We start from the raw sequence: 144,179 nt of genomic DNA, 5'->3' as shown, positions 1-144,179 counted from the left end.
TGAGAGGACGTATATCAAAAAAAAAGTTGCTCTTCAGAAGGTTTATGTTATGCTTCAAAAAGAAAAACTGACATTCTTCAAAAAGAATGTAAGGCGCATTCTGCATCCTGCGATAAGCAAGTGGCTACATGCACAACTAAAGAGAAATTAATGCACAGGAGGTGTTTTATGCTTCCACACACCGCTGTTCTGTTTGCTTCTTGCACCTGACAGATTCTGCATTTCTGCTTTTTTTTTTCTCCTGAAGCCTTTGTGAAATCATTCTTGCTAAAGGATTGGTGTTGCTAAAGGATGTTTTTCATGGGGAGACATGGTGCATTACCATAGCCAGCCTCAGTTTACGGCTTACAGAATAAATATCCCCCCCAATATCAATAAACTACCCGGTGAATGAGGAATGCTGAAACGATTTAGAGGAGGTGAGCGGGGAAATTCCTGACTATCAAGATGTATGTTTTCACCCTCAGTGTGCATTTGTCTTGTTAGCTGTTCGTTAATAACAAACAGAGCTTGGGAAGTCAGTCATCAGTCTTATCAGGCCGGCCTTTTCTCATAACCCCATCATTCCAAAACTTACAGTAGTTGCCCTCCTCGATGACCCGTAACTCCTGACTAAATCAACCCCATGTGGGAAAACACAATGAGCACATGAATCATAGTGGTGCATTAAAAAGATTTATCCTCTAGTGGAAGGATATACAGTGCACCACCACAATATATTAATTTTGTGAATTATTAATTTTGAAGAACACGCTCCCAACTATACATATGGAAAACTGCAATATCTGTTATGGCATTTCAGTGCTGTGATTTATAAAGCGCACGCTCTGCCAGGATTATTGCTTCAGTGTGTTCAACACTGCAGGGACTTCTAAAAATAAATGAGCAAACAGACTGTAGGAAGTGTCACTGGGTGGTTATTTAATCAGCATTCCTGCATTATGATAGTATAGGTTTCATCGTTAGTTTATCTGTTATTGCTACATAAACCTGACTGACACTTTTATATTATTTGAGGTAAACAGTGTCTGCTGGTATTTATTACATGATATTGTCACGTTTAATTGTTAGCATAGTGATGGAGACATAGGAAGAATCTGCTGACAGCAGATCCTCTCATTAACAAAAATGTTTTTGTTTTTTTTTAAAATCTGCATTATTTTCAATAATTGCTGTGAACCACAAAAAATTAAATGCACCTTTCCCCCATTCAATAAGAAGAAGAAAAAGAGGGAAAATATAACTAGAAAAGGACAGGAAGTAATGTAAAAAAAAAGGGACAAAACTAACAAGAACAGAAGGAAACAAGGAGATGAGGAGGAGGAAGTGAAGAAGCTATAGAGAAAGCAAAAAATAACAGTAAGTGAAAAGAGGATAAAGAAAACAAAAGATGAGAGGGAAAAGAAAGTGGAAAAAGGCAAAATGATGGATGAAGGATGGGCAGGAAAAAGCCAAGGAGTAGAAGAGGGTGGAGGACAAACTACTGTAAAAGAGGACAAAGCAGGACAAGGAGAAGAAGAAGGAGGCAATGGGATTGAGGGAGAAGTAATTAAGGATGAGAAGGAAACAATGAGGAGATGAAGGCAGTAGGAGCAGGAATGGGGAAAAATAAGACAAAGACGAGGAGAAGCTGGAGGACAAATAGTTCCAGAAATGTTGTAGACACTTGCTGCGACATGTGAAGTCAAATCTAAAGTGTAAAAAAACTAAAATTCTTTTTTGTGTGTGTGCGCGTGGCCATGTGTGCCTGTGTGCATTTCTGTGCATAAGGTGGCATTAATAGCCCTTTTAAAATCCCGTGTTCGGAATCCTTTCATCTGCACTAAGCCCTTTTCTCTTTAGAAGAGCGGATTACGTCCACGTATGGTGGAGTCAAGTTTTCTTCTATATGGAAGCACGATAATCTTTCACCTCCAACTTCATGATTCCCCAGACATGAAAAAAAAGAAAAGGAAAAAAAAGGGTGACATAGCGGCATGTTTGTCACACATGTGGCTGCAGAGGCGACAATGTTTATCTTCTTCTGTCACTGTGAGACAGACAGTGTCATTACATATGCTGATACCATTGCTGCCAGCAGCTCACCAGCACAGCCAAGCACCACTGATTTCCATGGAGGTAATCTGCAATGGCAGAGGCAGGCGAAATTATGGATAGGAGATGAGGCTGGGGGCTGGCCACGGGCATCCCCCCCAAGCTTTTGTCTGTCACGCTGTTACACTGAAGCGCAGGGCACCTCTCTGGGGGATGAAAGGATCTATCTGTCTGTAACTGAGCTTGCAGAGAGGATGAAATGGATTTGGCTGGGCGCAGGCCGGGCGGGGCTGGTGAAACATTTAAACATCTCTACTAGACTGGAGTCGGAAAGCAGATATACAGAGCGGGACGGTTCAGTTTGTAACAGGTGTCCAGAGCAATCATGTAAGATCGAATGAAGACAGCAGTGCCTGTGATACTAACACAGAGACTGATGGTGTAACGATTGTACACAAAAGTCACATAGATTCCTGTTTCACAGTCATTTAGCGTTTGAAAAGTTGGTGCTTTTACTGTCAGCTCCTGCTTTATACAGAAGGCCCTATAGAAAGATGCACATAGGCCATCATAAAGTAAATCTTTCTCCGAGACGACAACTGCTTCATGCTGCTAAATGTTAAGTGTCAAGGCTCTCGGCGTCAAGTCTATCCGTCCCTTTTCAGATCTGCAGCGGACGTGCCTGGGCATGAAATGCTGTATTCACTCCAGTCTGTACATTCTCTGATGCATGCTTTGAATTTCTGCTGTAAAATATTTTTTGTCTTTACGTAAGCTGAATCATTCTCATCGAATGCATGTGCCTTTAAATGTTGAAAATGTGCTTCCAAATGTCTTTTTTTGTCCCCCAAGCAGGACATTAATCCAAGAGAACGGCTTGTAAAAGTGAAAAATAAAAGAAAGAAAATACGAGATGTATAAATGCAGCGGAGAGATACTTTTATTTACTTTCGAAGACCAAATAGTTTACAAAGTAATGACTGCGGCAAAGACATGACATTTTGATTTCATTTAATATGAAGAGAAACGACAGCAAAGGGAAGCACTCAAGGAAGCCAAATAAAATGCATTATTTGATGGTGGAGAAAAATGCAATAAAAAAGAAGGAAAAAACTCTCCTGCTCCATCTATAACAGCATATAATTTCATTGAATGTTCAGTAAAGAAGATTACTGTTTCTTCAAGCTGCACTTCATAAGATGCTGTATATATAATAGAAATGAGTATCTGTATTTCATAAAACCAAGGTATCATGAAGCTTTGAACACAGTGCGTGCTGAGGAAAAAGGACAAAGACTGCCGACCTATCTCTTTCTGCAGTTTTATATAGGTCTAGTGTGGAAGATGTCAAACCCCTGGAGGCTAATGTGTCAGAGGCGGTAGGCATTAAGCAGGAGCTTAGTGTGTGTTGCAGGCACACAGGGTCAGCACCTAATGTGGTGAAATTTATGTGGAAAAATTTACCAATAGAACTGCACTGCAATGCAACACATCTTTTGGATTTTAAATCAACCTCTTAAACTGTCTCGGCAGCAGAAAATATACAGAAGATGTTGAAGCACAGTGAAAGGACACCTGAGCTGAAGGCAACCGTGTTTGTGAAAGCAGTCAGCTCTACACACAGTCACTGTGACTATACAAATAAGACCAGTAAACTATTTTTTTCCATAACTCCTTTGTGGCTGAGGTAGTCACTAATCACAAGGTTGACCCTCAAACTGCCAAAATGTCTGCGAGCAAGACATCAAACTACAAGTTACTCCCAAAGGCAAAACAGCACCTTACATGTCAGCTGAAGGAGTAATCCATTCTAAGGTTAAAAATTGAAGTAATGGTCATTTACTTATGTACATTTGGTTTGCTTTGAGTGGTGACTTAGTGCTCCTGTCATGATCTGGCTGTGTGCAGGACTGAAATATAGACTCACAACCAGATTTATTTGCTGAATGGCTAAACCATACAAAACTAAACTGGGAAATTGAAACAAATGGGGAAACACAGGGAGAGACACACAACAATGAAGGAGATCGCGACACGAATACATGCCCTTTTGCTGTCGGCTGACTTTAACATCTCGGTCCACCATACACAAGGGATGAGAGCAAACCGGAAAGACCAAAAAGAATTTATGGTTCTGTGTAAATTGCAGTAACCTTACCAATACAGCACTACCATAAGTCCTTGATTTCTCGTACCAGTTGAGAGGCCAGCATCTTAAAATCAGAACACGCCCCAGAGTAAAAGTCAAAGGCAGATAGCAAGATAGCATAGTGGTAATACTATGTATAGCTGTGAGAGTATTCAGTTAATTCCTCTTTTATTTAATTCAGCATGGTTTTCCAATCAGTGCTTATCGCTGACATGCAGACGAAGCAGAGGGATGACTTCCACATCTCCCCTGGCAACATGCTCCCACTATTTACACATTCACCTAAGAAGTGAAAGAGCTCAGTTCAGTCCTGCGAGGAGATCCCACAAATCCCCTTGGGGGATGTGTCAGGAAGTGCATTAAGTGTAAAACTCAACAAATCAAGTATCCGCTTTGGTGACCACTTGTAGGTAAGGGAGCAGCCAAAACTATTTTCTTCTTCCTCAATCAATTAGCAAAATCCACAGATTGAATATGTTGTTGGTAAAATTGCATTTTTAAAAACCAAATAAATAACTTAGTTTTTCAGAAACAGTACATTGTGCATAGACGATTACAGCTGCTTGTGACTTTGGTAATACCTTTATACCTTTATTAGTCCCGCCACAGCTGCACGCAATTGCGGGAAGACAGGTCAGAGAGGTATACCAATGGAAAATGCACAACACGAGGAAAGAATCAGGGAAGCTGAAATGCTCGACTCCTTCATAATAGTTCTACGGCACTCACAGTTCTCATTTCTTAGAGCAACACACAAAGCTTTTCTTTTAGCACCCATTTAAAAAACAAGGTAGTTACAACTCAAAGTGAGTTTCAGCGGAGGTAAAAATAATTACCCAGCCAGTTTCCAGTGTCACACAGCAAAGATGATGCATTCCCACCACAGCAATAAAAATGACAACAGTGAACTTTCCTTTTATCGAAGCATTTTTTTCCATTTTAATTTTTCTTTTTTCTGCTTGCCTTCCACAAGACTTCCATCTTCTTGGGCTTACTCCCCATGTCCTCATCTTTCTGAATCAAAGCTTTTTGTTTCCATTGATAAGAGAATTTTCTTAAAATTTTCCAAAATCGTGGTTTTTGTGGAGACCCAGAACAAAAGCCTGACCTGTGGACAAAAGAAATTCTGCAGGGCCGTGATGGTCATTGAACTTGTATTACTGTCTGTGACAGCTGTACCAAAAATCTCTTCAAAGGCTAGTCTCACATTCATGCGTTGTTCTTCATACCCTTGAGTCACATCAGATGAATGTAAGTTACATGAGCTAGAGAAAGTTAATAGTACATGCTGTGTAATTTTTTTAAATGAAAGCTGTGGAGAAAAATGCTATGCATCTCCACTTTAGATGGATTATTTTTGTAGTAGTGGATATTAAGGCTGTAAAAAATGAGGTCAGATTGGATGATACATTTTTAAGGTACATGAAAATGCATCTTTAAAGGAAAAAAAGTGACCTGAAAAGTATGGTTAAATCTTTGCTTCGTAGTTAAGTTCAAATTTGTTTCTTTCCCTTGTGATGGTCATTATTCACCCATTTTTATTTACTACTATACAGCACCGGTATGAAGCGATAACAGCACAGAACAAATAAATAACACAATAAATAATGACTATGCTCTATTTAGAAAACAAACAGTTCATTTTCCTGAGGGGATTGTGCAGCATTTATTTGTTTATTTGTAGAAACGGCGAGGTAAAAAGCAGAACCACTTTACAATGCAACAAATAAGAAACTTACAGGGTGGAAAAAAGGCAGTCTGTATGACTTGAAAATTGAGTAAGACAAAGAGCTCGTTAAGCCCCCTTCCCTGGATAGTCGTTCCCGAAATGCACCATGTCAAAACGAATGCTAAAACTACCAGGGCAAAACATATCAAGGTGACGAGGTCCAGAATGAACAGGAACCTATTTATTTATTATCACAGGAAAGGTCTTGTTTCTCCTTTTGTGCTTCTCTAAGGTACTTTTTCCTTTATAAACTGAAATTTAACTTGGTATAGAGTAGAAATTACCAGGTGGAACTCATTCAAGTCTCCAACCAAATATATTTTCTTATAGTTATATTCAATGTATCGTTAAGACACAAGATCCCCATGTTACTAACGAGACGTAAATGAAAGGAAAAGGAGAAGAAAAGAAAATTGGGGGCAGGGTGGGGCATGAAAATGAGAACAGCAGGTATTGGTGAAGGGGGCTATATAGACTGAGGCTGGAAGGGGCGTGAATGAGGCGTGGTCCCACTCCTGAAATTCAGATCACATCTCCAGGTCCAGAAAAAAAAATATCTTTAGTTAGTATTTCATATTTTGCAGTAATACCAGACTAGTGAAACTCACATGCATGCATTCCCCTGACATCTAGTGTAGTGTAGTTGTCACATCAGACAGTTGCAGTTCACTGTGACGTGTGCTTTGAAAATGACTTTAAAATAATGCACAGCATTAACACCATCATTATGAGAGGCTCACAGCTTCTCATCCTCCTGCTGCTCTCCAAGAACCTTCGAAGACAACAGAAGTGTTGGCACATAGTTCCTCAGCCAGGCGGGAGGTGTCTTTTTATGGGGAAGCTGATAGAAAGCTTGTGGTAGTGTTGGCTGTTAGCCTGTTGTGCTCTGCTGGACAGTCATTTTCTCACCAATCTGACACGGGTGGCATTTTGTTATCTAGCGAGGACGCCCCGTTCAGGGAGAGTAGATTATTCATCGAATGTCAAGAAGGGATATTGTCCCCCTTCCCTCCTTAAGAGATCCTGGAAGCTCAGTGACAATGAGCCACTCTCCCTCCTATGGATTTTAGCAACATAACACTTAAAGGTAATGACATTAGAGCTGATGTGAATTTCTCTGTGCAGGCAAATCTGGATTAAAAATGAATTTGACGTGCAGACACAAGGTGATGAGGAGGATTTAAAAGAACGTTTTCTCAGTGAAATTATAGAAATAATACACAGACAATAGCTAATGAGATTATTCATGCTAAAACAGTGAAAAGGGACAAAATATAACAACTTCAGGTCCAATGGCTTTCAGTCAAAGCAGTTTTCATTCAATTATGGTCACATCAGACCTTCTTCTTCTATCCTTTTTTTTCAGATAAACACATATGTCTGAAGCATGTACCATTATGCAGAAGAGTGATACATCTAATGCCAAATACTACAAAAAAAATGATTTCAAATGACAGAGTATTACTTTATAATACATTTATAATACCATCGGCATTATCAAGGGGGTCTTTTCATATCAAGGAGGGGATACCAGAGCACATACATTTGTACTTGCAGTATAACATGTATTACACAATAAAATCTCATGAATCCTTTGTGATACTGCTAAAGAGCTGTTTTGATTATTGTTTTTGTTTTGTTTTTTACAAACAACTCCCATAAACCCCCCAAAACAAACAAATACTGTATACAGTTAATCAAATCATTTGTTTAATCTTTCAATAGCTGAATTTTTAAATGTCAACACAGCTCTTTCCAAAGTGATTGTTTTACTGAGGTAGTGCCTCTACTATTTGTTTTACACACACCCAAACCTTCTGGTTTTGGCATGCGCCATGATGTTATAAAGATATTAAATGGGTCCTATGCCTTTGTCTATCACTGTTACACTAGTAGATGCTCATATTAATCATTGCTGAAGTTTCAGATAAGTAAGCACTATAAGCCAGAATCTCAGGCTTGAGAGATACAGTTTGACACTGTTTTATTTTCTATCATTGGCTCACTATGATGTCAGTGAGAGCAGTTATCCCTAAAGCCCCACCCACCTCCTGGTCAAATCTTTATTTTTTTCTGAGGAGCAGATAAGTAAACGAAATCTGGAGTAAAGACAGTGGACATTGCCTCTTATAAGGTAAATATGAATAAATTTGGATGGATAAATATACAGTGTTGTGAAAATGTATTTGCCTGTTTCCTGTTTTATTATTTTGTTGCTTATTTGTTGCACTTAAAGGTCTCAGATAATCAAAAATTGACATCTGACAAAAATGACAAAATTTGGTTTTTAAATGGTCATTCAATTTTTTAAGGGGAAAATTGATCCAAACCTATCTGGCCTTATGTGAACAATTGCTCACTATACCTAATAACTGGTTGTGTCATCCTTGAAAGAACTCAACCATTTACAATTTTGGATTTCACTGTTTTGGATCAAGTGATTTCTTAATTCTGCAGTGTGACAGTAATCAGGCCTGGGTGTGACTACTGAAATTGAACTCAGCTTTCCAAAAAATGTAATTCATCACCTGTAATTCATAATTTTAACAAGATAATATTTTCTAATATTAAAATTAATTTAATGAGATGAAACCTATCAGTTTGAAAGATATGCAAAAGAAAATTCAGGAGTAGGGTAAAAGCTTTTTCATGACACTGTAGATCCAAAAACATAGAAAATGAAGTATTTCAGCTATTCTGATCAATAAGGCCAAAACATAGAAAGAAAGAAAGAGGTTTAAAATCTATCTGACTTGTCAGTCCTGCGGGGTTTGAAATCCCCTGTGGGTGTCAACCAGCAGGTGGAAAAGCTTTTGGCTTTTTCTGTTAGAATTTGTAATTTTGGAAAAGATCCAGAGAAGCAGAAACCTTTGCGGGTGAACTGTTGTGGCTTAAAAAATTGTCTTGCAATGAAAAAAAAGCCATTCAACACAGAAGGCATTGACATTTCAAAGACCTATGAATTGAAGCAGCAGGTTGGGCCTGCACTTAAAAAGGAATGCCTTCATGACCAAAAGTGTATAATACAAAACACAGGAGCACAGGATTAAAAAAAAAAATCAAAAAGCACTCAATTGGTAACATATTTTGGGCAGCACTCAGGTAGAAAAAATGACTGTGACAGCGCAAAATACCACAAAATGTAGTGGAAATGTAGTGGAAATGGGAACATGGTAAGACGATCTCAAGCAAATAATGAAACTCTTTCTGTCACCCAGTTGTTTGCTGTAGTAACTAACAATGTTATTAATAGAATCAGTGAAGTTAGATTGTAATAGAAGTCCACAAAGGATCTTTGTTTCTGAGTCACCTAAAAAAAGGTTCACTGTTACAGAAAAGAAGAAAGTATACTTGCTGTACCTTTTCAGAAAGAGCCACTATAAACATTTTGCATCTTGACTAATGTAGTCTTTAGACAGTTTACATTTATGGGACTGACTAACTAGGTCTGTGAACTATCACTGCTTCATTCACACCAGATTATTCTTCTCCTGCTTTTATTGTAACAGGCTCTGCAGTTGTTGCAATAATTTAAAATGTCTTAAATGATTAGCAGTTTGAGTCAATTCTGGCTCACTGACTGTTAAGTTTTAGCCACAATACTGAAAAGCCTAATGCCATGTTTTCTCTGTGTGTCTGTGTGTGTGTATGTGTGTATAATCCAGAAGATTTTCGTCTCCTAGCCAGCCACCTAGTCAGCTAACTTTGCAGTCTGCTCACACCCTCAAAGCCTTCTCCTTTGGACAAACACAGCAGTCTCCTCTGTGATGGATGTGGAGTCTAAGTGCCACCACTGTTTTTATCCTTCTAAATATTTCTGCTCTCGCACAAGCGCCTCCATGTGCTTGACACTGGCTTCTCTGTTTGGCCTCTTTGTGTGCAATATTTGCACCTGTTCCATCCGTCTCTCTGCCCAACATGCTGCTTTTCCTTTTTTTTTCCCTGCGTTTTGTTTCTTTTCTCTGCCTCTGTGTGTCTCGGGGAAATCCAGTGAAAACTTGCTGTGGGAGCTATGCTAATTTCACCAACAATAGCAAGTGTGGGTGAAAAAAACACATTGCCTGTTATGGTGGAAGTGTGGGTACACAACACCATGCGTACACTTGTGTGGGCACGCATATGTTAGAATGTGTGCTTCTTCTTCCCATTCTCTATGTAAATGTGATCTGCATAGTAGTCCAAGATCACCTAAGTTATAGTGTATTAGGGCTCATATGATAGAGCATTATTCAAAAAAACATACTGCTAGTGGGGCCAGACATGGTGCTTTCTGCAGACCTTTTTTTAAAAACAGGGATGTCCTGCAGAAGGCATGTTGTCGTTATTGTCAACATAGCGTTGACAGGCCTACATATATATGTATATTGTTACGCTGCTGACACATGAATGCTTAGTTTTGGACCTTTGGACTGCCACTGTAGTTCATGATATCTGGCATCAGTAACGTTGTAAATGGCAGAAATGGATAAAGAAAAAGGGTCTTTTGAAGAAAAACATTTAAAGCTCTGCCAGATGGTTTCCTCAACAAGACAAAAGTTATTTGAATTTACTGTCAATATGAACTCATAAACTACTCAAAAACCACTTGCTAGCCAGTTACACAGGTGATGGAAAGAGTTCTCCCCTGCAGACTGTGCTCAATTTCAACTGAGACGTTTGGACAATTCTACAAGGAAAAAAAATTCAGCAGCCAGAGCTAAATGGGTGGCTACAGCTTGCAGGTACTGTAGTTCCACTGTGTGGTAATATATGCTTAAGTGTACTTTGTTGGACTTTATGAGAATACAAAAGGTTTTTCTGGATAATATCCTAGACATTAGCTGTCATTGTTTCGGACTGTTGCAAAAATAAACATACATTTGAATAAGTATATTTGTCCACTTCCATGCCAGATTAGAAACATGAAAAATATCCTGTAAGATACATTCAGAACAAGTTAACTATGGACAATCGTAAGATTAATCCTGATTAAATATTTAAATTGACAGCCCTGAGATATAAATTCCCCTCTCGCCCCTGTGGGCAGTCTATCCTTCAAGCTCGGTCTGCGGTCTTCTGGATAGAGATCTCAGATGTTGTTCCTGGGATCTGCTGGAGCCACTCACCTAGCTTGGGAGTCACTGCAACTAGTGCTCCGATTACCACTGGGACCACTGTTACCTTCACCCTCCTCATCGTCTCAAGCTCTTCTCTGAGCCCTTGGTACTTTTCTAGCTTCTCGTGTTCCTTCTTCTTGATGTTGCTGTCATTCAGTATTCGTCATTTGCTGCATCTATAATTACGGCCGTCTTCTTCTGCTTGTCCACCACCACTGTGTCTGGTTGGTTAGCCACCACCATTTTGTCCGTCTGTATCTGGAAGTCCCACAGGATCTTAGCTCGGTCATTTTTCACCACCCTCGGGACTTTTGATATCGGGACTTTGAGGCCATACTCGGCACAGATGATTCTGTATACTATGCCACTTGGTTATGGTGTTCCATGTATGTCCTGCATGTTAGCATCTTGCACCCTGCTGTTATGTGCTGGACTGTCTCACAGCCTGTACCTGGGGTCTTGCCTGGTGTGATAGACCCTCTATGGATCTTGTGCTCAGAACTTGTTCTTGTGCTGCCATGATTAGTGCCTCTGTGCTGTCTTTCAGTCCAGCTTTGTCCAGCCATTGGTGGGACTTCTGAATGTCAGCCACTTCCTCTATCTGCCAGTGGCTTGTCCTTCCATGATGGTTCCTCCTCTTCCTCCTCTTTCTTTGGTTTCTGCTATCTGAGGTATTCACTGAGCACACGTTCGGTTGGAGCCATCCTCCTGATATATTTGTGGATGTTTGTTGTCTCATCCCGGACTGTGGTACTGACGCTCACCAGTCCCCAGCCTCCTTCCTTCCGCTTAGCATACAGCCTCAGGGTACTGGACTTGGGGTGAAACACTCCAAACATGTTAAGGATGTCCTGAGGAGTCACATTCAGCTTGATGTCATCCATGTAGAGGAGGTGGCTGACGATTGTGCCATTCTGTGGTCAGCTTCCGTAGCCAGTCTTGTTAATGATCTCACTGGGGAGGTTCAGGCCTATGCAGAACAGTAGTGGGGACAGAGCATCTCCTTGGTAGATCCCGCACTTGATGGTGACTTGTGCTATTGGCTTGAAGTTGGCATCTAGTGTCATACGCCACATCCCCAATGAGTTCCTGATGAAGGTTCTTAGGGTCCTGTTGACCTTTCATAGTTCTAGCCATTCCAGGATACAGGTGTGGGGCATTGGCCTTCTTGTAGTCAATCCAGGCAATACACAGGTTGGTCAGCCTAGTCTTGCAGTTCCGGGCAACTGCTCGGTCTTCCAGTAGCTGGTGTTTGGCGCCTCTTGCCAATTTCTTTATGTGCCCCACTGTATAGAGAGAGAGAGAGAGATTATTGCCGTCATGCATCAAGACAGATTTCTGCAACATACTGCAGTTGGAAACTCTTGGCATGAAGGGCATCTCTGAACAAATTAGTCACATGGTTTGTTGGCTTTGCAAGTGATGATGTAGCTGATATGATGGGCTGATAGGAAGAACCTGCCAGAGTTTTTTAGATGTCAATAAAAGAAGGCAGGATGCTTCACACGATGGTCTGAGGCCAGCAGGAAAAGCCTATCAGCAAAGCAGACTGTTTTCAAAGACTCATGAGCAGGAATCTAGTATGGCAGAATATTATTACTTTTTTAAAAATTCACAGCATTTTGTGCTCTTAAGATCTGAGATTATTTCACATTAAATATTAAAGTTAAATGGCCCAGAATGGCCAGACGGACTTAATTGCCAAAAGTATTTGCTCGTCTGCCGACTTGAGTGAGATTCCATTCTGAATCCATAGGTTTTAATAGGACGTCAGTCCACCCTATAACAATTTCCGCTCTTCTCGGACAAATACTGTTCTCCTGGCAATCACCAAACTCAAACAGAGTGATTCATCACTCCAGAGAATATTTTTCCACTGCTCTTTCCACATGCCGCCACTGCTGAGTCCAGTGGCGGCATGCTTTACACCACTGCATCCAACACTTTATATTGTGCTTGGTGATGTAAGACTTGGATGAAGCTGCTTGGTCATGGAAACCCATACCATGGAGATCTCTACGCTCTGTTCTTGAGCTAATCTAAAGGCCATATGAAGTTAGGAGGTCTGTACCAATTGACTTTGTAGAATGTTAGCCTTTGTGCACTCTGCACCTCATCATTCACTGACTACTCTGTGATTTTACTCAACTTTGTGGCAGAGTTGCTGTCATTCCCAATCACTTTGACTCTGTTATAATTCCACTAACAGCTGACTATACAATATTTAGTAGTGAGAAGAGTCCCCTTCTTTCACAAATGTTTGTAGAAGCAGTCTGCATGCGTGCCTAAGTGATTGGAACACCTCAATTAAATGATTCAGATGAGTGAATACTTTCAGCAACATAGTGTAGTTCTAATGAAGGATTTAACTTGTTAAATTTGTTACAAACGTTAAAACATTTCTATTGTTAAAGAGACTGAACTATAACTATATAGATCAGCTCAGCTGAAACTGATTTATTTAATTTATCCTAAGTGCATACTGATAAGCATTTGCCAAAAGCCTAACAGTGTTGATAAATATTTTAATTTGATGAGATTAAGTAAATAATCCATGGGACATTTAGTAAACAAAGACGTGTGTGTGGTGTAAACACAATTGATAAGCCTTTAATCACATGTCTGCTATGCTTACTTAAACTGGACTTCTTGGATCATATTTCAACATGCTTCAACAGTACCTAAGGCAACATACCAAAACCAACACATCCATTTCTTTAAAGATACTTTATATTGCCTGCTAACATAGGACACACGCTGTCAATATCAATACACATTTCATTACACATAAACTCAAGTTGTTTACCATAAAAGATATAAATACAACAAAAACAAAGGAAAACTATGTAGGTCTACAATGCCTTAAGGCCATTGAAAAAAACAAAAAAACTTAACTTCACAAATTGATCAAACACAATTTAACAAACACAGGCACACACGTATACACACACACACCTAGCAGTTTGTTTTGAATGTAGACACTGTTGTAATTGACCTCAGGTCAGCAGGCAGCTTGTTCCAAAGAATAGGAACAGAGTAACTGTATCCGTGCCTGTATTTAGTTGGTTTACACACCACTGCTTTCAAAGTGCAGATGACAATACCTTTGACTTCTAATTGCAACTTATGTAGGGCAGAGAGTGTGTCATGATTTATGAACTTAGAATCATCAATATGCTTAATCTGGATACATTTTAAGTAGATGTCTGTGACGTTTGCTCTCCACAGTGGGTTTTGTTTTGTTAGTACAACCAAACACAGCTTTTACCTGTAATGTAAATGTGTTTGCCTTAAAACCACTTTGGATCAACTTCCGTTGTTTTAAACTGCTGCATAAATAAGAATGACTTGACAGTCAGGGCAAAGGATTTATTATACTAAGACGGTTTCATGCATTAAGTTTGAGGTATTTTTTGTCAATTCCAATAAAATAATTCATTTAACGTGTTTGAATATATTGTTGGAATGTCATCATATAGTTTACAGGTCAGCTTATATGACAACTTGTGATGAGAAGAAACAAAATAGTAGTACATCTTACTGAAAATTAATATTAATAATGCGGAAGATCCAATGGAAGTCATGACTGAAATATCATTTTCATCACTTAATAAGCTACCTGGTTATTGCTTTCCTCTCTGAAAGGGCTCAGTGACCTCTGACCTCTGTGTAGGGGTCTGAGTCTGTCTGAGGGATTTCCCTCCTCCTTACCTTATTTCTTTTGCTGTTGTTTCTGAGGGGAAAAAAAGTTTTGTTTTTCATGTCTTTATAAATTGGTGGTGTTGCCACACTAGAGAACTTCCACCCTGCTAACATTGCTGTTTGCAGAGTTGTTTTTCATTTACAGCCATAAAACTTCTACTCACCAATTTCTCACTCTCTGTAGCCCAGTTGTTTTTTCAATGCAGCTGAGTCACATGACCACACAGCAACAAACCACAGGAAGAAGGAGGCGGAACAAAATTGAGGCGCTCCATATAAACGCCTGCATTTTAAACAAGTCAAAATTAAACAAATTAGTAAAAGTTCTACCTTTTAAACATTTTCACTTGATTATAGTACATGTGGTTGTCAGTGTTGGGCAAGTTACTTTGAAAAAGTAATTAGTTATAGTTACTAGTTACTTCTTCAAAAAAGTAACTGAGTTAGTAGCTGAGTTACAAGATTCTAAAACTAATTAATTACTTGAAAAGTAACTATTGTGTTACTTTAAAAAAAATGTTTAACCCTCTGGGGTCCAGGGTATAATTGGCCATTTTTAACTACTTTTGATTTTCCCTCTACATTTCACCTTTAAAAACTATTTACTTTACCTTGTTTGGTATCATTCTTTTCAGCACAATCTCACGTGTCTGAATTTACAGTTATGTTTTCATTCTGACATACTGTATTAACACAATTAATCTAAAATCAGACAAAAAACATAAAATCTGAGTAGAAAAAGTTATATTTTTTACTGTAACAACCACAAACATGTTTAATGAATCATATTTCATAACTTTAAATGCAAATACAAATTGTCAACTTTAAAGTCATACGCACAAGTTTTACCTTTACCTTTTACCTTTTTTTAATAACCATTTCAAACTGTTTACATAACAATCAGCTGTTCTGCATTCAATAAGATGCCACACAAATTATTTGTGCCACTCCAAAAATTTATGTCCACTATAAAGGAAAACATCACAGCCTGAAACCTGCAGGCCTGACAGCAGCAGGCGTATCACTCCTCCTGTTTTTTACCTGGAGACAGCAGTCGCCTCATTGTTCTGACACACAACACAAAACTATACACAACACTGCACACTAACTACACAAGACAACACAGTAACTACACACTCCAAACACGCTAAACGTCACAAATCTCTCACATCTCAAAACTCGCTCTCTCCCTTTTTCTGCTCTCTCTCTCCCCCTCTCTCTAGTTTTTTTATTTTTTGCTCATAAGCAGAGAGTGCTTGCTGCGCTGTCCTTAGACAGTAAACGTGACGAAACTATTGAGGAAAAAACGCCGCGTATGTATTGTTTATCATGACTCTGGTTTTACGTGGCCCATCAACACAATTTAAAAACTGGTATATATCACCTTGTTGCTTTGTCATCTTGAAGTGGTCATGTGATTGGCTTACCACGGCTACTTTATTCTTCCTCAGTCAAACAGCAGCACTCACACAATTGTTTTGCCCCCGAGCTACAGGTGTTGTGCCAAAAAGTGCAGCTGCTTAAAGCTGTAGCGCCCAGATTACTTACAGCTATTTGCGTGCAACTGATATAAGATGCGGTAAGCTGAACACAGCTTCAACTGTCTGTTTGTTGAAAAATAGTATTTTCTTGTTATTAACTGTAACGGCGTTCTAACGATAGAAATAGTAATTAGTTAGATTACTCGTTACTGAAAAAAGTAACACCGTTACTTGTAACGCCATTATTCCCATCACTGGTGGTTGTACATGTTCAGTGCTTTGCTTTCTTTTAGTGCATACCTGCCATGTTGGCATATATCCATAAAGATGGAAATTTCTAACCTTTCAAAACATTTTGGAGGATTTTTTGATGAAAATTCCTAATGAAGAGGACAGGATAACTTTTGCACTGTAATGATTACATTCGTGTAACAGCCAGACAATGTTAAATCATATTATATGTAAAAAACTAGTATGAAAATTTCAAGCAGACTTTGAAAATGCGTGTGCATGTAACTTCAGAAATTGCCAACATGTTCAATAATAACAAGTAATGACAAAAAAGAGAAAAAGAATCAGCATTTACAAGCTGCGAAAACCACATAAGCTTCAGGCTTGAAACAAAGGTGGAAGTTGTGGTAATAAATGTTTTTAGTGTTTTGGGTGGAGTACTAAAGAAACAAATTGAGCTGGGACACAGTTGCTGCATACAATCTTACAATGCTTCAAAAATCAATTCCTTTAAGGGAGTTCTCACTCAAAACCAAAGCTGACTGCAGCAGTCACAAAGCAAGAGTGAATGGAAGACATCAGTACAGAGCTGCTTCCTGCCTCTTTAGGGAGTAGTGAGCAATGCTGGGAGACAGGCTGAGAATCAGAGATGCACTGAAGGGTGTCAATATAGTACAAAATTGAATTAAAGTGTAATTAGGGAAATCATTACCTGACACTTCTCCAGTGGGGGATTTGGTTAATTTACTGAACAATCCTTCAGTGAATGGACTGTGTCTTAGATTTTTATGTCAAGGGTGACTAAGTGCCTTTGAGTGATAGAGGATGAATTCGTAATGCACTCCTTAATAATGAAACACAATCAAATCTGCTTAAAAGTGTTTTTGCACTGTAGAAGATGGTGCTGACAGAGGCATATCTTATCTTGCTTTAAAGCATTAGCTGTGGCTTCAAACAGCAATGCCTTGCTCTGTGGATGCTTTAAAGAAATGGGTCCAGTGTGCTCAGTTCATACTTCATCCAATTCTGACTTCATGAGAACTTCTGATACAATGGCTCAAAATGATATAAAATCCTATTGTACATTTTATTTTCATTTCTCAAAGTCTACTTGAGGTTAAACTATATTTCACAACAGAAATTAGGCCAAGGCTGCTGAAAAATTGTTAACCCTTTTAAATAACGTCACATCAACAGTACAGTATGACATAAACTACACCAAATGCCGTAAGATAGTATACCAATGTTGAGTATACAAATGAGTTTTTAAAAATCTTAAAAGGCAAAATACATTACTTGGTAACATTATAAACAAGCTTCTGAAATAGGTTTGTTTCAACGTACCAAGTCATATGCATCTCTGATAACCAGCTTATTACGTTTTCTGGACTACATGAGAGTCAATCCTTTTCAGATGTTAAAGCTTTGCGCATGTGTATAAACAGCTATACAGTATAGTCAATGAAGCAAATACAAAGACATGAATGAACTGCAAAGACAAATGTTTGTCTTTACACTAACACAAGCTATCCTTACCCATATATAAATGATTTCTCATCTCAACAAATCATTCACCTGCTGAACTGATCAGGGAACAGATAAATGCTGGAGCAGCTTGGTATGAATTGTATTTCATTGTTGGGTAGAAATGAGACCGAGAAAATGGCTGATGCGTAATTTCAGAGTAACCTCAGAGGTAAAGCATTTACAAACATTTTCTGCTACAATAAATATAACAGATTGGTAGCTTGAAAAGCATAAATAACAGATTGCCACAAAATATTGGGAGATGTGGATTGTCGCACAGATGCCAAGCACCAGATATCTATTTAGAAATCAATAGCAATTGTTAGTATTGTGCTTTTGAAATAGGACCAATAAGTACTGTACTGATAGACCGGAGAGCACCTTTAAGAATAAAACAGCTAGGGTTTAAAGAAATACAGAGAGACAAAGAAAACAGCTTTTACAGATGTCTCGCTTTACATCTTATCAGTGCAGTAAAGCCTGTGTGGATATGATGATAGATCCATGCAGTTTCTGTGTTGAAAGTCAGGGGAATGGTTTCAAGCAGTTTAGATTAAAGCTATGGTAAAGAAGGAGCGAATGTCTTTTTTCTTCGTTTGCTTTGCACACAATAGTATAGATGCTTTTGCACTGATGAAACTCTAAACAATGAAGTGCAAAGATCAATTTTGGATGGAAACCTTAAGAAATTACCTAACCAGCGGTGTTCCATCAGGAGGACCAAGGAAAGTGGTGCTTATCTAGTGAAAGCTTAAAATTAGACAAGAAAAGACATCAGTTAAAATGTAAGAAAATGAAAGTAATCTACTTTCATCTCAAACTTCATTGTGTCATAAACCGTCATGCCTGTTTGCATCTTTTTTGCAAATTGCATCTTGTGGTCACAGTCTCTGGAAGCCGGTTTAACTCTGCTTGACTCCACTAAAATTTGTAGTTCATCTTGATTTCATGGGCATATAGCTGTAACAGTAGATTGAGCTTGTCAAGCTGAAAGGCCATCCACTTTTTTCTGGTTGTTTGCACATCGGCATTGTAGTGAAACCTGAGTCTCCCATGAGACAAGATGCCAGTGGCTCTACGTTCACTTCTCTAAGATCAGTTACTGTCTTTAGCATTAGCTCAGTAAACATAGTTCTGTGGTTTATCGTCTTAACAGAGCAGATTCCTATTACTAACCACCCAGGAAAACATGCTTGATGAAAGAAATTCATCACACTCTTTTAGCATGTTGGCAAAGAAAGTGTTGATGATGGAGAGCAGACTTATTGTGAGCACATGTAAATTTTATTATTAGGTTTATTTTTGTTATTTATTAGTAAATGAGTGTTTTCCTTTTTGTTTAACTGTTTTGTTTTGGGGTTTTTTTTAAAAAAGAAAAAAACATTTAAATGGTACATGTGCACATTTATTTATCTCTGACTGAACTCAGCATAAGGATTTCCCAGATTATTGTTTGTGTTCAAATGGCAAAATAAAGCCATTATATGTTATCTCTTCAGTTTCTACTTTTGACAGTCTATGTACAATTTGTCAGTAGTACAGTTTTATTTGTAGTGAGGTGTTTTCATAGTAGTTGATCATAACTTTTGCAAAAGAACTGGTTCTAAAAAAATTCCTCTAGGACCCCTCATTTTAAGATAAGAGAATAAGCTGAAAATAATGAATTATAATGACTTCTGTAGTTATTTATTCACTATAGAAGTAATAATATTTTACAGTTCTTGAGCTAGGAAGACATTCAGCCAATTAGGTAAAAACACCCTGGAAGAGTGCAGCAAATTGTAGGAAGATGTCAGGATACATGAAACAGCACAAAAAATGTTTTTTGATTCATAAATTAAAGGCCACAAAATGCAAAATATATTGTTTGTTTTTGATGTACATTTGATCTTTGTGACTTATACTGCCTTTTGTGTGGTTATGTACAACTTGTTCAAATCTGAAAATTCCAGTTGGTGGACTGCTGCTAGAAAAGAGCCTGTGGCTCCAAACAATCTCTCTCTGTAGCCTTCTGGGGAATAGTCTTACTGTTGATTTATCTGACCATGGAATGAAAAGCAGCTAAGTTAAAAAAAAAAAAAAACTACAGAAAATGTAGTGGCCATATAATCAGTGGCGAGAACAATAGACAATGTCATCAGCATATAAATGATACAAAGCATTTTATTATCTTTTTCAGAAATTATTTGCATAAACAGAAAGCATACAGCATTTTGATATAAGGAAGAGGAGAAGTTACCAAGGTTGTAGACTGAACTGTGTCAGATGGGCTAGCCCTTAAACTAAGTTCAAATGTTAAAGTAGTAGATGCCTCTGGATGTTAAGTGTGAAAGCAGTACTCTTGACATTGTTGCATGATTTGCAAAGATTATTTTCAGGCTAAACAACATAGCTACACACACTTACATGACCGCAATTAGAAACAGTAGATCCCTCTGGGACAGAGATTTATGAGCAGGTGTGTGTGTGTGTGCGTGTGCGTGTGTGTGTGTGTGTGTGTGCGCGCGTGCTACTCTGGGGTAACATAGTACAGTGTGTGTGAGATGCCATTATTTTCACAGAAGAGCTTCATTTGTTGCTCCTTCTGAAGTAATTAATTTATTCATGACAGTTAAAAATAAAACCAGGAGAGGACCCATGTGAGAATATGCAGGCAGAGGAAGGAGTTTGAAGGGTGTCAAAACATCTGCTTGGTACACTTCAGAGGAACATCGTCTAATATTCAAAAACAGAAAATGTTAGTTTATGGGCTTCTAGTAGCAGTAGATATAGCCTTTTTTCTGCTTTCATGTTGTCATTTTAGTGATTAAACACGTTTCCTACTTGAGGAACAACAGTTGAATCTCAAATGCTGTGCATGCATGAATTGGCCTTGTTGATTATTGATTAATGTGGGTCAAACAAAAACTTTCAGATATTCCTATAAAGGAAAAGTAAAGAAAATATTAATAACATTAATAAGAGATTTGGGCACTTTTAGTATTCATAAATAAAATTTCTTACTGCAATAAAGCCCAACGCTGGGAAGGTGAATGTGGTTAATCCCAAAATATTTAAAGTGCACATTTGTTATGCTTTTTAAAACATGCATAATCACCCAGTGCAAGGATATGGCCATTGCCTTGCTCTCTGGGTAATGATGCAGAATAAAATTCAAAAAAAGGTGTAGAAATTCTGACCTTGAGTCAGTGAATATCATAAGGTAAACAAACACCAGTGAGAAAAATGCATTCCATTTTAAGAAAAGCATTGCTTTTCTTCTTAAAATACCCTTTGCACGTCAACACGATACCATTTAAAATGATGAATACTTTGAATTAAACTTAAATTAGATTCCATTTCATAAAAATGGCTTGAGGTGCATTCATAATCCTCTAAATCAAAGTGTGTGTTTTTCCAAATAACCAAACCCGTTTTCTGACTTCTCATAGTTCTTGAGACTTTCTCTCTCTTTTTTTCATGTCTCGCAGCCCTGAGTTGTGACAGCTCAGGTCCCTGCAGTCCCCCCTGCATGTCAGTCATTTTCCAGAAACACCCTCAGATCACAACATTCCATTTATTCGGTAAGTGTTTGTGATCGCATGTAATTTGGTTTTCTCTGCACTGTCCCAGTGTTGATGGCAGCTGATGAGGTCTTAGAGAGCCAAGCCTTTTATTCTCCTGAGATCATGTCCCAAAACAGCATCTGGCCATGCCTCACAGCCAAACACACACGCGCTCACACACTCACAGTCTGTCACACAAACTGCCACATGCACGCCGAATATACTATATTTAACTAGTTCAGTTCTTCTCACTGCAGCATTTGCTCCAAGTCTTCATCCATCTGCAGTCATTCCATTAAATTTCACTGCAGTCTGTTGTCTGCTGCTTAAAATCTCACTGCCGTGTAATTTCAGTATTGCGGGGACATATGGTCTCTGATAAAACGATATTATGTTGTGCCACACGAGGGGGAATCCAAACCAATTCATAAATATCGCTCGGTGAAGAATTTGTCTTTCTAAAGAGATACACACAACATGAGAACAGTGAAATATACAGAACTGCAAACGATTAGCACTGCATGAGACAAGCTGGAGCAGAACGCAAGATTTGTGATGAGATTTTTGTGCAGCACTCAGCTTTTAAGCCCAAGTTTCCATTCTGTAGAGATGCTAATGGATTCTCTACCTCAGCTACCATATTATCTCAAATACAGCCTGCAGCAAATGGCTGAGCTATACCCACAATTTATTAAGTTAATAGTCTCTGGAATTTTTAAATTATTATTTCATGTTGTTATTTAATTTATCTTACTAGTGAGCGAAGAAACGAGAAGAGAAGAGAAGGTTAAAAGCTGTGAAGTTATTAGTTTATCCATAAATAAAAATCCTCTTTTCAACACAGAAGAAGTCTGCATATCATTATAACCTAACAAGTTTGCTGGTGCCTTTTCCCCCACAAAATAGCGGCGACCCTTAACAAGGTTATTTGAGATCTATTGTGGGCAAACAATGACCATAAAATTACTGCAAACATCTTGTGCTGCACAATCCAACTATTCAAAAGTCCAATATTTACCTAATTATATCGTAGATTTTCTGCACTCGCTGTGCTCTCGTGGCCCTGCTGCACACAAAAAAGTGCTGCTGCTGTCTTCATCCCTTCTTTCTAGGCATATATTTCCACAATTTCAGGGTCATAAACACAAAATTCTCATTATTACAAAATAATGAAACCCTAAGGCAAAAGTAAGTCAGCCTGTGGTGGTATTACAGCTAACCCAACACACATCAGAAATTTGATTCTATGAACCACAGAAAATAAATCATAATAATAATAATAATAATAAATCAATAAAATTCCTTCACTTTAATTTGCCCAGTGATTTTGACAAATCCATCATTATGGGACAGTTCAGATGAAAGTATAGTGTCATTGCTCTAGTGTGCAGCTGTCATGTTGCAAATGAAGTGCATTTTTTTTCTGTTATAAAACCTAATAAGTATTGCTCACGAGTTATATATTCTGTTAAAACAGCAATATTTTACAGAATATACTACATTGGGAAATCACAGTGTCATTTAGTCATTTTTTTAAATTCAAGTATTTATTAGATTTTACATTTTATAACAACAAATACAAAAATACAACAACCCAAGGAACAAAAAAAGAAAAGACGAAAACAAACAAAAAAAAACACCCAAAACATAAAACAGTAAGGTTTTAATGTCTGTTGCATTAAGCTCGAATATCCAAGTCAGGTCAACATGTAGGTGGAAAAACTGTCCCATTGTTCCACCGAAGAGTCAGTTATGTGATGTAACCTTCCCAACATCTCTTTGCAAGCAATGTTCCCAATCATTCTTTGTTTCCACATTTTGAGCGTAGGAGTATGGGAGTCCTTCCAGTATTCCAAACTGAGACGGGCACATGTTACCAATGCAGTGCTTAACACTCTAAACTGGCTCATTTAGTCATTATTAAAAAATACATAATGAAAGGTGTTATTACTGATCAGTGAGCCCCATTTCATTCAAACAGCATTAAATGCTCATTGGAATTAAAATAGGAGCTATAATTATAGCTGTAATTATAATTGGAAATGATTTAATATTTTTTTTGTTTATAGATGCTCTAAAATGATCATCTATCTGTCTAACACAGACAGACAGATGATCATTTGCACTCACATCCACATCTATGGGCAATTTAGAATTAGCAGTTAACCTAACCCCACAAATTGCCCACACAAACACGGTGAGAACATGCAAACTCCACAGAGAGGCCCCAGTCAGATTCGAACCCAGGACCTTCTTCCTGTGAGACAGTTGTGCTTGCAGCTAACATGGACTATCTACATACCCCAGTGTGTCCTAATCCCAAGCCAACCACCCACAACCTAACCCTGACCCCAACCCTAACACCTGGCCAGTTCTCCACCCAACATCCCAGATGCACAAGACTCACTGACCTTCAGCAAGCACACAAGGTGCCATTCAGTGTTGGTCCTAAGCTACCAACTCTTTGCATCTTAATCAAAACCACCACTTCTCCCAAAACGATGTCACACGCTTTAGGTGTCTAAACCTAACCAAACGGTTAGTAAAAGTAAAAATAAATAACGGGTGACATAGGATACAAACCATGTATCCATGTTCACAGCCTAGTGACTTACATCACTGCCACCCCACCTGCCTACTTGTATGCTCTCTGAAAAAAGTATTATAAACAATTATCAATTTTAACTTTACACAGCTAGTTGTTAGTCCAGTCCACATTTCCAAAGTAAATAAAGTATCGTGATGTAGAACATAATAAAAAAACAGGTGCCTTATCCATGCACGATTTCGTGAAACCAGGTAACATATTGAGACCGCCCTCCCCATCCCCCAATGAGTAATATCTAGAAAAGTATGTTGTGGTCCACTATCTGAACACCAGCCTGCAACTGTCATCAGTTTGAGCCAAGAATTCTATAATTTGCTAATTAAGACTTAACGTTTACAGTAGATCTGGATTGAATATCATTGTTTTATTAGACGTGGTCTTAAACCTTAATCCAGAACAAAGTAAACTGTGGCCTTGATGATGGGGTTTGAGGAAAACCTGTGAGGATCATCAGCATCCTTTGAAAAGAACAAATCTTTTTGGAGTTTTCTGTTCCACAGAAATCAGCATTTTCTTTAAATCACTGAAATAATCTGACATGCTTGTGGCACTAAATAACAATAGTAATAAAACTAATTCAATTCCACTAATTTTTCTTTTTATGTAGCATGAAACTCACAAGAACAAGTGCTTCACCGCGCTGTATATTGTAAGGAAAAGACCAGAGAAACTCCAAAAATCAGATAACCCCCTATGAGGAAGCGACAGTGGGAAGAAAAAACTTTTCAGGGAGTTTTTAGCCCATCCTGATAATAATGAATTACACTAGTCCAGCCTAAGTAATAAATGCATTAACTGGTTTTTCAGAATCACTCTGAGACAGGATAGTTAACCTACCGTCAGTTTGAAGGCCTGTGTTATAGAATCAATTACTATTGGTTAGTCATATTTAAGAATGAAGCATTAATTACTAGGACGTCTTTGAGCAGTCTTATAGGAATGGATAAAAGACTGCTCAAAGATGTCCTAGTAATAAATGACACATTGATGGTTTGTAGGAAATAAAGGAAGTTAACTCAGAAAGATCAATTCGACAAAAAGAGTCTAAATAAATATCAGTGGTATTGAAAGTAGCTGTAGATAATGTAATGCCATTGAGATGATTATGCATATTTCTTCTCTAATGGTTAAAAATGCTATTTGTAAAGAAATGAATGAAGTCATTACTAATTAAGGTTAAAGGAATACTTGGCTCAACGGATCTCTGAACTTTAGTCAGCCTGGCTACAGTGCAGGAGAGAACACTAGGGTTGTTCTTCAATTAATAGTAAGATGTTGTAGCTTTACAGAGGGCTTTTTTTAAATTCAGCTAGTTACTTTTTAATTATTTCTAAATGATGATAAAAATTAGTGAGGTGTCATTTCCTTTCCGGCTTACAAGTCATCTGATTTAAGGTGCACATTTATACCAGGGAGTCAAGTACTTCTAATTGGAGCTACAGTATTCAGAGTCATAAGAAGGTGTAAAAGTATTAACAAGATCAGAGACATCTGTGGGATTAAAGTTCAGGTAGCTTCTATGCATTGTGTTGGGACATGGCATTGAAGATAACAACAGTGGAGGAATTATATCTATAACTATAACTTAGTTACAGCACTTTCAGAAATCTACTGTAATAAAATAGTGTTCATAGTGTTCTTGCTTTATGTGATAGCTGACTTACAAATGAAAATGGCTGATTACTGTTGCTGCAATTTGTAAGCCGATGACTAATGCAAGGTCATTTTGGGATGTGTGCAAAAGCATAAATCTTTGTCACTGTATTGTAAATTTGTTTCATTCAGTCTCATTTGTAATAGGAAGTTCAGTCAAAACAGAGTGATGGTCCTTATTATTTGGGGGATTTGTATATTGTGATGACAATTACAAACAAAGTGTAAGAAACTGACTTCTTTTACGTGTGTGAACTGCATGATTATAGCTGAGCTCTTGGTATTTCAGCTGGACGCTGTAGCCAGAGGACTGTTAGCTGAGGTCATTTATCAGCAGCCAGTTACCACAAGCGGAGGCTGGGCACTTTCTATCCCTGACCTATGTTCTCTATAAACTGAGACAATGTCCTACTAACGCTGGGTTTTATTCCACTAAAAAAAGTCTCTCTATCACTGCTGAATTGTTTGCTTTTCTTTCCCTGGAGGGAATGAATTGTCCTTGGCCAGCCTGCAAATTCAGACCAGCACCAAGGAGAAATAACTCTAAAGATGTAAAAACAGAAAGAGGAAAACATAATGCTAACAAGGTTTATACAATAGGTAGTGCAAGCCAAGAAATCTGTTTGGTCAGATAAGCATTCTTACCATTTTTTATGCGATCCTTAAACACGTTAAACCCAGCTGAACAGAACAGAATAGAAATAGTTGGTAAGGAGAGCTAATGTCCCAGTTATATATATATATATATATATCCTATGTATATCCTATGTATATGTATATTCATAAATATGTATACACATTATGTGTTTTTATGCACATGTAAAAAGATATAAATGTATCAGCATTTACCCAGGTGAATGTGAAGTAACTGATATATTTCGATTACATCATCTTTTTGTATTTGTATTAATAAAAGCACCTTCCACTCCCACCGCCAGCTCCTGTCTATGTAATAATATTAATGACAATTCCCATGGCAATAATTACACCATGACTAAATACAATTACAGTCTAAATTCTTCATGGTCATTAAGTAGAAAGACTGCCATGATGAGATTCAGCATAAGAAGACATTTTAAAGCCAAGACTCTATTTTAAGCTAAAAAAAAAAAAAAAAAAAGAGAGTTATTTATTAACAACCAACAAAATGCATAAGACAGACTTTTAATTAATCAATCACTTGCTGCTATATATTCTTGCAGTCTGTGATAGGAATGATTTGGGAATATTTTTTGTCTTTTACATTTCTGTAAAGCAGCATTAGTTAATAGATCTTTAGCTCACTGTTTTGAGGTTTTATATATACATGAACTTGACCTTCTGTAGGATGATGTCGGCATTTTTCTGCATGTATACTGTATTTGTTATGGCATGCTCATGGTAGACACGCACCTAAGTCCCCTTCGCTTTGTTAGCTGGTTGCACAACATCATTTCAACAATTTGGCTGACTGTGTACATACATGTGTCTCCATTATACCAGGTTTCACTGACAAGAAAGCCGAAATATGGTATAATTGCTGGAAGCACAACATCTTGAGGGCTGCATATACTGGAGTTCACCATCTGCTTGTTAGGCCTGTGTTTTGCCACTCAATAAAAATACAATAATGTTTACTCTTTGCTATTCAACACAGTATATATTTCAATCTCTCGAGTTAATGGTTTTTCAAGTGAAGTGGCCACATTTGCAAATAACAATTTTGCTCCTGCAAATGAACTCAACTCCCTGATGAGGTGAAAAGTCTACCAGCCTTGACAGTAGGGAATGATTTCGCACAGGCTCCTTATCATATCTTATACACACTCCAGCACAAGCACACATAAACACACCGGCTGTCACTGCACTCATGACTGAATGTGTGAATGTCAGAATCGTTCAATGAGAGGAGCAACAACAGGGAGATGCTGAGCATCTGGGGAGGCTGTAAGGAGAGGTAAGAGCTTCTCCTTCGTTGGCTAGACTGACACAGTTTATTATTTCTCTGCCTGTTTCTTTCTGTCGGCCTCTCTCTTGCTACAAAAATAAAAAAGTGCATTAGCATGAGTCTGTAATGGCAATTTTAAGGTAGCAAATTAGAAAATAATAATTAAAAAAAGAACACATGATACTTACATAATGAATCTACTTGCAAGGTCAGTGTAAACATTTTATCACATTCATTAAATATTGTATAATTAATACACAAATTTCCATTTATTAATATATTATATAAATAAAAATATATAAATAATTTATTTGAATATAAACTATAAATATACTATTAATGCATTCTTAAATGCTTTTTACAATCTACAATAATATTAGATATGCTTTATCTCTGAGCAATCGCCCTATAAATGGTTTCATATGTAGAAGTAATTTGCACCCTTTAACACCCTTATAGCACCCATATGTTGAAGATGGTGTCAAGTGGTTGATATACAGTACAGACATATGCACAGTATTCATTATATAGCAAAGCAAAACAGTTCTAACAACATAAAATCTGTCTTCGTGTTGGAAATGAATCACACAACGATGCATATATATTTAATGTGTAATGTGACTGCAGACACGTTCATACCTGTTGTACAGTTGTATTCTGCACAGTGGGTTTGCATTATCTTATCAAACTGTTAAATCCTTTTTCTCTGAGCTGATGGCAGGTGAGGATGGCATCTGGTGATATTTTTATGTATTTTCACACAGCAGGAAGTAGCTTATTCTTAACAATTTAATTGACAGAAGCTTTTCCTTAATGAACTACATCAGAGAAGTATGCACATGCTGTAGCCTGAAAGAAACAACTTGGCCAAACACTATTATAAAAATATGTGAAAACCAGAAGTCTTTAAAAAATAATTTAAAAAAAACATACAAAGAGAATAATAAGTCTAAATGCTAAAATATAAAATGGATAAGAATACTGAATGATTGGGTTTGATGAAGACATATTAAAGAAAGTTTTTTTAGATGAGTCTAGAAAAGACATCAAAAATGCACCAAAGCCATAGCTACTATCTACTTCCACTGTCTTCTACTGCTCTCCTTTTTGTACACAATAGCACAATGTTTTTCACACAGTGAGCAGACACCACAAGACCTCACTGTGAACCAGGCGCTTAATTAGAAACAGTGTGTATATTGTACTCAAGCACAAAAAAAGAGAAGAAAATCCTGAATACTGCAGTCAAGCTTGAAAACTCCAGAGTAACAAAACCATGATGATCATGATAAAGCCAGTAGAGCAGGAAGGAGGGAGGAGATTTTCTTGTTGATTAATTGTGAGATCGAGGTCCAAATGACCAATAAGTAATCCAGATTCTGATTAAAGCTTTGTCAGACTATTTGAATCTTTAATGACCACATTTGTGTGTCTGTGATCCAACTAAGTTATGTTTTGTATACAGCACCAAGTTACAAACTAGACCTAATAGAGACATAGAGGCATTGAAGATGTTCTAGACATGTCAGGTGTCAGGACGTGCCTGTATTACTTTTCCTACCCTATTATAATTCCCTCGAAGCACAGGCAGACGCAAGTGGTTTTCTGTCACTGGTTTATTTGAAGACTTCTCTCCAAAGCCACCGTGAAAACTATACAGCATTAACAAAATAAAACTCAGCGTAAGACACAGCAGTAAAAACACTGTACAACAAACACGATAAATAAATAAATATCTCGATGGCTGCATGCTGCAAAAAGGGAATTAGCCGCCGTTCTTCTGAGGTTTCCTTTAACCGTTTAACCGTGTGTAGTTAAAGTCCACTTAACATGTCTTTCAATAAAAACCATCCTTTCTGCGCGCTTACAGGTGTTTTCCTTTGTTCTACCAAAAGAGGAAACTAGCGCAACTTGTAAGCGAACTTGACTTTCAAAATAAAAGCACCAAAACGTTGACTACAAAAAACAAACAAAGTAATGTACAGCTTAAACAATTTACCATCATGACATGGATCTTGACAAGATAAAGAAATAATCCAAATTATATACAATATCATCATGCCAACAGTTACACTCCCACCAAATCACACAAATCTTTATGTGGGATTTCCCTAATGAAATAGTCTCTACAAACAAGCATTTCTACTTATCACCAAAGAATTCTCGTTATTAACCCTTTGTCAGGTAACTTCCAGCAAACAACCATTTAGTCTGCTTCTAAGAGAGTAACCACTCTTTGAACAGGTCTCTCAAGAACAACAGTTTTAGCTGTGTGGCTCCCTCCTTTGTCATGTGTATCACTGACGAGCAACTTTATTCTCCTCACTCGATTATCTGATCCTGGATAAACTTCTGTGACTCTAGCCATCTTCCACTCATTGCGTGGTGCCAGATCATCTTGTAGAAGGACAATGTCGTCAACCTTGATGTTCCTTCTGTTCTTCCGCCACTTTTGTCGCTCTTGTAAATTTAGAAGATATTCTTTCTTCCATCGAGTCCAAAACATATTAGCCAAACACTGCACTCGACGCCATCTTTTCCTAAGATAAACATCTTCTTTGACAAACTCTCCAGGTGGGGGCAGAATGATCTTGGACTTCATTGTTAAGATGTGGTTTGGAGTCAATGGTTCAAGGCCTGATGGATCATTCAAATGTTCAGTCGTGAGTGGTCTGCTGTTGATGATAGCCATGACCTCATACAGAAAGGTTCTTAAGGAGGTGCAGTCAAGCCTTTGAGATGACTGATCGAGAATAGCAGTAAGAACACTTCTTATAGTCCTTATTTGACGCTCCCAGACACCTCCCATATGGCTTGCTGTTGGAGGGTTCATGAGAAATTCACATCCTAGAGTCTTAGCCTTTTCTTGATCCATTCCCTTCATTAACTCCATGAACTCTCTCCTAGCACCAACAAAATTTGTTCCTTGGTCGGATCTTAGCTGTCGAACATTTCCTCTTATGGCAATGAATGCCCTTAAAGCATTGAGAAATGCATCAGTTGTCATGTCATCAACCACTTCTATATGTATGGCTCTTGAACATAGACAGGTAAACAAAAGACCATATCTTTTGAGAGTCTTTCTTCCTTCCTTAACATAGATTGGACCAAAGCAGTCCATGCCAACGTAAGTAAAAGGCGGTGTTGTTTCTGTCCTATCTTGTGGCAAGTCACCCATTTTTTGCTCTTCAGTGGATCTTCTGTACTTCCTGCAGGTCACACATTTAAAAATATGTGATGAAACTGCACCGCTGCATCCCAGGATCCACCAACCATTTGCTCTCAGTTCGTTCATTGTCATTCCACGTCCTTGATGATGGATTCTTTCGTGAAAATGCTTGATTAGTAAAACTGCTACGTGGCTATTTTTTGGCAGAATTGCTGGGTGCTTCACATGAGGGTGCAATGTGGCTTGACTTAAACGTCCTCCCACTCTTAAGATCCCTTCTTCATCCAAGAAAGGATTTAACTTGCACAGTGGACTGTTTTCAACTATTGTCTTTAGCTCCAAGCTCTTTATCTCATCTGAGAATGCTTCTTCCTGAACCAACTTGATAATAACAAGTTCTGCTTCTTTTCTCTCCTCTAGACTTGTGCTATCACTTGTTCTTTGCTGAATACCTTTGTGCATTCTGATGTATCGTTTCAGTCTGGCAACTGCTCTCGATAACCTTGACCAGTCAGAGAATTTCTTGAAGTTATCCAACAATGATCTGTCTTCCTTTGACTTTGTGTTACACACAATCACCTTGCGGAGTTCAGGATCATCCTCCTTGATTTCTCCCACCTTGCATTGTCTGCCAGGAAGTGGCATTTCAAAGAGACCTGTATCATTTTGCACGATGTTTTCTCTCAAATTTGTCAGGAACTTGAGATCATCTTGAGACACAATATCATCTCCAGTTCTTTCTGAGAAGTCTGATTCCAAGACCCTTATGATGTCTGAAGGAGTTACTTCCTTTACTTTGGTTTGGCTCACATAATGCACTACCCTTTTGAGGTTGACAGAAGACTCAACATCTGGTATCACTTGTCTCACTACTATGCGATGACTGATTCCGATTGCGTCCCCATAATCAACACAGGGGTTTCCATTACCAACAATACTCCATCCAAGGTCTGTACGTTGTGCATAAGGCTCGTTCTCTTTGCCAGACACAACTTCTCTCGGAAGCAGGGCTTGTGAACAGTCATATCCGATAAGCAGACCCACTTCACAGTCCTGCAGAGGTGCAATTTCTGACTGTAAGTGTACTAGATGGGGCCACGCCTCTGCAGTTTCATTGGTTGGGATGTGAGTTCTGTTAGCTGGGATGAAATCACGCGTGTACACTGGTGGTAAGGAGATTCTCTTGTTGGAGTAAAGGCCACGGACTTGTAGGTTACTTACTCTTAGAGAACTCACAACTGTAGTTCTTGACGTCATGGTAGAAAGCTTAAGCTTGACTTGCTCTCTATTTATCTGTAAGGTTTCTGCTACTTCACTCAACACAAATGTTGTGTCACTCTGCGAATCCAATAAAGCATACACAAGGACTTTTTGTGCTGGTTGTGTTGTGCAGGAAAGCCACACTGGAACTATTGCAGCTGTTTGTATTTTAGCTCCATGAAGCATTACTGTATTTGAAGTAGCAGTTCTGGTCATTTCGTAATCCTGTGCTAGTTGTACTTCTTCGTGAACCTCACTCGAAGTTTCATGATTCCGATTTTGCTTGGCCTGTGGTGGTTTTTGCTTCTCTTTGGCTCGTTCTTCGTGCAAACAAGTAGGATGACGCTTCTGGCACTTGTCACAAACACTCCTACTGATGCAACTCTTTGAGTGATGACCGTACTTCAGACAACCAAAGCACAACTTTTCCATTTGAATGAATTTAATTCTATCATTAACTGCTTTCTCCCCGAACTTCCTGCATTGGTGCAATGTATGCCCAGTCCTTTTGCAGAAAAGACATGTATCAGCATATTTTTCACTGGAACTTGTGATGAGTGTCTTTGCTGCAAAGTTGAAATGTCTTGAGGATTTGGTTTTTTCAGCTTCATCTTGTTTCAGTGCCTGCAGCGATGTGAGAGGGTTGCAAGAAATTTTCACCTCTCTTGTCAAGAACTTCACAAATTGGCTGAAGGAGGGAAATTGATTAGTTGCTTCTTCTATTTCAATAACTTGTCTATTCCATCTTGCTGTTAGCCAATCTGGTAATTTTGACAAAATTTTTCTGTTTTCATAACAGTCATTCAAGATTTCCAGTGCCTTAATATGGACCATGGCGGCTTCACAACTACGGAGAAAGTCAGAAAACTCTCTGAGTCCAAAGCTGTCCTTGGAGCCTATCTTGGGCCATGTCTGAAGCTTGTCTCTATATGCCTTTGCAATCGTGAATGGGTTTCCATATCTTTCCTCCAAAATCTCAACTGCGGCAGCATAGGCTGATTCAGTTCCAAGAAGGAAATAGCCATCGATTGCTTTCTTAGCTTGTCCACTTACATACCGGCGAAGGTAGTAGATTTTCTCCTTGTCTTGAATGCTCTTCTGGTCAATCAGCGTTTCAAAGGAGATTTTCCAGTCACTGTATTTCAATGGATCCCCACTGAATACTGTAGGTTCAGGAATTGGAATTCGGTTGGCACTTAAAGCTCCTTTGACAAGTTCTGCAGTACTGTCATTTGAAGAAGTGGTCACAACTTGTGGTGCAGGAGGCATACACTGGGGCAAAGAGCCTGTGAGAGCACAAACTTTATTATCCACTACAATCTCAGGTTGCAGTACGTCCTTTTGCTCTTCCTCTTTGTCATGCTCTTGATTGTACACCAGCATTCTTGCCCTTGCTGCACTGAGATCCTTCATTGCCTCCAGATGCTGTAATTTTCTCCGCTTTTCCTCCAGAGTCCTTTGTAGAGCTACGTGCTCTTCCTCTAGTTGAGCCTTAATTTTAGCTTCTTCTTCCTCTCTCTGCATTCTTCGTTTTACCTCTTCTGCCTCTCTTTCTAACCGACAATTTACTGCTGCTGCCTCCTGCTCAGCTATCTTTTTCTTAGCTTCAGCTTCTAGACGCTCGATTTCTAACTGTTCTTTTTCTTGTTCTTGTAACACTTTAAGAACAGCCTGACTTGCAGCAACATCAGCAGCAGCATCTTGTCACCTTGCAGAAGACCTGCTTGAAAGTACTGAGGTGCCTTTCAAAATGGAAGCAACAGAACCTGAATTGCAGGTGCTTGAATTAAAGAGAGAGCCTGCTTCTGGCCAGTCTTGCTCCTCCTTTTCTGGAGACCTTCCATGCAACCTACTTGAGGCTCTGGATGCAACAAATGTAGAAATCTCTACACACCGATCCACTCTACGACGCGTGACCTGGTCTGGAGCAGAGATCTTTCGTAGCTCTTCATAGATACGCTGGACATCTGCAGAAAGGCCTGTGACATCACTTATAATGTCATTAAGCAAGTCCTCAGATAAGGTCTCTGTTGTCTGTGATAAGGATTGTCTTGCAGATTTAACTTGTGTTTTCCATTTGTCATATATATCGTTAAACCTTTGCTGGAGTGCTTTAATTTTCTCATCTTGCATTTCTTTGCCTTTCTCTGTTAGAGTTCTGATTCTTTCACTTCATCTTGGCTGCTGCGCTTCCTCTTGCTGAGCTTCAGCACCATGCACTTGACCTTCTTCAGACTGATCTTGAAAGTCTGCACTGTCACTAAACTGAACTGTAGGCTCGCTTGGTTCTGACATTTTACAGCACTTCTTAATCAACCCACTTAAAAATAAGAAATGTAGATGGTTAACCAAGCCTCAATGTTTAACACTTACTCATATGTAAATGGCACAAAAATAACACAGTTCAAATGGAAGTGTTATCTTACAAAAATACACCTGATAATAAACTTCAAAACAGTTCAAGAATTTACATCCAAAACCTTCACTTATTGCTTCCCAAATGCACTTTTACCCTAAAATCTTCAAAGGTTTTAGCTTACACACCAAAACAAGATGTACTATACAAAAGTCCCTTCTTAGGCCACTTAACTTAAACACCTTTCCTTAAAACACTGCCCTTTAATACTTGTGCATGTGTCATATCACCATATGCATATAGTACTTTCAGCTTATCTGCCCATTCTTGTCAGCTCCGCTGCGCTGTAGACATGTAGTAACAAGCCCGCTGATGCTTTGAAGTTGCCGCATCGTCAATTAGTGGCCGCTTGCTTCGACGAACAGTCCGAGTTTTCACTATAATTCCCTCGAAGCACAGGCAGACGCAAGTGGTTTTCTGTCACTGGTTTATTTGAAGACTTCTCTCCAAAGCCACCGTGAAAACTATACAGCATTAACAAAATAAAACTCAGCGTAAGACACAGCAGTAAAAACACTGTACAACAAACACGATAAATAAATAAATACCTCGTTGGCTGCATGCTGCAAAAAGGGAATTAGCCGCCGTTCTTCTGAGGTTTCCTTTAACCGTTTAACCGTGTGTAGTTAAAGTCCACTTAACATGTCTTTCAATAAAAACCATCCTTTCTGCGCGCTTACAGGTGTTTTCCTTCGTTCTACCCAAAGAGGAAACTAGCGCAACTTGTAAGCGAACTTGACTTTCAAAATAAAAGCACCAAACCGTTGACTACAAAAAACAAAGTAATGTACAGCTTAAACAATTTACCATCATGACATGGATCTTGACAAGATAAAGAAATAATCCAAATTATATACAATGTCATCATGCCAACAGTTACACCTATATTGCCCAAAATTGAAATGAAGCTAAAGCCAACAGTGCTCAGACAAAGCACTGACAAAAGCTGTCAGGTTCTCAGGCTGATTAAAACCTCAGTTTCACTCTGTTCCCTGATCACTCCTCACAAAGACCCTTGAGTGGCATCAATGAGCACGTTCAGGCTTAAGTGAATGTTTACCTCCCCTAATGACTATCTGTCTCAGTGCTGAGTAAATGCGACTGCCTCAGTTCTTTCCACCACTCGTTGGGGTTACACTGAGTCATGCAGAGATGAGACCTCATCTCCAGGTCTGTGTACCGGCTGTTTGACGACACAAGACTATTTGCAGGTTGTTATTATTTTGCTGTGTGTAATGATTGCCGGACACCATGAAGGCTCAGTAGCTCAGTAGCACATTGTTCACAAGGAATAAATATATTAGGGCTTCACATCTCTCCTTTTTCTATTTTGAGTTGCATGTTATTTCCAACATAATAAAAAAAGTCAATTCAGATGGATGTAGGAATCTCAACTACAAGAGTTTGAGAATGTAAAAGCAGATGTCTCTTTTCTGATTGCACTGTGATTTTCCTGCTTAGTGTCTATTCTTGTTTACTAACTTAGACCATGCTTCAATGGGCTACATTCACCCAAAATATTATTTAAAAATTGTTTACAAGTGAAATTGTTATTCGGGCATAACAGCATAGTCGAACGTTTGACATTAGTACCCAATTAAAATGAATATCCATCCATCCATTTTGTGCTGCTTATCTAGGTTCAGGTTGCAAGGTCAGTAGGCTAAGCAGAGTCACCCAAACCCGCTCTCTCTGTCCACCTCCTCCACCTCATGCAGGAAACTGAGGTGTCTCTCCAACATGTCCTGGGTCGGCCCCAGGGCCTCCTCCTGTTGGGACATGCCCAGAACATTTCACCAAGGAGGCATCATTGTCAGCTGTCCAAACCACCTCAACTAGATTGTTTCAATGTGAAGGAGAAGCATTGTCACTCTGAGACAAATGGCCAGTCTCCTCATTTGCGATCCACCCTTGGGAGAAAACTCATTTTTGCCACTTTTATCTGCAATCTTGTTCATTCTGTCACTACCCAGAGCTCATGCAAAAAAGATCAACTAGTAAATCGACAGCTTTGCTTTCATGCTCAGCTCTTTCTTCGTCACAAGAGACCACGAGAGTCTGTATCACTGCTGACGCTGCACCAATCTATCTGATAGTCTCCCGCTCAACTCTTCCTTCACTCGTGGATAAGACCCCAGGGATTCATTTACTTGGGGCAGTAACTCATTCCTGACTCTAAGTAGTCACTCTATCCTTTACCAACTAAGGACTCTGACCTTGGACTTGTTGAGGTGCTGTATGGCTACTGAATCAGATACTTTGGTTGTGCCTGGTTGAACAAACTCCCACGCACCCTAAAATAAAATTAACAAACTCTCTGGTCCCCCTTATCAAAGTGGGGAACCACAATTCCGAGTTCAAATCCAGATAGATTTTCTTAGTTTTTTTTGTGCCTAGCACAAAATCCTGCCCTCAACCCAATAGAACATCTTGGGAATGAATTACAGCAGAAACTGCGAGCCAGAGCTGCTCGTGCAACATAAGTGTCTGACCTCATAAATGCACTTCTGGAAGAATGGTTAAAAAGTCCCATAAACACACCTTATGGAAGTCTTTAGGTGTTGAGGCTCTTGTAGCTGCAAAGGGTGGGGCAACATCATATTAAACCTGATTGATTAAGAATGGGATGCTGCTCAAGTTCATATGTGTGTGAAGGCAGATAAGTGAATACATTGGGTAATATAATATAGTTTAGAGTATTATTACAGAATGTTTTGCTGATGTCTTGCTTAAAATTTTGAAAACTCCCCCAAACATGTCACATGCAATGTAGAATAAGCAAGTCTGGTTTCTGGCCATAGGTGCAGCTTTCAACTATCTTGCATCTCCCGTCACTAAACCACAAAACAGTAGTGTAACATATCTTCAACCAAATGTAATGAACATAGAAATCTACTTTAACATATGAATTGGTAACTAGCTAAAAACCTAAAAAGTAATAAATAAATTAGTTAAAAGATAAATGTAATTGGATCATGCTGGCCCAAAGTTGGCTAGTCCTGTGTCACCTCAATCAATCAATCAATCAATCAATCAATCAATCAATCAATCAAGCAAGCAAGCAATCAATCACCTCCAAGGCAGAGATTATTAGTATTAGTAGTAATATTAGTCCTACTGATTAAGAGTATTTGTTAACAACTGAAACAAAATGACCCTGCCATTCACGCTGCGATTTAAAAGCTCTATTTCATGTTAATTAAAACAGTGAAAACAAAGTGAAGATTCGAAAATTTACATGTTGTGTTGGGGCAAATTACTTGTTGGTTCATTACACTTACGGCAACACAAAATAAGCGTCACAATGCAGAACTGTTTCAGGAGCACTGTGGAACTGTTTTGGGTCTGGTCTCCACCAGGGAAATATCTCAGTAAGGTTGTGGGATGTTAAACCAAATTAATGAGCTGCAAGAGAGCAAAATACTTAGCAGAGAATTGATTGTTTTGGATATTTTTTTTTAAATATTGTAATGAATGTTTAAGTACTATGTTTGAGCAGATGGTTACTCTCCACCTTGTGGATTTCTTTGTGATGCATTTCAATTAAAATCCATGTTTATGATGTTTCTTTTTCATCCCATCTCTAGCTGCAGTGTGTTTGCTTTGAATAGAACACTTCTTGCAGGACAAACTGAAGATTTCCAAGTAATTTTATCATAATTTCCACATTTCAAAACTAACACTCAAGAGTGTCTGGCTGTGTGCACTTGCTAAGGTTCTGCTTTTGCCGTCTTTGGTTACTGTAGCCTTGAAAAGCATAAGGATCACTTCTTGTTACAGGTCAGTGCTCTGCCTCTGTGACCTACACATTTGATGTATCTTCCTTTAGCTTTAATGAGCACTTTACTGTGACATTGTCTTTGATCCCCCCCCCCCCCTCCTTTGTGTGCCTGGTTTAGATCTGGTCCACATGGACATCTTTACACTGCATCAATTGGCAATCAATTCTGTTTCTTTCCCATGTCTTCTAAAAAGCAACAAACATGCAAACTAACTTATTGTACACACTGCAGTACTCATAGCCACACCTGCTCTTGTAGAGAACTGTACTCAGATTGATGAATGATTTATTTGAAATTGTAAATATAAGCTTTGGGGACTTACACTCCACTCTGCCTGTGAGTTTTGGAGCATTGAAACACGTGTTCTAAAAACAACCTAAATGCTGTTTGAACCCACAGAGGTAATAAGCCATGACACTCTCCACTAAAAAAAAATCATCTTTTATTCAAAACTTGCGTAAAAGGAAAAGTTGAATCTGTGCTTCCGCACAAACTTTAAATGGTCAGCTACAATGCTGCTTATAACAGGCAAGCAGAAAAATCCCTCTTTCCAGAAACACCAAAAGGACTGTCTGTTCCTATTAGGTAGTTGTCCTTCACAAGTCTTCGTGGCTGCAAGGCAGGGTCAGAAGAAAAGGCACCCAATCCCGAGACATGATGATGAAACTGTGACAAATCAACTCATTCTTCCACTCCAGATTCTGCGAGTCTCTGTGCCACGGGATTTCAGTTTCCCTTTGAGTTTAGGAGCCAGCGAATCTCGCGACTCAATGGTGTTCATTTCTCTAATCCAATCCCTGCATAAAACCTCCCTTTGAACGTCTACAGAAAATCTGAAAGGCAGCACATATCCCTCCCTCCTTTCGCCCGCTCTCTGATCCGCGCTGAGTGTCCGACGCACAAGCGCTTGGATAGAGCGGGGATAGAGCAGATCTAATTAAGTTTGCTGATGGTGAAAGTGATGATTACTCTGCAGGAAAAAAGGGGGGAGAGTGAGGAAGAGGGCAGAGAAGATAACGAGAATAACTGAGGGGTGGGGTTGGGGGGGTGAATACACCCTCCCCGCTTCTCCTCCTCATCTCCCCCTTCCTCTTCGTCATGATGATGATCACCGACACCATCATTAAAGACATTATTCAAATAATTCAAATATTTTCGGGAGTCATTTGCTACTGAAATAATACCATCCATCCCCTCCATTCGCTTCCGGAGTGTGATGATTATCCCTATTTGAGCATTTTACATTTAGTGTATTGGCTCTGTTTTACTCTAAAATACTCATGAAATCTTAGTTCAAACTGAGCTAATTTCACTTTCATAACCCAACTTTTCTGAAACGTAGCTGTTGTTATTATTTTCCCAGTTTTGACTGAAAAACTGCTCCTGCCATACATCAGCCAGAATCAGACCATAAACGTGAGGCCACTCGACTTTTTAAAGCTGGCATTTTATCCGGATTTCCTCCTGTTTTGTTCTTTTCGCCTCTACTCTAATTTGTATTGATCCGAACTGCAGGTGACTTCTATCGCTTTTTCTGAAATGAGGCATCTGTCTCAAGCACACTAGCCTTCTCTGACCATCCCCTCATCCAGCCTCCCCCTCCACCCCCTACCCCTCCTGAACACCTCCTACTTTCACTTCCTCCAGTTACGTCCCAACCAACCGGGTGTGTGCTAGATGCTGGAATAAATTAAATTGCGACGCTATGGTACAGGAGGGAGGGAGAGAGAGAGAGGAGAGCGAGAGCACCCCTAATGCCATTCACACATTCCGTTCGCTGGGAGTCCAGGCACTGTCAGCATCATCAGCAGCTCTCCCTGCGCCCTGCATGCGCCCCGAGCGCGCCCCTCTAGCAGAGAGCAGAAATGAGTTAAGAGGACGGAGGCTCGCCACGCTTCTCCCACCCGCGCATTCACCGAATCCAAGTCACAGCGGTGTGTTGAAGTGACCAGTCTGCCTGTGAGTTTTTTGACCCCGTCATCTTAAACGCGTTGCGGTCGCTGGAGTGGACCTACAGTGCGGAGCGCACACCGCTGGAGATACCGCTGTGAGAGAGAGGAGCGCGCTCTGAGGAGGTTGGATGTTTTGTTCCCCAGATTGTTCGCGAGTTTGAATTTGTGAGCGAAATTTTTTCTACAACAACAAAAACAACAAAAATCTTATTTATTTTTTTCAAATGCCGCCCAGTCTGCACGCCCAGCTGAGCCCAACTTTACGGTCCTATCAGGGGATTTTGCGGAGACTAATTCCAACCAGTCACGGACTCCAGTACTTGCAGAATCAGGTAAAAAACAAACAAACAAAACAACAACATTAAACCTTTTAATAATAACCGACCTAAGGTAGAGAAATGAAATATTTAGATTTTTTTTTGTAGGTTACGTCGTCCAAAATAAATTCTAAACTCACCTTTTTCATTAGCTTTACTTTCCACAATGCAACCTCTAAAATATTTGTTCTGGTCTGGCGCTACTTGACAAATGAGCCCTCTCAGTTCACCTTTGTTCCCCTCATCCCAAACCAAAATTACTAATTAGTGCCCTCTGTGTCCACGTTGTCTCAATTGCTCTCCGTCTGCCTCTTTCTCTTCCTTCCAGCGGGACTCGTCAGCAGTGCAGAGAGAATGAGGAGTCACCGGGGCCGGGGGAAACAGCATGAGTGGCCCGTGCATCTCCATTAGACTGACGGCCCTCATGTTTCTATGGAAGTGGTTATCACTAAGCCTGCTCCAGAGCTGGTTGGTAGCAGGGGCCAGTGCTGCGGACCCTGCCGGGTCAGGCTTCAGCGGCTCCACTGGGCCCCTGGGCTGGCTCCTTTCGGACAAAGGTCCTTTTCACAACTCGCAGGAGTTTGTTGATTTCACAGAGCGCTACCAGCAGGGATTCACCACCAAGTACAAGATATACAGGTGAGAGACGGCAGTGGTTGTGCCAGCTGACTGCTGCAGAGCTTACATACCTGAAATCAAGGCTGTTTTTGTCAAGTCAAATAGGCTAAATGTAATTATTCTGATTCATGTGGTCTTGCTTGGAGTTTTCCCCCCTCTCCTTCTTCTTTAGAAAAGGGTATAGTAAGCCTAAGGGTATACAAAACAAGAGATTAGGGTATACTTTTCTTTAGTCTATAAAAGATGCAGATTTAGTGGGTGGTGAACTGGGGGATGATGTATTGAGAAGATTACTTTGCATACAAATAAAAGCACTGCGTGCAGTTTGCACACATGCGAGCATCTTTGGGTGCGACTGTTTGCCTTTTTTGATGGTAGCAACGACATATGGTTTGAGTATGATACAAACTCTCAAAATGCTGCATATCAGTGGGAACTCAAACTGAAGATACTGCAGGGGGGTTTGGGCAAAGCAGTGGGACATAAGAGATATCTGGCTGAGCTCGCTGATGTGTGACAGGATGGATTCAAAAAGTGTGCGGTGTGAAGTGTAGTGGGTGTGTGCTTTCGAAGCAGTGGGGTATTGTTTGAAAGCTTGCTGTGATGTAATTTTTCTTTCGTTGTTTTTATTTTATTTCCCGACAGGAGTAGAAAACACTGAGAATTTCAGAGATGAAAGCTAAAATTATAACTCAGCGGTCTCTTGGTTTGGATATAAGGCATAAAATGGTGTACAACACCCATTGGGTTTTTTTTCTCCATTTCCACAGCTTGCGTTACAAAGGAAAGGAAGGCGATTTTGCCACTGTCACCAGAGTTAACACATTTAGCAGATTTTTTAAAAGTCTTTTACACAAGTGAGTGTACGAGCTGTCATATTTCCCTAAGCTTTGCTGTCTTCGGAATAGAAACGTACCTCCAGCATTCAGAGTGTGCACTGAAACCGAGACTGATGAAATTCTGTTAGGCTGTGGGTTCAGTCAGCGTGACTTAGCACAGACTGAAAGGGCAAAGTCTGGTGTATGTTTGTTTGATGGCTGTATCATCTTATGCAGTCTATAAATCACCATCCAAAGTAGACTGTGTGAGCATTCCTGTTTTGACTTCAGGGCGTGAATGTCCCCTGGAGGTTGGAATAAAAAAAAACCTTGTTTTTGATGTACGTAAACATAAACAATTTTTTTTAAAATCACATGCTTGACTTCACATCTTTTGTGAAAAACTGATGTGCCAACAACAATGGCTGAAGATGCTCCACGATATGTGAGAGTGCAACTAGGTGTGCTTACTTGAGTGTCTGTATTTGCGCCGGTGTGTGCTAGGTAAGTGCTTTGATAGTCATAGATGAGAGTAATGCCGGGGTGTCCTCCGCCGTGTGGCAGAGGAGCTGTTGCCAGCTGAACAGAGGTTTGACTGACACTGGCATTTAGCAGCTGACAGGGGCGACAATGCCAGGCAAAGACAGAGAATGTAGCGCTGCTGGCTCCCCAACATCCATCATTTCCTCCTTCACTGCCTCTCTGTTGGCATCGTCTTTCCATATCTCAGGATGTCTTCATATCTGCTTTTCTCCTTGCTTGCTCTTGTGCCCTCCTGCCCTTTCTGCACCCCACCCAAGTGCTGCAAATCTAACATTTGCACACAGCTAAAACATGCGCTCAGATTTTTGGCCAACTTCTAGACAACATTTTCTTACAGACAGTATGACTTTTTTTTTGACCATCAATTGAATATCTGATAATGCAAACTTGACAGGTCTATAACCGTCTTTTCCCCTCAGGCTACAATGGCCTTTTCAGTTTCGCTCTAGAACAGTACAGTACAGTACTAATTAGAGCAGAAATCCAATAGAAACTCAAGTGAAAAAGGTGAAATATCACCATGTTGAATAGAGTTCCTGCATTGTCGTTTAGTTTCCTGGGCTGAAAAAGAAAAAAGCACAACTCTTTCGAAGCTTTAAATATCTTGCACTCCTGGCACTGTCATCCTTCACTGAGCAGCTGAGGATGCTGAGGAATGAAGAGATCAGAAGTGCCTTCAAACTGCAGTGGGATGTGCTGTTTGTTTGGGTTGCGTGGCTCATAAAAGACTCATGAATTTTAAATCTTTTTTATTTAAAAAAAGAAAAATCTAGGCAAAAATAATCTTTTGTATTGACCGACAACAGCGTCCTGCTCCTTGCAGACACTATTATGGGTCAGTAAAAGTCCCTTTATTGCCTCTTGAATCACCAACACTGTGTGTCAGTCCCAAACTGAAGCTGGCCTCAATTTGGAGAGCTTTCCTTAGTGCTTGTGTGGATTCCACACCTCCTAAGTATAAAGTATATGTACAATACTGGCATGCACACCTAAAGACAGATGAGACATAGCAATATGAACTCAGTCTCAGTATTCACCGGGTATGAGGGAGGTTAAATTTAAACATTAAAATGTAAACCCCGTCTCTTCCTTTATCTCCATGTCTCTGTCAAGTTCTTTTTTTTTCCTGCCCCCTCTCCCTACCTCCCTTACTCCTTTTCTTCCTCCCTTGTCGAATGATCTCAAACCAATTGCTCTCCCTTGCTCATAAATATTCTCCAGAGCTCAGTTGGCCTTTCCCGTCAGGGGGCAGGGGAGAGGGAGTCAGGGAATGAGGGAGAGGGCTGTAGGAGATGGAGTACAAAAGGAGAGAGAGAGAGTAAGAGAGAGAGAAGAGAGGAAACACAGCTTTATCCCCCCCTGCCGGCGGGTCATTGCACCAGAACAGCTTGTAGTCTTTTCCAATTATATCTTCTTTTTTTTTTTCTTCCAAAAATTAACAATTTAGTTGAGTATTATTCAGAGTAAAAGTTGTAAGGTTTTTCTTTTCTTTTTTTCCCCATCGCCTGCCAGGAGTGCATTAAAAAGCAGATTAAAAAGCTTAGAGATTTACAGCTTTATGTCGCAGCAGTGTAAATGTGAAACATTGTAACAAATGTGATTTTCAGACTGCAAATCCTCTGAGTGAAAGAAAGAAGTTCTCTCTTTTCAAGGTCTGATCAAACGCAATAATATAATGGATTCAGTGGATTCAAAAGCAGTGAAAAACAGGCATAGAGGCACTTAACGATATTACTTGCAATGTGATTGGAGAAAAAAATACACCTGTTATGTCAGGCATAATGGGGGTTTTAAAATGCCCGTTTATTCACTCGCTCTTTCTCTTCTCCCGGCGTGCGTCGCAAATCTCGCAACAGCTTTGTGGCTTTTATTTTATTACTGATGGTAGTTGGATGATTCCAACTTTCCTTGTCCAGCTTGTACATCTTGGTTTATTTGAAAAGCAAGTGAAGCAATAAATAGCATTTCTTTTCACTGCTCCTTGTTCACACTGATAGTGCGAGATGAGATTTTAAGATATTTCTGTGCAGTTGCTGAATACATGTGCATCATTGCTGGAGGGGAGGCTGTAAAATTAACAAAAGTATGCTTCAGATTAATTATTGAGCAGCTCTCGGTGTTGAGAAATCATCTCTGCACATGTGAGAAGCTCTTGCGCCATGATTTCTTGAGTGCAGTCGAGCCATATCCACAGACAGTAGCATATTAGTCAAAATGTCACCTCCTCCCTTCTTCTTCTTCATGGGCCATAACTTTTATATCACGCCTCATCTCCTGTGTTTTCTCCTCTCTTTTCTCCTGTCAGCCTAGTAGCTATTACACTGACTTCATTTGATATAAGGAGTCGTCTCTTGTAATTATGGAGTGATTAGTGTTTCAATTATATGCAGACATGTTTGTGGAGAGGATAGGCTGCCAAGGCATGATGTTCACAATACCTGTCATTTGACTTAGCCTATTGTCGTGTTTATGAGTTTGCTATTGTGTTCTGAATGCTTTAGATGGGAAAGCACATTTAAAAGAGATTATGAAATGGGACGGAATAAATGGGTTTACAACTGCAATGAAAAAGCAATGAACAGAAGAGAACAAAACAGAAGAACAAAAGGAAGAAAGAGCAAAGCAATGTAATATCACAGTGCAATGCATCATAATACATAGTAAACAATGCCATTAAATACTATCAGTGCTCCTGAGAAGATCTAATTTAAAACAAACAAACAAACAAAAAAAACTCTCTTAAAGCCTCTGATAAAGACTAAATTGTCAAGTTGCCTTTTTTCACTAAGAAAATCTTGTTTCCATGCAATGTGAGGGTATGTTAGATGGCAAGAATTACTATTTAATTAGTCAAATTAACAGTTTTTTATGCTTGCATTCAGTAAGTAACCAATTTAACTTTATAACAAAGATGTGGAAGAGTGTACCGTAGTAAATGCTGTGTCTCCATATACTTTGATAATTACCCTTTCTATTTTTAGTATGTAAGTGTTTTCACACTGTCAAATACAGCCGGATGAAGTCTGCTGCAAGGAACCAGATGGCAGTGAGAAACTTAAATATTAAATTCTGTACCCCTCGAACCCTCAGTGGTAACCATCTTGACTCTGTAATGGAAAAGAGACCATCACAATTTTTTCTGCCAGTAGAAAAAGGATAGAAAGTGGCTTTGTAGCTAGCTATCTTGCTAACGGTCTCAGATGTTTGGTTTTTGGGTTTTCTTTTTACCATTTCAGGCAAAATCAGACATATGCATCTGTTCTGGTGCTGTTATGTGTTTGTTTAAGTTATACTGTTAAACTTTATAAGAGAAATGTTCACAACAGCTAGCATGGCAGTCACAAATACTGTAAATGTCATATCAAGAACATGCACAGATGTTTTTAGTGTGTAAAATGCAAGTGTACTAATTGAATTCAATTCAGTTTTCTTTATATGGCATGAAATCAAAACACCAGTCACCTCAATACACTTCAAAATGGAGATACATTAAAAGTCTAGATGGTTGTGTGCAATGTTCAAAGTACATTTAAATGCAAAATAATTCAACAAGTAGTTTTAGGACTTAATCAACTCAATAAATAAACAAGACAGTTTTTCAGACACGCTGTAACATTTCTATAATGATTTATTGCAAGGTATCTGTTGTCCATTTATCAAACCGTTTTTCTTTTTTTGTTTTTTAATTTTTGAGGGTTAGATGCCAATGCTTCAAAAAGTTAAGGCATTTTTACCCCCTCACACACACACAATACTGCACAGACTCTGGAATTCTATGAAGAAAATATAGACCAGCTGCTACATGATTTATGTTCACTGTTTCACATCAGAAACAGTGAACATGCAAATTACAACCAACAGCCAGCTCCAGAGCACCCTTTGATCGGCTGTCACCCAGGTCTTCAAACTTAAGACCTTCTCTTTTATAAAGACAAGATGTCAGATGTGACCCTGGATTCCTTTTGAAAGGTAAAACACAGATCAGTTGTCAGAACAGTGACACATGTAGCTTTAAATTGCATCACACCTTAATATAAAAGTATCAAAATGTGCATTAGGGCAACTTACATTCCACAGGTCGTATATCAGGACTAAAAATCTATGAAGAACCGGGATGCATAATGTCAGAACTGCATTTTAAGGGACTCTCCATAATGCCCACTTTAACAAAACCCATTTCTAAGCCATCATCTTGAAGAAGTTCGACCTTAAGAATTAAAAGGAAGCATAAACAATTTTCCCTTTGCCTGCAATGTAGGTGCTTATTGGGGACATCTCCAAAAAGACTGGAGGAAATAAAAAAGCTCTTACAGAGGACAAAAGGACTGTTATGAATCTATTACTGCTTTCCTGGGCTCATCTTTTCTGTTACTGACTCATACGGCAGTCCGTATTCAAGCACTTTGTCTTTTAATCATATTTGCTCTTTTGATTGATCTATCAGTCTGTATGTTCTGCAATCAGTTACAAATCTTAATAATGTTTAATGACTCATCCATAGAACCAAATATCCTATAATCATAGAAAGCGCAATAACTTTTCCAGAAACTAATATCTCTATGCACACCCATTCCAGTTTTGCAGTAGAAATCGAGATTCTTCAGACCAAACAATGTCTTTTCATTCTGCTGTTGTCCAGTTTTGGTGAGCCTGTGTGAATTGTAGCCTCAGTTTCTTGTTCTTAGCTGACGAGGGTGGCACCCAGAGTCTTCTGCTGTTGTTATCCTATTTAAAGGTTGGGCGTGTTGTATGTTCAGAGATTCTCTTCTATATACCGTAGTTGTATTGAGTGGTTATTTGAGTCTGGTCATTTTCCCCTGATCAGTGATAAGGCATTAAAATGCTTCCCCTTTTGTGGGCTTCATACTCTGCATGGTGGAATCTGCCATGAAACGAAACGGCATCAAGATTTAGAATCTGCCAAAGAACCTCTGAGCATATCGATTCAGCATCAGAGTTGTGATTTTCTTTCATTTATACAAACAGATTACGTGTAATTGCTAACTTGACGAACCAAAGTTGCTTTGAATATGCCGAGTGACTGTAATGGTTGCAGACCTGACCCCCATTTCAAAGGCAATGAGATTGCAAGTTCATTGCACTGTCACATTAACTTTGGTCACACTACGCTCTCCAACCATTGTGTTCTCTAGAATCATGATTGCAGCAAATGCATTGCTCTACACCTATTATTCCAACCTGCCACAAAACACCGAGTAGACTTCCTGTTAACCAACAGAGGTGTCATCATGGCATTTCTGCCTCTTCATACAGTTCCAAAAAACTGATAACCTGGTTTAGGTTTACTAGGGTGAGACATTTCTCATTTGTTTTGCCTCAACAAATATTATGCTGTAATAAATAATTTTGTTTTGTTTTGTTAATAGCACTTTATATCTGCTTCAGCTATTTTAAAATGCTTTATAAATAAAACTGGTACGGTCGTCTTATTGTTAGTGTGTAATTAACACTGGCCGAGCAGTTCATGTTTTTCATGGCATTTGTATGCGCATAAAGAGGCTGAAGCTCCAGCAATACTCAAAGTATAAATAACGGCTTTACTTGACCAAGTCGTTTCAGCCTTTGGCCTCCACCGGGGTCGTAAACACATGTGCGTGCATGTGTGTCATTCTGTCTGTAAACATAATTGCTCAAAAACTTTTTTATTAAGTTTGTTAAAACTTTAAAAGGGTGTAGAGTGGAGTCATTGTAACACTGCAGTAACGTTTGCCTTACATGCCCCCAAAGTCTTCAAGAACAACTTCATGATTTATAATACTTGGATCCTTAGATTTTTACAACTGTTGTGTGTATTGCCAACATTGGGAAAGTATCATCTAAAAATTTAAAATATCCGGTCACATTTGACTTCTGACCTCTCCAAGAAGAATTTGAATTTCTTTTCTATTATAAGCATACAGGGAGTAATATATGGGAATTCTAAATATCATGTTCCTTTGGACGTCATTTATTTAAGCGATTTTTATAAAATGTCTTTAAACCTATGCTTCAAATTCTGCTGCCTACAAACACTACAAACAAATGTAGTTGCAAATGCTCAAGTGTGACATTATAGTTTGCATCCAAATATCACGTCAAATTTGAGCTTTGTACTCAATTTTACATTTCACCTCTACTGGTTATGTCAGGTATATTACAATTGTTTCAACACAGCAAAAAACAAAAGCCCATATTTTGCACCAGAAACAGAAAAGTATATTTAAAAAGAACAAAGTAAATACATAGAAAATACAATACCACTCCCTTAAAAGTAAATACTGCCCAGAGAGTGAGCTGCCTTGGTGGAAGTTTGCACTCTTGGCTCAGTTGTGTCAGCTTGTCAGCCATCAGAAGTAGCTTCAAAACACTTCATTTCAATAACCATATAAAACCCATCGTCTGTGGAAATGTAGTCAGCTTGTTTACTGATGCTGTTTATTCATTTCTACATTTAAGCATGTTTACTCGCTTTTACATTTCATAGAGTATCCACAATGAATTAACCTGCTTTAAACTACGTTTTCTATTTTGATGATTATGGATCTTTTTATTCAGTTTTTCAGTTAGATGTACAAATTTAAAACTTATTGTTTGCAAATTGGAATTGAACGTTACTGTGTAAAAAAAATAAATGTCAAAAGTTGAACTTGATGCTTTGACAGGTATAAAATAATGTGCTGTACTTAGTTACTGATGCTTGGGGCAATATAACCACTGTCTTTGTTTACAGATTGGAGGACATTGAGTAAGTTTATGTGGTAATATATTTTTTCTCCCCAACAAAAGAGTGGACTGTTAAATATTATTCTAAACAGAAAAAGTGTATTTTCCACGTATCCCTATTAGCCATGCAAAATGATAACCCTGATGTGTAGGTCAAAGGTGGGAGTTCAGCCTTGGTTTCTTTACAGCATGAGCCCAGTTCCCTTTTTAGGGGGATCAGGGCCATCATGCAGATCAGAAAGAAACGATTAGTAGTTGCAGTATCATGTTAAAAACTGGTGCGAAGTGAGAAAGTGTTCAAATGCGTCATTTTTCTATAACCTATTTTTGTCCTTTAGGATTGCAGGACCGACCAAAATTAGAAGCACTCAGGTTTGATGTAATGTGTTTCATACACCCAAACCAATACTCTATCATTGCACTTTGCTAACAAAGACATTCGATGTCATGAAATCACAGCGACAGATAAATTCGAGCAATTTCAGGACATTAAAAAATCCAAGCTTTTGCCTGTTATGTCTTCTAGATATAAAAAAACCAAAAACTGAATGAATACAGTTGGTTCATTTCATGCTTCATTTATGTTGCCATTTCTTTAAATTCAGAACACATTCCTGTGCTTCTCTTCTGCCTCTCCGCTTGCCTGACATACACAGCCTAATTAAATCTGACCTTGTGCTGGTGAGCGCAGAATGCATTTACGCGCAGAGGCTCCTAACTGCAAGGGTCTTGTTTGTTTATAATCAATATATTATTGTATGGAGTAGTTTCTTTTTTGTATATTTTATTTGACTTCATTGCATTTTATCTTTCTTTCTTTATTTTAAAACCATTACAGGACATATCCAGGGAGATAACGGGTGTTCGTGTTCTTCAAATTTCCTTCCATTTTTCCTCTATTTTTTTCCTCTATTCAAGTATGTTCATTATCCTTCAGTTTCGAATACATCCTCAGGAAAGAGGTAGAGCGCCCCCTTCTTAATCACCAGCGGCAATGATAGTGACAAGTACTTCCTTCAACTAGAGCTCATGGCTTCTGACAAGTGTGGGATTGGGGAGTTATAAAGGACAGAACAGAGATTTATTGGTTAGAAGTCTATGGAAACAGGTCTTATGAAAATGTCTCTGTATTAGTATTTGAGGCCAAAACTTATGAATTGCTTTGAACAGTAATTTAGGATTTATAAACCTGCTTGAACATACTGTAGGCACTATTGGGCCCCCTAACAGTGAGCTAGACTTTCGTATTAGGAAAAACAAACTATTAGATTGAAAGCAGAAAAGTCAGTTTTCCTAAATGTCCAACTAATGTCATACCTCAGCACATGCACAACGTTTCCAGATGTGGCTTAAGCCTAGTTTTAGACTTTTTTCACTCCTAAATTTAATTTTAAAGATTAGTTTTAGTTAATTAAACCTAAACTTTTTTAAAATATTTTTTTTTAATATTCAAAGTTAGAATTTTAAACTAAAGCCATGTCTCTCTCCTCGTGTACTTAGATACAAATTATGAACTACAGATTTAGTAAGCAGGGTAAATGATTTTCATTTTGTGATTAAAGTACTTAAAAGCACCAACACAGTCAATTCATTTCACTTCAGTTCATTGATCTGCTAAGTCCACTGCATACACTTGGAATTCATGTATATCAGCTGACCAGTGTAGAAGAAAACAGTTGCTGAAGTTGCTGTCAGCATGCACACACCATCCTTATTTACATGTCTGAATGCCATGCTAAGTTGCACAGATAACTCAATAGATAGAATTGTAATATTGGTGATGGTAAAAGTGTTATATGGCCGTGAAGGCAGCAAAATCTCATATACAGTGGTTCCTCGTTTATCGCGGGAGTTATTCTAAAAATAACCCGCAATAGGTGAAATCCGTAAAGTAGCCAATGTTATTTTTTACAATTATTATAGATGTTTTAAGGCTGTAAAACCCCTCACTACACATTTTATACACTTTTCTCAGACAGGCATGAACATTTTCACACTTTTCTCTCTTGTTTAAACACTCTCAAAGTTCAAACCTGCGTAGAAAAATACGTCCAGTATTACAGAATAAAACCAAAGGAACCCGCGGTTGCCTTTGATGGCGCAAAACGTTTCGTTGACATTGTTGTGTTTGTTGGGGAGAAAACTTACAAACATAGAGTACAGCACTTCAGAGTCACATTGCTATCGATCGAAGATTTACGTAAATCTGACAGGAGACATGGCAGATTGATTGACAGTGGTCTACAGCCAATCAGGACGCAGAACACAATGTGCTGTAAGAAAAAAAAAAGCATGCAAAATTGCACAAAAAATCTGCAAAACAGTGAAGCCTTGAAGGGTGAGCCGCGTTATAGCGAGGGACCACTGGGAGAATGATCCCTGCTGGCCCTGTAGTGTGGAAGGAAGGAAGTGTGATGGATTGTCCGTGATGGAGAGCAGTTTTGTTAAGTGACCTCATGTCCCTCATTGACTCACGCGCCTCCAGATTTTGGCCCAGAATGGTTCCAGCTAGTTTGCTGATCCTGCTGACATATCTGGCATTGCTGCTGCTTCTCATTAACACTGACTTGTCGAAGATTTCTAAGATCTTACTTTACACAGTGCAGTATCTGAGCTTCACAAACACTCCTCATCTCCTTCTCCTACACAGCATCAATGTCAGTCCTCCAGTCCTTTCTGTCATTCAGGTGAATACACAAGTATCTGTAGCTATTTACTGTTTTCAGTCTCCTCAGCCATCTTGGATATTTTTTAAATTAGAAAAAGGGGAATCTGACAGACAGTCATCATGGCAAAATTACCCAAGGGTCACCTGGGTAACGTACAGTGGTGTGAAAAAGTATTTTCCCCTTCGTGATTTGTTAATTTGTTAGCATATTTGTCACACTTAGGTTTCAAATCGTCACACAAATTTTAGACAAAAATGACCCAAGTAAGAACCAAACTCACACTGCAGTTTGAAAAGACAATTTCATTTAAGTTATAAGAGCTTTCCAAACCTACCAGATCTATGTGAAAAAGCAATTTTCCCCCTTGTTAAATCACGAATTAACCACATTTTTGGAAAGACCATGGGTGTTCACGTTCTTCAGATGAATACTGCCAGACACCTTGAATTAAGAAATCACTTAGATTGAACCTGTGTGACAAAGTGAAAAAGATTAAAAGATTTTAAAAAGCAAGACATCATGGTTGGGTAAGGTCAGTGTTCATGATTTAGAAAGAGAGTGGGCATATATGCGGAGCTCGAAGGTGAAAACCACTGCTGATCAAAAGAACAGAAAGGCTTGTCTCACATTTGATGACTTTTGGGAAAATATTCCGTGGACTGACATGATACAATTGACAAGTTTTTTGGAAGGTTTAAGGCCCATTATATCTGGCTTAAAACTAATACAGTGTTACATAAAAATTACATCATACCAACAGTCAAAAATGGTGGCAGTATTGTAATAGATTCATTAATTCTGCTCCCTACCAAAAAAAGAGAATTTTTGGTCATCAGTTTGTGTCAGTATGTCAGGGTTATGCAGCAGGACAATGACTTAGACAAAGACTTATCAGATTAAGATTCTTTTGCATGACCTTTAACAGGCCGTTCATGGTCAAAACCCCTCCAATATGACTGTATATGACTCTGCAAAGCAGTGGGCCAAAATTCCTCCACACTGATGTGAAAGGCTCATTCTCAGGTCTCAAAAACACTTGATTGCACTTGTTGCTACCAAGGGTGTCGTAACCAGTTATTAGGTTTGGGGGGCAGTTACTTTTTGGATTGGATAGTTTTTTCACCTTAATAAATTATTGCATTTTGTATTTATTCGGTTGTCTTTGCGTATTTTTATTTATTTTTTTGATGATGTAAATGTGATAAATACGCCAAAAATCAAACTTTTTCAGGGCACTGTATTGTAAGATTCAGATGTAATGATTGCAGTCAGTGACATTAAAACTGTATTTTGATAGAAATTTGAAGCTCACAAAATCAATCGGATGCTATTTAGAATAAAAAATGACATTTAATTTGTGATTTTGCAGAATTTTATGTGTCCTCTCTTAAGTTCTAAATATGGACCTGTCAGTGTAAGAATGTGACTATTAAACCTTTAAAACCGTAAGAAAATTATGGTTATGAGCAGTTACAAGAAGGGAAAAAATGTCTTTGCTGCCTGTTATAAATACTGACTTTGATGGCTTGACTGGCTTTGAATCTTGTCTCGCTCTGTTGCAGACTGATCTACACGATTGTCATGGAAACCCAGAAATAACTGTTGGGTTGACAGTGCCACATGGAAAGACTTTGATAATATATTTAAAATTGATGATGTTTTTAATCAGGCTGTTACTGTTAATTGTTTGTAGCCCCCAGCTTCAATTGCTTCCAGCTTGCCTGTCAAGCGGGCCGATGTTCGTGCTGTAACAGAATTAGCTGTTAAAAAAGTGTTTTACTTACACAGTAAAGAAAGGACCAGAAAACAGAATGTGCAACTTGTTTTGGGTTTTAATCTTGTGTTCTGAAGATGTATTGTGCAGAGCTACAGTATGTCATACTTTGTAAAAGCTGCTGCGTGCATGCTGTGGACAAAACTGTCACAAAGAGCAGGATTTACTGTAGCTGGTCGCTCTTCAACGAGCTCTTTGATTTATTTGTGTATGAATTTGTGAGGTTAAGTGTGTATACACAGTGTATTGGCCTATTAACAGTATGTGCATACCTCATTATGTAGACAGTGTGAGTCCAGACATTCCTGTGTGAGTCCGCATTTTGTGTGTGTGCGTCTTTGTGTGTGAGAGAGAGAGCGAGAGGGAGAGACATGTAGTCCCTTGTCAACAATGTTATGACAAACTGCAGCACAAAAGGGATAAGCAGCTTCCATATCAGCAAACCCTGCTGCCAGTCATGATCTTGCTCTCTCGAGCTGCCCTTGCTTTCTATTATCAGAGGTGAAGTTGTATTCATGGAAGCCACAAATCATTAATGGCAGCTGCCTATTTGGGAAAGCTTTTGCTTCTTACAATATGCAGTATTTCACAGTTTCTCAAAACTGGTCTTTAAAAAATTAAAAGTTAAAATGAATGCTTCCTCTTTCTTCCAAGAAAACTTTAAGTGTTAAAGCTTTGCTAAAAAGGGAACATGAAAAATGAAACTGACAGTGCCTATTTTATCCAAATTGTTCATTTAAAATTGTGTAGAGCTGTAAAAATGGTTTTTCTTTGGTAATAAAAGCAAGTAATAAGTTTAGTCAGATACATTTACGTCAAGGACGTGAGCATTTTTTCAAATATTGTTCTCTGGTTCTTTTAGGGACTTGTCAAGGAATCAGAGCAACAAGAACACACAGACACACCGTCACACGCATGCATGCACACATATACACATTTGTGGACTGTAAATGCAAACTGACATGGCATCAATGTATTAGTGACTCCAGAAGTACACAAGGTGCACATTTGCGTTACTGTGTCTTTTCTGTCCTACGTGGCTTCACATCAAACTAACAGCTTTTAAGAAGTGGAGCTTTTTCTCTGCTCAGCATCTGCTATTTTAGAATTTGATCGGATGCTTTATGCCATTCCCGTGCTTGACTTCCTGACCTCCTCACAAGCTCTGTGCAGCTTCACATGACTTCCTACAAAAATAGACTTAGTGCATAATTTTGAGCATCTTATGGGATTCTTCTGAAACGTGCTGTGGAGGAACGATAAGCAATTGCTTGAGTGGGTGCAATCAATTACGATGTAGCTGCCCTGAGTGGGATTCACTGTTGGTTATTACTATTCAGTTGTTCACTGTGAAACTTTAAAATGAGCCGAAGATAATGAGATATTTTTTTCATGCTCTGCCCAAACTGTTCTAACACAATGTTTTATTACTGCCGTTAATAAACGCTTTGATTTTTAAACAAAAAGGTAGGCTGCTGTTTTAAAGCTATACAAATATTTGTTTCATTCTGCTGTCAGGTTTTCTGACAAATTTTAAAAGTTTTCTGGGCATAATTAATCAGGGAAGTTGAAACGTGAGTGATGAAATTAACCATTCATCACAAGTTACTAATGTTTAAAAGGGAAAAGAAAAGTGGCTTCCACCAAAACAAGCAATGAACTGGGATAAAAGCTGAACAAAAAAGTAAGCTAAAGACTCTCCTAAGGTGTAAGCGCAACACGATTCCACAGAATGAGTCCACAGGCACCACGCTGCACCTTTTCTCCCAGCCTTTGTACTCTATCCCCGACGGCTGAATGGAGACAGCCGTGCGCAATTACCTGCTCCACGGGGGAAAGGCGGCACCTGAGACACAGGAGACAGAAAGAGCGAAACAAAGCACAACATGCGGCACTAAGGCCATAACACATTCTTTTAGAAGAAAACCGAGAAAAAAAAAAAGACAGCAATTGGTTGTTTTCTGATGAAGGCTGTGAAAATGAGGATTGCCAGTATGGGTTACAGCTCTGCTTTTAGGCTTGTTTGTGTGCTAGAAGTGACAGCTGTCTCTGAGAAGCCACGAAACAAAAGTACAGACGAGCGTCAAATTAAAGGAAATAACACCAGAAAGTGTCTTGGTAACGAGCTGAGATGCCATATGCACAGCTTTGCATGGATTCTGCAAGGTTTTTTTTGAAAACTATTGTAGAAATTGTCTAAAATCAGAAAAAACTGTCAACTCATTGCAGTCGACTTACATGATTTTTGTGAGGGATTTATTTTCTCCTTCTGCTCTTTCCTCTGGTGAATCATTTGTCCTCCTCATTAGAAAGTTGGGTTTTTTGGTATAACCGAGAGAATGTTTCATGTCACGCTACATCATTAGTTAACTCAGTGGAATGATAGGATTTTTAAAGCCTAACTGATGGAGGGAAAGATGTGCCCTCACTTGGTCCTTTGTTGATGGTCCTGGAAAAAAGAGAAAAGAAAGAGAAGAGTAAAACTGGTGCAAAAATCTGAACTCACTTTGGTTAACATTATATTTAAAGCCATGTTTTGACTAAAGGGTAATTTTAAATAATTTACAATAATTTTAATAACACAGTAATGATACACATCAGCACAACAGCTCATTTCTTTTATTACTGCCTGGTTATTTTGTCTTTTTTAGACAATGACAACTGAGAGAGGTGGGAAGAAAAACAACAGGGAAATAATTTCCTTGTTTTTTTTAATGTCATTAATCTTTTTAAGTTTGTCATAATTTTATTCTAATTGTTTTTAGTATTTAGTGTTTGTGTATAAAATGTTTCATCATTATTCCATAATTAGACAAAATAGTATTAAAGTATTATACATACAGTATTATTATAGCTTACACTGCATAATTTTGCATTCACAATTCATATATTTGCTCTACAGGAGTTTTAGATTCCCACCGACACAGGTCACACGCTTAGGTCGTAGTCGAGTGTTGGAAACGTGTACTCGAGTATCACTTAGTTATATCAAAGGCATGAAAAATCCAAATGAACAGGAAGCAGTATGTTGCCTTGTTTATAGGACCTCTCAGCGGGTTTAATAGGATTCTCACAAATTAATGGTCTAATGTTTGTTTGATGTTGTTGGACAAACTGTTGGTGGCAATTCTGCAAAGCGTTCACAACCAGCAGCTATTAACTACATCATTACACTCACTTTCCCCATCTTGATCTTCCTTTCTTCCCTAGTTTGTTTATCTGGTGCGTCAATGACGAAAAGAAATGGGGAGGGTGAGAGTCTGTTTTCTCCTCTCCCATCCCACTCCCACTCTCATTTCACTCTCAAACTCATTTTTTAAAGACGGCATCATAAGTAGCTCAATTAACAAAGTTGATGGGAGCCGCTATGAAGGTGTCTTTCTGGGATATGCTCATTACGCAACTGGCACGAGTAGAATTTCTTTTGATGTCACTCAAAAGAAAAGCCTCTTTGTTTGTAATTCTTAATTTCTAAAAACCATTTCCCTGTTGCTAATGATGCATGCATATTGAGAAGGATCAACGTCACATCAGATTAAATGAGGAGGGAGAAGCAAACCGCAGTAAAGGAAAAGAAAATGTGACATCGAAAGCGGCGGAGTGTCCGCGGTTTGCTCGCAAGGTTTTCTAAATGCATGTACATTTGGTTTATCTTACTGAACGGAGCATGAAGGACATTTCTCTCATTTTGCTCTATTCTCTTTAGGGAGGTCCTTGAAATAACTTTGAGTCTACATCAAGCAACTGTTTTGCACAGTGGGTTATTTTGGTATCTGGGGTAACCCAGCTACAAAACACAACAATATGTTCTTACTTAGCCTTTATTGATGAGATGCATGTGTTTGTAAATCATGATAAAATAATAATGATGAAGTGCTGCTAGCAAGTTTTTATGAAATGAAAATGTGTTTTCAATTTACTATTCATCAAAATTTATTAGCAGTACTATTTGTGTCTTGCCCTGTTTTCTTTTAATTTAATACATTCCTGTAGTGGCTTTAATCACTATGAATTAAAGGTCCTTTTTATGTCTTTTTTAAAAGAAATTACAGATTAATGTTGCCATGGCTATGTTCCAGGTCACAAATACAGAACTGTGCAAAAGTCTTGAGCCTCTCCTTATTTATTTGTGGTTTTGCTGGGATTCATTGCAGCCATTTATTGAAAGCAGCAAAGATCCTGTACATAGAAATACAGCACATAAGGTAAAAACAGAGTTTGCACATTTCTAATGAGCTCAAAAGTCAATATTTAGTATGACCACCTTTATTCTTCAACATATCCTGAACGCTGTTAGGCAGGCTTTCTTTAATTTCTTTAAGTAACCTTCAGGAGTAGTTCTCCAGGCAATCGTCGTGGAGGAGTTTGGCCTACCTCAGCCCTTTCTCTTTGTTTCCCTGAAGGAAGGAACACAGGAACAGCCACTCTCCCACTGAGACCATTTGGGATATGGGTACAATTTCTGAACAGTGAACAATAGATGAACCACGATGCATCTATCATGTCCTGTGTGAGGTCTTTACTGGATTTTTTTATGTTTCATAAGGCCTTGACTCTCAGATACAGTTCATCTGCGGTAGATAGTTTTTAGACCCGTCACTTCTTGTTTTGTCCTCCACTCGTGTAGTTTCCTCTGATATTTTAAGGACACCCTATGCCCCATGCTGAGATATGCCGCGTTTTCGGCTAATAGCTCTTTTGGAATCACTTTTGGTGCAAATATAAATATATTTATGGCTGTCATACTGCATTATTTTTGGAATTTTGTAGATTCAACTAAAGAAATGGGCACAAATTATGTGTTTTTGCCACTGGCTGCCGGTAATAAAGCTCTCAAGGATAGTAATTTAAAACTGGTTCTTTCCTAAGTTGTGTATTAAACACACCTCTTAATTTAGGTATGTTATTCATGTTTGATTCATTCGTAGGTCAATACTGTTGCACAAGAATACTTTTAAAACAATACAAATCTGGTTCTTTGGAAGCAAAATATCAAGAAATGAGGTGTGGCTCAAGACTTTTGCACAGGGCTTTACCTTATTAATGGAATGTACTGCTGCACAGATATAACAAATAAACTGAAGATATCTACGAAATTTTCATGTTCATCCATAAAATGCCAATAGTGAACACAGGCTCTACATAATGAATCAGTTATTGCTTCCTCTTGCAACACACCTGCCATGTGAGGGCCATTTGCTCAAGCTCAGTCAAGAATTTCAGTTTCATTTCTTGCAGCAATTTGATTATTTTAGCAAGAGTGAAAAAAGTAACGAACTTAACCAAAGACAAAATTGTGCAAGAGAGGCTCTCATTTACCAGTGTGAACAGGATCTAATTGGCATTTGGAATACACCATCATATAAACAGTAAACATAAGCTGTATGAGAGGAAAATCATATGTGAAAGGAAATACAAGTATATCATTAAAGAAAGGTACAGTACTGCCTGATGTCAAAGGTGAAATTAGACTTTTCTGAAGCAATCGGGAAAGAAAAGTATTTAATTAATGTCATCCCCTTTATTCCACTGGCAAATGTGCATTAATTATCATGCAAGTCAAAGTTTTCTCCAGTGTTTAAATATTGGAATTTCTTTTCTTATTTTTTTTCTTCATGAATCACAGTTTGAATTTCGTAGCGCAATGATGTGGACCTAACTGCTGTAAAGTCATTACAGAGTATCTGAGTAAAACAGCAAAGAAATGAGAGATGGAGGAAAACTGTCTTTAACAGTAATTGCCTCGCTGCCGGAAAGAGTGTACGAATACAAGCAGAACACCTGCAAAGACAAGTCAAGCTTATTTTTCTTTCTTTGTGACATTTAATTGTCCTTCTGGTGGGTGGAAATGAAAATGCACTATAGCTCACTAGAATTAACTTGAAAGAGACACCAAAAGAGCCGTAGACCCGTAGAAGCTGTGAGGATTATTCATGCCAACCTAACTTACAGACACAGAATAATTTTAAATAAATTATATTATAAAAACAAACAGCCAAAGGAGAAAAAAACCCTGTATAATAAATCTGTTTTTGCAAAATGTGCACATGTGCGTAAATGGCAGTGGTTCAGATTCAAGTGTCATTAGTCTCAGTACTGTATACAGATCAAGGGCAGAGGTTTGTGTTATTAATCAATTACATGATGCATTCACACAATGTTGATCAAGTGTGACTGTGTTGCAGTTTGTAAATGAGCCAAAGACACGTTCAGCCTAATTGATCAACATCAGCTGATGTGCAGGTCCATTTGAAATTATTGCGACTTGGTTTTGTATGATTACTGATGTATCATCACAATGATATATTTCTTATGCATTTTTTTTTTAATAAAATGTGTATGAGGATTTTGACTCGAGGTCTGAATCCTTAACGTAATAAATTTTTAAATGATAATGTACTCTTTTCTACCTGTCTTTAGGGACGTGCCTTTTACTACAGTTTTATTCTAAACAGGCTGTACTGGGAACAAATTTGTACCTTAATATAAAAATAAAAACTTGTGTGTATGTTGTTGTTTCTACATCTTCTTCAGTCATACACTTAGAAACGGCCTGGCAGTAATATGGTTCTTCTCTCATCTACTACTCTACTACTGGCTACTTAGAGCTTTGCTTATCTCACATCTGCACCAAGCACAAGTAGAACATCAGCAGGTTTAAACCCAGAACTTTCTTGCTGTGAGGTGATTGTGCTAACATTGCACCACCTTGCTTGAGATTTACACGACAAATACAGAATGAAACCTGAAGCCGAAAATGCCTTAAATGCATTTTAATCCACTTAAAAGAATCAGTAAAACCTTAAAAATCTAAGAATAAAATTAACATTTTACTATTTTTAAAAAATATTTCTAAACATAGACTGTCTCCCGATACTGCAGCTTAAAATCTGAAGCAGATGGTGTGATTATATATACATATACATTTCATATATAGATGTAGCATTTTTGGCACCTGAAAAGGACAGATAGATATCTTGAGGGCCAGTAATTTTCAGATTGAATAAAAACAACAAAGAGATTGAAAAAAGGAAAATCCTCCAATCCTACTGCTGCTTTAAACTGATTCACAACAAAGTACACTTTCATGTTTTTAAACTACATATTTTTTTAATGAATATTTTAAAATATTTAATTTCCTTGCAGTAATTCCCACATTAACATACCTTGGGGGAAGATCAGAAGAAGCAGACACTCCCTTGGTGTGCTCAGTGACATAGTGAACCGACTGAAGTGTGCATTGCTTTGCTTGTTGCCATATTTCAACTGTATCAGCACGCTCGCTTCATTCTGTGGTTTGTTATATTGGACACTAAGATGCCCTCAGGCAGTCCATACTGAGTGATGTATCTGAGACATCTGGTGATGGCTCTGATCATGACCTGTGTCGCTCTCCACCTATTGGTTCACACAGCACTCCAGCTTGCTCAGATGGGGGTGTGACAGGTAGAAGCGCAGGAAGCCCCCTGCTGCACAGAGCTGTGGGTAAAATAAGCCTACCTATTATGTGTGTGTGTGTGTGTGTGTGTGTGTGTGTTTGTGTGTGTGTGTGTGTGTGATAGAGTATTCCAGTTACTCAACTCCAGTCTCACTGAGAAGAGTAAGGGGTGAAATAAACTTGCACTCTTCCATGAAATGCAAGATCTCTTTGTGCGTCTACGTGCAAAACGGTGAGACTGAATTGCAGTCTTTGTCAACAAAAGTGTGCATGTGTGTGCAGACACTGTTATTCTGCAGCTTGGCTGTGACACCGTTCGAAAATGTCCATCAGCGAGCAGGATAGCGAGGCAGTGTGGCGATCACGGCACCGCTCTCCTTCTTTCTCTCTCCATTGCTCCCTCCTTCAGATGGCCCCAGCGGATGGAAAGAAACACTAATGGCCGCTCGTTATAGAGAAACACCGACATGAAACAGGACTTAATGAGCTGTTTTCTGTTTTGTATTTTTCTCAGGGGGTCATTGTTATTGGTGGAAAATTGATTGGCAGCAGGCCCGCACCCATGGGGACTATGCGATGTTCTGGGCGATAGCAAAGTTCTTGCAGCAAGGGCAGCTTTGTTCAGATGTTTGAAGCTGCAGGGTGTGTGAATGCACGTGCATTTATCTTTGCATTTTGAAGCTGGCGTGTGTCTGTGGAATGTAGGGAGTATGTACTCGAGTACTCGAGAGGGAGGTGATAAATCCCAGTTTTCACTGGGTTCTTTGTAAGGACATTTGAAGCTGTGACGAAATCTACAGCAAAAATTGTTTTTTGAATGGTTGATAGATTACTTCTTATATATATCACATAAGATGGTAGCTCAGGCATGTGGAAGTTGTCAGTATTATCCTGTTATCTTTTATCTCTTGTGAAATCCTCTGAAATATACTAAAGCTTCAGTTACAACACAGATTACATCTTCCTGAAAGAAATACCTAGCAAAGCAGTGTATAACAACAGAACGCTATTTAACCTTCAACAGAGACCTACAAAGAATCAACACTAGAGCCCGACAGATTTATCAGCGGGTCAGTATTATCATTTATTATTAGCTATTTGTCATTCTGTCAGTATCCACATTTATAAAGGCAGATAAGGAAGAGATGGGAGAAACACCCTTCAACCTTCAATCATGTGATGGTGCATAGTTTACCGATCAGAGGGCACGCTACAACTTTCCTGTTGGCAACACACATACTGGCAAGCTACAAAGACGACAATCAGCTAATCCCAGCAGACCTGAGTAAAAAAAACAACTACACTGACCATATGTTTATGTTTTATGTGCCTGAAAGAAGAAAATGATAAAGATACAGGAATATTGTTTTTTTAATACTGGAGTTTTCAGGAATATTCAAATCTCAAATTCAACTTTTATTTGCCACTACACAATCATACAGAGTACAACATGCAGTGAAATGCTTAATGCTGTGCAATTTCCGACCAGATACAAGTATAAAATTAAAGTTAAAAATCCAAATTAAAAAGGTGTGAAAATCAACAGTGTGCAGATCAGTGAACAGGTATAATATCGAAGTACAATATTTTGTTATTAAGTGCATGTACAGTTTTGTGAATATTGGATCTAATCAACACACAAACCAGGGCATGGACACATTTGTGAAAATGACATATATTTATTTGTTCATTTACTAATTAAAAATCTTCTGGAGTTTATGAGTGTTTGTTTAATGACAGTGGTTTTAGTCTGGTGACCTACAGCATTTAGGTTTTTGGATATTGTCATATTGATAAAGACTTAAAATGCAATATAGTATGCCATTATGGTCCCCACTTAATTGAAGGTAAGCATGGAAACTGGTGGGCACCTTTTCAGTGGTTAAGGTTTTGTGGAAATTGTAATTTAAAATGAAATATAATGCAAAAGAACTGACATGAGGTGCTGCTGTGTTAGAGCATCTTGCACAGTGAACCATTACACGATCAATTTAAAAAAGGGATAATGTTGGACACAATTAAATACTGTAGAGATGTTTTTCTGTATTCTCTGCTGAGTAACAGCAACAAATGAAAATAAATAGTTATCTTTTTCTCATCATTCTGGTATTTCTGGTAATATTTGTTGACGATTTAAATCTTAGATGATCTGTCTGGGTTTCATGTAATATATATCTATACATACATATCTATACATACATATATATAGGTGTAAAAGTTGAACAGGCTCTGCAGTGAATTTAAAAGTTCAAATTTAAAATGAAAACAAAAACAAAATGCTCAATTTTTTGAACCGATGGTGTGTAATGACAGAAAACTTGTCTGCAGCCTGGACTTTTGCCTTGCAAAGCCTATGCTGACTTACTTTTTGAAACTTTGGACATTATGAGTAATAACAATTGTAACAGTTTATGCGTAAAAGAAGGACGAGCAATAAAGATTTATTGTTTTAAAATTATTTCCCAGAACTTGATGATTTACTTTAATCAACTCCTCGCAAGTAATAAACTTATCCCTAAACATATGTTTTGGAGAAAGATAAAAAAGACCTATCTGAAAACATTTAGATAGTTTTTGATGTCTTCCAGTGAGAACATTTAATGTTTTTGTTCCCTGATTGCTAACACTTTGGACAGATATTCAATAAAACAATATATTCATATTCTGATTGCCTACGATTAAAGGTAGGGTTTAGGTTCGGGTTGTTGCAAATGGAGAAATCAGATCTCACAGGGTTCAAGTTCATTTGGTTTTGTAATACATCTTTGAGGAGACATGTTATGCTTGTGTTGCAGCCATTCTTTGATATAACAGGTTATATTTTACCCTATCGCCTCGAGCAAATTTCCCAAAAGCCAAGTCAACTACCCAATATGACTGAAAGGTCTTAGATTTCTCCCCTGCTAGTTTGCGGGAAGAACCTTATTTATTACCAGCTCTATTTGAATAGCACTAATCTATGCATCAAGCCGCAGCACTCAGTCTGCACTTGGTAGATAAAGGCAGCTGGCATACTCCAAGGCGAGGCTGAATATCAATCGGCTACAGATGAAGCCTGTTCTCTCCAAAAGAGGTCCTAAAAGCAGCAAGACTCCACGCATGATTACAGACTGTCCAGCCACAGCTCCTCAAACAGTGACTGGAGATGTGAAAAGATTGCTCTATTATTTAAAATTGGTGGAAAAACACAATATTTTTTACACCATGGTGCAAAGCAATTCTGTGAGCCGGAGGTAGGAACAGCATGAGATCATTCATCTTTTAAAGAGTGGCACACATGATTCACTTAGAGGTTATGCATACATCACATTTTATGCCCAGCAAGGAACAGTTCTGAATATGGGCCTCATTGTGAGGAGTAAGCTGTGTCCTGCCTGCTTTAAAACGGCAAGGGACCCTATTTTCATTTCTTTGCAACTACTGTTCAGATCAATGTGGTGGATTTAGTCTTTGCATTGTGTGTCTAGAGGAAATGTCCCAAAACAGCCAAAACAGAGATTCTTCTCACATATTGAAGGCAAAGGAAAGACTAATCAAGACCTTATTATGGAGGAGTCCATATAACATTTGGCTTCAGCTGGACTGTTTTCAAGCGAGCTTGAATGCAACATTCATGTTATTGTTTTCCTTTGCTTACAGCGAGCATGTGTTTGTGTGAAATTGCAGGGAGTTTGGCCGATGGAAGGTGAACAGCTTGGCCCTGGAGAGACAAGAGAACAATGGCTTTTCCTTGCCTCTGGACCCCGAGTTCCTCCAGACCATTAGGCAGCTGGGCAGGAGGCCCAGTCTTAGCGCCATCACAGACAACATTATCAGGAAATACGGGACCCACTTCCTGCTCTCTGCTACACTGGGAGGTAAATAAAGAACACAGCTTGTGGTTATCTTTGCTTTTACTGACTTGTCTTAAAACGTGAATAACAAGGTGATGTTTTAGGAAGCCAGATGAACACAGCCTTTTTTACACAACAAGAAATTTTAACCCTCTGATGTCGAAGTCATCATAGGTGTCAACCGTAACTCTGTCCCTACCCTAACATTAATCTTAGACCAGTCACCACTGGTGACGACTTGGACCACAGAGAGTTAAAGAAACTTTTTCAGGATCTTTACAAGTATTTCAGCTTGAGACCCAGAGTGAATTTGACTGAGTGGGAAAAAAAAGCCTCATGTTTTGCTTGTCTGTTGAGACTTTGGAGCGTTTTCAGTTCCCTTTCATCTTTAAAATTCTCTTCTCTACTTCAAAACCCAAATAAAAAATGCTAAAGGGACTTTCATTTTTTTATTTAGTTTCACAGTTTTATTGCTGTAACTTGTGTTCCAACTACTATTCTATTGAAAAGAACCAAGTACATATGCAGGCACAGTGTCTCTGTCTGCCTATTCTTGTTGCTTTTGACTTTAGTCTATCAAATAAGTAAAATGCCATCAAGGGTAATCTTCAGAACAAGAGTAAACCTCTAGCAGCAGGGAGTCTGTCAGTTAAACATGTTTAATGCTCAAAAGCTTTTTGTTTTGCGCTCGTTCAACTACTCTAAATATTTAAGTTAATTTTGGCCAAGAATGTGGAATCATTTGTATGTTTTTTAAACGCAGATTTTCTGACTCAACATGTAAAATCTGTCTTTGAAACTGTCAGTAGATCATCTGTTTCCATAACAATAGATCTAAGTTAGCCTGAGTGCTGTAATGTGCAGCAAAGCCCCCAGCTATCTGGTGTTCAATCACCTCCCAGCTGCTCTGTTTGGCTCTTTTCATCTTTTGTCTCTTGTGCATAAACTCTGAATACCAACAGTATTCAAATAGATCGGAGAGACAATCTGGCACATTATTGGTTGCAAACAAAAGGAAAGAAAATACAGCTGCGTGCCAAAGATAACGCGCAGCATTACCTTTAGCCTGTGCTAGTAGTGCTCGGTAAAAATACTGTAATATATAAAGTTATGCTGGCTAACAAAAAGTATTGTGTTTTGCAACCTCTGTACAAAAAAATTTGCAGTGCTGATTTTTGAACCACACGTCCTTCAGTGCCTATGTCCAGTTTTTATTGCATTGCAGTCTCCTGGCACATTCCCACCACCTTTAGATCAGCGCAGTGGTGAGGAATTTTTCTAGCAGGATCAATTGGGCACCTGTGCTTACGGGGTTATTGTATGGAAAACTTATGTAGCTTTTATCTGAAAAAATAATAAATAATAAGACTTCTACAAATCTCAATTTGTGCAATACAGCAATAGAGTCATCACTAAATTAGGGTGTAGTAACAAGGGCTGTTTGTTCTCTTAGCAGGTTTCCATCTTTATGAGTTAAATGTAAAGAGTATGATGATGTTCGCACGGAGGAGTCATAAATAATCAATCTGTATGTGTCACTGCGTCTGCGTTTTTGCAGGGGAAGAGTCATTAATGATATTTGTGGACAAGCGAAAGTTGAGTCGAACATCAGAAGTGAGTGAATCAAATGGCACAGCTGTGACGCTGGAAGCTCTGCACCAGCTGGCCGCCTCCTACTTCATTGACAGGGAGAGCACCCTGCACAAGCTGCACCACATCCAGATCGCCTCCACCGCCATCAAGGTAAAGTCAGCTTCTCTTTGGGCTTGAGTCACTAATAACGGAATCACATTATTTGCCAATCGTTTAAATGGCTCCCATTGTTATAGCATTCCATCTATGAACGCAGCCATTTCATTGAGTCATTGTTCCAATTTGCTTGGATGTTGCTTCACTGGATAAACATAATTATTGTATTTTTCAAAACATAGCAAAGTGGTCTTGATTAGCCCCCTCACTAAAGAATTAATTCAATCACAGCCAGTATGGTGTATTTCAGTGGTAACCATACAATCAGCAGATTTGGCTAATTTTAACAAGTGGAGCTTGTGTCAACAATCAGTGATTGCTTTTGCTTTTTTTATTGTTTTGTTTTATTCTCCAAATTTATTTAGTATGCACACATTCAACAACTATATTTGTACCTGCATATTAAGAGCCCATTGATATGCTTTCCACTGGTTGAATAGTACACAAATTGATAAGAGGTCATTGTGGGATTGTTACCTTTTTACATTTATTCATTCAGGTGAACTATAAAGGGAGTCCAACTACCCCATTAAATGCTGTATATGTTTTCTTTAATAATACACATTATTACAAAAAAGGCTTTTATTTCCAAACGTTACTTTCCCATTAAAAGATAGAGTCACTGATGTGGCTGTGTGTGTACTCATGATGTTGCAAGCATAATTATTCTTGCTCTCCCTTTAGAGAGTAGCTATTGGACTAAATCAAGAAAAGCCCATCCAGTGGTCAGTACTTGCCAAGTCCTAACAACTTACTACCACTTACTTTATGCAGTTTACAGCCTGTGAAAGGACCTTGATGAGCAACTGTGCACTGCTTCAAATGCAAAATAGAAATATTAAAATATTTTTAAGCCCTTAGTTGAGGGGATTAGAACTATGTAAGGACAGGGAACCTCCGTGTTAAATGACAGCTATTTTTCTTACCATTTTTAATTAATGAACCATTAGGACTAAATGCACTTAAGACCTTACCTAATGTTCTAGCCAAAAATCCACCGGCAGCCATTAGTGAGGCAACCTCCTTATTGCTTAATAGTTTTACTTACAAAACTGTTGGGCAAAATGTGTATTATAACAGTGGTTGCCAAGCTTTCATTTTATTTTATGGAATTAATTTTATAATTATTATTTTTTTATACTAACATAAGCTTCCTCAGGGCTTATAAGTATAATTATTATATATAAGCCATAATAGACGTGCTCTATTATGTCAGGTTGAGTGTATTTAATATATTTATTTTTCTTCTTCTCTATAGAAGGCACAATTGTACCAGAATATTTTAGATACTTTTTTTTTCCATTTACCTTTTTTTCCTTAAAGTATTAATTTTTTGTGATTGTAAGCCAAGCACAAATTATATTGGCTTACCACCGTCGTCAAATAATTAAAGAATAATCTTTAATTCTTATAAATGATTTAATTTTTTATTTAGTAACGTAGGAGACTATTCCTACAACCCTGTGTCACACCAATGATAATACATGTTAAATCTTGAATGGCTTGTAAAAATGTAATTAAAAACCCAACAACCTGGGGCTGAAAATGAAGCCACTATAAAGATACAAATACTGTAATTCCTTAAATGATCACTTAAGGCTACTTTCAAAAGTGAGTCAATCCCCGTGGACGTCCATATTAAAATGGCTTTACAAGAGGAAAAAAATGTTTACAGTCTGTTAAAGTTTATAACCCTAATTTGAGATCCTGTCTTCCTTCTCTCACCCCAACTGGTCACAGCAGATGGCCCCGCCCCTCCCTGAGCCTGGTTCTGCTGGAAGTTTCTTCCTGTTAAAAGGGAGTTTTTCCTTATCACTGTCGCCAAAGTGCTTGCTCATAGTGGGTCAGATGATTGTTGGGTTTTCCTCTGTATGTATTATTGTAGGGTTTACCTTACAATATAAAGCGCCTTGAGGCAACTGTTGTTGTGATTTGGCGCTATATAAATAAAATTGAATTGAATTGAAAAATTGGTATAAAAAATGGTAGTTTGCCTCATACTTATAATGGTAGCTAATTACTGATGCATGTAGCTGTAGCTTCTGGATATAGGCATTTTTAATACTCAAGTTTTGGTGTTCTAACTTCTACTATTTTCATATGTTACTTATTATCACTAATTAGCAATTAAGTCTGTAATACACCCATACGCATTTATAGGCAACTTGTTTACTAAGCTAGGTGGTGCTAGCTGAGAACTCAGCACTCCACCTTCTCATCCAAACATGTTATATTGGGCTCCACAAAGCCAATGTGGCATCTGTAGCACTGAATGTTGTGTTATGTGATTACATCTTTTATATATAGTCTATGGTATTTAAAAAGTTGCTTGCAGAAAAAAATAACTCAGAAACATCACATACAATATGTATTTTATTAAAAGAAACTATAATGTTTGAAAGCTGTTAAACTGAATGATCTTCTTGATATTATTTAGCTGAGAAATTAGAAAAAAATATCAGTTTCCTTGCAAGTATTGCATTGTTGTGTTGGCTTTGAAGTGACATTTGAGTAAACATGCACATTCAATGAGCAACCAAGAGAAGACATGAAGCGAGCAATACTGTTTACTTCCCTTCTCACTTTAATGTGTGTATTCACAAGCTTACATATGAGGCGGCATTCTGAGCATATCTAGATAGGCTTATGTAGGCTTATCAACCTGCATCTTTTACAGCTTAATACCTCCAGGGTGTGTTCATACATCACTCTGTCAGTTGTTATCAAGCAGAATGAATTGAATAGGCTGGGTTTGTCCTTCACTTAAAATTCTCTGTTTTCAGAGGAATCTGTTACTTCACGTGGCTTTAATGTGTTTACGCCTACCTTTGGTAAACCACAGATTAACATCTAAGAATGTGGGTAACAATAACAATGTGTAAAAACACCAGTCTGAGACACGGTCAGCTTCTTCAGTCTGTTTGTCATGTGATTACACCTGCTTCTGCAGTGATAGTTTTGAGATTGGATCTGCTAAAAAACAGAGATACCTGACCTGACTAACAAATCAATGTTTGCCGCTTATAGATCTTTGATGTTTTCCTGCAGTGCCACTGACTAAGAAACAAGCTTTATGTGAGAGCATGTCTTGAATGTTTTGAAGATGTGTTGAGCTGAAAATGAGGAGGCAATGTAAAATTACCTGATATTATTTAAAATGAGATCACATTAGATAACAGAGCACATATAAGGAACGACACCAAATTGAGAATTAGTACACAGTAAAATATGTGAATCAAAATAAAAAGTAAAAACTATTGCAAGGTAACTTTACAAAATGATATTCATCAGTAAATGGATCTGATTGTGGTGTCATAAAATATAAGAGCGCATTACAAACCTACTGAAAAAGTACCAGTTTTACAAAAACATGTGGAAATGTAGTTGTTATAAAAATTCTGTTTAATTTAAGAATACATACAAGCCTGATGTGCAACCCAGTATCACGACAAAACATGTAAAAGACACACCTGTTCACCATATCTATGTCACACTTCACTCCTCCAAAGCGTGAAAAGACACATGCAGAAGCTGCAGTAACAGCAGAAAAGCATTTAAACAGACATTATTAACACATTTACATACATCATTTCTGACGATTAAGGGCTGAATGTGAAATGACTGAAATGTATCCTATAGGTTTTTTTGTTCACTTGCCTTTAACTATTTTATGGTAATGCAGCTTCTGCATGTGTGTCCATTACACATTTTGGCACAAGATTGGGTTGTGATGTGTCCAAATTGGTGTCTTTGTAACTACTGTCTAAGACCGAAGTGAGAGCTGGTGTCCTGCAGGTTTTGGATGTGTCTTTGAATCAACACAGCTGATTTAAATGGCTAAATAACTTCTTCAACATGTCTTGAAGTTCTCCAGAGGCCTGGTAATGAAATAATCGTTTGATTCAGGTGTGTTGTCCCAGGGTGAGATCTAAAACCTGCAGGACACCAGCACTTGAGGCCTGGAGTTCCCCAACCCTACACACTGAAGGTTCCAGAGTTAGTAATAGCATATTTGTTTGGTAATTAATAATAAATTTCATAATCTTAGAAAGTGTTACCCTATCTGTGGTCGTTTGCCTTCATAAGAGCTTTTTAGATACTAACGACCGTGGCTCAGGGGGTTGGGAAGCGTATCTGTAACCGGAAGGTCGCCGGTTCGATCCCCGGGCTCTCTGTCCTGGTCGTTGTGTCCTTGGGCAAGACACTTTACCCTACCGCCTACTGGTGTTGGCCAGAGGGGCCGATGGCGCGATATGGCAGCCTCGCTTCTGTCAGTCTGCCCCAGGGCAGCTGTGGCTACAACCGTAGCTTGCCTCCACCAGTGTGTGAATGCGAGAGTGAATGAATAGTGGCATTGTAAAGCGCTTTGGGTGCCTTGAAAAGCGCTATATAAATCCAATCCATTATTATTATTATTAATAACGTCCTATGACCACAACTTTATTGGCATTTACAGCATGGACACATGTTAGGGATCAGTAGGAAAAAAGATTTGCAGAATGTGCAGGTGGTAATTAAGTGGTAATTTAACTATGTCCATGTCTCCAATGGAAAGGACTGCCAGACTGCAATATATAAAAAATGAAGTTGCTTCACAGTATTTTGTATTAAACTGCCTTTTTTAAAAAAAAATTATGAACCGATTGTGGTGGAATCTGAATTATTGCAGCCCACTTTTTTACCTACTGAAATAATCTATTATGATAAAGACAGCCCTTTTTGAAGAAGCCAAGCATGAACAATCCAAAATTACTAGACAGGGTAAACAGGGCCTGTTTGAAGAAATAAGTATGTGTGCAAGTTTTTTTTTTTTAACTGTAACCTCACAAAGTTACGAAGTCATCCACATACATTGCTAAATGAGGCAACAGTGTTTGTAGGAAAAACCAAACCATTATTAACCCTCTTATAAAAGGGATGTTAGGTGAAGTGGATAAGCATGTAGTTAGTGTGAATAAAAACCCTACGTGGATGGGTGATTTTATAACTGTGACATGTCTGAAAAGATCACCATATACAAATGTTAATGGGTGTGCTGTGTCTTTACATTGAAAGTTATCACTGAGAGAGAAAGAAGCAACAGAAGTTGTCTTACTTTGTTCTCTCAAACAGTTCACAGCCTCTGTGTGGGTGCAGCTGCTGTGAGAGAGAAAGAGAGAGAGAAAGAGAGAGAGAAAGAGAGAGCAGAAGCTACATCAGCTATAGATTTTTCACTGAGTATGAAAGAGATAATTCTGGATGACAAAGTTGCTAATTAGCACAACAATGAGGTGAACGGAAGCGTAATGATCACTGCTGAGCATGAGCAAGATGTATTGTGCCCCAGTTGAAATTGCTGAAATTTTTCATATTAAAGATCAAATTATTATCTAAATTCCTACATTGAAAACTGAATACCATCCAAATCACAAATAAACAGCATCTATAAACTAATATTAAACAGGTTTGAGCAAACACGGGCAGGGCTCTGTTCACTTTGGAAAAAAAATAAAAAAATAGAACTTGACTGTCCGGTCTGTTTCCTTGTGTAGCTGCAGTAACAAAGAAAAAAAAAGCCAAACTGCCTGCTTTTTTTCCTCAGATGCAGCCTATTCTTCATTGACTTGTCCTTAGTGATGCCCCACTACGCAGTCCATCAGAGATAAAACTGTACATTCTCTAAAGTGAATTGGCAAGAGGACGTTGAGCTGATTTGGCAGCCACCACTGAACCAAAGTGCTGCTAAAAACCCCTCTGATTGAGATGAATAGAGAAAAAGCCCTCTAGGGTACGTTTGTTTGTGAGGCATTTTCAGGTGACTGATGTAAAATATTCACAGCATCACCAGCCTTTAATTTCAAACATGGATTTTTACCTCACCCAAATGAAGACGAATGCCAAAACAAAGCTGCCTTTAAGAAGAGCATTGGTCCCCTGGTTTTAAGAGATAACATATTTAAATGGTGGAAATGCTTGGCCTGAAGGCCTGTAGGACTGAGCGAAGCAGCTCTGGAAAATAATCAAAGACGGGAAAAATGAGATAGGAGTGCAAAAAAGAAAAAAATGGCTCTGCTGTTACATAGTGTGATGAATCAGCCCTTCCATTTCAGTAATTTCCTTTGAGAGCTGCCGTCATTTGTCAAACATTTTGCGGTACGAGTTAAGGTGTCATATGCGGGTGAGTAGAAGAGATGAGACGAGGACAGAAAAGCCTTATTTAGAGGGCCTTTTAGCCCAGGATCCAAGTACACAGGAAAAGTTGCAATAGTCATCCTACTTACCTTTTATTTGCTGCACCAGCTCGTCCACATTGAAGATTCATTAAACTAAGCTTGTGAGGGGAAGTGATAAGGATTGCTTGACCCAATCTGCTGTGCCTGCCTTAGCTGTTCAGCCATTACACTCAGTTTGTTCAAGTTAAGGAGCGCACAAATAAAGTTTGAGCATCTGAAGATTAGCAGATAACTGCTGCTGAGCAACAATTTCAGAGCACAGGGCTTCCAAAGTTTCAGGCTGTTTTGATGCGATGATAAAGAAAACCAAATGAAAAAAGACAAAGTACTTTGTCATCGTGAGCATGGATGAATAATTCATTATGGACAGATTTTTTTTTCATGGCCATTATTCAGAAAGGAAGATAAATGCTCTTCTTTTTGGCTCTTAACCATGTTTTTCACCAAATTTTAACATAAGTTCCCTTCCTTGATATGTTGTAGACAAAGAAGCTGATTATGGCAAAGCTGAAATCTGACTTTAGATGTCAAGAGATAAAAAGAGGAAGCTGGGAGAAGAGATCTCCCAGCTTCCTCTTTTTCATGTGCTGTAGGTTAACAGAGGTGAGGCCCGAGGAGCTAAAACAACACAGAGTCAAATTCGCTCCCTTGGCCCCTCTTCCACTACTTGCAGTAAAAAAGTGTAGCTTAGTTTCCCTTAGTGAACATAAAAGCACATTCAGTATTAAATTGCACTTTCTGCTACCAGAGGTCCCCCTCTGTCCCCCCGTGCCTTTTTTCCCATTCCAAAAGCCACACAATAATCACATTCTGATGCTATTTGCTTCCTCTTCCTCGTTTTTCTTGCTTATACTTTAAAAGCTTATCCCCCCCTTTGGTTGACATTAGAGTGTAAGCCAGTGCAACAAAGTGGTCTTAAACATGCACGGAAATCCTCAAAGACTGAATAAACAGGCGGAAACGTATCTCAGATGCAAATGTGGATTTGCACATCCACTACGCCGTGGTGATTAAGGGAACAGCAATTCTTGAAGGTGCAGAGAATGAGGCAATTTTGAGATGAGCGATGAATTTTTTTTTTACATTAATGTCATCTTGTACTTTTTTTCTCCAGCAAGCAGAAAGTGCAGCCATTCAAAGTCCATTGTTGCTCAAACATCTGACAACACAAGCTCACTAAGTGACATTTTATGCTGTTTTGTGGAATTATTCATATGAGAGATTTGCAGCAGTGATGAATGTTCATCAGTAAAATGCTCCTAACTTGTATTATAATAATATTAAAGCCACATTTTTAAATAATGAATGTGCCTCAGAGCCATCTGTATCAGTGGAACATGTTAAAGGGCTAAGTGATGTTTTGCCCTGCCAAGGCTTCACACTAGTAACACATAGGCTATCATCCATTTAGTTGCCTTGCAAGACACTTCATAATCTGATTCAGGGAAGACAGATATCTTAACAGCCAACTTGTGGCGTAATTACCTTTTATCAAGCCTATTTTATTTAATTTGTTAGCTTCAGTTCATCTACAATTAAATCAGACAAAACTGTATCTCTAATGATTTCTTGTCAGTCAGTTGTCAGAAAGAAAATATTTCTTAGTCAGTCTGTGAAAAATCAAGTGCATTCCAGTTAGGATAAACTGTTTTTTTTTTAACAATATAAAAAATATATATATATAAAAAATCAAAATATAAATATAAAAAAATATATAAAAATATTTAAAAAAATTAAGACGGACTTTGCAAAAGTCCGTCTTAATTTTTTTTTTCCTCCCATGTCCCCTGCGGGGCTCCGTATGTATGAACATATGGGTGGGCTAAAATTTATTTTTCCAGGATATTAAAATAAAAGTGTAAGTAATGTAAGTGCATCAAATATCTACATGAGACTGTGAGTTTGTGTTTAAATCAATAAAGCGCTGCAAAAAAATACCTGGAGCTAAAAATTTAATTCCACTCGAGGTGTTGCAAAAAAACAAAATGTAAATTTGTTCTATGCATTTGGTTTTCTATAACTGATTTTGAGCATATTTATTATTGGAAACTGCATCAGTTTAATATCTGTGATGGAGCATAACAGAAATAAGCATTGGTGCCCTTCAGTGTTCTGATTATTAGTATTTTAGTCCCAGGCTTTTATAGTCATTATTCTCAGTCAATAAGTTTCCATTTTACTTGTCAGAGAGTGTGAAATAGAGAGATAATATTGATGTTCACACATTTTAGATAATACTTTGAAAGTATCACACTAATCAAACAGCTTCCATTTGTCATGCTTGCAGGGTCAGCATCACGAAAGGTGATAAAGTTTATATTCATTTTTATTGTGGTAACATTTTGAGTGCCTTTATTGATTATACTTTTATGTTGTTTTACGTTAACAAAAAAGAGAGCTGATTTTGAGGTTGGTCAGATTTGTTTGATTTCACGTGCTTCCTATTGAATAATCTTATTGAATTTGCTCTGTTTTCTTCTTTTCTGTTATCATGTTTATCTGGTTGCAGTGAAACAGCTTCACTGCTGCTCTACCAAATAAAACAGATTTGAACTAGAGGGAGAAATTGAGGTGTCATTTACTCTGTGTGTGCACAACCTTTCCAGTGGGGGACGTGAGATCCACCGTCTATCTTCTTCCACTGTGAAAACTGAGGAAAACAAGCAACTGTGCTGTGCTTAGTCCAGTTACGATGCCAAATCCTGGCTCTGGCTCTCACCTGCTCCAAAAGTCAAAATGGCTCACTTGTGTGTTGGGCCACTGTGCCATCTCAGAGGGGAGCAATGTTAACTTTACAAGCAGCAGTGTTTCCCCTGAACGAATGTGTGTGGCAGCAGCAGACCTACATATTTTACAGACAAGAGTGTAAGAAGAAGCTGAGGAGGATGCCTTCAGGGGTCACTGGGGAATGCCTGCTTTGCTTGACTATAGAGACAAATTAAAGGAAAAACGCAAACAAACAAGTGAGGTACCACAACAAATGTGTGGGTAAAAAAGCTCACTGAATGATAAAAATAAAACGAGTTAAAAACAGCATTTCAGATCTCAGTTTTGTTAAATGCTTGTTGGAGATTTTAGAGACTCTAAATATGAGATTATCTTTGGAAAAAGAGGTATTCGTTCTTTTAGTAGACTTCCAGAGCACTCAATTTTTCTCAGTCGCTCACCCAGCTAGGTTTCAGCGTTAAACTAGAGTCTATTACATGACCAACTCAGAAAGCTAAATTAGAAGCCAAAATTAACCCAACATATACCCAACTGGACTGTGGGTGGAAATAAGAGCACCTCTGCATAGATGCAGCTTATAGTAGCCACATAGCACTGTACTAGTAACACTTCTTTTAGAACCTCTTTAGTCAAAGTAGGATTGTTATTGCACCTCTATTAATTCATATTTGCCAAAATGTTTCTGTTCTCACACCTGCCAGCCACTTGTATAGCCTATGAGAACACAACCCTGCTCTTCCATGTCAAAGAACATGAAATTTTTTTTTTTTAAAGCCAGTAAAGTCAAGGGGAGAAAGAAACAAAAATGAATGGTGGAAACTTAGACTGGAAGAGGGTTGCAGAGTGGTGTGTAGCAACAAGACTGTCTGCTGGCTAAAGTATTTTAAGTAGCCCACTTATATTTGCTTGTAGGTTAACTCAAAAGGAAATAGGCAGAGCAATCTTGATGTTGGCATGGAGATGTGTCAGGATCACTGGCAGAGTTTTAGCTTGAGGTCAGTTAATTGTTCATGGTAAATTATGCTGAGGTTATTGTCATTGTATTCCTAGCTTTTAAACCCCTTTTTGTAGATTCGTATTAAGCAAAAATGGGACCATTGTTTTTCACCAACCAGCTCAAAAAAGGTTGATAGTTCATGAACTATGTGCAAAGCGGTAGAAAGAGGAATGTAATGTGGGAGGGAGACAGTAATTTAAATATTCAGTAATAACAACTTAATGGATCATTTTAACAGGATTTATCTATTAATTCTAGAGTGGAATATTTTCATGTGCCATATTTGCTTTAACCGTAGGTTGATTATTTTAGCCAATATATTTTTTCAGGTTTTATTGTAGAGGGCATTTTTGTGGGGGGTTTTTTGTGTTTTTTTTTTTTTTAATTTTCATGCTCATTATATTTGTATTGTTCATTGTTGCCATCCAGAGAATACAAACGGCTTTCATTTCAGTTGTCAAATCTTTATCGGAAATCTATGGGATTTTGTTACAATGATCGTGTTATGGTGTTGCTTTTTTCAGCAAAATTTAGATCTTGATCTTTTAAAAATTGTGATTAAAAAATACTTGTCTTATGAACCAAAATTTTTTTAATAGTACTAGGCTTGTAATAAGTTAATCAAAAGGTAAGCCTTGAGGGCATAGTGAAATGTGTCACGTCCACAGCTTGTATGAGCGTCACAAAGTGCTTATTCTACAAAAGCCTTTAAGCGCAATTAAATGTTCCATTAAATGCAGCTGTTAGTTATTCAAACATAGTCAGCACAGTTATCTTGTATACAATTATGGTGCATTAATAATTCCCCCGCCAACGGATCCGTGGCTTTTACTGATCACAGTTAAAAAAAAAAAAGTCTTCACTCCTTTAGCAAAAAACTTTTTTTTTTTTCATTTTTGGGTTGCTTTCTAATAGGGAAGGCTGACTGTGCACACATGCTCTGCTCCACTGGGTTCCTTTTGCAGATGGCCTCATTGCTATGCATAGAAAAGCCATCTTTAGATTTGCATTTGGTCAATTTTCCACTTTAAGTTGGACATCTGTCTGTGTTAGAAATTAATTTGTATGTCACTATATAGGCTGCTTGGATTTTAATTAATAGCATTAAGGCATCCATAACAAAAAGAAGAATGGAAGTCCATCTCTCTCCAATGCTTTACTGCTGTCTCCCTGTCCTGGAGAATGAAAATTATGATTTTTTTAATAAGCAATAGACTATATTTTTTGTAAATTGAAAAATACTTGCTCAGTAAGGTTTTTATTTTATGTGGTATTGATACAATGTGTGCATGCATACAGCAGATACAGAGCTCCCAGCCATTATTCCTCTGCATGTCTCTTTGCACTCTGTGTTATTCATTGACCTTGTAGTTGTCAAAAGCAGATGTCAAAAGAGACAACTTTTCTGCCCACAGCGGCAAAAGTCTTCCTTTTCCTCCTGGCTGGATACCACAGTTGCCGTCATTAATCTGGCAAGGAGATGGAGTTACTTTTATTGGACTCTTGGGAAATTATTAAAAGAAGACAGCATCATGGTTTTTGGCAATAATTCACGAGTGACAGCGACAGAGATGGATTTCCCTTCAGGTTGTCAGCTTATCTTTGGTGCCTGTGGATCCTGCATGCATATACACATGCGCTAAATTAAGCTTTTGTCAACAATGATTGAGCTGAGATTGCTCACAAACTCTATAAGCTCAAAAGGACAGGAGAAATGGGTGACTGTTTTGTCAGCACAAATCTGGTGTTTTGGAGGGACTTGGATATAGTTTGCATGTTTCAGGGCTCCTTGGAATAGTTTTTTTTACACCCCTATCAAAAGTTGTTCTCTCGTTCCCCAACTTTTCTCACGCCCAAGTTTTAACACATCTTCTTCAGCAGATTTAACATTCACTCCATAAAAATGGGCTTTTCGAGAAAGAATCTGTTTAGAGTTCAGCATGTCTTTATCACCACACAACCTAGTATTATGAATAACACTGCAAGCCGTTTTGTGGCTTTTTACTGCACATTTTTATAATGTTGTTATTTCACCTCCAAGAATGATGCCCTAACCCTGACGTAGAACCTAACCTTTCCATGTGTCATTTTACTGTCTTAAAGGACATACTACAACCTTAAAAAGCATTGACATGTGCCTGAAGTGGTGTTCTATTTATGCAGAATTCCACATTGGATCACATCTTGTGTAAAAATCTCTGAACTGTAACACCTCTCAGTTTGTTCAGATTTTGTGCTTAATTTAGCTGGCTTGAGACATTTATTAAGTTGTGTACTTGACTCTTTTGAGTCAAATGTAAGGTTGTAGGTGATGTAAGTTTGCTTTCTCTGCATGCTGGCCTATGCCATTTTCTTGCTTTTTACGCTGAATAGCAACAACTTCTCCCTGTTTTCACCAATTTGTATTGCAATTTTCATTATAATGGACTGAGCACATAAGAAAAAAGCCTCTGAAAAGATTTACTTTCCAACTGTGGAGTGGTGCGTTACAGTGCAAATGATTAATTGAGTCAAAACCCATTTTTAAAAATAACCTTTTATTTCCAAAGGAGAGAAAAGTTTTTAAGCCAAAATGTCAAGACAACCTTCTTCAAATGGACGGTGAGAAAGCCAGCAGTGACTACACTCGCTTTGGATGGTCACCCTGTTCAGTGCACAAAAAGGAATACTATTAGTGTAATCACTCTGCCACACATTCTTGCACTCAGTCACTGTATTTTAAAACCAATTTCTCTTCAACGCACCTTAATGCATCAATTTATGATTAACAGCAAGGAATGGCCTAGTGGTGCTAGAAAATTGAAGCAGTCGCTGTAAAAATTGTTTGCTTTTTGTCTTGCTCTCTTTTTCTTATGATATTCAGTGAAGCATTCATTAAATTACAACATTTTAATTTAGAGTGACAAAGAAATGGAGAATTTGTTGTAAAGTAGAGAATAAGCAGAGAGTTTTAATAGATCACCCAACCGGTAATAGAAATAAACACATTCAGCTCGAGTGGAGCTGTGGATCAGTTATCTGCCTAAATGACTTCAAAAGCTTCATTTGTCCCAGAGAATCATTTCCTCCTGACACACAGGAGGAGATTAATGAAAAAACAGGGCAAAGACAGGTTCACTCGAGTTGTTCATACAAGCAAGCAACAGATGCAGCGCAAGAAACATTATCTAATCTTCTACACTCTGTTAGATTTGTTGTCATTTATTTCTTGGTTCTAGTTTTCCTAAATGCTGTATTAGCATCGCACATTCATCAGTTTCACATCTGTTATAGAATCAGCTTTGCTTTTTCTTTTTTTTCCCCCTATACCGCCGATTTGATGCGATAAGCGAAAAGCTCCGAGTACAAATAACAGGTGCCGTTTTCGTGAATTTACCAAGCAAACTGTAAGATCAGTTGAGTTGGGTCTGCAGCTCAGACAAAAGCATGCGGTGATGATTACAACACATACTGTTTATTCAAACAAACAGGAGATTTCAGAAAATCTGGACAATACTTACACACAGGACTCACTGTTTAACATTGTGTGAAAACCAATAGTGACTGCATGCAGCACATTTGTCATGCACACATCTCTTCTCCGATAGACGCTCGATTTTCGAGGAAAAGCCTGCACATACTTGTCTACATGTTAGTGAATTTTCATAGCTTTTTCCTTTCCTACTCCCACTTGCTTGGACCTTTTCTGTTGAGTCAATTAACCTGACTTGGAGCAGGTGTGTAAAACAAACTCCTCCAGCTGGCGCTTCCCACGCTCACAATTCATGAACATATCTTGCTTCCAGTGATGTTTGTCTGCCGTCGCTTTTTAATATTAACTTCACTAGAATTTCTTGCACTAGCTTTTTGTAATCTTTATAACTGTGGGACATTGTCAGATATGCGAAAATAACATAACAGATTGTCAGATGTACAGAAATAATAATCGCATAATGAAGCATGGCATGTGGGTAAGGCTGCCGTTTCCTCTATAAACGAGCTGGTAAATGACCTGCTGTCCGTGCCAAATCAACAACTTCTGCCAACTTGTTTGGCGTCTCGCTTCATGTCACTGAACTGTTTCCATGACTTATCTAAGAGTTCTCTCAGGGAAAGAGAAACTTGTGCAAACCGAGTCTGTTACTTCCCTCAAGCTGCAGTAATGTAATCTCCTCAAACTGTCAGTAGCCTGCTCGAGTTGTAATTTATTCTTTCATCAAGACTTTACACCTCCCACACAGCCACATCAATTTCCTCTGGGTAAAGTTTTTCGTTGTGAAGCCTGCCCCACTCTCTTCTCTCAGTCACCAAATTGTCAGACTACCATCACAGCCAACTGCGCTTGTTTCGAGCGACTGAAAAATGGAGTGCTTGATTGGTCATGATTGAAGCAAACACACCCACTGCCAGAATTATAGTTATGTTTTCTGCGCCTCCACAGGTGGACTAAAAGTTGCCAAAAATAAGCTTGTTACACTGTGTTAATCTCACATTATACACCTATGACTGAGTATTGTCTTGTGTGTCACTGATTTTAAAAGAAACCTAAATAAGAATAACTAGTTTGATTAATGTTTCAGTGGTTTACGGTTTCCATGTTTCTGTTTCTTCTTTGTGTTATCTGTTTGCCTCAAAGACGGAAAATTTAGAAACACCACACAGCTCAAAAGCTGTTTGTCACCACAGAAAACATCGAAAACAAGGGATTTGCCGTGACATGCCACTGGGTTTTGAGCACTAATGACTAAAATAATTAATGATTTTAGATATAGACAAATGCTAAATTAGTGGAAAATCTAGATGGTTCAGCCAAACAAGCAAGCAGAAATATCTTTGGAAAAGATGATGGCTCTCACCCTGGTTAGTTTTCCAAAATTGTGCAGATTTTGTACAAATTCAATGCTTTTTCCCAGGTTGTACAGTAGTTAGTCAGTTCCTTAACTGTATCTTTAAAATGCATGTCACAGATGTGCCTGTCACAAATGAGATTTCTTTAGAACTATAATTCCATCACCTTCTGGGACATAATGACAAACAGTCATATAGAACATCATTTAGACTAAGAGCCTACCATAAGAGCCAGTGTAAAATGAAGTCAGTCCAATATGGCTTTATACTATGCTTTTATATTCAGTCAGTCACACTTGCTCTTAGTTCTAATTGCCTCATCATTTTGTCACGCCATTTTAATGTTCATGTTGATGATGAAATACACATACAAAGTAAATATATTTTGATCCCAGATATGTATTCATTTACCACCACTATGACACTAAGCAAATGACAGCTACACAAAATAGGACAGGAAGGACTTGGACCAGGGAGTGAAAACAGCACATGGGATTGTGAGTAGTCCTCTCCTAAACCTAGACTCAGTGTATGCTGACCGTGTTCAGGAGAAGGCCAGCTGCATTGCTGCGGACTTAACCCTTCCAGTAAATTAACTGTTTGTCTCTCTGCCATCTGGAAGAAGGTAAAGGAGTTTAAAAACAAAAACCACCAGTCATGCCTTAAAAGAGCTGAGGACATGCTGCAGATAACTGCACTTTACAACATTTTTTTTTAATTGTTTGCCTGTTACATATCTTATTATATAAAAAAAAATTCTCTGTTGCTTATATTTATTTATTGTGTGTTTGTCTATGTTAAAGACTGTCTGTTCTATGATGAGAGGTACACCACAGGATTTTATTATGTGACTACACCATGAATCATATATCTGGAAAGCTAATGATCTTTTGTTTTTAGCGCTAATTAGCTACTGCTAGCATGCAAAAATGAAACGGTTGAACATTATACCTGGCGAGCGTGTTAGCACGAACATGCGAGGAAGCTGATTCACTTCAAAGTGCTCCTGTGTTCGTGCAGTCGCACAGAACCTCTGGTGTGCTGCTTAGTTTCGTCAGAAATAGAACTGTTGTGAGGATTTATGGGATTACCAAATCATTCCTCCGACTGCATCTGATCTAATGTGTATTTGTATCCGTCATTTTGCAGTAAAACATTAACATGTAAAAATGAATCTGTCATCATCGAGTCTGAAAAATGGCTTCACTGTTTACCGCGATGAGTATGCTGCCAATCCTCTCATCATATTTCAATCTACGTAGTCTTGGAACAATATTGCATGCCTCCTGTAAAAGTTTGAACCAAGCAATTACACAAACCCTCAGGTGTATAATTGAAGATGACATGCTTACACGGGCTTACAATGCATTTTAGCATGTTATTGGTGTCAGTGGGTATTATACTGGGTAAACACAATGTAGAGATGAATTTGACAGATGACACCCCAACTTACTCATTACGCCTTACGCTGCGGACCCGATCACAACTCAATTTCCAGCTCACTGGCTCACAGAGTCATTATCCTAAATATGATTTGCTCAGTGGAGAAGTCTAAATAATCTGTAATATATTTAGTGTTTCTCAGAAGAGGAGATGTAGAGGGAATGACTGTTAATCTTATTCTGCATGATCTGCGTTCGCTTCCATCCTCCTTTGTCATAGCTCACTCTCTGTATGTGTTTGTATATTTAATGCCATTAGAGAGTTACTTTCACAGTATGAATTGCTGTTATGCCCCTCTGTTTTCCTCCCTTTAGGTGACCGAAACAAGGACGGGTCCTCTTGGATGCAGTAACTATGACAACCTCGACTCTGTCAGCTCCGTTTTGGTTCAGAGCCCTGAAAACAAGATTCATTTGCAAGGTTGGCCATCCATAATTGAACTCCCCCAATTTCTGATGGAATTGTCACAGTGTCTGTTCTCTGGCAGGCCTATAACTGCAACATGAGAGTGTCAGAATGAATTTAGCTTCAATCACTCTTTTGCTTTTTTTTTTTTGCTGTTTTAGCCATGCATTGCTTGCAGACTTCTGAAGTGAATCCTGGGCAGTAATGATTCAGAACAAAAGTAGCAGAACTACACAGTAAAAATAAAACTTAAAGTGAATCTCAGCATATTGCATGTGACGCCAAGTGTATGTCAAGCATGGGAGACGAAAAAAAAGAAAAAATGAGAGCTGGTCTTCGGTGATTTACACATCTACCATAGAAAAGCTATCTAAACACAGTTTTTGCAGTACCTAAAGTGCTTACAGCTCCCACTTCATTCATCCATGTGACATTTCCATGTTTGTGCCCTGTTTTTGTCCTTGCCTTAGGCCTCCAGGCCATTCTGCCAGAGTATCTGAGGGCCAGGTTTGTGCAAGCAGCTCTTAGCTACATTGGCTGTAATGAGGAGGGCCAGTTTGTGTGCCGAAACAACGACTGCTGGTGCCAGTGTGCCGTCAACTATCCACAGTGTAATTGCCCCGAGGTGGATCTGAGGGCTATGGAAGCTAGTTTGCTGCAAATCCGAGATTCCTGGAACATGGCTAACCAAGAATTTGAAGAGTCAGGTCAGTGTTTTATTATTTGTATTTATTTATTTATTTTTGCCATTTTAAATGACCCTCTCACTGGCTGCAAATAACACCCTGTTGTTGGAGGCACTGATGGAAAAATCAAACTGACGATCTTTGAAAAGGGGACTATTACATCCAATCTATGTAATAGAAATTCAACATTACAGAGTGTAATACTTTTTGGAACCATGTGTGTTTGCAGCTTCTTGCAAACATGGTTATGAAAACAACTAAGAAGCCCTGTTCATTTAACTTACTTAGACACAACAGATTTTTTCCCTGTTCTGCACATGTTTTAATTTTATTGTTTTTATCTGTTTTCAGGGATTTTGAGGGAAAGAAACTATTAAACCATTTCCTGATCATAACAAATTGTCAGTTGTACATATCAGCACACACCTTTTATTTAGTATTATTTGGAATTCTTGCACGCAACAGTTTACATTAATTGTCTTTGATTTACATTCAGTAAGAAGATTATTTGCATTATCTGCAGATAACTATTGTCTGCAGTAATATCTATCTAGCAGCATGGGTGGAACCTCCCTGCCTTTCTATGGATGAACATGGGTACACAAATGGCAATCACTGTATAAGATTGCGTGATGGATGTGTAAAAGAGTAAAAGCTATCCATCCATCAGCTGATGTGGACTTCTCTTAGAGCAGCTGATCTTCCTGGATTGCGGCTGAGCTTGACTTCATGGCCTTAATGATTTAATGATATGTTCAATTTTCTGTGACTTACAAAGTATGAGGATCATTAATATTAAAAGATGTGTGATTTCTGTAAAACAAAGGATGTTTTGAGGAGGTATTCTAAAACAATTAAATATCAGCTACGTTAAGGCTTTTAACAAATGAATGAAATGAAGGTACCTTACTTCATTGTGTTGATGTAAAAATCTTATTAATCCAATCCTGCCGTAAAGCAGCACTGATTATTGATCAGTAACACTTGTCTTAGTGGCCTAATACAGCAAGAGGTATTAAGTGAATAGCTGACGTAGTAGAAACAGCAAAATAATGAAATTAATAAAATTTCTCTGGTGAAAATCGAACCACTTTTCAAGCATTGAGATTAATAACTCTTTTGTGACCTTTGAACCTGTCTTTAGGAAAAAAAGGCATGGATGATTTACAAAGTCCAGTACATGAAAGAGGAGCAATTACAGCAATATTACTGGGTCAACAGTGATTCAGTCAGAAGTAAGCTCTTCACTGCGGTAGGAGCTGTCATGCCTTTTGAAACACAATACAGTTGCTCTAATCTGTTAGCAGAATACAATTTAATAGCTTAGTAATAGCACTAGCAATGATGTTGCAGTTGTATTAACCAATGTCTCATTAGCTTTTGCATTTTTTTCCACTAATGTACCCGTTGACCGTTATGTCAAACCCTTCTTCCTCAGTCTTGAATTTTACTGTATCTTGCAGCATAGCTCTGCCTCCATGTTCCCCTGTCATTATTAAAACTGTGCTGCATCCACAGGCTCTAAGGGCATCTTGCTGTTTCACTCATTTCCAGCTCTGCCTTAAGCTGTTTTCAGTGCACCTAGCTGGCTGTGTGTTATTACCGGCTACATGCTTCTGTACTAAGGGCAACTTGATTAGTGCGCAGTTGGCAATGACTTAAGCAGCAAGGTGCCCAGAGAACTGCAGTTACACTGCTGTATTAAATAATGAAAAATAAGTTTCCTTGAAACCCCCGAGGATCTACTTGTATAGTCAATCTAATAGAGGACAACTCGCACCAGCAGCAGAGAGATTAATAATCATAACTCTTATTGTTAAATGAGCTTCCTACCATCAGAGGATGGTGGACATGATTTGTTTTAAGTCCCACCACCCACTGAGTGGTAACTGTTTAATAATTAAGACATCATATCTTTTATACCTGGATCAGTATCCTAACTCAGTGTTTGGCTAAGACAAACCATAGTCATAACAGAGCATTGAAACAGTGTGAAAAACTAGACTCAGGGGAGCATAAATAAGAGAGTGCACTTCATATCCAAGAGAGATCCAAGAGGCTTTAGTCTAAATAAACTGCAATATGTTGCAGTAAGTCAAATACATGCTTAAAGTTACCGGACTACTAAGACGCATAAGTTATTAATTATAACCTCATAATTAAGTAATTTAAGAAAACCCTGCCAAATAAGCCTCCTTACACGCATCGTTACCCTTCAACCTCCTTGTGTTATTTTTGATAAGACCCACGCTGTGTCTGTACTTGTGTTCCTGAAAATCTGACAGTGTCTTCTATTTTTAAAATTGTACAAAAGGAAAATGCCGTTACCTTCCTGGGTTCAGCAGCTGACAAGATAATAATGGTCATTAGAGCGCAAGTTTCCAGGGATGAGGTATTGTTGTCTTGGTGATAAAATAATAGTGTAGTTAAGAAGTTACTTGCCATTCCCACCTTCTCATGGTTATTCAACATTATGATTTTGCCATGATGCTAACTATATTTAATTAATCAGTATTGTTTTTTAGCCTGTAAGTACACCTATATTCTATATGTTTCCTACTTAAGGAGCCAAATGACAGTATAAAATAATCAATAATAATAAGAAGTGAATGTACCTATTGTTTTGCCCATTTTTCAAGTCAAATCTGCTACTCCTCCCAGAAACACAGGGTCAGCAAACTTACTGGGAAGAAAATACAAAAACAATTTACATATCCACTAAAACAGGTCAAAACTCAAGGTTCAATGTCAAAATAAGAACAAGATACAATGTGAATCCATTGTAAGGAATGAACATAAATAGAAATAAGATGGAAGTATGCCAATAATGTCAAGGATACAAAATAAAAAAAAATACAAAAAGCACTGCAACAGAAGTGAGTCTTGATCTGTGATTTAAAAGAAGACACTGACAAAACAAGCCAGACCATTCCACTAACAAGGAGTCCTAAGAGCAAATGCTCGATTGTATTTTGTGTTTAAGACTGACATAGAAATTTTTAACAGGTTTCTGCCTGAGGATTTGAGGCTGAGCTATTACTGTGCAAGTAGTACAGTGTGTAGTACTGTGAGCTCACGCCCTATCATTTGCTTCCAAGCAGCCAGACTTCTTTTAATTTTTCTTCTAAGTAGGTCTGAGACATAGTTCTCCAAGCTTTGTGAAGGTCTTTCAAAGTTTTTCTTTGGACATTTGCTGCTTTTTCACTCATTTTCAAGACTAGTCCTTGTACCTGACCATTTTTTTTTAAATTATTAACTCACATGACACAGACCAATTAATCATTTAAAAATTTAAACAGCGCCTAACTCAAGGGATAAACCAATGTTGTGCCAACACATAGATACAAGATAGAGAACAAATTTAAAACTACATCATCAGGTACATTAGGTACCATAAATTGTTTCCATTTTTTTTAGTTGAATCTAGAAAAAATAGCAACAATAACACAGTCTGACTGGCATCAAATAATGTTTTTACACCAGCAAAGAGATATTAGCTGAAAACCTGCCATACAGTGCTGTGAAAAAGTATTTGCCCCCATCTTACTTTCTGATTTTTACCATGTTTGTGACACTCAAATCTTTCAAACAAGCTTTAATACTAGATAAAGATAACCTAAGTTCCATCTACTGTTCACCAAAGCCTCAACAGCAATGCTTTCAATGGAAGGATGGCTGTCAAGAATTTCTAAAAATGAGTCTTCACTAATCCCATGTAAATGTAAACCCATCTGGAACAACCCTAATATCCTACAAAACAACAATATGATAAACTTCCCAGATTGGAGTTGCAAAGGAATTAAATACTTGGTACATCTATTCGAAAGAATAGACTATTCTATTTGACAGATTAGTTTTACAACATGGGATTAACGAGAATAGATTTTTAGAATATCAACAAATTAATACTATAATAAAAAAAGAAATTTAAGCCTTATCAAGTCAAACTACAAACACCATTAAGTGTGGTGCAATTCCTCAATCTCAAAACTCCCAAATTACTGAATACTGCAAACTAAAATATGCAGGAAAACTCTCTGTTAAAATGACTAGAAACCCCAATCTACAATTAATACAATACAAAATCCTGCATAGAGTGCACCAAATGGGTCAACGGATGTTCACGTTGGGTTTTGCGTCGTCTAACAGCTGCTCACACTGTCAGGGCAATATACCTGACAATTACATCCACCTGTTCAGAGGTTTTGGTGCTATTCCAGCCTCCCCTTCAGTTTTCTTGTTGGGCAACTTAGATGATTTCACAAGAAGCCATTTTGAAGGAAGGGAAATGGGGAAAAGGGGTCTGAGGTATCCCAGATTACACAAGTACATGGACTGAGAATCAGTGGCCAAGTCTTGCAGAGTATCTTGAAAAAGATTTCAAACTTGAATCCAAGTTTGAAGTCTTTGGTTCAAACTGTTGTCATTATGTGAGCAGGAGGAAGCCAACATCCAAAGAAGAGCTTTGGAATGTTCTTCAAGAATCCTCTACAGCTATCTCTGAGGACTACTTAAAGAAATAATATTGTTTTACCGAATATATTGCATCTTCATGTATGGTTGCACATTTCACTACATTTCTAGCAAGAAATAGAGAAAGGAGGAATGGCTCAATACTTATAGTACTGTTTATTATGGGACCAGGGCATGAAGGACTTTAAAACTAATAAGTAAAATGTTAAAATCAGCTCTATGGGTAATGGGCAACCTGTATAGGGTCATGGACTCTATAAAATGGAGTAATAAGTTAACTTTTCTCGGTTCCCATAAAATGCCATTGCAATATTGTAACCAAGAGAAAATAAAAGCAAGAATGATAGTCCGAGTATTGATTACTTATTGTATCCTCACAATATTCCTCTTGTAAATTTAGCATCTATAACACAGGTACGTGTAGGCCTTAATAAAAGTGAGTAATATTAACTCTTTATTGGAAAGGTTAGACTTTAGTTGGATGCTAGAGACAAAAAAATTCCAGCTGTTACTGCACGATGTGTAATCTTGATAATGTGGCTGAAGGATCAGCAATTTACTGCTCCTTTTTTTAAAATCACTTTTGGGCATTTTATTAGACAGTGGAAGGAGGCAGGAAATGTGAGGAGGGGGAATAAGATGCAGTAAAGAACCAGCCACTCAATGCTAAAGGCATTTGTATCAATGTAATAGCTAAACATGTTGCTATTGAGCCACTCCCACAGTTGTTTTTTTCAGATTGAACACATTTATATTACCCTGGTTTTTAATTTTCATAGTCAACCACTTAAACCCCTTTTGTCTTCCAGAATAATAAATAGTTGGGAAATTTAGATTTATTGGGAAATATAATATTTATAGTAATCCTTCTATACAGTGTGTGCATAGCCAGTCTACATTAATATTATATATTAGTGCTGTCAGCGTTAATCTCGTTAAAATGATGTTAACACCATAACCGCAATAACGCAGCAAATCTCTGTTAGAGAATTAACGCGGATCGCCCCGTGCGTGGGGCTGCACAGCGTCAATGCATTAGCTCGTTAAAGCGTTAGTGCCGTGCAGCCCCATGCACGGGGCGATCCGTGTTAACTCGCTAACGGAGATTTGCCGCGTTAACGCTGACAGCACTGTTATATATATCTCACACATACTGAAACATGTAACAAACAATATTCTCATGAATGAAAAATTATTTTCTTATGCTACTTTTATGGATTATGTTTTTTTTTTCTCCTTCTTTTTTTCTATAACTGGACAATGATCCGACAATATTGCATTTTAGTTGTTTTAGCTGACATTAGCCAGTCTTTTTGGGATGTATTTTTATTTTTACATGACATCCTTTAACAGCCAGTGTCACTTAAACTTGCTTTGTCTTTGCATTTTGCTACTAAGCTTGTTTTTTGCTTGCATGTTTGCATGACTGATGTTTTAATGTTTCAATAAGTTAAGTGCAATGCTAAAATATTTATATAAGCTGAGATATATTCTTATCCTTCTTTGACGCAGAATCCTGTTGTTATTCAAAATGTAAATCACAGCGATGGTTATTACGATGAAGACACGCATGGGATGTTTTAAAAGACAGACTCATTCTTGGATTATGTCATCTCATTGGACGCCAGTAATGGTCTTATCTTTTAAACTAATTTTAGTTAAGACAAATTAATATATCACACAATCTGCTAAATGTGTGATTAGAAGAAAGAAAAAAAAATAATGGTGGCAGCAGCACCATGTGATTTTTCTTTAGTTTTCAAAATACAGGTCATAGAAAACACTCAGCTTATTAATTTCACAGGAACATGTAAAGCTTTTTGCATAATCAGCAGGGAAGGCGTTGGGGCTTAATTGGTTTCCCAAATTGATGCTTTATTATCCAGACAAACAGCACGGTCTTTTTCTAATCAGAAGTGAGCATGTTTTCGATTTTCCATACATGCAATCATGATTGTGATGATATTGTTATTGAAATGTAATCTGTTAGCACACGAGGCAAACAGCATTTCTGAAGGGCTGACAGATGTTATCCTCTGTGCTCCATGCCCATCCTGATTTCCCCCTGACAGACTTCAGAAAATCTGTATGCTATTCATTAATGAATCTTACCCCATCACCGTATTTAGCTCTGCCTTTTTCTATTAGCCTATGCTTCAAACAATATCACTTCCAGTTTGCCCCACAGCTCTTCAGTCTACATGGACTCTGCAAACTGATTTTCTCATTTTGGCTTGACTAAATTAGCCAAATATAGTGAGAAAGCATTCAGGTCAGTTAGGCAAAGTCAGACAGGAACCATCCACTTCTTTCCAACACAGACTAAACTATCTTGCCTGTCCTCTGTCTTTCAGATGAGTTCCAGAACTTTGTTCGAAGGCTTCCTACATTCTATGCTCTGAACGCATCGGCCATTCAATATTTCTGGAAAACGGAGCCGACCATTCTCCAGCGCTACAAACAGCTGGAGCTCAGCACCCAGCAGCTCCTGAGCAAAGCACGACGCATTATCAACAAGCTCTTCACCCTCAGCAAAAGGTGTCAAACTCAGCCCAAAATTATTATGCTGAGAGAGAGGTGAGAAATATAAGTATTCCTGCTGACCTTTCTGTGGATGCAGATGTGTTAGGCCGTGTGTTTGCGCGCATGAGTGTGAAAAAATAAGCAAAAATTCCAAAGCCTGCAGCAACATTGCAAGTCCTTTCAAGCACGTTGCAAACGGCAGTGCTCATTTATTTTCCTCAGCCCGCTCTGTGCGCAGTGCTTTGTTATTCCCTGAACTAGGCATTATGCTAATAATACACACAATACATTAGCACTTTGATATTCAACCGAGGTCTCACTGAAGTGAGCTATAGTGTCACACCTGATGACTTGGCTGCACTCCCAGCCCAGGTCTCCTTTACATTCAGGAAATCAAAGTTATCCTCCTGTGAAATTAAAGTTTGCAGTGTTTCAAAGGAATATGCAAAGTTTGGGCCATTTTTCCTGTTGGTTAACTTGACTGCAATGAAATCATATACTAAAGAAAATCTGCCGTGGATCTTCTGTTGATCATTCCATCTATTTTTGTGTTTTTCTCCACAAAGTTCAGCCGTATAGTCTGCAACAAAAGCTTATGAAAAAGAAATGTGATTATGTCAGTGCAGCTGAAGTACCCAGGTTTATTTTAGGAGCTATTTCAGGTGAGAAACCAAATATTCATTCTCTGCAATGTGATTTTTTTTTAAATATAGAGCTCGAATCTCCAATTGCCCCCACCTTCATTTCCTCTATAATGAGGGAATATATCTCTGTTCATTCAAACTGTACATATTTACCTATAAGATCTATGGGAACATACAGTGTTGTAAGTCATGTATTTGGCTCATACCTGATTTTTTACTTGCAGATTTTTTTAAATGGAGATTTCATTTATTAAGGAGAAAATGCTTTCCAAACCCACCTGAATTAACTGTGATTAATAACATTTTTTGGAAAGCTGGGTTCTATTTTATTAGCCACATGCAGACCTGATTACTGCCAGACACACTAAATCAAGAAATCCCTAAAAAATGAACCTGTAGAAATACGTTATACTGGCGTCTGAAGAAGCTCAAGAACAGATGAAAAACAAAGTCATTGACATCTACGAATAGGGTTACAAAACCATTTCTAAGGTTTTGAGATTCCAGTGAACCACAATGGAGAGCCATTGAGAAAATGGAGAAAAATGAAAATTGGTGAACATTCCCAGGAGTCGCTACTAAAATTACTCCAGGAGTGCAGCCATGGGAGATTTCCAAAGACCACTGCTGACCTTAAAGGACACAAAGGCTCATCTCACATTTGTCAAAAAGCATATCAATGATCCCCAAGACTTTTAGGATAATATTCTATGGACTGACAAGGCAAGAGTGAAACTTTGCAAGGTTTGAGTCCTGTTACATCTGGCAAAAACAAACATAGCATCATAGAAAGATCATACCATCAGTCAAATATGGTTGCGGTAGTATGATGGTCTGGGCTGCTTTGCTGTTTCAGCAGCTGGACAACTTGAAATGGATGGCTTGATGGCTGAAATGGATGCAATCATGAATTCTACTAGAAAAATCTAAAAAAGAATGCCCGTCTGTCAGTTCATGACCTTAAGCTCAGGGACACTTGGGTTATGGACAATGAGCTGAAAGACTCCAGCAACTCCACCTGGATGGTTAAAAAAAACCCAAATGAATATTTTGCAGTGGCCTGTTAAGGTCTGTGCTTAAATCAGATTGAGCTGCTTTAGCATCACCTTAGACAGGCTGTTTAATTCAGCTCTCCAATGAGCCTGAATTAAAGCAATTCTACAAAGCAAAGTGGTGATATGAAAGACTCATTGCCAGTTATTGCAAAAGCTTGGAGATAGCTCTTGCTACAAAGGGTGACGCAAGCAGCAATTCAATTCAATTCAATTCAATTTTATTTATATAGCGCCAAATCACAACAAAAGTCGCCTCAAGGCGCTTCAATTAGGTTTAGGGGGCAATTACTATTTTACATTGAAGTGTAACAAATATGCAAAAACTAAGAGATCAAGAAGAGGGCAAATACCTTTTCACAGCACTGTACATACATGCAGTGTTAAATTCGGAGTTGCTGCAAGCACAGTTGTGTTTGCTTACATTTTTAAGCAAGGTAAAGAAAAGGTTTTGTTTCCTAAAAATAGAACACAAAAATTGTTTAGTTCACCTGAAGTAGTATATTTAGGGAATCCAAATTTTTATTTGCAGACTCAAACTCAAGATACTGCACCCCTTTAGTATATGGGTTTTCTATACAACCAAATGAGCTATACTGACATTTATTTGCAAAGATCTTATAAGGGAATAGAAATGTATTCAGGTTATTACCATTATAGATTGACCATCGCTATAGGGAAAAGTGTATTCCTGATATTTAAGGGGAAATGTATAAGAGCGATAAAGTCAGATTAAAAGATTGGTCAAAATCATTGTGGCTGAGCTCTCAGTCCTGCAGTAGTCATACTACAAAAGATTCAATACAACGACAAATGGTTATTTTTTCGCATGATTTTGCATTTCTGTTTCCAGATGGGCCCTCATATCATATTAACTTGATTTTTAATGGCTTTCAGCTCCAGTCCTAAGCACCGTTTCCTCATATAGCATCATAATGCTGCAGAATCAGATGTTCCTTAGTAGCAATTTATGCAAATTAGGTGCGACCGAGGTCATTTACAGCTATATTCTTAGTAATATCTGTGCTGTGCAAAAAAATTAAAGAGATGCAAAATGTTCATCCCTGATGGAAAATGGTGACAGGTTTAGTAAATGTTCCCATCTGTGTATAAAAGCTTGCAAACAGCTAAATTACAATGATGAAAAAGGTAACTTGCAGTGTTTTGAGCTGAGATGAATCTTCAGACAGCAGAAGAATGTACTGCCCTTTGTCAATGTAATAGTGAATAGTTATATATATATATATATATATATATAGCAAGAATATACAAAGATTTTATCCTCATTTACCTTACATATCATACCGCCCTGTACATAATGGCCCAGCTCACGGAGGATTTGTTTTTCATATGGAATATTTGTACGTCTCTGTAGCCATTATTCATGTTCCAAAGCTTCACGGTCTTTGTGAGATGAAGACAAAGCAAACATAAAAAAAAATGTAGGCTGTTACATTGTAAATCCATTTGGAGTTTCTTTTGTAACTTTCTAGCGCAGTCTTTGGAACTATGTACAGTATTTTTTTTTTCCTTTTATTTTTTTCCGTGAATACAAGAGGTGTCAGGGCAGCCATGATGGAGCTGCACAAAAACAACTGATAGGCTGCTTTTTCTGTGCTTCCAAAGTAAATAAATGTGGCTTGTAATGGGAAAAAATGAAGTGTATCTAGTGCAGAGGAGAAGTTTTCTTCACTAGTCAAAATGTACTCTGTGGCAGAAGGAGAAAGTTCGTTTGTGGCATTGATCTGTGTGAAATGAACTGACAGACAATGAACAGATTGCAGAGTGAACACCCGGCTTCTCTTTTGCCCATACTGCACACTGCGTCTCCATGACAGTTTACATGTCCTGCTGACAAAATGTGCTTATGATGGTGAGACAGCTTCCTCTCTCTTGCTGTGCACAGTCTCCACTCTGGAGGTGAGATATGCACAACTGACTCTCGCTGATGAGTTTCAGACAAGCTGGGTGCCGTTAAGACTGTTAACGCATTACATCGACTATCTTTTGACAAAATGTCACCAGATTTAAAATTTGATTTGAGGAAAAAGAAAAAGTCTTTTGCTCCTTTCTATTTTTCTCCACATCACACTGACTGCGCTCACTGTGATGCTGGAATACTAGAGGGGGCTTGCCGGTTCAAAGCACTTATAAAAGAAGAACAAAAAAATGGTCTCGAAACTAAGAAACACCAGAAGCCGTCTATAGACTTTAGCTCTGCATGATAATTATTTTTTCATGCCTAAGATATGCATCATTAGTGAGTAAAAGTACAGTACACTGGAGGGAACAAATTATAGAGCTGGAAAACAAAAAGAAAGGAAAAGAAAAGAAAACGCAATCACAAGTTTATATATTTAGTTATTTTTACCACTGGAAGGTGTTCTAAGCCATGTTTCTTTTTAAATAATTGTTTTCTAAATTAAAGTGGAAAAAACACATTTGAATATATTGCTTTTTGCACAGAACTGACAATATCAGTGAACTCACAATCATTTGTTTCAATTTTTTTCATATAACTGTGAAGTCTGCAGCAGCAGTATGTTAGTTTATCCAGCTGTTTAGTACACAGTTTCACCCTTATCATCACTTTGCTTAGCTTCACCATTTGTGTGTATTTTTCCAGCCCAACTAGAATCTAGAGACGCAGGACTGTGTAGACAAAATCCATTTAAATATGTTGTGTAAGTTCAAACACAACTCGATCGTATCCAGTTTGATAGCTGGTTTAAAAATTGACTCAGTAGAATATTACATGTATTATAGCCTCTTTTTATAATCAATTGCTTCATATCCAAAATATCAAAATGTTCTTCAAAAATGTTTTGTATATATTTACTGCATTTATTTGTTGGGTACACCCACATGCAATCTCCATCCACTGCAGTTTATCACTTTCATAGTATTTGTGTCGATATAGGAATATATCAAATGCTTTTCCAGTCAATGTACTAAACATTGAGAAGCTAAAATAATTTGTGGAAAAGGGTAAAAAAGCCTGATTTAGGAATTACATCTAACATTTATTCATCTATCTGTCCATCCTCTTCTGCTTATCCTTATCATTGTCGCAGGGGGTCTAGAGCCTATCCCAGCTATCCCAGGGCGAGAGGCGGGCTACAGCCTGGCCAGTCTGATGCAGGGCTAACACTACTGTTTATCATGGGATCAAATTCCCAGTGATACACACACTCACCAGCACACACACAGTGCAGTTTAATTTCTTTAGTCTAACAACTGTTTGAACAAACGATACTTTTCCCTTCAAAATTATGTTTTTTAGATGTAAATTACTTATACATGCACTTTTGTTTCCCTTAAATTAATTTACCAGCTGCACACGGCTACAGCAACAGAACAGCCACTCTGCTAAAGAACAAAAGTGGATTAAAAAATCTGACAGATGTGGAACATAGCAAGCGACAGACTAATTTACCACATTATGTTCCTGTCATGCATTCCATCTGCTCTTTCATTCAGAAACAATTTCGGTATATTGCTTCACTGATATAGTTTGTGGCTTGGAATAAATAGAGCATTTTGCTAATCATATACTATATGTATGGTTCTAGATGTACATAGGGCTAGACTAGACTCTGCACGTTTCCAACTTAAATAAATGATGTATTTTCCTAATGTGATCTTTATCAGCCTCTTATTAAACCTAATTTTGTTTTATAGGAAATTTTGTGTGATGCCAAAGCTGAAGCTATGATTTGATTACATTTCTGTATTTTGTGGTTGTTTATGCTTTTAACAAGAGTGTATCTTTTTAGTATTTTCAGCTCTGCCCAAAGTAAACAACATAAAAATTGTAACGTAATTAGCATTAGCTTATTTTACAGAGGGAGACTTTCCAATTACCCAATTAGCTCATTTTCTTAGCACTAAATATAAAATGGGTGTATTTCTAACTCATCATCTTTTTTTGACCTTGCATATTTGTAGTGAAACGACAAGTGATCCATCTATAGTAGGATGCGTTTTAGACTGGATAAGTGGACAGGAAATCTTTTCTACAGGGATTTCATGAAAACATTGAAGGATTTGAATGAATCGCTTAAATGTGGGACTTGCGTAGCAGGCATTGGTCTCTTGAGATTATGATGTGATACAGAACAAGCAATGACTGTTGATCTCCCCCATAATGCACCTTTCCTCCCCTACAGAGTCTAGTCAGGAAGCAGACAAAATCTAACTTAGCTGTGTTTCTTCAGAAAGCACTTAACCATGCATATGAAACTCATAGTTTCAATCTGTTAGTTAAAGTAATGACTCAGTTTTACTCCTTACAGTGCAAGAGTTGGTTGCTCTAAATTACATTTAACATATTTTCACGTGTCATTAACGAATCATATAGAGCAGGAGAAGACAGAGGGACTTTGACATTTACATTTCATGGCTTCATAATTGTGAAGTACCGCATAACTGCTATATCCATAGCCATATTTTCATTTCATGCCCACATATTTATTGTTCAACTTCCCATCTATATCCACTGCATCTCTTATTTATAGGCAAAAATCTGAAAAGAAATACATGCAAAAAGTGTTTTTTGTATTGTTTATATTTTTTAAGTATGTGTGGGGAAAAACGCTTTTTCTATCCTGAGTCATCTCTGTTTTTGTTTATAGATGTTAAAATGTAACAGCTTCCACAAAGAAAGAAAGTATGCTCTATAATTCTTAAAAATTAAAATACAGTGTTTATTCTTAATGAAATGTCAAATTACTCAAAGTTATATGACCGTCTAATAATTACTCAGCTTACCTGCTGATGTGAACAATCAGGAACATTTTATAAATATTATATTTGACAATAAAGTAGAAACTCAACACCCAACAAAAGAGAAAGCACCTGATGTAAGCATAATGACCCGAAAGGGAAAAGAGATGTGAGCGAAGACAGTAAATGGGATTGTGAGACTTCACATTGATGAAAAGCATACGTGATGATCACTATCAAACTAAGTGGCTCACAGGTTTTCTCCATACGGAGGAGCATTGAGTTTGTCATCAAAATATAGATTTTTTTATTGTTTGGTTTAGAAACAATGAGATTAATGTTTGAAGCCATGTGATTCTTGTGTTATGTACTCTGCATCAACAATGAATCTTACCCACTGCTCCGTCTCTGTCGCAGGCCCTTTAGCTACTGGCTGAACTACATCCTCTCCATCATGTACTGCAGCGAAAACAATCACATCGGCTCTTACCTGGAGGAAACCCGGAGCTGCTCCTGCCCTTATGAGCATCCTCCCTGCCAGGGCTTGATCCCATGCACAGTGGGGGAGGGCACCTCCTGTGCGTCATGCTCCTATGAGAATCGCTCCCGCTGCGCCACCTGCAACCAGGGTTACATGCTGAGCCAGGGTGTGTGCCGCAATGAAGTGCCAGACTCCACTGACCACTACATAGGCTTTGAGACTGACCTGCAGGACATGGAGCTGCGCTATCTTCTCCAGAAACGTGACAACCGCATCAGCATTCACGGCATCTTCGTAAGCAACGACGTCAGGCTGAATAATTGGTTTGACCCATCGTGGAGGAAGAGAATGTTGCTGACACTGAAAAGTAACAAATACAAGTCAAACCATGTCCACATGCTCCTGGGGATGTCTCTACAGATCTGCCTTACCAAGAACATCACTCTGGACCCCATGCTGTCTGTTTATATCAATCCGTTTGGCGGGAGCCACTCAGAGAGCTGGATCATGCCCATTGAGCAGAAGAACTATCCAGACTGGGAGAGGACTAAATTAGACCTTCCTTATGACTGTTATAATTGGACTCTGACTTTAGGCAACAAGTGGAAAACATTTTTTGAGACAGTGCATTTTTATCTACGGAGCCGGATCAGAGGCACCTCAAGTAACGGGAATGGAACTGTATATTATGAACCCTTGGAGTACCTGGAATCGGGACGAAATCTAGGCTACATGAAGATCAACAGCATCCAGGTGTACGGCTATAGTATGCACTTTGACCCGGAAGCGATCCAGGACTTGATTTTACAGCTGGACTACCCATATACTCAGGGATCGCAGGACTCAGCCCTGCTGCAGCTGCTGGAGATCCGGGATCGGGTCAACAGGCTTTCCCCACCAGGAGCTCAGCCACTGGACCTGTTCTCCTGTCTGCTGCGGCACCGGCTCAAACTGTCCACTACAGATGTTGCCAGGATCCAGGCAGCGTTGCAGACTTTCAGTGCCAAGCAGCCAAACTCGATGGAATACGAAACAACCAAATTATGTAGCTAAGAAGTGGGCAGGTGGCCAGGCGCACAGATGGAAGAGCAGTCACCACACAACTCTGACGATAGTTAAGAGCAATTCTGGAGCAGTGCAAGGGACATTTGGGGGACATGTTATTTGTTGTCATGGGTCTCAAGAGTGCATTTGAGATTCTTATGTCAGCTTTTGGTATAAATTTGTATTACGTCTTAGAAATAAGGAGGATTTCACCATACTTGCCTCATTGTTTGTTTTTTTTCTCTCCTGATGAAAACAATAACTTTAATAGTTATTAATATGAATTTCAATATTTGCCATCACTGATATTTTGCCAGCGTGCTGATGTTTGTAGATTGCACAAATCTGAATTGCTCACATACGTAAACAAAAGGCTTTTGCTGATAAAATATTACCCAAGCAATGTAGTCACCTCACTCATTTCATTTCAACACCAGCATGTTCCTCGCTACATTTGCTTTCTAAAAAAAGCCCAACATAAGTAATTGTTTTAATATCACAGTCCTCCTTCTTTGGCTGGAAAATTATGGGCACCGTGTTCTTTTTGCTTTTCATATCATGATAAAATCACTCATTTTTTTAAGCTATACTTCACATTTTTGTAAGAAAATAGTCATTGCCATAAACGAAGTGAATAAATAAATGCTGTATTACTCCGGACTTGCTGACAAACAATGTATCATGTTCACAATATATGTTACATGTGCTCTTATTTTTATAATGCTGTTGTTTGTGAAGCAAAAGTTACAAAAACACTGTCTATAAAATGTATAATACGATTTGTTAATACACTAAATAAAATACATTTTTATGTGTGGTCTGTACATGGTGTTCTTGTGTACATAGATGCTTTTTGGCTTTCTAAATGGTACTGTAATAACTAATATAGTGCCATTTATAATGAGTTGATCAGATTTATGATAGGGGTTACTAACATTATTTATTCTGTTGTCACGTTTCAAAAATGTCACTTTTGATTTTGATGCTCTCATGACTCAACAAGAGACGCGACTGAACAGCCAATCAGTGGCATGCAGTGTGACGATGTCACATTTTATTACCTGCTCAGATTGCTCGGAATCCCAGCCAAGCAGGTGCTAAAAAAAGTACCTGATACCAGGTAGTATCAGGACTTAATGGAAAACTGTGGCGAACCATGGTGAGTTGATCCCAGTAGGTACTAATGGAAAAGGGGCTTAAATGCGACATTTCCAATTCATTTTTTAAAAAAATCATTCCAAAACAAAGCTAGATATTGTTACACTATGACTTCTTCATTTTATGTATGATCGCTCATTTTAAAGGTCACCTAAACAGGACATTGATATCATTAAAGTTACTGACAGCTACTCTTGGTGCTGCTATCAGGAAAACATTTTTGATTTGAATAGTAGAATCATAATATTACTAGTTTCATTTGTTGGTAAGTTGTTTAGTTATTGCTCAGCATTAACTTTATGAAGCTTATTTTATAATTTATCTATTTGTTTAAATCCAAATCTGTCCTATGACAAAACCCTTACTCGGTACACCCACAATCAACGTCAGTCTCCTTCCTACTTTTGCAGCACTTCTTTACTAGCAAATGAACTAAATTCGCACAGCTATAGTGATAGCGCGAGAACACTTGAAGAAACTATTGCCATTGAACTGACTGCCAATTTCCAAAACCACAGTTTCATTGCATGAAATAAATCAGTCCACGCCTCCCACCTGAGCTGCTCACAATGATCTGCAATCACCCACAAATACTTTTATTTAATAACAATTCTGATTAATTTTGAGTCAATTAAATTGGGTTATTTTTCCAGTATTTTCAAGCCCTCACAACTTCATGAGCGCAGGAGATAAATTAAATAATATTCAATCAATTGAAAAAATAATCAATAAAAACACACAAATTGTTTGGAATTTACCAGTTAGGAATATTTCTATTGTATGAATATATATACACATATATAATAACAAAATTACAACAACATTTTTAACATGACTACATGATGAGAAACACTCATTGCAGGAATAGTTCCCTATCAGAGGAGTAAGAAATACATTTTTACACCTACTGCATCCCTGAACTTCAATATTGTGAGATTTATAATAACATACAATCCTGTGCAAAAGTCTTGAGTCATTCTTTTATATTTATGTTATGCAATCAACCATGCAGTATTTTAAGGTTGGACGGACAGCAGATCTCCACCAGATCGTCTTCACCTCAGCAGCAGTAATCAGGTTCTCTGCACCAAAGATTTGAATTCCCTGAGAATTAATATTGTTGCTCCATCTGTTTTAGTGATTTCTTCCCTCATTTGGATTCCTACTCCACTCCTCTGTTTGCTGCTCTGAGGAGTTCTGCACTGCCTTCGGCTTCAATTCTGTTGGTACCTGAAAGAGAAGGACTCACCTGGAACACTCACCCGCCTACACATTCACCACAGGCACTCTTAGCCTCTGGATCCAACCAGTCCCATTCACAAGTAAGATTGTTCTCATTAATGTCATCCTTATATTACCCTCTCTTTCCCTCCATGGGGCTTCCAGCAGTCCATCACTGAGTTAACCATAACTCAAGCTCTGCTCCTGTCCTCGGTAAATAACTTGTTGTTTCCCATTAAACCTTTTTTAAAAATTCCTTCAGTGTATTGAGTCTGAATTCAGAATATTCATTTAGCCAATATGAGAGTTTTCTGTTAAGTGTAAACATCACACTGGTTAAGGCCTTGAGTTAGGTGTCTTTTATTATGCTGAAATGATTGATAGGTCAGTGTTAAGTGGCTTAACAAATAAAATGGTCAGATACTGACTGACTAGTTTGAAAATAGCAACCAGTGTCCAGCATTGTTTTTCCTGTGAGGATGAGCCATTGTTTGACTTATTTTAGAAATGCAGCAATATGTGCAATAGTCAGTAGTGATAAGAAGAAAGTTTCTGGATTTAAGATCTCTTCTAGGCTTTAGATTTGTTCTCATGCATTGATGTTTGATGCAGTGGGGAAGACACAGCATCAAAGCCTGATATCTCAGGTGTTTCTCCCCGTGGTTTGTAGTCTGTTGTAATTTGCAGGGTTTATGTCTTACTCCAACCTGAAATATAAGCCTCAAACTCCAGATCCTTTAGGTGCTTTGTACTTAGTGTAGTTTGCAGCTCTGACCCCAACACACAAACACATTGTAGTATGCGTGTGTGTGTATCTGTTTCACATGATGAAAGCACGAGTTTTCCCCACGTTTAGATGGCAGTGATGCTTTTATGCTAGAAGTCTCAGCTACTTCTTTCTGCTAGAACAGCAGAAGGATAAAAACTAAATACTTTTATTCAACCACAAGTTTTGCACCACTTAAAGCTTTTTAAGCTTAAGGCAGCTTAAAAAATGAACAATGGAGTACTTTTAGCTATGCAACTGAACGATAATGTGTGATAAATTACTCAATATATGAATCTTAGCATTGCTTTACTTATATAATGGATTGCACTGCTAGAAAGAGTAGATCAGTAGATGATTGGACCTTGCAAAAACACTCTGATATAACTCTGACACAAGGTAACATTGCATGGAAAGAATACATATTTGCTAGTTAGATGAAATCTCACAAGCATAAAATGCTTCACTCATTTGTTTTCTCATATCTGAGCTAAACTCCTGTAACATACTAATACTGTAATTATACGATAGCAGCAGGGAATTTATGCTTTCCAACATTTAATAGAACATAGCGTAAGCCCCAACATGCACCAGACTGTCTGGTATTTTGCTTTTGTCATTATTTTTCTGCACAGTTATTTGGCTTGAAATTATCCACGCATTACAGTAATCAAAGTAACCCCTGTGTGTAATGTTCTCTTACTCCATGTAGCCACTTCTATTTAATTTAACATAAAAGTGATGTTTTCCACAAACAGCAGCTCCAAGAGACAATAGGGAACCAAGCATGAATCTAATTTTTTCATGCGTCTGACTATCATTATAATGCGTCTATCAAGAAAAACAAAGAAAAGAAATGGAAAAATTGTACTGTATCTCTAAGAAAGAATAAAGGGAAAGCTTTTGCATGTCCACAGTTTTATGCCTTTAGCATTTATTATAAATATATTGTGTTTTGCTCCCGCATTTCAAAAATATGCATTTTAGATGAACTGGTGATTCTAAACTGGCCATACTCTAGATGTGACCCAGATAAAATGTTTGACGTGTTCAAAATCAACCATTGCATGAATACATGATTAGATCTAACTTCTTTTCTAAAGTAGCATGAGTGGCCATTGAATCACTCCAAAATGAGATATACATTTAAATAAATTGTTCACAAATATGGTAACTGTAGTTGGCATCGCAGTTTACAAGCAGTTAATAATAAAGAGTTTTTGATTTGAATAACAGAAACCGTTGATGTAAGTGTAATTTGTTGGTAAAATTCAGTTATGCTTACTTCCTGAAACCAACCTATTGTTTATTTATGGCTGCATCCAAATCTAGGTGGACAAAACCCTTAACTTAGGCTTTGAACACCCATAAATCACACCAGACTCATTATTACTTTTGCTGAACTTCTTTATTGGCAAATTAACCTAATTCAAGAATTTACACTGATTAGGCATAATGGCTACTGAGAGGTTAACTGAATAACACTGATTATCTCTTCATCATGGCACCTGCTAGTAGGGGATGTATTAAGAAGATTTTTTCTTCAAGTTGATGTGTTAGCAGCAGGAAAAATTGGCAAGTATAGGGATTTTGTTTGAAAGAGCCAAACTGTGACAGATAGACGACTGTGTCAGAACATCTCCAAATCTATCAAAAATGAGAGAAACAAAGTCACATCAGTGTAAGTGTGAGAAATGTAAAACCAGTTGAAAAAAATAGTTTTAAGGAACTTCAAGTGTTCATGAGAGCTGAGGGCAGGTGGTCAGTAAACAAGTGTGTTCTGGTATCTTATATTAAACTTAGATGTTTTTATTATGATCATTAAGATTTTGCTGTGATGTGTTTTGGACCACGGAAACCTTTCAGATTACGTTATTTAATCTGTTTTGGTGATAAGGACTCTCCCCGACCTGATCATAAGATATTCAAACAGGAGCTTACTGATAGCAGTCCTTTGATACTTGAGACATGATGATATGGTGTTTCTGTCTGTGCTGACAAGAGCCAGACAAGAGTCTTGGTCTTAGTCACTTAGACAACAAACACCGTTATCACGGATATCCACAGATATTTAAGGAAGCACTGACACGACAAAACTTGCAATTGCAATGAATAATCATTTTAAAAACTGTAACTTAAAAAAAAGAAGAAATGAATAATCAAATAAGACAATCAAGTGTTTCAGAACAAAACTGTTCAGACTGTATGAAGTATTAAGGTGTGCTCCCCTCTAGGCTCAGAGAGCAATAACTTGATGGTCCACCACAGCTCAACTCTGAGGGGCTAACAGAGCTGCAGTGATATTTAATCAAAAAATTGTAAAAGTTCCAGTATAGAAGCTCAATGCTGTTCCAAGGCTCTTCAGAATTTGTCCATTTGAATGAACTCACAGCTTAAGAGCCCTGAAAGCTATATTGTAAAGATCCTCAAAGAAAATAGCTTTCCAGCCTTCTTGAACGAAGGTTGGAAAAAAAATGAGCTGAGCATTCTTTTCATGAAAAGCAACTGCATGTGGGGAATGTTTAAAATGCCATGTAAATAGACTTGGGTTTTTTTCTTGAGTAACAGTTTAGGAAAATACAGTAAGACTCACTTTCATTTTTCTTTTTTTCATATAAAATTAAGTTTATGCTTGTTAGTGAAAAACACGCTCAATGTCTTGTCTGTCTTGTACTTATTTAACGCTGCTAGACCATTAGTGATATGCCTTTTAGACGCAAATGTCTGACCACTCATAGCAACGTTACAATACCTCCAAGTATGTGGTAAATGGATTGGCACTTTCATCGCCCTTTTCTACTCAGAGCAGAAAAGCGCTATGAAAAGCCTCATTCCCTTTACTTGCACATTCATACAACATCTTTTTGACACACACTCACTCAGATGCATCAGGACCAACTTGGGGCTCAGTACATACTTTGACACACAGACTGTAGTAGCCAGGGATTTGGCATGAAAAACAGCCACCAGATTCAGTGGTATAGTTTGAAAAGGATTGACGGTAAAGATCAAGGTTTTTATTGTATGGCCAATAAGGTTATGGAACCTTCCTAATTATCCTTATTTTTCCATACATAAATATAACAGTGATGGTAACTAATGATAGCTGTTCATTTACTGCATATCCACTAATTAGATTATTAATTGCTGTATGTGAAGGAGGTTAATTGGGATTCACTGTTCTTTTGCTGGAATACACTACACTACATTGTCTTCAAACCAGGAGTAGAAAATGAAGTCTCTAGTCTCTTTGTATTTTTACAAATGTAGCAAGAGTTGCACATACATAACACTGTTTGTGTTACAGCAGGTGGATGGGTAGCCGTCTGGCTTAACAACTCTTCTGGCAAAAACCCTGAACATTAATATTTATAGTCTAATTAACAGAATTACATACTGTGCACTACCATCGTTTAGTGCACTTAGTTTGGGGTTTACAAAGAAAATGTATTTTATTTATAATTTGTTCATCCTTTTAGACTATGCAAAGATGACAGGTATGTTATCTGGCCTTAGTGTAGCCTAGTATCTACATATTATTACTGACATTATTACTCATTATTATACCTTCAAGATTCAAATCATCTTTTGTTTCCCCAAACTGTGGTCCACAGCTTCTTTGTCATATCAAATGAAGTTTGTTGCATATTCAAACTCAAAGGTTTACATTAAATTCTTTACATGATGCACTTTCAACTTTCAAACAGCAGCATTTCTCTTCTCCAAAGGCAGGTGTTCTGTGATTTTGAGACTCAAAATATTCTCAGCAGCTTGTTCTCCTTTGCTTGTTGCTCGCTGTCATGTAGTTTCTCCTCGGCATACTTCTGGCTCCAGAACAATCTGCATTGCTCTTTGAAAATGTACTTCATAGTTCACCACACAAGCTGCAATCAGTAACAATTCCCAAAGTGACCCTGAGAGTCACGGCCCTTTCTCCAGCAGAAAGAAAACACTACTGCAAACTCATAATGCCTTAATAGTGGCACTAAAGCATAATGTTAAAGGATGAAAAGGAAAGAGCACCATCTGCACCAACTGTGGTGGGTGAAGGTGACAATATTATCATTATCTGGATGCCAGATCCTTAGAGGAAACATTCCCTCGGAAAGTTGAGTGGGTGGTGAGACACGATGTCCTAGCTTGACAAGAGACAGCTTGTGACTGCTTTAAAGACGCAAATGGAAAAAAAGAAGAAAAAAGAGAACGCGGGCAATGCGGTTCATATAATAAACGTCAAAAACACGAAGGAGTTTTGAAGGTTATTGACATGCAGGTGGCCTACCTACACTGCACTTGAGCTGAATATTTTGAGAACAAATGTTTAGGGGTATAAGTTATTTTTATGCACATTCCACTTCCTTGCCAGAGGGAGTAAGTGAATCTAATTTAGCGGCAATAAAACTAAATTAATGGACTACAAGCATCAGAGCACATAAAGAACTAATTCCATCTGAAAGTAACATTAACACTGAGAATATGTAATTGTGAAAGAGGTCTATAAAAATACTGATTTGGTCGGCCAAATGCAAATGTGTTCCTCAATCAGCTCTGCCAAGTTCTGTCCAGGCGTGACATGCAAACTCGATCTGAGGCAAACTTTTTCCCCCAAATCATCAGATTTGAGGGTAGCCTGGAGGAGAATAGAATATTTTGGATAATGGGGTAGAAAAATTCAACTTTCAGCTTTGAGAAACTGTAGTTGTATTTGTTCTGCCTCACAGAAGCTGCATCAGTGTGATGTGTACAAGTGTTTGCTTGTATGGACACACGGAGCATTGTTAATCACCTCTTCTATGTAAAAGTTTGGCCCTTTTAGCTCATTGCTTTATATTGTTGATGTTGTTTCTGTTTTGTCTCACAAGCTTTCATATCAGCAATCTAGTGGTTTTAGAGCTAACAAGTGTTAATAAATCCAGCAACAAATTAGCTAAAAGGTGAAGTTGGAAAAAAGGCAACACAGTCAGTATTTCGGTTTGGTTTGTTCCCAGCATCCTCTCATTTGCATTGTTTCCACTGTCTTCCAATTTTAAAAAAATCATCCAGTTGAAATCAGTCTTTCATCATTTATCAATATAAACTTTAGGCTACAGTTCCACTCACTGACATAAATCTCAGTCATTTTGAGGACACACACAATATCTTTCTTTTAGTGTTTAAGTCTCTGGTTCTCTTCCATAGCATGTCTTCTACCCTGTCTTCCTTCTCTCACCCCAACCGGTCGCGGCAGATGGCCGCCCCTTCCTGAGCCTGGTTCTGCCGGAGGTTTCTTCCTGTTAAAAGGGAGTTTTTCCTTCCCACTGTCGCCAATGTGCTTGTTCATAGTGGGTCATATGTTTGTTGGATTTTTCTCTGTATGTATTATTGTCAGGTCTACCTTACAATATAAAGCGCCTTGAGGCGGCTGTTGTTGTGATTTGGCGCTGTATAAATGAAATGAAATTGAATTGAATTAAGTGTCAACACAAGGCCGACAGAACAGTTGAAAACCAGCTCAAAGAACGCTTCACAGAGAAAATGTTGTAGTCAAAAAAATTCTTCTTTAAAAACGGGTATAGATAGAAATGTTTATCTGAAAATCAACCTTGGGTTGATTGTTTGCACATGCTATGAGTTAGCAGGAGAAATCAGGTGTTTCTGAATGAGGTGCAGTTTCTACTGTACCACCACATTTTTGTGCTTTTTTTCCAATAAAAATTAATGTTCAGAACTCCACTTTACAAAAGGTGTAGATCATTTTACGATTTATCACCTCCTGCCACTCACCATCACTTTTTTTTTCATGTTTGATTTCTTAGGGTTTTTTTATTCTGTCCACCTAGCATGCAGATTTCTTTTAAAGGATACATAATTTAATTGGTATGGTTACTGAATTAAGTACCCTTGTGTCTTAGATTACTCCATTCCAGAAAGAAAAGAAATGTAATGTAATTACAGCAATGCAATACATTAGAATGCATTACACCCACCAGTGTCTGTTGGGTTGCTCAGGGTTGCTTGCTTGGAAAATATTTTCTAGCTGACATATTCAATTCAATTTCAATTTTATTTATATAGCGCCAAATCACAACAAAAGTCGCCTCAAGGCGCTTCATAGATACAGAGAAAAACCCAACAATCATATGACCCCCTATGAGCAAGCACTTTGGTGACAGTGGGAAGGAAAAACTCCCTTTTAACAGGAAGAAACCTCCGGCAGAACCAGGCTCAGGGAGGGGCGGCCATCTGCTGCGACCGGTTGGGGTGAGAGAAGGAAGACAGGATAAAAGACATGCTGTGGAAGAGAGACAGAGGTTAATAACAGATATGATTCAATGCAGAGAGGTCTATTAATACATAGTGAGTGAGAAAGGTGACTGGAAAGGAAAAACTCAATGCATCATGGGAATCCCCCGGCAGCCTACGTCTATTGCAGCATAACTAAGGGAGGATTCAGGGTCACCTGGTCCAGCCCTAACTATATGCTTTAGCAAAAAGGAAAGTTTTAAGCCTAATCTTAAAAGTAGAGATAGTTTCTGTCTCCCGAATCCAAACTGGAAGCTGGTTCCACAGAAGAGGGGCCTGAAAACTGAAGGCTCAGCCTCCCATTCTACTTTTAAATACTCTAGGAACAACAAGTAGGCCTGCAGAGCGAGGGCGAAGTGCTCTAATAGGGTGATATGGTACTACAAGGTCATTAAGATAAGATGGGGCCTGATTATTTAAGACCTTGTATGTGAGGAGCAGGATTTTGAATTCAATTCTGGACTTAACAGGAAGCCAATGAAGGGAAGCCAAAACAGGAGAAATATGCTCTCTCTTTCTAGTCCCTGTCAGTACTCTTGCTGCAGCATTTTGGATTAGCTGAAGGCTTTTCAGTGAGTTTTTTGGACATCCTGATAATAATGAATTACAGTAGTCCAGCCTGGAAGTAATAAATGCATGAACTAGTTTTTCAGCGTCACTCTGAGACAGGATATTTCTAATTTTAGAGATGTTGCGCAAATGGAAGAAAGCAGTCTTACATATTTGTTTAATATGTGCGTTGAAGGACATGTCCTGGTCAAAAATGACTCCAAGGTTCCTCACAGCGTTACTGGAGGCCAAGGTAATGCCATCCAGAGTATGAATCTGGTTAGATACCATATTTCTAAGATTTTCAGGGCCGAGTACAATAACCTCAGTTTTATCTGAATTAAGAAGCAGAAAGTTAGCGGCCATCCAGGTCTTTATGTCTTTAAGACATTCCTGCAGTTTAACTAATTGGTGTGTGTTATCTGGCTTCATGGACAGATAGAGCTGGGTGTCATCTGCATAGCAGTGAAAATGTATGCTATGTCTTCTAATGATGCTGCCTAAGGGAAGCATGTATAATGTAAACAGAATTGGTCCTAGCACTGAACCCTGTGGAACTCCATAATTAACCTCAGTGTGTGAAGAGGACTCTCCATTTACATGCACAAATTGGAGTCTATTAGATAGATATGATACAAACCACTGCAGTGCAGTACCTGTAATACCTACAGCATGTTCTAATCGCTCTAATAGGATATTATGGTCAACAGTATCGAACGCTGCACTGAGGTCTAGCAGGACAAGCACAGAGATGAGTCCACTGTCAGAGGCCATAAGAAGATCATTTGTAACCTTCACTAAAGCTGTTTCTGTGCTGTGATGAGCTCTGAAACCTGACTGAAACTCTTCAAATAAACCATTCCTCTGCAGATGATCTGTTAGCTGTTTGACAACTACTCTTTCAAGGATTTTTGATATGAAAGGAAGGTTGGAGATTGGCCTATAATTAGCTAAGACTGCTGGGTCTAGAGATGGCTTTTTGAGTAAAGGTTTAACTACAGCCAGCTTGAAGGCCTGTGGTACATAGCCGATTATTAGAGATAGGTTGATCATATTTAAGATCGAAGAATTAATTAATGGCAGGACTTCTTTGAGCAGTTTTGTAGGAATGGGGTCTAAAAGACACGTTGATGGTTTGGAGGAAGTAATTATTGAAGTTAACTCAGAAAGATCAATTGGAGAAAAAGAGTCTAACTTAACATCAATGGTACTAAGAGTAGCTGTAGATAATATTACATCTGTGTAATATTATCTTATATACATATAAAGGTTGATGGAGCAAAGAAGTCTACTAAGAAGTCTATGTGTAATACAGTAATTTCAGATGAAATTTTAAGAAATACACAAGCCAATCAAGTCAAGCTGATGTGTGGCATCCAGCTAACTCCACTGAGGGTTTGCTATACTAGCTTGCCGAGTCTAAATATATGAATTACTTGTTAGGCCACATCAGTGGGCAAAATATTGACTTACTCAACAAGCATCACATTCGAAGTGGGCAAGGGGTAACTCAGACTGCAGACACAGAAAGCTCTCATTCTAGAGGCTAGCGCTCACATTTAGACTTTTTATCTATGGTTTAGGTTCAGGTTCAGGTTGTATGAACATAGGTCACAAGCTGGCCACAAAGTTTTGAACAATAATCCTTTCATTATTATTTTTTTCTCCCTTTTTGCTTTTGCTATTTAGTTCTACAGAAACATCATTTCTAAGACACAGTATTTGTTGTTTGGCCTGCTTTTTTAGTGTCACTGTTGTGTTGGTGACATGTGGTTCTCCATAGACTCTGTGTCAGCTAAAACTCACGCCCTATTGAGGTATTAAATCAAATCTCTGAAGAATGTGATGAATTCCCACCTGAAATATATTCATATCTTAAATTACCATTTCACTCTGTTTTTAAATATGCAACTGCAGAAAAACAATGCAGACCTTTGTGTTATTATAGCTGCTTTGGATTAAAGAAAGCTGATAACACACATGTCTAGCGCAACATTTATCAAACTTTAATAAGAGGTTTAGAACCTCTGATGTGAAAACTGAGCTATTTCTGCTCTGGGCTTTCAAAGCTCCTTGTCAATGCCAGCAAAATGCTCCTCGCAGCCCTTATAGTTCTTATTAGGACTCAAAGCCCATTTCTCTGATCTCTTTTCATTCTTTAAAGAAGAGGAAAAGGAAACGTGAGGCTTAAAAGAGATACTACAGTCACCAAAATATGCTAACCTCATTTCTTTAGAAAATAAAACACGTCTCTTTTTGTTCCTGCTCTCTTATCCACAACTCTTTGAATATCACAGCTTGCCCTCTTGCCCAACCTACTAATGCATGTCAGGAAAAAAAGTATTTTGTGTCCATTTCTATTCAAATTGCTTATGATAGCAGGAGCGCCATGGTTTCCTCTGGGGCTGAGAAATGTTCATTTGAAAAATCGCCCGGACGTGCACGGAGGTTGCCAACCTCAATTTTTGATGCAGTAGCTCATTTTGTGTGTCTTCCTCAGGAGTCACAGCCCAGCCCCACCGGAGGCCTAGCCACACTAGCCAGCCAATTATCAGGGCCTTTTCCTGCACCTGCCCACTGCAGGCTCGAGTATGGATCTGCAGCTCCACTCCAGGCTGAGAAGCAATCAAAGCTGATGCCCTACTACTGCTTAACTCTGAGAAACTCAAAACTGCTCAAAGAAAAACACAATTTCAGTTCATCCACTGTCTTGGATGAAAGATATGAGAAAATAATGACAATGAGCTGGAAGTCATTTTGATACATTGTAAAACTCAAAGCATACCTAGGGTGAAACTTTTTAGCTCCTGTTGATTAAATGAACCCTTTTCCAAAGTCAAAACCAAAATGATTCAGCGATAAAATGTAGAAATTTTATCATTTTGAGAAACATGCTAATTTTTCATTTGATGACACCAATATGAAATTTTTTTTGTTTTGTTTTCTTCTTTCATCGCTTATTCTTTTAATAACTCGCTGGAAGTGTTTGGGAGCTGAGGAGACCAAGCAGTGCACTTTTGAAGTTGAAATGCACGCTTGCTTCTTTGATTTCTCAGACCACTGGACAGTTTTCCACTTTGCCTCAGACCAACTTAAATGAGCTCAGTCCTTGAGAAGTCAGCTCTGTTTTCTGCAACAACCTAACCAACTAGTGTTAGTGCCTAAACCTAACTAATCATAGAGTGAAAGTGAATGTAAAAAGAGTGTGAAAACAAAACTAATCAGCAAGGAGGGAGAAAAAATGAAGCACTCAAAAACATGAACCACTCAGCCCCTGAGATCAGAAACTGACTTAAGACACAGTCACTCCTCTAGCTTTCTAATGAGGACTCTATTACTTGGAAACCCACCGTTAGCTCTCGGCTTCTAATATTGCCGCCCCTGATGTGGCTAGGCAACAACACAAAAGGAAGCCGTGCACTGTTGTGATACCTGCTGCTTTACCCTGCTACTTATCTGAGATTTTATGCCTTGCACCTTGTGTACACACATTCCTTCAGATTCTCAGAGTTTGATGATGAAATCATGTAGTTGAATGTCACATTGAGAACAGGTAAGATATAAATTGTTACATGAATTTAAATTGTTCAATTATTTATTCTTCAACACTTTGTCATCTTATTTATTTATTTGCCATTTAGAATGTTCTAAATGGACCATTAATATTACTGTACCGTATGTAGTGCACTCAGAGCATCGCATAATGTCAGCTTAAAGAGATGAAATGTAATTGTGAACCAAAACGAAGTCAAGTTGCCCTTTTTTCAAGCTCTCAAGACTACCGCGCCCTGGATTACTGAGAACCTACTCAGACATATTCTGTTGTACTTTGGGAGAAACACATAGAAGTATGAAAAGGTATCAGGAAAGCTGGCTATAGGAACAGCTCTGTTTTAACCTAAGGTACAGACAGTCGACACTGGTTTCCATGAGCTTGTGCCTTGAGTCCACAGTCAAGAGACATAGAGCTGTGCAGATCTTATGACGAGCACAAAATCAGCTCTAAAAGTAAAAGGAGAAGACAGGTCTCTTTTACTACAGATGTACTCCAGGACTAGATCAACCAAACCCTGCTCGAACAGACAACCTTCTTCCATCTTACAAGAAGTTTCTGTCTTCTTGGAAAGGGCACAGTTTGCACATCATATATAAGGCAAAGAAACTTCAAGTTCAAAATGCCACAAGCAAGGATTTTCTATTCAGCGTAATAACCATACCATCTGGATCACAGCAAAAGGACATTACAGACACATCACTACAGACCACCAGGATAAATACGTGTACTTATCAACTTATCAAATTGGGATATTCTAGCCAAATGATCCAACTATGCTATATCTTTGTATCATCAACCCATTGTGTACCTCATCACAGGCACAGAGACAGCAATAAGAATGAATAAATTGGCACAGTCTGAAGTAGAACAAAGTAGGATGAAGGTATCAATGCTCTTCTCTGGTGCAAAAATACCTACTTCCAACCTCACCATTCAGGAAAAGGACGCTAATCCGTCCCCTAGTATTGACCAAAGGATCATCTTATTACCAGCTGGTAAAGAAAAGTGCACCATTCTTCTCTGCTCAACTGATTAAGAGTTGAATAACTGTTGCAGTGGAGACTGTCAGAAAATGCCTGCAGCATGAAGCTGCGGATAGAGCTGCACCGGCTTCATCCTTGATCAGATTTGTGTGATGCTAGACAGAAGCCTCAGCACTAAATTTCACCAAAAACCCAGACACGAGTCCTTCCACTTTGACTCCCACCAACAATGGAACACAAACTTAAGATGACAGCAAACCTGCCACTAACACATGAGGGACAGCCACCATTAGGGGTAAAAACCTTTGACTCTCTATCAGTTGTTTTAGAATTGATGAAGCCACTTGGATGAAATGCAAGACCACAGGACATGCTTTTTGTTTTGTTTTCAAGCACTTGAGAATGCCATTAGCTGGATGATGAGGAACTTACATTGACAACATACAGTACAAATTTATTAGACCAAAGACCAAAGCAGAAAAATAGTAAAGCATATATTTTTTAAATTAATAATTTAAGTTACCCTTATATATCTGAACAGAAAATTAGTTTTAGTGGTTAAATGTTACAGAAAATTAATTTTAGATTTCTCAGAGAAGTAAGGTGAGCCAGTTCAAATGTGGGTATAAAAAATATTAATTCTGTTTATTATTTGACCAACAAGCAAGTTTTTAGAAGATTTCTAACATGTTTATGTTTTTATGACATGTGGTTTAATCAGCTGGTTAATCACTGTATGGTGAATGTAAATACTTTGATGAGAATTCTAAAAAAAAAAAAAAAAAAGAAAAAGAAAAGAAAAATCACTTTCAGAGATTTTTTTCTTATTGTTAATTTTGTTTTTCTGCTCATTACAATAATGCAGCTTGATCGAAGTAAGTTAACTGATGAATGATGTCCTGGGTGTAAATTAATGTTAGTCTTTTTTGCTCCAGCCACATGAGACACAGGAGATTGAGTATTGGAGAGATAAGAGAACAAGTTGTCAGTGTGAGGAGCGGCTGGGAGATAAACTGATTGTAGTCTAGATAGGGTGTAAAAATGGTCTGCATAAGTAGCTCATGTCATTTACAATCAGTTCAACTTCATGAACAGAGATCCAAAAGTCCCCCATCCCCTCACCACACACACACACACACAACCCCGTTCAGCTATCTTAGTGAGGACCCTCATTGACATAATGGTTTCCCTAGCCCCTTACCCTAACCCTAACCATTAAAAATGAATGCCTAACCCTTACCCTAAACCTAACCATAACCTAATTGTAACCCTGACACTAAAACCCCATTTTGAGCCTCAAAAATGCCTTTAAATGCCTTCAAAAATGTGAGGACCGGGTTGTGTGTCCTCACAAGTGACTGCTGGTTCTCACAAGTATAGTAGAATGCAGATTTCGGTCCTCACAAAGATAGCTAGACAGGAACACACACACACACACACACAAAAGCCTTGTGGCCTTTAGCATGACATCTAATTGTGACAGCCACATTTCAGACCAGAGGTCTTGCTAACTAAAGCATGAATAATATAATTACCATTATCTTTGGCGAGCAAATTAAAATTTTGTTTATTTCAGATTTAACTTCCATAAATCCCACTGACTTTGTATTTTAATAATATCTGTTATCCTCTAAATATCTGTAATCCTGACTTCACAAAGGACAGATATTCTAAGACTGGCAGTTATTTCTTATTCAATAATGATGATCAGAAACTGACTTTAATGAATCTGGGATAAATCTCCCTCACATACACACACACTTTTAAAAAAACATGGATATTTTTTCACATTTGTCAACAAAACCCATGAAAAGACAAAGGATAATAATGAATTTATCTTTTGGCTATGTCTAAAGTCTAATTAAAGCTATTTCTCTGCTCCACTGTTATCCAAAAATCATTAAGAAAACATCACCATGGCACACTGCTGCACACGCTGACACATTTTTTCGTTACAAATAAAATGGGAGTTATGGTGTTTTGAAAAACACTCCACAAATTAATTCTGTCTCAGAGAGTAGTGTACGACAAAGATCTTGGCATATGCATGGGGGCATAACACAAGGCATTTTTTAAGCTTGCCCTCATGCACTTCTGACATTTACCCACTTCCCACAGTGGGTCAAAAAGTTGGTGAAATACACCCTATATTTTCCATTGTCATCACCTACAGCAGTGGTCTTGCAGATACTGTTCTCCACATTCATATCCTATGTTTACTAATGTATTGCATTAACAATATGTGCCTTCAGACATTGCCTCTGTGTATGGCATATTTGTGCCCTGCAAACATCCTGTCATCCTGTCAAAAATGTAAACATTTTTTGCAGAAGCTTGTTACTGCTTGAAGTGAGACATGTGGACGATATCATGAATCTGCATAGTTCTAAGGATCTTCACATTAACATAAATAGGGTTAACAGCACTATCCACCTCAAAAGTCTCAATAATTTTGGGGACATTTGTTTAGGATCAGATTTTACTACAGCATCCTTAGAGAATAGGTAAACTGGTTGGCTGGGATTCAGTGACAGTCAACCAAACATTTACTTTGCTCAGTCTTTCTCAGCATTAGTGGTTCTCCAGATGTTACAGTGCTGTAGCTGCATGGAGGGACCAGCTATTTCACCTCAGGGAAAAGAGGAGGCTGATCGCCTAGAGAAGGCTCAAAGGCGGACAAATGAATCAGTGCATTATGTGTCCAGGGTGGGGTTTGCGGAGGCCACACAGGGATGGAGAGCTCCTTATGGTTACATTCTGTTTGCCCAAATGGGCTGAGGGTGAAAATCAGATGTCAAGCTTGCTTGTGCCCCTAAGGCCAAGTGAAAGCCTCCCATACCTGTGAGATGAACTGTGGGCCTTTGTCTGAAACTATATCAAATGGGATAGAATGTAACCTAAAAATGCTGAAACATAATTACAGCAGAGAATAGTGGTTAAAAAAGTGGCTCATCCAGCTGGGCCAGCTATGTAAGTCTGCTAAGTAAGGAAAGTAGGTGGGAGTATGGGTCTGGTGCTATCTGTGGAAGAGAATTGTTGGGAAAAAGAGCAGGTTTTGGGTTTTCTTATTTCTGGGCAAGTAATTGTGAACCTGGATCTTCTCAAAAATGAGCTATTGAACTATTTGCCTGACTAATTGATGGCAAAGGCTGTGTGGTCTGTCCAGACTATGAATAGATGCCCTTTCACAGATTAATGCCCATAAAAATCAACATACACATTGTATGTACTGACAAAGTGCTACTTTTTATATGAAAAGGTGAAAGACAAAGAGAGAAGCGCTTTTATAAATTACGGTGCAGTTGTTTAATCTGTTTGTTTGATCTGCCTCATAACTATGCCAAGAAAATATGGGCATTTTATTTGTTATTTAAAAGAGATTGCATTGGAGTGTTTTCTTTTTCTATTTTAAAGACGGGATTCTTTTTTTCTGAAGCAGTATTTAATAAAATTGTATAATATAGTCAAGTAATGTCAAATTAATTATTTTAAAATTATTGTGGTTATCTGATGAAACAGCTAAAAAGCACATTTGCATTTACTAACAAAAAGAGATGGATATGAAGATCTTACATGTCTTTAAGTGCTTCATTAAAAATCTTTTTTAATGTCTCATGTCTATTTTGTCAATATGCCAAGTATGTATTATGCAATAAAGGAATTTGAGAAATTAGTAGCTAAGTTAAAAAGTACCGCATTTGTATTCACACTGAGCAGTAACTGATTTTAATGTTACAATTGAATATAATACAGCACAACAAAAGAGAAAGATTAGATCAAATAGAAGACAAAGCAGAATGGGGACTATATCTTTAAATGCAGGTCAGGTCTTTTATTTTAACGGGAGAAGATCCAGTGAAGAAGGTTCAACCATCGACTCTTCCAGCAGATGGCAGCTTGATTTCCAGGAACCTGGAAGTACATCACCACTGAAACAGTTGGATGAATATCTTGCCCCAGGGTAGGATTGTGCCAGTTACCTGGATTCGTAACAGCTCAATTCTCAAACCCACATATTTAAAGACTGCTCTAACTTAAATGCTGAACGATCAGACCTCTATTTGATCTAAACCCAGCCTGACTTACCAGACCTAGCCCCTCACCCCCAACACACGCACACCTCCCACAAAATGAACCAAATAATGCAAATTGCTTTGTCCCACTGTTCCTATTCAAACTAAGTTGCACTTACTGATTTCACAGGTATAATTACATTTATCGTTACTCTACTGAACAATGGGCTCTCTCATGCATTGGTAATACCTGAATAGAGCTCATTCATTTCCTGCTGAATCATGGATAACTTGCACTTCACTTCCTATAAACAAAACAGTGTATCACCATCAAAGTTTCACACAAGTCTGTGATTTAGTACTGAAAATTAAAAAAAGCAAAACAAATGTCAGAGCACACATCTCTGCACATAACAACTAAATGCATAAGGGAGGAGACCCTTTGTGACTGAGTAGAGAAAAGTAATGTTTTGAATGAAAAAAAGCAAAACAATTCAATGGAAAGACACAATGCGATATTGCTGGCACAATGGTTTTATATACCTGTGCAGAGAAGTTTCCAAGTTGAGCAAAATTGCCATGTTCTTTTGAGTTTTCTAAATGTAGATGATTAAACAGAAACAGAGAATGATTTTCAGCAAGTAATAGTAAGGATGGCAGGGTAATGCTCGATACATTGTATTTATTCCCTCCAGTCACTCAAAGTTCCCATCATTTAAATACATGCAATTAATGGCTTAATGCATAAAATTAATGAAATTTCTTTTTTTAGACTATTCAGAGTCTTCAACTGATTGTTCAAAAAGGCTACTTTTTCTTCTCATGATTCTGATACACCTAGGCAGGGCAAACTTAGAGTACAGTTATTAGTTAAAAAAGGATTGAAAGTTCTGTAATAGGTAACAATAAAACAAGTGAAATTTAACTCAGTATTGTTACATTTATTTCACATAGAAGACTGGGGGTAGCTCAGCAGGTAGAGTGGTGGCTCCATTATCGGAAGGTCGGAGGTTCGAATCCACTGAACATCTACCCTGAGGTGCCCCTGCTCAAGGTACCGTCCCTACACACTGCTCCCCTGGTGCCCAATGGCTGCCCACTGCTTCACTAAATGAATGGGTTAAATGCAGAGAGGAATTTCCCCACGGTGATCAATGAAGTATACATTATTATTGTTTGAGTCAATTTGCAATTTGACGTTCATGTCTGTCAAACAATGAGCAGCACGAAATGTGATCTGGATAACTGTAGTGAGCTGCAATATACTGTGAAGCTGCAAAACTAAAAACAATATTCAGTCAATACCTGCATATTAATTGGTTTCATAAGTTTTCATATTGATATAATCTCCTCCGGTGATGGATGGATGTGTAATAAGAACTAGCCTGTGGAACTGATGACACTTTGAAATTCAGAGACAATTATTCATGAAGGCATTAAATACATTGGCATTGATGTGTGGTCGAACTGGCTGCCTAGATTCTGTTGGACTCTTTACATTTAGACAAATTTAGACTCTTGGAGAAAAAAAAATGTTGTAGATAAAGCAACATATTTTTGTTTTCTACTACTTTTTGTATTCTAATGTATTTTTATTATCATTAATTTTCCATCAATGTATTTTATATTACAAGATGGGAAAGTAGGAAAGGTCACTTTTGAATAATGAGAAACTGGAAGCTACTGTACATCACAGTTTGGAAAAATAACACAGCAATCATCAAAAGCTGGTTAAAGAGATAAAAAAAAAAGAATTAATAACAAATGCAAAAAGTCAGTATTGTGGAGGTATGTAAGGACGACATGAGAGCTTACCACATTTTACTCCAAGTTTAATCTCAGTTTCACTCAACTGGTTTCACAAGGCCGCAAAACATCTCCTAGAACCCATAAAACATTACTCCTCCCACTTCCCTTCCCTCTGGGTGGGATCACATAGCCCTGGCTATGTCTGGCTAATGTTCATTTGATTAATATTAATTAAATATTAGTGCATGTAACAAGGTAATAAATAAAATAATAATATGAACTTGGCAAAAATAATTTAAGTAACATTATGATAAAGTGCTGATGATGAAATTATTAAACATTGATTGTGATTAAGAAAATACAGTCATATTTATGAGTTTCATATTTCACATGAAAGTTCCTAAAAATTCAAATTGGTACCATATCATGCTACCAAAAAGGTGTGTTTTGGGTAAGATTCAAATATTCCCTGTTCTTTGAAATTCATGCTATGAAAAGGATATATTCATAAGTTGTTTTGGGATTTTTCTTGCTCTGAAGTGTATAAACTACAGCCTACATATATTAACTGACTGAAAGCTGCATTCCACAAATGATTTTGCAAACAGTTATTTTAGTATTAGAGTGAACACATTAGAAGTTTACTACTAGAGTATAAGTAATGACCTTATTTAGAAAGACTTATGATATAAGATCCAAAACGTGAATTAGAGAGAAGAAACTAAGCTACAGTTGAAGATGTTAGACTATGGTGACACTTTGCTTTTGCTTCCCTATACAGTTTTTGAATGTGTCCACAGTGCGTATGGAGCCATTAAATATGACCATCTAAAACATTCCAGTGGTGTCAGTGTCAATAAAAGAGCCAGAACACTCACACAACACAGTTATTAAATATATATTGTATATATATTTCTTTAGTTCTTGGGTTTAGCAAAAAATCACCATGGAATGTAGCAGAGGTCTGTAGTTTACAGACCTGTAAACTACATGTACACTACACAGAAACAAATGCTTCCAGGTAACAAGCAACCAACCATAGTACCATATTTTTTCAGTATCTGGTCTTTAAGTGATGACGTAATGAACCCCACTTCTGGGCCCAAACTATTTTGTGTTTAATAAGACTGTTGTGTTTTTAACACGTTTTAATGCTTTGTATCTTGTTCTATTTAATCTCAACAAGCCCCTAAAAACAGTCAGTGATCACCTCCGGCGTCTCTTGGTTTTTATTACTGCTAATCATTTTAAAGCTCAGTTTTCAAAACCTTACAACGTAACTACAGCCCAGCCCATGCAGCAGTATATTAATGACTAACCTTGTATTGAGGATGGATTATCTCAGTTGTTCTCCTGACTGAAGTTTGGTCCGTTTAAAGCATCCTGCCATGCGATTGCATTTGTCCCTAACCACTGGGAACCCTCACGCTAACTTTTATCGAGTGGAAAAAGCATTCGTCCTCCAGCTTCACTGTTTATGTCATGCTAACATAGCTGTGTCGCTAGCGATCATGTAGCACATCATTATATAACAGCTAGCCAAACTTCAGTAACGCTACTGTTAGGTTTTGTATTGTTGATTGTCATTTATGCTTAGAAATATCTACTTATATATGCTTAGAGTTTTATAATTAGTTTTAGATTGGTAGAGGTTTGATCCTTAATAGTCTGCAAACTTTGTGTGCACACCTACATCCTGGGAGCATGGGAAGAGGTCGCACCTTGTCTTATTGTTTTATGGTAGGATAAACGTGGCTATATCTGTTTTAGGCTAAGTGCCTTTTGTTTAGATGAACTGCTGGACTTCCAGACCAGCAGGTTTAGGGAAGTCTTTATGGGGTCACACTCTGACCCCACACACACACACACACACACACACACACACACACACATACTTACACAACGCACAGGCAAGGTACTCTTTGTTTGTATGTAGACGTCATATGTTAATGAACCTATGCATATTCATGTAACCTCAATAAAAGAGCAGTGTTACGGGGGAGCGGACGAGAGCAACTGGGGTCAAGCGAAGGAACGGCGTTTGTCCGGTTCTCTCCCGTGCACGAGAAACATGAAGAACTTTGCCTACTTCGTGTCTTGCTTGCTGTGTAATTATATTGTCTTCAACGTTCCAGCGAATAGGTTCAAGCTACAAACCTATCAGCTACAAACGTCACTACTGTTTAATTTTCTGTCTTCATTGATGTCAGAAGTGATAGCAGAGCTGTACATCTTAATTTGTTGTCAGAACACGTGGAAACTAGCGAGCTAACTTGCTGCTAACTTCTAACTCTGTTAAATTTCATAAATTCTCTTTTCATGGATGCCTGGATGTGAAACTTAATAGTTACACCTGGTAAAGCAGCAACGCTGATTATTTTATTACAGACGAAAGAATTTAGACCGTTTTTAACTCTCAGTGATGCTGCAGTGTTCGTTTGACGTAGGGACCTGCAGCGCAGTTTAGGCCTGGCATTTGGCTAATGACATCAGTCTTAAAGACCGGATTATCTTTAATCAAAAGGGAATATCTAGAACATGAAAAAGGACAAATTGTTGTATTTTTTTTTTTACTTTTTGGTAAAACAAGGTGATGAAGTATGCTAAAATCCTAAAAATAAATATTTTAAAACATGCTTTGTTTACCTTAGTCATGATGTTCTTGGACAACAAAAAATATCTTTATACAATAGATGAAAAATATGGCTAAAATTACACTACAACAAATAGCTGTATGACTTGGTGTCTACAGAGAAACAAGCATGAAGAAATTAAAGCTTCTTTGCTACTTTGCAGAATTTTCTACTATAAAAATTTGATTTCAGAATCTTGTTCAATGATGACATGCAGAATACATACATATTTAGAAAATGTATAACACGTAACAGACTTAGATATAGAAATCAGACAGAAATCGGGATAAAAGTCTGTAATCCTTGTTTTAATGCAGGTGTCACTGACAAAAGAGTGCTGGAGTGGAGTTGAACTGGATTGCTCAACTGGATGTGTGAAGACAATGTAAGCAAGGTTTGCACAGTGCTGGAAGGTTAATTGGCTGAATGCAGGAGTGGCAAAAAACCCCTACAGAAACAAAAAAAACAGAAGTGATGTGAAATAAAACAGGAAATTCTTAATTAGATAGAAGATAAGAGAAATAAATTATCATATTACTTCCATTAAACTAAACGTGAATGGTCAAAAATAGCAACAGTTCATGATCAGGAACATAAAACTGCATTTCTGTAAAATTTCTGTAATTACTGAATCTTAGGTTTAAACTATACACATAATAGCACAATTAGCTCTTAAAGAAAATAGCTAAAATGTACATTACATTTCATTCTCTGGTATAGACCCAAAACCTATTTGCAGTTTCTCTTCTTGACGTTAGAAATTATATTCATGTGCACACATTGCTGTACTGGCTTTGTGTCCTTGGCAACTACAGTTACATTCTTAATAGAACTGCACATATAAAATAAATACAAATAAATAAAAATGAGCTCAAATGTAGAAGTACTGCAGTGGTGAAATTCTATCTATTGTATGTGTGTATCTGTTCTCCTTAATTCTCACATATAGCATAAGCAGTATTATTCTACCACACCATACTGGGAAGTGGGAAATGCTTTTTTTCTAGATTTGTTTTTAATAAATATGTTTTTCTCTATAATACCAGGGCGAGAAATGCTGCTGTATCCACAGCTGAATGTTATGAACATTGTTAAAACTGTGCATTTTGTTCGACGTACACATGGGTTGTATACGTTCTTATGATTATGTTTCTGGCATTGGAAGAAGACGCTGTCACCATCACCAAACAATATGAATGCATGCTGTTTGTCATCCAAGCCTGGGCCATTTCTCCAGGGTATTTTCCCATTTGTGACAGGATTTTCTCTCCTTCTCTTTCTCTCCCTCTCTCTGTCTGTCTCTCTCTCCTGCACTTTCTATTTCTTTAATATATGTCCTGACTTGCGGGCACTTCCTCATTATTCCTATCTTGATATCTGCCACTGTTAATGAGTGGAGGGATTCAAGTTACAGAGTTTGAGCATTTGGATTAATGTGGGTGCTGTAGAGGGGGAAGTCTGGGAATAGTGCGTGCTCTCACAGTTCATTACTGTGGATATATGACATTTTAAGGCTGTGAGATGCCAGGCTAATGATGCTCCCCAGTAAACACTTGAGACTGCCAGCCACTGCACCTGAGAATGTTCCTCTAATAGCAAGGATGTCAGCACAGTGACAGGTCCACTTCCTCTGCACTCACTGTACCAGTGGGTTTTTTTGTTTTGTTTTTTTTAAAGCAAGTCTTTGTTTGTTAATTTGCAATGGACTAATCTATTTAAGAGTAAATAGGCTGGACATAATAACAAGAACACCTGAGCAAAGTAACAAGTATAGTTTTAATTTTTGAGAAGTGCTTTTATTCAGTGTGTGAATTTATACACGCTGAGAGCGGGACTATACAGCCTGACAGCGCCCACCAGAATACTGCCAAAACATTCTCTTTGTCTCCAATGATTTTATTGAGTCAGTTACTGTAAAGATGTCATCATTAGGTCACCAATGCATGTGTGGAGTGGGGACCACAACAGGACATCATGTCCCAATATAACACTCTGCTTTCTATCTGCTGACAGGTATGCACTGGACCCTTGTGTTTAAAAAGTTCTTCAGGCATCAATGCTTTCAGGGCTCTAGCATATGAAGAGTCCTTTTCTGGGTGAGCTTGCTGATCTCCACATTGCACACATAATATTGTGGTATGGCTCTGCATGGTGTTTTTTCATTTTTTGGCAGTTTTTTTTAAAAAAAAATAAAAGTTTAATATTAAGTCATGATATAAAAACTTACTTTGAGTAAGTGTGACTACAAAGTCACAATGCGTATATTGTAACAAACCCTGACTTTCTTGGATCATGAGGAAATTGGAGGTCAAAACTGGCTTGGTTCACATTAACATTATATATGTTATGTACCATCATACTATATACACTACACTAATTATGCATTGCATACATTATATTTATATATACATTCTCTTCATGATCTCAGACTTTCCTCCACTGCTTATGCATCACATGTTGTGTTCTTCATTCCTGCTGTTTTTGCTTCTCTTAATTGCTGTAATAACTTGTGTTGCAAACAGTGATTTAAAATGCAAATAGTGAAATGTAGAGTAGTTTGCATCAATTGAGATGTGGTGACTGTGGATGTCATGTGAGTACAGTGAACTCGCTATCATATTCAATAAACCCATGTGACATGATTAGAGTTTTGTGACATGATGGGTCGTCCTGCCGGTATTAGTCTTCAGAAGAAGGATGGACATGATCAGCAGCAATATCCAGGTAGGCTGTGGCATTTAAATGATAGTCAGTCAGTAATAAGAAACCTTAATTATGCCAAGAAAACATCCCCCACACTACTGCACCATCACCACCAGCAGCAGCCTGAATTGTTAATAAATGGCAGGATATGGATTCATGCTTTCATGTTGTTTACACCAAATTCTGACCCTGCAATCTGAATGTCACAGCAGAAATTAAGACTCATCAGACCAGGCAATATTTTATTCAATCTTTTATTGTCCAATTTTGGCAAGTCTGTGAAAATTATAGCCTCAGTTTCCTGTTCTTGGCTGTCAGAAGGTGCACCCAGTACTGCTCTTCTACTACTGCAGCTTAGCTGCTTCAGCGTTTGATGTGTTGCACATTCACAGATGCTCTTCTGTATATCTTGGCTGTAACAGGTGGTGATTTGAGTTACTGTTGCCTTGCTATGGGGCTCAGTGCTGTCTCGTCATTCTCCTCTGACTTCTGACATCAACACGGCAGTTTCACCCACAAAACTGCTGCTCACTCGATATTTTCTCTTTTTCAGACCATTTGCTATAGACCCTAGAGATGGTTGTTTGGGAAAACGCCAACAGATCAGCAGTTTCTGAAATACTCCGACCTCACAGTCTGCCACCAACAACCACGTCAGGTTCAAAGTCACTCAAATTTTTTTTTTGCTGGCCATTCTGATGCTTGGTTTGAACTTCCCACAAATTTCCCACATATGGGACTAATAAAGGTTGTCTTATCTTATCTTCCACAGGTCTTTTTGACCATGTCTACATCTCTAAATACATTAGGTTGCTGCCTTGTGATTGGATGTTTAGATATTTGTGTTAATGAGCAGCTGAACAGGTGTAGCGTGTATGGCGAGTGCATATATATAAAAAAAGCTGGGGAAATGAACAGTTCACAGCCTTCGTCTTCACTTTTTATGCATTTGGGGTGGCAGTAGAGCAGCAGTTTTGTCCTTCACTCTCCACTCCTCCACTCCCTCCCTCATAGCATACCTTTTAAAATATATTTCTGCGTGTGTGTGTATGAGTGTGTGTGTGTTATTGTTATTGGCATTGCCATAGGTGGGATTGAGAATAATGGTCGGCTTTTACTTGTATGAACTTTTACTTGTCTTTTGTAGTTTGACAATTTCATTTTTTCTCATTCTTAATCTCAGCAAGGGCTTTTTCTTTGGCCTTACCGAATAGATTGGCATTGTTATTTTTCAATTTAGCAGTTACTTTTTTGGTACAGAATAAATTCTTTTCATGATTTTAGAACTAAGACCACCAAATGACACATTGCTTTTCCTCCACTGCTGCGCATCACATGCTGGGCTCTTCATTTCTGCTGTGCTTTGCTTGTCTTAATTGACTTAATTGACTTGTGTTGCAAACATTGATTTAAAATGCAAATGGTGCAACACAGAGTACTTTGCATCAATTTATGGCTAAAAGTTAATGGAAATAAAGCTCATGCACACATTACAGTTTTAAATGAATAAGATTTATGCAAGATGACCAATAAATGGCTTTGCAAATTTGATAGAAAGACTCTAGCTGTGTTTTACTTCAAGATTTTATTTAATGCATCCTTATCCATATCTATCAAAGGTGAGACGAGATATCATCTTGTAGACCTCGTCTTATTTCATTTAAAGTATTATCATCCACCTCTTAGTTTCATTTGCCTGTTGGATATGAATTTTTTATTTGTACTCATATTGATTTGGCCATGCAAACACAAAATGGGCGATGAGGTTGAAAGGCATTGATCAGCTCAGAGACCTGACAGCAACCTTTTTCTATTTGAAGCAATGTCATTGTGCAAATGGAGGTCATATTTCAACTTTATCGAGTCCTGCCCCGTCGGTCCGGCAGCAACATGGAGTCAGCACAAAAAAACCGCTTTGGGGTAGCAAACCCAGCCTCTCTTTTGGGAATAAAATATGCCATCTAAACACAGGAAGTATTTATCAAGCCTAAAATTGATAATGTCAACAGCCAGCCTCAGCATAGCCAGCAGCACAACACATTTGTATCTAACCTAATATAACTCCAGTCTGTATGACAGAAAAAAAGCCTTTGCTTGAGCAAAAGACAAATTATCTTTTGATTCGAAATGGACCATTTCCTTAAATACCTGTATTCCTAATGAGTCTGCCCAACCCCCCTCCCTTCTTTTGCTCTCTGCTTGTCTTGCTATTAGTGTCCAGGGAGCTAGCAGCGTGCTGCCCGACTGCCTGAGTGATTAACTAAGGCTTGGGGCTGACAGGCTAGCTACCCCTGATAGAAGCAGGAGGGGGATAATGTGGGACTCTGTTTAGCAAGGCAGAGAGGACAGGAGAAAATAGTGGATGGGTTGAAAAGGGAACAGGGGGGAGGTAGGAAACAGTGAGGCAGAGATGATGGAGCGGGGAACAAATAGAGTGAATTCAGGATGAGGGGAGGAGAAAGGGGATTGAGTAGAGCAGAAAGCTGTACATAGAAAAAAAATAGGACAACAAAGATGAGGATGAGGAAACTGAAAGACAAATTAGTCGGTTTTTGGTAAGATGACAGGATATATAGTGGAAATGAAGATAATGCTTTAAAAAGAGAGGTAAAGGATGAAAGTTTGATGACTGGGGGAAGAAATGTAAAAAGCGAAGGAGGCTACGGGAAACAAGAAGCAATGTACGCGACTGCAGGTGGGAGTCCCTTGTGAGGTAACGGTTAAGTCTATGTAGTGATAGGGGCTCAAGCAAAACTAATGATCTTGTCCAATTGAGAATAGGCCATCTGAGAGTAGTTTATATCTAATGGATGGTGAAGTGGGCTGCGCAGGTGTTTCATATAGCCCTTTAGAGAAGTTCTCTCTTACGCCTTTCTTTGTATAGAATGTTTATTTTCTGTGCCAAGCTGGAGACAGCTGTGAATCAAAGTGACAGTTACGGGTGCCACTGAAAACAGGTTCATTAGCACAATGAGCACACAGTTTTCCGTACGGCTGAGCATTCGCTTCTCAGAAATAAACCACTGAAAAAGCCATTGGTCAAAACAAGATGAATATTACTGCGCTTGCATTTTTTCCCAATCATTATGCATTAGCTGCAAATAGAGAACATATCACATTGACTTTTTTTTTGTTGTTGTTGTCGCTAAAAAGCCCGGAGAAATCCAACAATTTAGTTTGCAATAACTATTGAAAAATTCTGAGGGGACAGATAAGATTCAGGATTGGAGTAGTGCGGCACATTAATTTTCTTTTCCATAAGAAATCATGGTGGCAGCATTTTCACACTAGAAAATGCTTGGCTCTGTATTTTGTCACCTTATTAGTGTCTTCCTGTCCTGCTGCTGCTGCTGTGAGTACTTTCCCTATATGACAGTATGACAAGCTGTGGAAAGTCACTGTGCACTTTTAGGTGAGAAAGTGCCATTGAGGAGCAATTGGAACTATGTTGAAAAATAATAAATTCTGCTTTCAGTGAAACCTATGGGGGCCATATCTTCATTTATGCTTCAATACCCGCGGTGATTGTAATTTGTATTATTAATGTGTAGGTGGATATTAAAAACGGTATCCGCTGACAGTTTGCCACTGAGAAGGAAAAGGCTGGTTGAATTCATATTTCGGGTTAATATAATAAGAATGAGAAAAGTTTCATTTTTCAAAACTAATGTATGCTTCAAAAGCATTTGTCTTTTGTCTCTTGTAAAGCAAAACAGGAGCCAGGGGCTCACACAGAATGTCCACATTCACTCTCATACAGTTTTCGTTTTGCTTTTGCATAAAGCAAAAAAAAAAAAAAAAAAATGTTATCAACTATTCCCCTTCTTTTCTCCCCTACAGTGAGAAGGAAGCGTGAAAAAACATCAGAGGAAGCGAGTGAGACAAGTCAGCAAAGGGTGATTTACCATCTGGGATCAAAATACTGCAACCTGTCATTTCCCATATCAGCATCTCTTTTGACATTATCCTTTAATGTCCTCATGTGGGCATTAAATCATGGCAAATTATCATCATAGAAATGTAAATGGCACTAATGGAAGTCTCAGCGCTGGGCAAGTATTAGCAGTTGCACGCATAAACAAAATCAAGTAACGATTAAAAGGAAAGTTCCACTGAGGAAAAACGATGGAAAAGTTGCTCTCTGGTTGTAGATTTTCATTAAGAGATTCATTGTATATTGAGTACACCTGCATCTAAACAAAGTCCGTGTTGAAATAGGCACAGTTCATAGGCATTTTCAAATCCATGGCTGCACCAAGGAAGACTGACATGTACGCCTTTGCACAGTGCAGCCAATTATTTCCCTCTCCAAGTGAATACTGCTGTGCTAACTTTCAAATACTGACACATTCAGCAACAGCGTTTGAAGAATACCCCCGCCCCCCCCCCACACACACACCCACACTCCCACCCCCCTCACCTCCACACAATAGGCACGAAATTGTTTCTTCAAGTGTGAGCCTTAGAAACAACTTATTCTAATCAGTCTTGAATTGGGCTATGTATGAAGGTTTTTACTGCAAATAAGCTAAAAGCTCCAATTATTACATTCAATCCATCACCCATCAGTCCTCTTGCTGAAAATGCCACAAAGACGAAACACAAGGTGGAAGCTCTGCAGGCACAGACTTCAGAGATCAGAGGAGCAGAGATGACAAAAGGAAGTAAAACCCCAGGGCCCAAGCCTGCATCCTTCTCTGTTCCTCTGTCACATGACGGTTCGGTATAAACCTCATTAAAGCGTTGAATTCATACTCAGATAAACATCCTCAAATAAACCTTTAGCATTTTTCACTGTAAACAGTTTAACACACTGCCTGATGGGGAAAGGCAGGCTGGCATTTGTTACCGCCGTGTTTTGCTCCTTCTCGAGCATATTCAAAGACCTGCTAAACCTGTCTGATTAATCATCACATAGATGACAGTTCCTTAAACTGCCGCGATCATACACTGGCTTGCCTATGCAGACTTTCATTCTGTTTTGCCTGAGGGGGACCCAGGAAGATCTGAAGCCTTGGAGCTCTATAGCCCTCCACATTTTATAGCATTCTTGTTAGCTGTTAATAATAATAAAAACCTTCACAGAAATCCCAAGTGACATATATTGACAGCACATGAGGTTGGGTGCCATGTCTTCAGATCACACAGCCTGCTGTCCAAACTATAAATGGCTGATTGCTGTATAGAGAACAGAATGGTTGCTTTAAGTGAACATGTTTCTTCATACGGCTCTTAATATTACGTTACCTCAAAATCACTTATTTCTTTTTCCCATTAAGAGACACTGAGCAGCTTTTTGCCACCATCAATTGATTTATAGAGCTGCATTTACAGCTCTGCTTTATCTCCTCGAAAAACAAGAGCAGGGCTGAGCAAGAGATGTCTGTTCTACATATCAGTTAGTAAACCACAATTAGGCAGGAAAAAACAACGACAAGCTGTCGCTGTGCAGTCTTCACCCCCCTACCACAATGCACAGCGTGAGCCACTGGCTGGCTGCTTTCGTCTGACTAAATGCTGAATTTATGATCTTTAAATGAACACTTTAGGGAGAGGAGGATTTGCATCCTGCTGTGGTGACTTAAAGTGTTTTTGTTTAGCATTTGTTCAGACAAGATGACACTGAATATTTATGATTTCTCTTAATTTGTTGAGTCGTGTAAACTTTATGGAACACACAATGTAAAACTCTACAAAAGGCAGCAATATTCCTTCAGATTGTCCAAACAATTCAGTCTCTTGTTGCTCAATGTGGTATACAACTTCTATGTAGACTTTGATTGTAGTTGTGCATTTTGGCTGTCTCAGAGGGTTTCTGACTGCAGTCTGTATTATGTAATCATATTCACGTTAGATGATTACTCATATTAAGTTTCTCTTTATGTAACATGGTGTTGTTAAGGTGGGGGTTGTGAGAAGATGTGTAAATGTTTATCTATTAAACTATAGTTAGTGCCACAGTGGAAACACACTTTTAAACATAACCTATTACATACAGTTTTACTTTATCTAAAATGTTTTAAATGTTATCTGGAGAGATACAACATTCAAATAGTTTTGTGTTACCAGAAATTAAAACATTACATTGCGCATGTGCATGTTGGTTATCTGCACCCAGGAGTTTGGATGGAAACTGCTTCTCCAGAGTTTGTGTAGCTTGCTGTACACGCACACCATTGTGTAACAGTAATTGCTCCCTTCTTGATTTCTTTGAATTTTTTTCACAAATACAATTTTCAAATCATCAAATATTTTTTTTTTTTTTTATGTTAGACAAAACGTACCTGGCCCTGAAACCTAATAACTGGTTGTGACACCTTTGGCAGCCAGAACTGCAATCAAGCATTTGTGATAACTGGCCATGAGTCTTTCACATCGCTGTGGAAGAATTTTGGCCCACTCTTCTTTGTACTTCCACTCTACCACTCCACTCTGAATGGTTCTTTTTAAAGCATTCAGGGAGGACTTGTTGGTATTTATTTTTGGTATTGTTGTGCTGAATAACACAAGAAGGTTAGAGCTTCAGGGTACAAATTTGTTGGATATTCTCCTTCAGGATTTTCTGATAGACAGTAGAATTCAAGGTTCCATCAATTCCAGCAAATCATTCAGATCCTGACGGAGCAAAGCTTCCACTGACAATCACTCTACCAGAAACATGTTTGACTGTTGGTATGATGTTCTTTTCATGTTAGTTTTATGTCAGATGTAACAGGACCTTTCAAAACGTTTGTTTGTATTTTCAAATTTATTAGGGGGATCATATTTTCTGTGACCCCCAATAAGTCTTGGCAAATATGAAATGACTCTTTGTGTTGTTTTTGGTCAGCAGTGGTTTTCACCTTAGAACTCTCCCATTTTGTCCAGTCTCATAATGTTGCACTTTCTTTTTTTTCATATTTCCTTGGACTGACATCTTTGATAACACAAAAAGCTAGCAATTAAAGTTTTGGAGCACTAGCATCGGATGAACTCTGAAAAACTCTCCGTCTTAACAGAAACATCACAATTTCTGACAGGGAACAAGGAAATGCTGCAATGTTTTAATAATAAAAGATTAGTAAACAACCTGAATTTCACAAAAAAGACAGGTTATGGTACCTGCCACAAAAAATAAATAATCGCAGTATTCCGCTGTGTTATACCCAATACTGAAAACAGGGGTGGAGGGCTTTTTTTTTTAAGTACCAGAGTGCATAAATGGCATGCATATGTGTAAGCATGGCTGAGCTACTTCTTGTTTTTTGTAGATTATGTAACCACAGTGGGAGCTATTAGCAGCTGATCATGTGATCAACTATTAGAATGACTTTAGAAGGACCTCATAATGTAATCTGTTTCTCCAGCCTTATCTCCATCTCTGATTTTTTTTTAGATCACCTGGCTTTCCCTTCTACGGAGCCCCGCAGGGGACATGGGAGAAAAAAAAAATTAAGACGGACTTTTGCGAGATCTCGCAAAACTAACTCGGGATCTCGCAAAACTTTTGTGAGCTCTCGCAAAGCAAACTCGGGATCTCGCAAAACTTTTGCGAGCTCTCGCAAAACAAACTCGGGATCTCACAAAACTTTTGCGAGATCTCGCAAAAGTTTTAGCAGCATTCTTCGGACGCCGGCTCGAAGCCGACCGGGAGGTCGAGGCACGATGTGCCGGGAAAGCGGTGTTCCTCCCGGCTGTACAGGGAGTGCAGAATTATTAGGCAAGTTGTATTTTTGAGGAATAATTTTATTATTGAACAACAACCATGTTCTCAATGAACCCACAAAACTCATTAATATCAAAGCTGAATGTTTTTGGAAGTAGTTTTTAGTTTGTTTTTAGTTTTAGCTATTTTAGGGGGATATCTGTGTGTGCAGGTGACTATTACTGTGCATAATTATTAGGCAACTTAACAAAAAACAAATATATACCCATTTCAATTATTTATTTTTACCAGTGAAACCAATATAACATCTCCACATTCACAAATATACATTTCTGACATTCAAAAACAAAACAAAAACAAATCAGCGACCAATATAGCCACCTTTCTTTGCAAGGACACTCAAAAGCCTGCCATCCATGGATTCTGTCAGTGTTTTGATCTGTTCACCATCAACATTGCGTGCAGCAGCAACCACAGCCTCCCAGACACTGTTCAGAGAGGTGTACTGTTTTCCCTCCTTGTAAATCTCACATTTGATGATGGACCACAGGTTCTCAATGGGGTTCAGATCAGGTGAACAAGGAGGCCATGTCATTAGTTTTTCTTCTTTTATACCCTTTCTTGCCAGCCACGCTGTGGAGTACTTGGACGCGTGTGATGGAGCATTGTCCTGCATGAAAATCATGTTTTTCTTGAAGGATGCAGACTTCTTCCTGTACCACTGCTTGAAGAAGGTGTCTTCCAGAAACTGGCAGTAGGACTGGGAGTTGAGCTTGACTCCATCCTCAACCCGAAAAGGCCCCACAAGCTCATCTTTGATGATACCAGCCCAAACCAGTACTCCACCTCCACCTTGCTGGCGTCTGAGTCGGACTGGAGCTCTCTGCCCTTTACCAATCCAGCCACGGGCCCATCCATCTGGCCCATCAAGACTCACTCTCATTTCATCAGTCCATAAAACCTTAGAAAAATCAGTCTTGAGATATTTCTTGGCCCAGTCTTGACGTTTCAGCTTGTGTGTCTTGTTCAGTGGTGGTCGTCTTTCAGCCTTTCTTACCTTGGCCATGTCTCTGAGTATTGCACACCTTGTGCTTTTGGGCACTCCAGTGATGTTGCAGCTCTGAAATATGGCCAAACTGGTGGCAAGTGGCATCTTGGCAGCTGCACGCTTGACTTTTCTCAGTTCATGGGCAGTTATTTTGCGCCTTGGTTTTTCCACACGCTTCTTGCGACCCTGTTGACTATTTTGAATGAAACGCTTGATTGTTCGATGATCGCGCTTCAGAAGCTTTGCAATTTTGAGACTGCTGCATCCCTCTGCAAGATATCTCACTATTTTTGACTTTTCTGAGCCTGTCAAGTCCATCTTTTGACCCATTTTGCCAAAGGAAAGGACGTTGCCTAATAATTATGCACACCTGATATAGGGTGTTGATGTCATTAGACCACACCCCTTCTCATTACAGAGATGCACATCACCTAATATGCTTAATTGGTAGTAGGCTTTCGAGCCTATACAGCTTGGAGTAAGACAACATGCATGAAGAGGATGATGTGGACAAAATACTCATTTGCCTAATAATTCTGCACTCCTGTAGTAGGTCTCGACCTCCCGTTAGCTTCGAGCTAACGGGAGGTCGATACCTCCCGTTAGCTTCGAGTTAACGGGAAGAATGCAGCTAAAACTTTTGCGAGTTCATTTTGCGAGAGCTCGCAAAAGTTTTGCGAGATCCCGAGTTTGTTTTGCGAGAGCTCGCAAAAGTTTTGCGAGATCCCGAGTTAGTTTTGCGAGATCTCGCAAAAGTCCGTCTTAATTTTTTTTTTCTCCCATGTCCCCTCCGGGGCTCCGTACCCTTCCATGGGATTGGTCCCCATATGGGTGTGAGTTTTTTCTTTTTTTCTTTTTTTTCCGGGGGGGGGGGCTTAGGACACTAGCAAGCTTGGTCAACAAGTTGTATCTATTATTGTTGTATCTATTGCAGTGCACAAACACACATATCTGTCACGTCACCCACTAAAACTGCAGCACAAACTTCCTGGATGCTCTGTATCACATAGGTGATCATAATATTTATCAGGGAACTCTACCAAAAATATTGCGAAAGACACCAACAGCAGAAGCACGCTTGACAGGTCACGTTAAACAACTCGTTAGTGGATTAGACATCAATCAACTACAGCTTCTTGTGTCGGCCTGTCAATGAAAGTGCCATACGCCTCTAACAGCATCTACCCGGTCAGTTATGGGGGGAAAAAAACTAACTACTGTACAAAGAGAGGGAGGGAACCTATTCATAGATATGGAAACAATTCTATGTGCCAGGTAGTACACAAAATATAAAAATGAGAAATCATTTTTAAAAACACTCTAAGGTTTTTAAGTTCCTGAAAATGTTTCACAATAAAAGCTTGTCAAGAAATTTAACAAGTTTTGTTCTATTGAAATGCTGTGGCTTTTAATTTGCATAGCAAACAGATTAATGTAATGCAGGAATGATTGAAATTACAGAACTGGGACCATTTATGCTTTTTAAGTCAATTTTACATTTAAGCTATTTCATAAACAACTAGACTATGTCATTTCTGGAGACACTGAGGTGGGATGTTACTACTGGTGGACTTGGCCTGAAGCTTGGCTGTGCTGCAGTTAAAAAGTTTAATGTTTTATGCTTTAATGACGACTGGCTCTATTAGCACATTCTTAAAATTTACATATATAAATGGGATGCAATGTGTGAAGGTTCTCCTTCTCAGTTAGAGCAACACTACATCTATCATTGTAACCATTATCTTTTCCTATCCCCTAACCGTCTGTTTCTATTATCTAGTAGACATCACACCTAAAACTTGCGTTGGGTAGCGCTCTTTTGTTACATTTAACAGATGTGGGACAACATTACCAGTCACTGGAAGCCGTGTTTGTCTCCACCTGAATGTTATAACCCAATGTTCACCCTGCTCTACTTGAACTCTTAGGGGAGATATTTCTTTTTCTCCCTACTAAATGCCCCACTGTGTTCACAAGACTGTTGCTGACCTTGATGGCTGTTGGTATGTGGTGTCCAATGGATTCTGTCAGAGGATTTCTTTAAAAAAAAAAAAAAGAAAAGAAAAAAAAAAACGAAAGAAAAGACAACATATCTGGTAACAGCACTGATAAGAGACCTCATACTGATCTGTGAGGTCATATGAACATGCACTTTCACACAGTCAACAGAGTCATAATAACTAATAAATAGCTCATTGTATGATTTGATAACCACAGCTTTTTTCTATCCTTGAACATGCAGACACTTCTTTAAGCAGAGGTTGTATAATATAAAGTAAAACATGAACACATAAAAAGAAAGCATAAATATATAAAATGAAACTCTGAAAGGATTAAATTAAACTTGTATAAAATGAATGAGTGTATCCTTAAAATATCCCGAAAAAGAGAAAATATGCAGAGACTTTCTCGAGCTGAGGGCAATTAACCAATGTGCACCTGAATGAAACAGTAACTCATGTAACCATTGTCAACAGCATATAAAACCTTGTAAACGGGCTACAGCAACAAGGAGATCAGAAGGCGCTGGGTACCACTCAGAGCAGCTAAGACCAGTTTCCTGCTCTTAGCTGAAAAGATATTTTCTTGGTACATTTTGGGGTAGTTAAAGCAAAGTGGGCCCCATGAAGCTATTGGACAACAAATTATTTAATTATTTATCACAAAAGAAAAAAGAAAATCTCAAAATAAATCCAGATGCTGCTTTTTTGTTATAATGCTGTTCTTTCTTTCAATTATTATTAGCCATTCATTAAGATGTTATAGCTGGCTTCAACTAAAGCCCCTATTATTATCCACTAATTAAGATGTGTTATACAAATGAAACCGCAGTTCAGTTTCCTGCTATAGTACAGTATCAACAAATTGACAGTTTAATTGACCCTCAGGGTTCATAATTTCATACAATCATGGGACCTCTTGGCCCTCCAGCATGAATAACTACAACTGAAAAGGAGCACACAGTCAGAAGGAATATTATTTAGCCTCACAGTTTCATGGTCAGCTTAAATCAATCAAATCAAATTCAAATTTTATTTGTCACGTACACAGTCATACACAGTACAATATGCAGTGAAATGCTTAGACAACTGCTCGTGACCTAAAGAAAAAAAGAAAAGGCTATGAATAAGATAGGAAATAAATATGAAAATTAAAAAGGGTAAATTTAACTAGGAAGGAATAAAATAAAATATAAAAATTAAAGTTAAAAATGAAATAACTGTACAACACAAATTAGAATGAAGGGTAAATTTAACTGGGAAAGAATAAGATAAAATATATAAATTAAAGTTGAAAAATAAAATAACTGTACAACAAATACACAATACACAGTATAGAACTATATAAGAATGTATGAAGAAATATAAATATATATATATATATATACACAATAACAGCAGCTGTACAAGTATTAACTGGAAATGAAGAATATAATGACCAGTGTTGTGCAATCCACATTATTTAGTTTCTTGTGCAGTGCAAATATGCTTAAAGTGATTAAGTGATGAAGTGAAAAACAATGTCCAGAATGTCCAGTGTGTGTGTAAGAACTATATGTGTGGGTCAGTACTGTGTGGTGGTGTGATTGAGAGACCGTATCGCCTGCGGGAAGAAGCTCCTCCTCAGTCTCTCTGTGTTGGTCTTCAGGGAGCGGAATCGCTTTCCTGACCTCAACAGAGAGAACAGTCCGTTGTTGGGATGGCTGAGGTCCTTCACGATCTTCGAGCTTACATTAAACATTTAAGATTTTAGTGTTTTACTGTGGTCCATCAACAGCACTCCTATACCAACTGTCACCCAGCTAGGCTATCACATTGAATGGGGTTAATAGAGTTCAGGTGACACTAATTTGGTGGTTATCAAACCTGTGAACTTGATGCTAATGCATGCAACCTTGTGGACAATGAGTCAAGTCACCACAAGAATAAACATTTCAAGAGCACAATAAGATTACATTAACTCGACATGCAGGTCTTTGATTTAAAATAAAAAAACCTGCAAAATTTGCATGCTAAAGATTTTTTGATGCAATCAGCTCTTCTGCTCTGGTTAAAAAATAATAAAAATAATCATAATTTGGTCAGTAATTTCTAAATGTTTCACTGCTAACAATCCACGTTCCAGTAAAGTAAGAACAAATGGAAAAAGATTGGAATTTTTTAGCAATACAGCAGCACAGATTCATTTACCTTTTTTTGTGGCACACGCTAAGGTCTAACTTATTGTAAAATAAGAATAACAGGCACTTAAACTCATTTTTTTTTATGTGCAACAAATGAAAATTTACTATAATATTTTGGACCCACTACAAGTGCCCTCTCTCTTTCCCATTCATACTGATTCAGATTAGAATACAGTTGTCTTGTAAGGCCATCACTCACAATTGTGCTGCAGTGACCCATTCCATGGCAAGGAGAATGACTTGAAGAGCTGCGCATATTATTTCATAAGACTGCACAGCCCACCCACCTTTAACTAATGACTTGGAAGTAATGGCCTTCAACAATTTTCTATTTTTCACTGACAGTTCACATTACAGCCAGCAGCGTTACAGAGAAACTAGACTGTGATAAAGGAAGAGCCGGAAAGAGACAGAGGGAGGTGAGTTAGGTATAAATAAAGTTTTCAACACTGTCTGCTATTGTCTTTGAATAATTTTCAGCATAGTTAAAACGTGGGTCTATTAAACATTTACCAAAAGATATAGTTCTTACCAGATGGGATGGTCATCTACCAAAAACTAAAAATCACTTTGATAATAATAATAATAATAATAATAATCTAACATGATTTGTATTTGTCTTAGCCAGATCAAACTATGTGTAATTGGAGTGACCCTGTATGTGTTGTTTCTTTTAAGCAGATGTTCTGTTAGTTGTCATGGAAACTGATGGATAATATCAATTGATCAGTGACATCTTAATAAGTTAGTGGGAAAAACATCCTAGCTGTTTAAAAACATTTATTTCAGGGTTTTTTTTTTTTCTCATGTCCTTGGTGTGCTGCTACTTTCTCTAAATATTCATCTATCCACTTCCGTTTATCCTTTTCAGAGTCGCGGGGGGTGCTGGAGCCCAGGGGCGATTCTAGGATCAGAGCTTTGGGGGTGCTGAGCACCCAGAGAGTTGCCCAGCCAGGCAAGATAAACTTTACTCGTCACGATGAGACTTCTTCCCTGTCTCTGTCAGTCCCTGCATCCTTAAATGTCTCCAGTTGTCCCAAGTTCCCTCTGACTGTCTCCTTTGTGCATTTAAACCCCTGTTCCTCCCTGTTCTCATCGTCTGTTGTCTTCATCTCCATTATCAGTCATCAAAATTTTACCATCTCTATGCAAGTCTGCAAATTTCTTTATTAAATCAAAAAATTCTTACATTCATCAAGTCTCTCTGTGCCTGGGTCCTCGTCACAAAACATGACATCATTGTTTTGTAAATTTTAACACAATTTAATCCCCATATTTGTGAAGGAAAGCAAAACACTTTTTTAAAAGTCTGTGACAAAACCATCAAATCAGATAAAGGTTATTTAAATGCTGCAAAAGAAGAATGGATTGAAAATATCCTAACCTTAATTACTGGGGGAAAATGATGAATGATGATCATAGTGAGTAAAAAGTAAACTGAGTGCATTTTTTGGACAGGGATTCACTTTTAATGTGTATCTGTAATATAATACAGATACATAAAAATACACTCCAAAAATAGAGTCATTGAAATGTACAAAATATTGATAAAAAAATTATAAAAATGGAGGCAACTTTGCCTGTGGTACAATGTATGAAAATATCTTTACTGCAGATACTACTATGGCTCTGCAGATTTATTTCTTTTATTTTAACCTATGTCGCCTCACCTTGAGGTTGGCAAATCTGTCTATCACTTTTTGGTGGTCAACTCTCTCAAGCAGTTTAACAGTTCGTTTTGCCTGTCACTATTCCCGGTCTGTTTTCTTACCTGTTTCTTCCTGACCTTACACTTTCTCCTTACGTTCCCCTCTTTCCTCTCTCCCTCTTTGGACTGACAATCATACACAAATAGATTGTATTCAATTAGATGAAAAAATTACATTAATATGAAAAAAAATATTATTAAGATCACTAATAAAAAAAAATCCTCTCTCAGTCTATTTTCAACCAAAAGGCAAATAACCAAACCACATGTACATCTAATAAAATATATAAATATTGAAACACTGATCCAACATTATCCTTTATTGATGGATCATTTGTTCTTACACTTTTGCCTGAATGTGGCACATATGACAAAATAACCAGCTTCTCTCATTCCATTTCAAACAGGATAGTGGTAACAACTTTAGGCTACGGACAATTTTAAGTTTTAGATTTTAAATAGGCTATATAAATTTCAATGGGAGCAACGGGACGGTCAAATGTCACTGATTTTACTACAGAGTAGGACGGATTGTAGGGTAGCAAACATTGTTGGAAAACACGTTTCCAACACTGCAGGTTATCTGGTGTAATGTTTATCAGCTAAAAAGAAACATGGTCTGACTCCTACCTAACTATATAAAGAGTAACTGAAGGTTAAATGCAGTTAATATGTCCTGTTTTAAGCCAGGCACTAACACCTCCGCTCCGCTGGGTCTCAGCCACCAGCGCTCTGGCAGCAACGGCGCTAGAGCCAGAGTAGGGGAGAGGCGAGCTGGAACAAACCCAAAAATGGGCTAAAATCGCCCCCTGCTGGAGCCTATCCCAGCTATCTTAGGGGACAGTGCAGCACAGTCGAATAACTAAAATGGGTACACCTCTTTTTAGTCTGCCTTTAAAATGTTATTCTCCCATACAGTTCCATTTACTCGGATACCCATACTTGTTTATTTTTATTTTAACTTGGATTTTGTGTTAGAGACAACCTTGATCAGCACCATGGACAGCGCCTAATTTAATATTTGTATTGTTTATTTCATATTTTTAAGAAGGGATAAAAATCACATAATAAACTATTTTTAAATGAATATTTTAACATATTGACCATATGAAGTTTGTGTCTACTTCACAAATCAGGCCCAGTAATGTGCAATGTGTGTCTCTCGTGCCCATACTCTGCTTTCTCTATGGAAGGGGTGTGAGTGACATTGAGGAAATCTTTGACAAGGAGCCCAACCAGTGGGTCTGAGGGAGTTAAAAAAAATCTTTGTGTTACTGGGCCCAGGAAATTTATGAGATTCTCTCAGAGTTCCTCAGGGCTCTGTGAAGCTATTTTGGTTGATGTGCATCTGTCAACTAGCATCCGGATTGACAGAGATATGTCAACCAGCTGTCCAGTGCTTCTGACTTGGCAAACTGGGGCCGAGGTTACCTGGGGCTGAGGTTCCCTGGGGCTGAGGTTCCGGTCTGCTTTTTTAAAAACAGCAGGACCAGAAAACAGTCTTGTGTTTCACCTAGCTGTGAAGCATTGGACCACCTTTATCATCTCAAGGGTGTACATCTGTGTCGTGTCCCTCTGGGTGTCACGTGGGGCATATTATTGCAGTATGGCACATCAGGTCCACTGTTCATAGGTCATATTGAGAGCTTACTTAGAAATAACTCTTTCCTGGTGAACACGGGACTTGCCTAACCCTCACTATTCTGTTTTCAACTTTTATTGGCAGATTCTCTAGGTGCAGCCAAGGGGCAAAGGGTGGTGAATTTTTGACCTCCATCATTCACCAGAGTTGTCTGCAGCTGTGTGTAAAGGCGAGGATGTAGATGAATGAAGAGGAGGAATAGGACAAAGACTGTGGCCAGGCCCAGGTAGATACCCCACTGAGAACGGAGATGGGGATTAGATCAAATATCTTGAGGTCTTGTTAACAACTGAGGTTTGAGTGGAGTAGGCGATTGACATGGATGGATGGATGGATGGATGGATGGATATGTGCAGCATGAGCAGTAATATGGAAGATGTACTGGTCTACTGTACCTTGATGGATACTGCTATTGATCACCAAGAGTACATACATATGAAACAAAGTGTACAACATATTTAATTAGGTGATGTGTAAGAATAGTTTATCATTTTTATTATGATTACCTTGCACAAAAAGATTAACAAGGCCTTTGTGTAACCTCAGAATTGGTCCTTCGGGGTCTAATTATTGTACAGAGTGTAGTGTTTTGAAATGTGTAGTTTTAAACCTCTCACTTTTCCATTTATTTTCTGATTTGAAGTTCACACTGCTCTAATTGCAGTATCTGAGCAAATTCCCATCTGAGTATTTCTTTTATTTACAATCTGGAGCAATAGATCTGTTATGTTTAACTGGTGCAGAGGAGACCCCTTCATACAACACTGTGTTTTATCTTCCACTTTCAAGTGCTGTACATGTTTAACTCAGAGTACCAAATACGGGAATAGGTTTGAAGAAGAAAAAAAGACACAAGAGAGCAAATTGTAAGAATGGTATTGCTAATGGTATTTTACTTGTCTGATCCCCTGTTTGACAGCCAACACTTATATTAAAACTCATATAATTTGAATAACATAAAAACTTTCCAACATTACATTTAAAGGTTATTTTGGATCAACCTACAGTTCTTCTGCACCCATGTTAAATAGTTCTACATGAAGTTAGGAGTAATCTGTAGTGTGTAAACTGGAACTATTTCACGCTCATCTTCAGCTCAACTTGTTTCCTCAAATAGCAAGTCGGTACTTGAATTATCTATTGCTGTCAGATTACCTACTTGATCAAAAAGACATCCGTCATCTTACTTCCTCAGCTCATGTCTCTTTACTGGCTCCTTGAGGTGTTCTCGATGCTTTCGTATACACATTTTTTAGCAGTCAGGGCGGGATATTCTTCATTATCACGATTTAGTTAAATGCTCTAAATTTAAAGACATCAGCTCTTCAGTCTTCAGTGATATTCTGGTTTATTTTATATTCTGCACATCAGGTTTTGTAAACTTAATTATCTGTAATGAGCTTAATTTTTTGATTTTATGGTCATGCTTTACTTTTTTTCTTAAATCATTGTCTCTCCTGCCAACCTTTTCTAAATAAAGTAGCAAATCAATTTGAGCTACTTTATTTAAAGCCAAACATTCAAGTCACTATGTGTAGGTAGTGAACACATTTATTCAACATTCAGTATGTGAACATACAGTATAACAGCTTAAATGCACTTGACAAGGTGCCACTTCAGAGTTAGTAATAATGGTGACTCAGGGCTTGTCCACATGTGCACGGAGACATAGCTTTTTCTGTGCATCTTGGTCTTTCGTTCACATTTAAACTGTGTTTTTTAGGTCACTGAAAACAGAGCTTTAGAAAAAGTCCGCCAAGGATGAAGATTTTCTGAAACTCTATTTCCATATTTAGATGTGGATAAGGAAAATAAAGAGTTTGTCTTGCGAGGTAAAAGGCGTATGCCTTGGTTTATCTTATTTTTCATAGGCTAAAGGTCAATATTGTATTGGTTATTGTATAGGAATTTCTTTTACTTATGTATTAATCACATTGTCTGTGAAGGTTCTCAGTCATCCAGGTCATCGTAGTCAAAGGAGCTTGCAAAGAAAAGCGTCTGGACTTCTTTAAGTTACTTGAAGACGTTTCACCTCTCATCCGAGAAGCTTCTTCAGTTCTAAGGTCAAATGGTGGAGAGTCCCAGATATGATATATATATATCTGGGACTCTCCACCATTTGACCTTAGAACTGAAGAAGCTTCTCGGATGAGAGGTGAAACGTCTTCAAGTAACTTAAAGAAGTCCAGACGCTTTTCTTTGCAAGCTCCTTTGACTATTAATCACATTATTTTATTGTATAATGCCTTGGTGCCACTGGATTTTAACATGTCTGACACCAATACTGTAAGACAAATGGTGGGGGTCTAGTAAGTAAGCAGACAACTCCACAGGAAGAATCTTTTGTCTCTTTGAGGACTCTGGGAGGTAGCAAGGGAGTGTGAACCTTAAGGTGTGAAACAGCTGTGTACTGCCTTTTGTTCCTGGAGAAGGTATTTAACTGAGAGCCTTGCTAGGCTCAGGGAGAACTCTGCTGACCGTCTGTCCCGCAGACATGCAGGGGCTCCATCAAGCTTGGTTGTCTGTTGTCTTTGTGTGTTTGGATTAAAGAATGTTAGCTACCGCTCACCGCTCGTCTGCAGGCGAAGATTTTTTTCAAAACAAAAGTGGGGTATTCCAATTTCAAAAATATCCATGTATGTGTGAATGTAGCCTTAATATAAGAAGTGTTCTTAAAAAATAAAGTTAATTGAAAATGTTTAATGCATGAAAAAACTCTTACGTTGTGAGCATCGATAAACGTGTCTCGTGGCCTTTAGCTGCTTGACTAATAGTGTCCATCAGAATTCACATCCTTCCATTCATAAACTTTCCTGTGGCATAGTATGCAAACTGCATACTTAGTTGTGTAATGTAAGTTGTGCACTAATTGAATATGATGACATTTTAAAATTTCACTGTAATTGTTTTACTGTTTACAACTTGTGACTAATAATAGTAAATTCCATAGGAGTAATGTCTAACAGGGCAACCAGGGTACCCAGGGACACAGAGGTAAGTGGAGCCCATTCAACGTGATTATTAAAGGAGACCCTCCTCTACATTACATTGGATGCCTATATTCACAGTGTTATAGTATCAGACATATTGTAAGAGTACCACTATATGTATAAGTGAACCAAAGCCTATCATGTTTTAGGCCATATTCATTTTCCTTATGAATTGAATTTTAGCTTCAAAATATTTATATTTTTACACCGCATTGATTAAAAATATGTTGCTTACCTGAAAACCTTTGATGGTGTAGTGTCGTGCTGGATAATATATTGTATTTGAACTTTATTACCTTGCTCCGTGTCATCTGTGCAAAATGCACGGGGTCTTGTTAATCTCACCTATGCAACAATTTGTTCTTCTG

General features: G+C 38.2%; 1 protein-coding gene across 2 annotated transcripts; it reads left to right on the top strand.

Moving 5' to 3' along the window:
* The first annotated feature begins 39,971 nt into the window (after positions 1–39,971).
* Positions 39,972–99,806, top strand: LOC146369801 (BMP/retinoic acid-inducible neural-specific protein 3-like). Of its 2 annotated transcripts, XM_084909335.1 has the most exons (9): positions 39,972–40,384; positions 40,497–40,593; positions 40,907–41,217; positions 64,828–65,018; positions 66,553–66,737; positions 83,264–83,369; positions 83,825–84,061; positions 90,868–91,090; positions 97,875–99,806. In XM_084909335.1, the coding sequence occupies exons 3-9, from the start codon at positions 40,964–40,966 to the stop codon at positions 98,989–98,991; spliced, it is 2,313 nt and encodes a 770-aa protein (XP_084765461.1). In that variant the 5' UTR covers positions 39,972–40,384; positions 40,497–40,593; positions 40,907–40,963; the 3' UTR covers positions 98,992–99,806. The 2 variants fall into 2 exon arrangements, with proteins under 2 accessions (XP_084765461.1, XP_084765460.1); XM_084909334.1 differs by having other exon boundaries at positions 39,972–40,593.
* The last annotated feature ends 44,373 nt before the right edge of the window (positions 99,807–144,179 follow it).

Source organism: Perissodus microlepis, chromosome 17 (genome assembly GCF_051167445.1).
Source record: "Perissodus microlepis isolate ML-2025 ecotype Zambia chromosome 17, ASM5116744v1, whole genome shotgun sequence".
In the NCBI taxonomy this organism is placed as follows: domain Eukaryota; kingdom Metazoa; phylum Chordata; class Actinopteri; order Cichliformes; family Cichlidae; genus Perissodus; species Perissodus microlepis.
This window is presented reverse-complemented; position numbering and strand designations above follow the sequence as displayed.

What these genes read in the sequence shown, in the direction of transcription:
- LOC146369801 (XM_084909335.1), top strand. Translation starts at nt 40,964, where the DNA reads ATGAGTGGCCCGTGCATCTCCATTAGACTGACGGCCCTCATGTTTCTA. An exon ending in GCTCTCTGCTACACTGGGAG is followed by an intron (nt 65,019 to 66,552) that starts GTAAATAAAGAA and finishes GCGTTTTTGCAG; the next exon opens with GGGAAGAGTCATTAATGATA. An exon ending in AAACAAGATTCATTTGCAAG is followed by an intron (nt 83,370 to 83,824) that starts GTTGGCCATCCA and finishes TCCTTGCCTTAG; the next exon opens with GCCTCCAGGCCATTCTGCCA.